At 47.2% G+C, this 135601-nt stretch overlaps 15 protein-coding genes across 28 annotated transcripts; 12 read left to right on the plus strand and 3 right to left on the minus strand.

Annotated features, from left to right (window-relative positions):
- The first annotated feature begins 3489 nt into the window (after window positions 1-3489).
- On the plus strand, window positions 3490-14388 carry amot (angiomotin). 4 transcript variants are annotated; one of them, XM_011611023.2, is made up of 12 exons: window positions 3490-4189; window positions 6099-7084; window positions 7697-8264; window positions 8344-8488; window positions 8793-8885; window positions 8960-9105; window positions 9975-10124; window positions 10391-10587; window positions 10824-10952; window positions 11706-11944; window positions 12072-12323; window positions 12444-14388. In XM_011611023.2, the coding sequence occupies exons 2-12, from the start codon at window positions 6159-6161 to the stop codon at window positions 12575-12577; spliced, it is 2979 nt and encodes a 992-aa protein (XP_011609325.2). In that variant the 5' UTR covers window positions 3490-4189; window positions 6099-6158; the 3' UTR covers window positions 12578-14388. The 4 variants fall into 4 exon arrangements, with proteins under 4 accessions (XP_011609325.2, XP_029704250.1, XP_029704251.1 ...); XM_029848390.1 differs by having other exon boundaries at window positions 3632-4295; XM_029848391.1 differs by having other exon boundaries at window positions 3632-4181.
- A 1818-nt stretch (window positions 14389-16206) lies between these two features.
- Window positions 16207-17461, plus strand: LOC101080064 (protein ripply1-like). Its single transcript, XM_029848507.1, has 4 exons — window positions 16207-16497; window positions 16646-16715; window positions 17019-17086; window positions 17192-17461. The coding sequence occupies exons 1-4, from the start codon at window positions 16412-16414 to the stop codon at window positions 17346-17348; spliced, it is 381 nt and encodes a 126-aa protein (XP_029704367.1). The 5' UTR covers window positions 16207-16411; the 3' UTR covers window positions 17349-17461.
- Window positions 17462-18011: 550 nt separating this feature from the next.
- prrg3 (proline rich and Gla domain 3) lies at window positions 18012-20760 on the plus strand. The gene is made up of 4 exons (XM_029848382.1): window positions 18012-18123; window positions 19102-19212; window positions 19339-19499; window positions 20073-20760. The coding sequence occupies exons 2-4, from the start codon at window positions 19203-19205 to the stop codon at window positions 20598-20600; spliced, it is 699 nt and encodes a 232-aa protein (XP_029704242.1). The 5' UTR covers window positions 18012-18123; window positions 19102-19202; the 3' UTR covers window positions 20601-20760.
- A 5128-nt stretch (window positions 20761-25888) lies between these two features.
- On the plus strand, window positions 25889-32252 carry LOC101066852 (single-minded homolog 2-like). Of its 2 annotated transcripts, none has more exons than XM_029848412.1 (11): window positions 25889-26289; window positions 28307-28389; window positions 28741-28830; window positions 28902-29010; window positions 29108-29193; window positions 29279-29478; window positions 29572-29678; window positions 29880-30027; window positions 30097-30250; window positions 30328-30574; window positions 30653-32252. In XM_029848412.1, the coding sequence occupies exons 1-11, from the start codon at window positions 26115-26117 to the stop codon at window positions 31339-31341; spliced, it is 2088 nt and encodes a 695-aa protein (XP_029704272.1). In that variant the 5' UTR covers window positions 25889-26114; the 3' UTR covers window positions 31342-32252. The 2 variants fall into 2 exon arrangements, with proteins under 2 accessions (XP_029704272.1, XP_003979375.2); XM_003979326.2 differs by having other exon boundaries at window positions 30331-30574.
- A 428-nt stretch (window positions 32253-32680) lies between these two features.
- hlcs (holocarboxylase synthetase (biotin-(proprionyl-CoA-carboxylase (ATP-hydrolysing)) ligase)) lies at window positions 32681-45650 on the minus strand. The gene is made up of 11 exons (XM_029848456.1): window positions 45277-45650; window positions 44825-44959; window positions 44328-44490; window positions 42769-43763; window positions 42281-42460; window positions 40873-41153; window positions 34705-34772; window positions 34263-34423; window positions 33990-34104; window positions 33667-33880; window positions 32681-33140 (listed from the first exon to the last, which is right to left on the minus strand). Exons 1-11 carry the CDS (start codon window positions 45514-45516, stop codon window positions 32969-32971), a joined length of 2724 nt encoding a protein of 907 aa, XP_029704316.1. The 5' UTR covers window positions 45517-45650; the 3' UTR covers window positions 32681-32968.
- Window positions 45651-45931: 281 nt separating this feature from the next.
- Window positions 45932-49215, plus strand: smfn (small fragment nuclease). Its single transcript, XM_003970717.3, has 7 exons — window positions 45932-46241; window positions 46562-46645; window positions 46723-46800; window positions 47021-47132; window positions 47204-47312; window positions 47952-48005; window positions 48748-49215. The coding sequence occupies exons 1-7, from the start codon at window positions 45987-45989 to the stop codon at window positions 48860-48862; spliced, it is 807 nt and encodes a 268-aa protein (XP_003970766.2). The 5' UTR covers window positions 45932-45986; the 3' UTR covers window positions 48863-49215.
- Window positions 49216-50978: 1763 nt separating this feature from the next.
- On the plus strand, window positions 50979-69403 carry LOC101061736 (CXADR-like membrane protein). The gene is made up of 7 exons (XM_011611033.2): window positions 50979-51348; window positions 66358-66509; window positions 66594-66792; window positions 67501-67668; window positions 67739-67861; window positions 68008-68149; window positions 68285-69403. Exons 1-7 carry the CDS (start codon window positions 51315-51317, stop codon window positions 68634-68636), a joined length of 1170 nt encoding a protein of 389 aa, XP_011609335.2. The 5' UTR covers window positions 50979-51314; the 3' UTR covers window positions 68637-69403.
- Window positions 69404-74746: 5343 nt separating this feature from the next.
- Window positions 74747-85169, plus strand: LOC101061964 (dapper homolog 3-like). Its single transcript, XM_003970719.3, has 3 exons — window positions 74747-75511; window positions 81827-81956; window positions 82272-85169. Exons 1-3 carry the CDS (start codon window positions 75224-75226, stop codon window positions 83882-83884), a joined length of 2031 nt encoding a protein of 676 aa, XP_003970768.3. The 5' UTR covers window positions 74747-75223; the 3' UTR covers window positions 83885-85169.
- Window positions 85170-87235: 2066 nt separating this feature from the next.
- On the minus strand, window positions 87236-90904 carry LOC115252646 (protein LBH-like). The gene is made up of 4 exons (XM_029848427.1): window positions 90686-90904; window positions 89109-89187; window positions 88247-88461; window positions 87236-88054 (listed from the first exon to the last, which is right to left on the minus strand). Exons 1-4 carry the CDS (start codon window positions 90709-90711, stop codon window positions 87937-87939), a joined length of 438 nt encoding a protein of 145 aa, XP_029704287.1. The 5' UTR covers window positions 90712-90904; the 3' UTR covers window positions 87236-87936.
- Window positions 90905-93340: 2436 nt separating this feature from the next.
- Window positions 93341-101654, plus strand: dmpk (DM1 protein kinase). 3 transcript variants are annotated; one of them, XM_029848145.1, is made up of 15 exons: window positions 93341-93645; window positions 95698-95789; window positions 96492-96575; window positions 96675-96770; window positions 96877-97025; window positions 97164-97257; window positions 97399-97596; window positions 97883-98098; window positions 98187-98266; window positions 98356-98452; window positions 98534-98700; window positions 98773-98870; window positions 100219-100280; window positions 100497-100571; window positions 100797-101654. In XM_029848145.1, exons 1-15 carry the CDS (start codon window positions 93477-93479, stop codon window positions 100896-100898), a joined length of 1779 nt encoding a protein of 592 aa, XP_029704005.1. In that variant the 5' UTR covers window positions 93341-93476; the 3' UTR covers window positions 100899-101654. The 3 variants fall into 3 exon arrangements, with proteins under 3 accessions (XP_029704005.1, XP_029704007.1, XP_011609326.2); XM_011611024.2 differs by having other exon boundaries at window positions 93343-93645; window positions 97850-98098; XM_029848147.1 differs by lacking the exon at window positions 100219-100280 and having other exon boundaries at window positions 97850-98098.
- Window positions 101655-102281: 627 nt separating this feature from the next.
- On the minus strand, window positions 102282-105611 carry LOC101062635 (putative transcription factor ovo-like protein 3). Its single transcript, XM_029848153.1, has 5 exons — window positions 105005-105611; window positions 104639-104916; window positions 104336-104541; window positions 103909-104098; window positions 102282-103523 (listed from the first exon to the last, which is right to left on the minus strand). The coding sequence occupies exons 2-5, from the start codon at window positions 104736-104738 to the stop codon at window positions 103201-103203; spliced, it is 819 nt and encodes a 272-aa protein (XP_029704013.1). The 5' UTR covers window positions 104739-104916; window positions 105005-105611; the 3' UTR covers window positions 102282-103200.
- A 1806-nt stretch (window positions 105612-107417) lies between these two features.
- On the plus strand, window positions 107418-109261 carry LOC115252722 (vasodilator-stimulated phosphoprotein-like; the record flags this gene model as incomplete). The annotated part of the gene is made up of 5 exons (XM_029848644.1): window positions 107418-107683; window positions 108242-108413; window positions 108535-108715; window positions 108802-108850; window positions 109027-109261. Coding segments are annotated over exons 1-5 (642 nt in total), but the record flags the coding sequence as incomplete, so codon positions are not given.
- A 10-nt stretch (window positions 109262-109271) lies between these two features.
- Window positions 109272-111274, plus strand: LOC101062854 (vasodilator-stimulated phosphoprotein-like). Its single transcript, XM_029848154.1, has 9 exons — window positions 109272-109327; window positions 109425-109522; window positions 109767-109815; window positions 109919-109958; window positions 110037-110079; window positions 110197-110286; window positions 110540-110597; window positions 110674-110731; window positions 110806-111274. The coding sequence occupies exons 2-9, from the start codon at window positions 109491-109493 to the stop codon at window positions 110853-110855; spliced, it is 420 nt and encodes a 139-aa protein (XP_029704014.1). The 5' UTR covers window positions 109272-109327; window positions 109425-109490; the 3' UTR covers window positions 110856-111274.
- Window positions 111275-111786: 512 nt separating this feature from the next.
- Window positions 111787-120511, plus strand: LOC101079608 (RAC-beta serine/threonine-protein kinase-like). Of its 3 annotated transcripts, none has more exons than XM_029848152.1 (14): window positions 111787-111963; window positions 113256-113414; window positions 113785-113913; window positions 114056-114167; window positions 114298-114448; window positions 114969-115100; window positions 115768-115833; window positions 116151-116219; window positions 116333-116455; window positions 116670-116798; window positions 116950-117164; window positions 117311-117398; window positions 117559-117661; window positions 118249-120511. In XM_029848152.1, the coding sequence occupies exons 2-14, from the start codon at window positions 113369-113371 to the stop codon at window positions 118326-118328; spliced, it is 1443 nt and encodes a 480-aa protein (XP_029704012.1). In that variant the 5' UTR covers window positions 111787-111963; window positions 113256-113368; the 3' UTR covers window positions 118329-120511. The 3 variants fall into 3 exon arrangements, with proteins under 3 accessions (XP_029704012.1, XP_003970761.1, XP_011609329.1); XM_003970712.3 differs by having other exon boundaries at window positions 111788-111963; window positions 113253-113414; XM_011611027.2 differs by lacking the exon at window positions 111787-111963 and adding an exon at window positions 111975-112156 and having other exon boundaries at window positions 113253-113414.
- Window positions 120512-122022: 1511 nt separating this feature from the next.
- LOC101063073 (CLOCK-interacting pacemaker) lies at window positions 122023-129180 on the plus strand. Of its 6 annotated transcripts, XM_029848149.1 has the most exons (7): window positions 122025-122361; window positions 122481-122589; window positions 122682-122806; window positions 123628-123694; window positions 124299-124504; window positions 125993-126177; window positions 127176-129180. In XM_029848149.1, exons 4-7 carry the CDS (start codon window positions 123690-123692, stop codon window positions 128403-128405), a joined length of 1626 nt encoding a protein of 541 aa, XP_029704009.1. In that variant the 5' UTR covers window positions 122025-122361; window positions 122481-122589; window positions 122682-122806; window positions 123628-123689; the 3' UTR covers window positions 128406-129180. The 6 variants fall into 6 exon arrangements, with proteins under 6 accessions (XP_029704010.1, XP_029704011.1, XP_029704009.1 ...); XM_029848150.1 differs by lacking the exon at window positions 122481-122589 and having other exon boundaries at window positions 122023-122361; window positions 122624-122806; window positions 124295-124504; XM_029848148.1 differs by having other exon boundaries at window positions 122481-122806.
- The last annotated feature ends 6421 nt before the right edge of the window (window positions 129181-135601 follow it).

The following is a 135601-nucleotide window of genomic DNA, read 5'->3' on the forward strand; positions in this document are numbered from 1 at the left end:
CAATTTAAGTTCAATAAATGATTAAAGACCAAAATAATTACTTTGAATTTTACACCCCACTCTGCTACTCTGAGCTCATGTTCATTCCATGGTTCTTGGAGCTCGGTTAGCGCAGGGGAGCAACCTCCACCTTTACTGTCGTCATCCTGAATCTACACTCTCAGGCACGGAGCATCCTGGCAAGTTGGGTCAAATGTGATCGTCCCAAACGTGTTTCGTGACCATCAGCAATCAAACTCTTTGTTCTTGCTTTGATCTGCAGTGAGCCGGCAGCTTGTCCATGTGGTGTCCCTCCTGCACCCAGCTGGGGGGCCCATTGAGAACCTTTGGAATGAACCTTCTGCTCTGGTAGAAGTGGTTGTTAAGGAAGCTTGAGGAAGGAGCCTAAGTAAGTGTGTGCATAAATCTGTATGTGTGGAATCATTAAAATTAAATTGGGATGCTGCTTCCCTCTCTCTCACACACACTTTTGGGTTTTGACATTTAAAATTGCGATACACCAGCAAATTCACATATAAAATTTGAGTGTTGACAATTTCAGTTCAAAGCCAGATAAAACAAGCAGGACACTCCACATTAGGTTGCTTCATGATCAAAGCCCCTGGCTCTTTCATGTGTGTTTTTTTATTATTTTTTTTAAATCACAGCATTTATTTTACTAAACTCTTTGAACTGTCATTTAGCTTTGACATAAAGGTTTGAAATATAATATTATCTTCAACTATTTACTATCTAAATTACTGCCAAACATTTGATGACTAAAAATATAAGTGCCCACAATGGAGAAAATGCAATGTTATCTACAAGAGAGCAACACGAGGCTTCTCAAGGAATATAATGAAGCAAAACTTCATTTGATTCATTTCCAGACAAGACTAATGGAACTCAAAAACACTGAGGAACTCGAGGCTTCATATAACAATATTGTCCACAAGTATTCCGACCCACCAATCCTGGAGGACCACGGTGACCAGAGTCCTTTCCAGGTCAATGAACTCTTAGACGTCAACACCATGCTTCAGAATTTGAATAATGGTATTTCTCAAGACACTGCAATGCTTGAGGAGAGGTTCACTGAAGTCTTCTCTCAAAATCTACCCAAGAGAAGCCTTTCCTCTCCATTGTCCAACACAGACAACTACCTCCTCAGCCCTGGGCCAGAGAGAGGATATGGGAGCGGTAAGGAAGAAATGACTTTCCAAAGTAAAGACAGGGGTGAGTTCAGGGAGAAAGAGGTTCTGCAGGACAACGGTGAAGAGATTATCTGGATGCAGAACCTTTACAAGAAGATGGATTCCCTCAAGGAACAACTGGACAGGGCAGAAAACCTCAAATGCTTTAGTATCACCACCATAGAAGAACTTCAAGAGCAGAAAGAAGCCCTCCAGGAGAAAGTGAAGATGATCGAGATGCGGCAGAACAACACCAAACCCAAGATGAAAATGCAGACGGGGAAGCAACGCAGAGAACAGACCGTTAAACTTCTGGAGCAGGAAGAGTGGAAAGAGCACTGCACCTTCCTGAACAGGCAGATGTGTGAGGCCAAAGACAGGGTGGATTTTCTTGAGGAGCAGCTCAATTTGACAAAATGGACGAGCGACTTCTTCAAGACCATCATCGACAAAATCCTGGAGGACAGAGACAGCCTTTCTGGAAGGAAGAAGATCCTGATGGTTAGGATCAACAGTACTAGGTCCAAACTTTCACGATGCTTCTACAGGATTTTCTGGCCCAAGGAGAAGTGGCATAAAGAGGACATCAACCTACTTATCAGAAAGAAGAACGAGATCAAGGCAAAGTCCCTGGACCTCAAAGAACAACTAGAATATGCAACCCATTTCTACAACATCCATGAGGGCTCCGTAAACCGCCTAAGTCAGGAGATTGAACAGCTGGAAAGTAAACTGAATGATTTGAAAGAATGGTTGCGGAAAGATGAGAGTTCCCTCTTCAAAAGAAAAAAGGAAACTGAAGACGATGTTGCTATTCTTCAAAAACAGGAGCGTGAGGTCAAATTAAGGCTCAAGGGGCTCAGAAAGAAGCTGGCAGAGGTGCAGGGCTCACAAAACTGCTACAGCAGCTTCATCGCGAGTATTCAAGAGAAGCAGGAAGAACTGGACAAAAAGATGAAAATCATTGAAGACAAGTTGTTGAAAGGGTGAAAGGTGGCTGTTTATCCTCCTGAGACACCATGTGACTGAAATGTTGTTTTAAAAATCATTTGTGAAAATCATGATGATGGACGAAGAGTTTGTTCCTGAAAAAACGTGATACCAGCCAAACATCTCTTCTAGTTGCTCGGCAGCATGTCAGAGAGGAGGGGAGCAGGTTTATTGTTGTGTCCTGTTTGTGTCCACAAGCTCATCACTGCCTGGGCTTCCAACACTCTGGATGATGAAGCACCTCAGAAGCTCAGAAGACTGTCTTTAAATCTGATGACAGTGCTCAGAACAGCTGGACCAGGTCACAATCAGAGAGTGAGGAACTCCTTATGCCTGGGACAGGGCATCCAGGCCAGGAAAGACTGCTCATCCACCCGAGAAGATCTGAACAGCATTCCTCAAGGTGGACACCTTATAGACCCTGATATAATCCCAGGCTTGGTGTTCAATATTAAAGGACCTCCAGATTCACTGGTGGGTGGCGCTGTGGGCCTGACTACACTCTTGGCTCACATTTCCAGCCGACGCACAGCCTAATCCCACCCTGACTTCCCTGTCACGTGGATGCTTTTCCTGATAGGCCCATCATTGCCCTCTTGCCTCTTTTCTGAAAAGCTGTAGGTAGTCTTTTTCCAGGTGCCCTCGTCACCTTCGTGGACCAGATGACCCTCCCCCACTTTTGAGGGGTTGAAGGGAAGTGTCATAGATCTTCAGACCTGAGACATTAAGGGATGCTCTTTTGCCCCAGCCACCTCCATTATAGTAAAAGCCACTAATGTGAGACATTAGATTGTTCAAAGATGGAATTATGAATGTATGAATCCAATGGCACAAATAAAGTATTGAGTTCTACTCTTTTCATCTGTTTTTAAAGAGGAAAATACATTATTTGCCAGCTAATTTGCCAAAAATTATCTCTTTTAATGTAGAAAATGATTTCTTGATGAGGAACCAGCAGCCAAATATTGGTTACGTTTAATTTATTCACTCTTCATAACAGGAAAGCAGCGGCTGAGGGCAGAATTTAGCTGACTGAGGGGGTCTACAACAATATTTCTACACCAACTTATCTGACTGGATGATGTTGACACATCACTCAACACTGTAAAAAGCCTGAGAAACGTTTAGGCACTTTTTTTTAATCTTTAGGTGTTGAATGCGTTAACGTGAAGATAAAGGAAGCTAAAAGTTAGAGAAACAGCTCCCCCTTCCCCCAACAGCGGGTACTGCAGCACCATTTCTTTGTGCTTTTATCCAGTCGTAAAAAAAGTTCTGGAAAAGGAGATAATTACTAGCATTATTATTATTACTATTATTATTAAGATACGTTTGTGCCATTCTTACAGTTTCGTGTTTGTTTTAATACTTTTAATACCAAAAAAGGTGTTTCGGAGTTTCGGTCTCCCAGTTTCGTTGTTTTAACGTCTCATCATTCCTATTTATTAAGAGCTTCGGCCAGAGGAACAGCAGCGGCTCCGTGTGGATGGCTTCTCCAAACTCTCCTCGCTACTATTCTGAGTTTTACTCTTGTTTGAATCTTCGCGTCTTTAAATGATCCAAACCTTTCGTTGTAAATCCTCCCTTTTGCGGAGGCGCATTTAAACAGGGCAAACTTGCACTTTGGTGGAACGTTTGATTTTGAAAAGGCATCGGCGACGGAGGGAGGAAGAAGGAGGGATTCTTGCTTCAGAAGTTTCTCCTCCACTTTCCATAGCGGGAGAAGGGGGAGCAGCCTGGACATTCCAGCCGCGCCACGGAGCAGCGAGGGCGGCCTGCCTGCCCGCCTGCGCGCCGCCGAACCCGACCCGAACCCGCCGAAGCTTGTTTTTCTGCTGGAAATGAAGCCGATGTGAAGACGAAGAGGTCCCAGATGGAGATGTTGTTGGAGCCTCATGGATCCGGTGGCCGCCGCTGCTGCTGAATTGGGCTGTTGGAGGGTTCGGGGCTGCTTTCTGCACATAAAGGAACCGTTTCAACTGCTCGGGAAGAAGAACCGGATCAAAGGCGGCCGGAGCAGCGGTAAAAAGGTCCAAAAATCCTGCCTTTATCGGGTGGTTCGGGGAGAAATCAGGGTAAAGAAGTCTTGGGGGAAGTGTTCCGGAGCCGCGCTGTGTGAAGACGTTGGAGGCGGCGGTAACAAAAAGACTTTTCTGAGTCCCTTTAGTTCCTTTTCTGTCGCCAGGCCGCCACGAAAGTCACTAATTCTTTGATGTTGTGATTCGAACTCCCTTTGAAGAGTCCAGATGTTGGTAGGAAGGAAGATTTTCCTCCTTGTCGGGCTTTGAAGTGACTCCCGTTTGAAGGCCTGTAAAAGTCTCTTTTCCCTGTTTGGAATAGGATGGCCTGGAATTTCCTCTGTTTTCCCCTCTGCAGCTCAGGGTTGTCACCACTTTTCCCTTCTCTCACTTTCAAATCCACTTCATGTCACATTTGCAACAGAATGTTGGACACCTGTGTAAAGGTGAACTGCGGGTCTTTCAGAGAGAACCGGGATAATAATGAGATTTTGGTGGGATGGCTCCAGAAGTAAGTGGACACGAAGTAGTTAAGTTGTCTACTCACACTATAAATGCCCCATTGTTAAACTCAAACGCTTAACGTAAATTCTTTTTAAAGAACAAGCTGGCTCGGCCGACGGCGCTTCCATACATGAGTGGAAAGGTTGGAGTTTGTAGCTACCAAATGCTTCGCCGCTTTACATGTGATAGTAATGACTAACGAGTTGCAGGGAGAGATGATTACCTCAAAGGATTTCAAAATAATATGCAGGTCACGAGGTCACCTTTCTTCAGTACATGAAGGCGTCTTGAGAAGGTCAGTTAGGGTGACCATCGGTAGGACGGATGACAAGATTAGGAGAAAATGGGATTTCCATTCAAATCTACTCTCTTTCTATTGAATCTGGAGTTTTATCTCAACTGAACAAACATGTCTTTATTTGAATGAAGGAATGTGATTAATTCAGTTTCAAAGGATTCCACTCAAATATGTTAGCATAACAGTCAGACCAGGGTTCCCTCCTTAGGCCCAGTTCCTGCAGGTAGCTGGAAACATTGTGGGCGTGTTTTCTTCTCAACTGGTCCAGTACTGGTTAGCTCACAAGACCAGGGTTCACCAGCTGCTCCCCCGTCCGACCCTGTAAAGGCCCAGTGAAGCTAAAGCAACAGTCCGTTGGGTGGTGGTTCATCTTCGTAGCGTCCGGTCCTGTTGGTCCAGAAGGTGGCAGCATTAACGGCGGGACAGAGTGGCGGATTTGATCCTGACAGGATTACTCTGTCCACAGGGGATCGACAATGGATCTAATGTTTAAAATGAGCAAGAAGTGGTAGAGGAGGGGTGGATGATGGAGGGGTGGCATAAACTTGTTTTAGCACATTTATTTAAGACCTATTTTTGTCTCAGGGCCCTGTATGAGCATTTGTGGGTCTGGCACTTTACTCAAAGGCACCTGGGCAGTGATCTGAAGGTGTTCTGGCACCTCCCCCAACGATCAGAGCATCTTCCAGGTATTGTCTGCACTGGGACTCGAACCAAGAACCCTCCTCTTCTCAGCCCAGCCCCCCCTCCATCACAACGTTACTGTGGTCTACAACAATGATTAGAAGGTTGGATGTGTCAACTACACTGTTCTGACACCTATCAGAACCAGCATTAACTAGCATTAACCAGCTGTAACCAGCTGAGCTGAGGCCACGGCTAAATCCTGGTTGTAACCCTTCCCGTTTGTCCTTGTTGACTTGAACAAACGTTCATTAGGTCATCAGCAACCCTTCTAACAAAGGTCAAGATTCCCAACCGGAGCCACATCATTCCCCCCCCGGCTCTAACTGGTCCTGTTCCTTTCATTTTATATCTGTGTGGGTCACATTTCCGAACCCTCCGCCGTTGCTCATGTGACTGACCAGCGCTGAGCTTCTGTTCTCTTCACCCCCGCAGGTGGTGCCGACCCGGTAGAGCTCGTCTTTCTGTGAAGTGCATGGCCGGCGTCTGGGACAGATGAGGGCTGCAGTTGAGGAGTCGGCCAATCCCACCAACAGCGCCGGAGGTGGCGGCAGCACTGTCCTGCAACGGCTGCTGCAGGAACAGATGAATCGGAATTATGTGCTGCAACAGCAACAAGGGGCAGGAGGGGGGGCGGGAGGCTACCCAACGCCGGGGCAGGGGCAGGGACAAGGACAGGTGGGCACGTCTGATGATCACTCAATGACCCCCCACATTGCTCGCCAGGAGCCGCAGGGACAGGAACTGCAAGCAGACAGCAGTTTGGAAAAACTGGGTTCCACCAAAGTAGGAGGACGGGGCGGTAGCATGGGGGGTGGGGGGGGCTCGGGAAGCTGCAGTGGCGGTGGGAGCAGCCAGGGTCAGTGCCCAAACCCAGATGACCTCCCGACTTACGAAGAGGCTAAAGTGCAGTCCCAGTTCTTCCGGGGCCACGGTCCTCAGCAGCAGAACAGCCCGTCGCAGCCGCAACATTCCCTGTCGCCCTCGGTGGGCGCTACCTTCTACGTGACCGGCGTGACCAACGCTAAGATCCGCACGGAGGGGCGCCCGACGGTGCACCGGGTGAGCAGCACGGCCAAAGTGCACCAAGATGATGGGCTGAAGGACCTGAAGCAAGGACACGTTCGCTCGCTCAGCGAGCGGCTCATGCAGCTCTCCCTGGCGACCAGTGGCGTGAAGGCCCATGCTCCCGTCACTAGTGCGCCCCTTTCCCCTCTGTCCCCCCCACCGGGACCACCGGGTGACTATTATAAGCCCCAGCATCGGGGGCCACCTCCAGATTACCCCTTCAAAGGAATGGGCTCACCTTCCAAACAGCAAGACCCCGGAGGCAATTTTTACCACGAACAGAGAGGGAAGGATTTCTTCAGAGACGTGCCCAGCGTCCGGTACCAGCCCCCCCCGGAGTACGGCTCGTTCAGGTAACCACCACCAGGGCGCGCAGCCTTTAATCCTGACCCGACTGAGCCTCGATCGTCTCTACCTGTAGGCGCACGTGTCCAGACGGAGATGATGGGATTAGATTTTAGATGTTGGACACAACTGTGACAGAAGCCGCGGGGACAATGTCCCACAGACAATGTCCCTGCGGGGCCACGGGGGCCCCATTTCCACTCCATGTTTAGAGTTGACCCGTCTTGGTTCTGCTCACTTTTTACTCTTTTCTCAGTATTTAGTACAAACTTCAGTACCAACTCACCATAAATGAAAATAAAATAGGATGAAAAATAAGGGGAACATCTCTAATTAGGTATTTTAATGAACTTATGATGTTTTCAACTTTCCTAAATATGAGAACAAGTTGCTGTAGTTGTCGTGACATGAATTATTCTGTCTGTCTGGTTCTGCCCAGCTCATCATCTAGCAGAATCTGTGGTTTTTAGCTCTTAGCCAGATTTCCTTACCCACTCAAAGACTCTAAAGTGTCTGTTTTCAAAGGAGGAATCTTTAAATTTTCCATTCAAAAGCTGCAAAAAAAAAAAGGTTGTGCGGTTGTGAAATCACAGTAACTCAGTCACTTGTGTCTTTTTCAGGTCCAGTAAGGAGAGTTCGATCCACTCCCAGAGGACACAGCACAGTCCCACCTCTTCCATCACGTCTGTGGGGTCCTTGTCCCGCACGCAGTCCTCTGTCCTCAGCAGCATCCTCAGTGCCTCTCACTCGTCCTATTCTCACCAGCACCCCCACAGCCAGGGAGAACCCTTATCCACTTTGGCAGCCCGAAATCCACAGGGTCCCAGTTTTCAGCAGTCTGGTGAGAGCCTCATTTCAGGACCAATCCACCTCCCCCGAGGCCATGGTTATAGTCATGACCCCTATGGCTCTACTCCAAGGATGTACCACCACCAGCACCACCAGCAGCAGCAGCAGCAACATCAGTATCAGCAAGCACAGCCTCCGCAGTTACAAGGACCTCCACCTCCTCAGGCCCAAATGCCCGTCCAGGCTGTCCAGTACCCCCACGGCTGCTCTCACCTGCAGGGGGAGTCCTTTGCCGTCATGGCGTACGCCCATCAGATGGTGGATATGCTGACAGAGGAGAACCGGATCCTGAGGCAAGAAATGGAAGTCTGTCGCGACAAAGTCACCAAGCTGCACAAGGTAACGATGTTGGTACCGCAGGAAGGTTCTGTTTCAGTCAGAGACCTTGGGTTTTGATTCTTTTTCTGCCTCTGCGCAGTTGGAAACTGAGATCCAGCTGGTGTCAGAGGCTTATGAAAACCTGGCCAAGTCCTCCTCCAAGAGGGAGGCCTTGGAGAAGACCATGAGGAACAAGCTGGAGCTGGAGGTTCGGCGGCTGCACGACTTCAACAGGGACCTCCGAGGTGAAGGGGCGAGACCGTTTCTTGACAGTAAAAACGTGTTAAATCAGAACGCCGCCCAAAGTCCGGTAGCATTCAAAACCCATCAACACTTCCCACTAAAGGAAAAAGCTGTTTCTGCAGGGGTGTTTATGTAGCAAGCCATTTATTAGTCCTTTTATTGGTCCTAAACTATAAGGACGATGTCTTTATCATCGTCTTTGCCTCCCTGCTGCAGAAATATTTAAGCCCTTATCAAAAGGGCTCGGTCCAATTGTGTCACCCCCCCTCGTCATCCATGTACGTTTCCCTCTCCTGTTGATTAAAGAGCGCATGGAGACGGCCAACAAGCAGCTCGCGGCCAAAGAGTGTGACGACACGGAGGACAACCGTAAAACAATCTCCCAGCTGCTGGCGCAGAGTGAGCAGCGACACACTGGTGACACGTTTCAGGCTGCACGCTTCCAGACAATAACGGGCGTTTAATCACCCCAGACAAAGAGACGCTGCGGGAGAAGGAGAAGTTGGAGATGGAGCTGAGCACGCTGCGGTCCAGCACAGAAGACCAGAGGAGACACATTGAGATCAGAGATCAGGCTCTTAATAATGCTCAAGCAAAAGTGGTCAAGCTGGAAGAGGAGGTACGGCGCTGTCATTATCTCTACATTATTTCGTTAGAGACATTCTAAGTAGAGGATGAGAGAGCAGCAGACCTTCGTGTTAGATCTGTGGTCACCTGATGACCTCGGCTATACAAGCAGGCCCCGCTTTATTTACAGTGGGACCTCTACTTACGAAATCAATTGGTTCCGGAAGTTGTTTCGTAACCTGAAAATTACGTAAGTAGAGAAGCGTTTTCCATGTAATTGCCCTAATCCGTTCCAAGCCCCCAAAAATTTGGACATAATTTTTTTATAAATCATAAAAATGCATCAAAACATGTAACAAATACATGTTACAATTAGATCACCGCACAATAAATGTAGGAATTCAGTGCAAGGCTTCTCCAGGAACAAAATGAACTTTATTACAGGCTAATCTTACATTAGCCGTCATTACTAGCAACGGACGTTAACACTTGTGGTAACACCGCCATCTAATGGACAAACATACGAACACCCACAATAAATAAAAGTTAAACAAAGGCGACGCTGGGATACACACAAACTTGTACATATTGACGTCCCTCCTAGCCAATGGGATGACAGTAGGATGCTAGGCGATAGCCAATGGCAGAGCAGCTACAAGCAAGTTTGTGTTAGCTAAACTCCGCGGGTAGCGTATTTTTGCCTCTCATATCCTGAAATTTCTTTCGTAACAAGAGGAAATATTTTCCCGTTGAGACGCTTCGTAACCTGAAAATTCCGCATGTAGAGACGTTCGTAAGTAGAGGTCCCACTGTATTTACCTGTCTTCTGTTGCATTGATAAGAACTGTAATAGATTTTCTGATGAAGGCAGGTATTCTCTAGTTGAACGGGACATGAATGTGTGTGTGTGTGTGTGTGTAGCTGAAAAAGAAGCAGGTGTACGTGGACAAAGTGGAGAGGATGCAGCAGGCCTTGGCGCAGCTCCAGGCAGCCTGCGAGAAGAGAGAACAACTTGAACACCGTCTGCGCACGAGGCTGGAGAGAGAGTTGGAGTCTCTGCGCATGCAGCAGGTTAGAGCCTGGTTCAAAAGGGCAGGAGAATCTTCTCGTCATGTCTTCTGTCGCCACCTCTACGACTTTACCTGATGATTGTTATACATCCCTGCTGCTCATCTGATCCCTCGCAGCCTCTGACAGGTCCCATCTTGTCTCCAGCTTTAGTAGAACCTGGTTGTTAACTACCACCAGATACGTTCTGAGGTGACACCTGAGGGGGACCCATGGACGTGGTCTCCTGCTCATGCTGCTCTGCTTTCTGCTTTCTTTGCCCACGGCAGCGTCAGGGTGGCGCTCAAAGCAGTGGAGCCGTCCCCTCCGAGTATAACACCACTGCGCTCATGGAGCATTTGAGAGAGAAGGAGGAGCGGATCCTGGCCCTGGAAGCCGACATCACCAAGTGGGAGCAGAAATACTTGGAGGAGAGCGTAATGAGGCAGTTTGCCCTGGACGCTGCAGCATCGGTTGCTACCCAGAGGTACCGGAAGGAGCGAGCCTTCTCTGTTCCCTTTACGCTGCTGTCGTTTCTGTGAGGGGTTGCTGCAACAGTTGCTGTCATTAGCTCCTTACAAACGTGAGGTTTTGGAAAGACACGAGCCGCTGGAAGGTCCAGACGCACGAGTGTGGACGCAGCTCTGCTCCATTTATCTCGGATTCATGCATCGTCTGTTTGCCATCACACACTGGTGCAACTGCAGTTTCTGTGCTGTACAGGGACGCATCAGCAGTCATGATTAGCCACTCTCCGAGCAGCAGCTACGACACATCGGTGGAGGCTCGAATCCAGAAGGAAGAAGAGGAGATCCTCATGGCGAACCGGCGCTGCCTGGACATGGAGAGCAGGTAGGTGGTATACTCGGCTCTGCCACTTCAACACAAAAGCCCTGTTTAGTCTGAACACGTAGCAGAAGAGTCTCCCTCAGCTTCAGAGCAGCCTGGTCTGGTCCATGACCACAGGGCGCTCAAACCCTCTCAACAACCTCTCAGACGTCGTCACGTCAGCGACCTGAGCCCCACCTGCTACTGCTGATGCGGTAGCAGCTTTAGAGGCGGTTATCGGACCTTTTATATAGGAGGTGGGTGAAGAGGAACCCGTTGTTCTCTCAACACGAAGGCCAGTACAGACCAGAACTTCTGGGAGAACGACAGATGCGTCCAGAGAACCAGAGCAGAAGACACCGTTGGTATAAAAGAGGTTAAACCTCCACTAGGTTAGGGTTAGGGTTAGGGTTAGGGTCCACTCCGGTGAAGAAAGCCCACCAGAGGCTGTACTCAGGATGAGCCTCTTGACCTGGACACGTGCGCAGTAGCTGGTTTGGAGACCCATTAGGTGTCCCTGTCTTTTGCCGCTCAGACTTGATGTCTGGACGGACGTGCACGTGCATAAGTTAACGTTTCTCGCTTCACAACTTTCCTCTTCCTGCTCCAAAAAGGCTCCGGGGGGGCTGATATTGACACATGCGCATATGGAAGCTGGTTTTCATCATTGGTTCCTTTCATCTCTCTCGGGTTTTTAACTGCTATTAGCAGCAATAGGTAAACTTATGTTAGCATCTAACCAAGCATTCCTTGCAAAACAACTTATCCTCTCTGCAGGATAAAGAACCTCCATGCTCAGATCATTGAGAAGGATGCCATGATCAAGGTTCTTCACCAGCGCTCCAGGAAGGAACCTGTTAAACTAGACACACCTTCTGCCATGCGGCCCTCCAAATCCCTGATGTCAATATCCAACACCAACTCTGGTGGCTCGGGTCTGCTGTCCCATGGTCTGGGACTCAGTAACTCGCCCATTACCGAAGAACGGAAGGACACGAGCTGGAAGGGGAGCCTGGGTAAGGATGGCCAGCTCGTGCGCTGAATCTGCAAAAAATGGTCCTTCAAACGTCAAACTGAAGCTCAAAAAGCTCAAGTTTGCACTGTTCTCTATGGGCGTTGTGAGAAATCTGATTGTCCTTGAAGGGGTTCTCCTGGGACCAGAGTATCGTACAGAGTCGCTCAGGACGGAGTCCATCTCATCGTCCCCCTCCCCGGTGCTTCCCTCCACCCCCATGACGACAGGCCACTCAAAGACGGGGAGCAAGGACAGCTACACACAGACGGAGAAGGGCCAGAGCCAGGACAGCAAGCCCAGCACCCCCGCCCTGCAGAGCATGACGCTGCCAGCCCGGCTGTCCAGCCCCAGCCCCGTTTACATCCCCGACCGCTTCGCAGGTTTGTTCGAACTGATATTCCACTTATAAAAATAGCATTTTATGCCCCCGAAGCCGTCCAGACCAAGCGATGCAGCTCGGCTGTGCACTGTGTAGCTAAAGCTAACGTGTGTTTGCACAGACGTGCCGGTGTTTCACAGCAGCACCCTCGAAAGGCGGCTTCCCGTCCAGGTCCACTCCCAGCCGGCAGGCCCCCCTCCAGCCCCGCTCGGCCAGCAGGAAGCAGACAGCGAGATGGTGGAAATCCTCATCTGATTTCTGAAGCCTCGTCACGGTCACGACTCCTGCACCCGGCTACTAAAATCACTGTGTGGTGTTAAAATCAGCAGAAGTGCCTTATCTCATCTCAGAATTTGCTGGGCCGCCTTCTCAAATGTGCGTTCATATGAAGTTACTGGAACTTGAACAGGTAAACACCTGTCGTCTGATATTTATATGTCAACGTGACTATGCTAGCGCGTATATGAGACGCTTCCCTAGACAATCAGTTCACCCGTTGCCTCGGTTTAATCACAGGAGTTTTTGGGAGGGGGGCCTCTGCACCCACACAAACCCGTCTAAAATCCCCGAGCTCGGCTCGGCTCGTGTCACATTTGATTCCATCCAGCGGCGCCAACAGAAGGTCTAGATTGTAGAGGCAGTGGTGACCCCACACACTCCAGGTGGACTTTGAGCACTTACGGCTCGGTGACGTTGTAATTGAATGCTTTAGGAGCGGAAACACACCTGGAGTACACACTTACAAACACCCCAGTACCAAATATTTCCACTTACTTGCACTAGCTGTGGTACGTTGACCCCCGCACGTGGATGTCTGGCGTCCTGTCTGTCTTCCACATCACGCAGCGGTTCAGCACGGTGGCGCAGCTTGTTAGCGGTGCCTACAGCTGTTCAACTGCATCGGACCAAATGTATCAGCATTTCTTCTTATAACTATTACTAAACCTGACCTTAGCTATTGTGTTTGTATTTATATTTGTGTGGTAATCATAGATGGCACTAGACTAGTACTACAGTGTCCCTGGTATGTGTGTGTGTGTGTGTGTGCGCGCGCTAGAACCATTACAGTGAGCTGTAGAAGGATCAGAAATGTCTTACAAGTCATTTTGGGACTCGGAGAGATGCTAATTCCTAACGCTCTGATTCTGATCTGAACGTGTTGATCTTCTCCAGTGCCTTTAAGATGACTCGGTACGGCCTCTAGTGTCCCCTGGACACACACACACACACACACATTCCACCTAGGTCTTAATTGTGTTTTGTCATTTGAGCCAGTTGTGTTGTTTGAAAGCTGAGTTTACCCACATTTAATCAGAACTCTGCTCCAGAGAGTCTCAAATCAGACACCTCTTATGCTGCTTGTGCAAATACTATGAAGTACTCTATCTGCACTGTTTTCTTTTTATACCTATAATCCAAGCAGACATTTAATCTGGTCTGTTTCCCTTGAAGACTTACAAAAAAAAAAATGAAATACTTGCATGACTACAATGAAGTAGAACTGTGTCTCTTTGAAGAGCGGAATCTGCCTGTTAACGTCGTCTCGGTCCACACAGAGCGCCCACCACTGGTGAGCATACGTCCTAGCATACCTTTAACCTAGCATACCATCATGATCAACTAGATCCTGTCGTAGCCACCGTTTATTTTCTAAAATATTTTTCAACCATTTGTGTGGATGCTTGGTCCTGGACCCATTCAAAGGTGGCTCCACTAAGAAGCCATAAAATGAAGGACTGAATGTTCTTTGTGATTATCTTGTTGTATTTCCAGTTGGAGGTAGAAACAGATTCCAACTGCAAACCAAACCCGAAAGACCAAAGAAACTCCAGTTAGCGCTAATGTTATTGGGCTAAAGTCCTTAGAATAATCCCGCTGAATGTTTGTACCGACGACAGAAGCTTACTGAGGAATGCACTGAGCTGACCAGCTGAGGGCCACCGCCACGACGCCCCCCCCCCCCCCCCCCCTTCCTGCGCCGCCGCAAACAAAATGGTTTTTGTGTCTGTGAAATGAGTCCGTGCTTAATAATCAACATCATAATAAACTATATCCTTGTTTGCCAATGCGTGCGTGTCGTCCTGTCCCTCGTGGAGAAAGGTCACAGCGGGAAAACCCACGCTGTAAATGAACCAGTGGACCAGTGTGTCTCCCACACACACACACACACACACAGGAGGCAGCATAAATGCCAGAGTTTAGATGTGTCCTATTTCCACCCGTGCACCTGCGTCATATTGCTGCTGCTGCTCGGTGATTGAAGTTGGGGAAAAACCCGGAACGCCGGCGGCACCAGGAGGAAGATGCATTTGCTGAGAAAGTTCCAGAGAGCAGATGTTTCCCGGTCGGAGCGAGCGTGGACGGAATTTCTACCTGCTGCTCCTTTAATCCGCCCGTGGCTGCTCAGCTCACGGACCAAAGATTAATCATCTATCACGGTGAATCACAAGTTGGCAAGTTAGCTTTGGTGTTGAAGGAAAGGAGGGGGGGGCTCATTTCCAGGTAGAGAAGCTTCAGGCTGAGACAAAGTCCTGGACGTCCTCAACCTTCCTCCTCCTCCATAAACCAGCTCAATCTGACCCTTCAAACGGCCATAATGTCAAATCTCCAGTGTTTCAGAATAATATATAGACTTATATATATAATAATAATACCATATATGGTATAGAAGACAGCTGTAAATATAGTGACTTAAATATGACATCGCCCAGTATTTCACTGCACATCCCGACACCGTTGTCTTCCAGCCGTCTACAACATTCCGAATCTTCCCAGCAGCGATGGTAAAGTCCTGCTTGGACCAGCCTCCGGGGCCATTTGGGCCTTTTGGAGGTTTCAGCAGGGTGTCAAATGGTTCCAGTTGGCTCCTGGCAGCTTTGTTTACCCCAAATGAAAAGCCCATTAGATCCCATTAGGGCCCTTCAGAGCAAACAAACACGAGTGGCCCTCCAGCAGGGCTCCACTCTGGAAGCACATGAACCCAGTCGACCGGGACAGAACCCTTCAGAACCTTCATTGATAGTCACACCCAGGAGAAGTGAGCAAAAGGCAGCATTAAAAGTTCATCTTCTCCACCTTTTAGCGACGAAGGAGAGGATCTGCTGCTGCTGCGGTGATTGATGGGATGGATGGGACGGGTGGGGCGGGTGGGAACCCCCCCTTGTCCAAACAACCCGGCCCGGTGGGCTGGTGAGAAATTTCAAGCGCTGTCAAGTCTGTCAAAACAGTGGGGAGAAGATTCAGACACCATCTGTAAGAAAGCCAGCAGGGAGCTGCAGTAAACTAATTAAGACAAGAAAATGAGATTGATGGTCGGAGCTTTAGAGGCTCTCAGGGGCACCAGGGCCCACTGGGGGGGGGGGGGGGGGCGATGCCTTTAAGGACACGTCGGAAATATATTTTACAGCCTGGCCTCAGTGGACTTAGATGCCATTAAATAGTCTGGAATAAAACTGTGTTACCACCCCTCACCTCCTTTCTTCTCCTCATTCTCATTTTTTCTCTTTCTTTCTCATTCTTTCTTTCTCTTTCCTTTTTCTTTCGCCCTCTCTTTCTCTTTCTCATTCTTTCTCTTTCTCATTCTTTCTCTTTCCTTTTCTTTTTATTTCGCCCTCTCTTTCTCTTTCTTTATCATTCTTTCTCTTTCATTCTCATTCTTTCTTTCTCTTTCCTTTTTCTTTCGCCCTCTCTTTCTCTTTCTTTCTGAATGTCTCTCTCTCTCTCCACATCTCTACTCATCGCTTGCCGTAGGGGCTGTAGTCTTCCTCCTCCTCCTCCTCCTCCTCCTCCTCTGATGATGATGATGTTGATGATGAAGTGTTTTATCATCGTCCGTACAAAAGAAAACTGATTTTAATCCTCTTTTTTTCCACGCACCCCCAGTTTACGAACGTGGATTAACTCTTATTGAACCAGTTGGCCGGGTTGTCCTCTGACAGCATTTGCACCCAGCGGGACTGCCCCCCCCGCTGCCCCGCAAACGGACCCTCCCACCCCGGGGTCAGTCTTATAAGCCCCGGCCGACCCGCCTGCTCTCCAGCCGGTGCTTCTACCGCAGACCTCTTCATTCGACCTGACCTTCTCCTCAGAATGAGTTCCATGTGTCTAGTGGGGACGCGGCCGTCAGCCATGCAGCCGCCATGTGCGCGATTAGCACGCACGGACGCCAACAGCAGGTAATTACTCAGAAGAATTCCGTAGTTAAACTAAAGTTTATATGTCATGGATGGTGTTATGGTATGTTTCTGAAACCCATCCTTGAACATGGGTCACGTGGCTCCTTGAACACGTGGATTCTCAGCCGTGTTTTGTTGCGCCCCGCAGCCAGAACCCCCTGTGGAGACCCTGGTTATTCACCAGCACCAACCAGCGCACGCGCAACCCGCTGGCCTCCGTAAGTTGCTGCGTCCTCACTCACTTCTAACGTTTTAAAATTGTATATTCTAATAGTACCTCGGTGAGTCTAAATGACGGGTGTCTGGAGCCGGTCCAGGAGGCCTGGAAGCCGGCCGGGTTTTCTGTCCCTCCCGTGAGGGAAGGATTCCAGGTTGTCTACCTGGGAGGACAGAACACCCGGCTGGATCCCAGCCCTCGGGGACCGGATCAAAGGCGACACCAGAGGATGGGATGGGTGTGATGATCAGAACAGCACTCCATCCATGTGTAAGCACTTATTGACCCGTCCTTGGTTCCACAGGCTGAACCCAGACCCACGCCGGACTGCTCGTCAGCAGGAAGGAAGTTGTGCTTTCAGCATCCTGTCAGGTCAGCAATCTACACGTTTCCACATATTTCCAGTCCTCCCCCCCCATTGGTGACAGCTTTCATTGGTGTGGAGCGTTCACGGGACTTCTGCTCTCTTCCATGTAGGCTCTACTGGCCCAGATCCAAGTCCTACGATCACCTGTTCAGTGACGGAGAAGCTCTGCTGAAGAACTTCCCAGTTCAGGCCACCATCAGCTTCTATGACAGTGAGAGCGAAGACAGTGAAGACGAGAGCGAAGAGCAGGACACGTGGATGGAGTGATGCCTTTATTCTGGATTTATACTGTGTCCAATAAGTGTACAGAGACCTATTTATGTGGATATAATTTTATACATGTGTGCATGTGGGTATTTAAATGAAATGATATAACGTGAAGAAGAAATAAACTATTTTTGTAGTGAACCAACGTGCCGATGTGGGAGTAAAAGGGTTAGAAGGGAACAAAGGTGAGAGAAGGGAACAATCAGGAATAGCTCAGAGAGGAGGGACGGCCTTTTATTCCGGGGGGTGCAGCCGCTATTAAAAATGAAAGAAATGCAGAAGCTCTAAAAGCATCCACGCACAAACCGGTTCCTGGTGGATTTAGGGCCTCCTCCTCCTCCTCCTCTCTCATTTAGACCTCTTTCTCGTGCACACCCCCTGGTTCCACCTGTCTCTATGGTGGAGGCTGAAAGGTGAAGTCTGATCCCAGCACATGAGCTGTTTGCGCTTCTTCAGTGCCTAAACTCTCATCAATCCTTCTACTCCCATCGATAAGATAGAAGAACATTCCTGTTGTGTGTGTCGCTGCTACCAATATGGACCCTGGAAGAGATCATCTGGAGCGGTTCCGATTCTGACGCGGCCGCTGTCACGCTTGTAATGATCTGACGTCATCCGGTCGCGTTCGCGAGGGCCGAGCTGTGATTGGTCCGGTTGTCGCGTCTCCTCCGCTCTGATTGGTTCGCTGACGCGTCGCTCAAAGCAGCGGGGGCGGGGCGGAGGAGTTCCCGTCGGCAAAGACGATGGAGGAAAGGACTTTAACCACTGGAAAAAGGTAAGAATGGCGCTAAATCACCACCTAAATCACCTGATGTGCAGCCGCAGGTGCAGCCCAGATCTGATGTGTAGGCTTAGAACCTCACGTTGACGACTCGTGAGTCCTTTTGGGTTTGGGGGTTTTAGACGAGGCGTCCAGAACCCCTGAGATGGTGATGATTTGACAATAGGCTGCTCGCGTTGCAATTGAATGGATTTTTTCTAATGAACATTGTGCGTGTTAAATATTTGTGGGTGCGTGTCTTATGAAGACGAGAGCGCACGCGCTTTCCTTGCCTTGCGCCCTCTTCGCACGCCTAATGAGCAATATTATATTAGATTAAATTAGATTAGATGATTCGATTCTGTTCACAACATGTACTCCCAAGTCAAAACTCCGCTCTCCATTTTATGGCATTCAGAGCCTCCCAGTTTCTCTGTTGCTATGGAAACCTTTTTACCCTCTGTCTATATTTATAGTAGTAGCCCATTTACCAGAGGTAGAACTACTTGGATGGGCACCACGGCGGGGATGTGGGTGGATGTGCGCGCAGGAAGAACAGGAAAATAATAATGATGAGACTCATTTGGACCACTGAGGGTCATGCAAAAGAAAAGACAAATGCCACCAAAGACAGAGGTGTTGTCCCAGAAACAGCAGCGCTCCACAAAGACCAGTCGCCATAATAAAGGAAACTGGGGAAACTTAATTTTTTTTTATTTATAAAAATAGACTTTCTTCCATTTTGAGCGTGTGCAGCATTTTACAGGGTTCTTGTTCTTCTGGCAGAGCAGGCTGACTGATATTTGTTGAGCTGTGTCATGTCAAATTAAGGACACTGCAGACCGTCCTGGTGTCCACGCTGAAGCCCCGCTCCCTCCTCCGTCACCCACTGACCTCGTTCACATGAACACAATGGAAGCCGCTCTAAGAGAACCGGATGACACCTCACATTTGAGCTACTCCTGACATCATTTTGGGATTGACTCCTATCAGGTCCGTATAAAGCTGAGCAACAGCCCACGGTGTCTCATGGTGTCCATGTTGCTGTCTTCCTGTACGGCTACAGTCTCTCCGCGTGGGTCGAAGGCAGAACCATGCCTGCAGGTGAGCTTGAAACACACTCTTCCGTTTCATTAGCGTTACAAACACTTGTTATTACCGCTGCCGTCGTCCGATGGAGACTCTGGTGGTGTGAACCTCGGACGTGTCCACTTTGGACATTTGTTTCAGCGTTCCTCGACGACAAGGATGCTCACTCCATCCTCAAGCGATTCCCTCGAGCCAACGGATTCCTGGAAGAGCTGAAGAAAGGCAACATCGAGAGGGAGTGCGTGGAGGAGAGCTGCAGCTTTGAAGAGGCCAACGAGGTGTTTGAGGACAAAGAAAGGACGGTGAGCTAACGCTAACGTAGCGACACGTCAAAGGCCCCCACAGGGGACACATTGTCCTGGGCAGGGGTCGGCAACCCGCGGCTCTGGGGCCGCATGCGGCTCTTTGGTGCCGTCCTAGTGGCTCCCTGGAGCTTTTTCAAAAATATGAAAATGGAAATTGTTTTAATATAATTTCTGTAGGAGGAAAAACATAACAAACAGTCTTAAAGTTTTCCAATGCTGTATAAATGTATATAATAAATATTTAATTTCAACTTCTCATTAAAATGGAAGTTAAACTTAAAGCGTCATCGTACAGCAGAGTGGCCACGTGGTGCCTCATTCTCTCCAGGATGCTCGTTATGTATTTGTAGCCTACTTATCATTTGGAAAGTAGGCTAATACAGCTAATATAGACACTTACAACATGTGTTGCCTTTATTATAAGCCCTATATAAGGCTTTTAATGTTTTGTGGCTCCAGACAGATTTGTTTTTTGTTTTTTTGGTCCAATATGGCTCTTCCAACATTTTGGGTTGCCGACCCCTGGTCCTGGGTGTTATTACTATTGCTATAACTGTTTGTGCCCTTCAGATGGAGTTCTGGAAAAGTCGTAGCTTTTACACGGTGAGCAGCAACAGAGAGGGCTGGTCCGAGCCGGCCGACACCTTCTACATGCTGGTTCCTCTGCTGTGTGTGGCCCTGCTCATCGTCATCGGCCTCTTCCTCCTGTGGAGGTGTCAGCTCCAGAAGGCCACCCGGCGCCAGCCGGCCTACACTCACAACCGCTTCTTAACCAACAACTGCAGCATCCGCACGCTGCCGCACCCGCTGGTTCCCCGGGAGAACGCCGTGTTCGGGGAGGGCTCCCACCAGGAGTCCGGCGTGCACCCAGCCGCGGTCATCAACGGTCCTGAAGGAAGGTGCCCCCAGTTAGACTCCCGGCAGAACACCCTGTATGTTCAAGACTCTCTCTCTGTGGCCTCGTGGTTGTCCGGCGCCACGCCGCCGCCATCGTACGATGAGGTGGCGGGACACCTGGAAAGTAGCGGGGATGAGATGACGACGCCTTCGTACCGCGACCCCCCGCCCAAATATGAAGAGATCGTGAAGGAGAAATGAAACGCTGGCTCTTCTTTCACGTCTCTCTCGTGCCTGAAGAAGGTGGGAAAACCACCTCAAGGTCCTGAGGGCTGCACATCAGCAGCACAGAGGAACATTCCTGTCATGGCACCTCTGACCCACCTCTGATCCTGATCCTGACCCACCTCTGACCCTGACCCAACCCACCTCTGACCCACCCCTGATCCTGACCCACCTCTGACCCACCTCTGACCCACCCCTGATCCTGACCCACCTCTGACCCACCTCTGACCCACCTCTGACCCACCCCTGATCCTGACCCACCTCTGACCCACCTCTGATTCTGATCCTGACCCAACCCACCTCTGACCCACCCCTGATTCTGATCCTGACCCAACCCACCCCTGACCCACCCCTGATCCTGATCCTGATCCTGACCCAACCCACCTCTGACCCACCCCTGACCCTGACCCAACCCACCTCTGACCCACCCCTGATCCTGATCCTGATCCTGACCCAACCCACCGCTGACCCTGACCCAACCCACCTCTGACCCTGACCCAACCCACCTCTGACCCACCCCTGATCCTGATCCTGACCCACCTCTGACCCACCCCTGATCCTGATCCTGACCCACCTCTGACCCACCTCTGACCCACCCCTGATCCTGACCCAACCCACCTCTGACCCACCCCTGATCCTGATCCTGATCCTGACCCACCTCTGACCCACCTCTGACCCACCCCTGGTCCTTATCCTGATCCTGATCCCGACCCACCCCTGACCCACCCCTGATCCTGACCCAACCCACCTCTGACCCACCCCTGATCCTGATCCTGATCCTGACCCACCTCTGACCCACCTCTGACCCACCCCTGATCCTTATCCTGATCCTGATCCCGACCCACCCCTGACCCACCCCTGATCCTGACCCAACCCACCCCTGACCCACCCCTGATCCTGATCCTGATCCTGATCCTGATCCTGACCCACCTCTGGCCCACCCCTGACCCACCTCTGGCCCACCCCTGACCCAACCCACCTCTGACCCAACCCACCTCTGACCCACCCTTGATCCTGATCCACCCCTGATCCTGATCCTGACCCAACCCACCCCTGACCCACCCCTGATCCCAATCCTGACCCAACCCACCTCTCACCCACCCCTGATCCCAATCCTGACCCAACCCACCTCTCACCCACCCCTGATCCCGATCCTGTCCCAACCCACCTCTGACCCATCTCACTTCTGATCCAATTGTAAAATGAACCTTAAACCCATGTCTTAACCCTCAACTTGTCCTTTAAAGTTGTGGGGCCCACACACACACACACACACACACACACACACACACACACACACACACACACACAGAACAGGGAAGTCGAGTACAAACTCACCTTCAGGCTCTAAAATCAGGTACATTCTAAAGTTTGACTCTTTTTAGGCTCATTTACCAGATTTATTTTCACAGATGAACACATGAATGAGTGTGCATGAACACGTGCTTTCTCCTCCCACATCTGTGTCTCCTCGTGCCACTTTCACCTCCTCCCATCTCACTCGTGATGCTGCTGTTTATTTCCTGTAGGAAGAGGTTCTGATTGCTGCTACCTGAGAACATAAGGTAGAGCGATGTGCTGACTTGGCTAAACTGGTGCTAACTGGGCCCTGATGGGCTCCCTCCACTTTGTCTGGTTAAAGTGGTTCTCCTGACACACCACGACACACGCCTGAGGCCACCATCATCACCCTGGACCTCACCCTGGACCTTCATGATGATGGCTCTTCATCGTCTCAGCTGTTTCTCCCAGACATGCATCTTGTCTCCGTGGTGGCTCTTGGTACTGGATGTGAATGATTTCCTTTCAACCTGCTGCAGCTTCTAATCACGCGTGAAGTCATTTTGTGCTGAATTTTGCTGTTTACGTGATTCGTTAGTTTACTATGAAAATGTGAGACACTTCTAGCAGCTCTACAGTGGGTCAGGAGCGACATGTCCATGACTGCAGATGTACCACCGGTACCACCAGTGTCACCAGGCAGCAGCACTCACTCTGCTCTATTTTGTACAGTGTGTTGAATTAACTTGAGATACTTTGTGGTTTCAAAGACACAATAAATGTTATTTCAAACAACATTTGGTATTAAAACTGTTCAAAGTCTGAAGGTGCTGCAGGCGTCTCATTTCTTCCTGGTCAGTCGGAGCTTTAAAATCTGTTCAAAACCACTTCTTCAGAGAAATTAAAAGAACAAAGGCTGATAAATGAGTTCAACATTTTAGGGCGAAGCATGTTGCGATGATCAGGAATCCTGAACAGATCTTTGTTTCTCAGAATGATGTTGCAGTTCTTCATGGCATCCTCTCCATTCAGAGGGAGCTCAGGGGTCTTTTGAAGGCCTCACTGGTGACGTCAGCTGTAAATGGGGACCAACTTCCAAACCAAAACATCATTTTCATGTATTTGAGATTAGATCCAGATGTCAGAATTTATGGGAGTCATCAGTGTTATGTAATGGGTAAAGCTCATAACTGAGATTAACCACAATGAACCTTCATCATTATAGTGTTATTAAGTATTAAAGTAGTATAAACTGGAGCATTCCCACATAGTGCACAGTATTCCTGCGGTCAAGTGTAATTACCATTACTGGCCAGGTGGTGGCGGTGTTGCAGCAGCAAATGTGATGTGACGCGTCATTGAGGATAAAATATAAAAAAAACAAGCAAACGCAAGAAACATAAAATACCAAATGAAATGGGAAGATAAAAATGAGGTGGTGTCGGAATCCTGCTTCTTTGTTCAACCTTCTTTTCAGTTATTATTCCTTTGGTCCCATAATTCCAATTCTTTCCTTTCTTGGCCGCTTTTTCCCCTGCGGGCTCAGGGGAGGGTGCTGGAGCCTATCCCAGCTGCATCACTGCAGGGCCCTGTGAGAGCAAATAGGGCTTCGCTAGCTTGTCAAGGTGCCTCAGCTCGGAGGGTGACAGTCCAAGCTTCCACCGCCCCAGTTATAATTCTCAGAAAGGCAAATAATTCTGCTAAAAGGGACAAAGTTGCATCCGTCATCACTGTGCTTGTGTGAGGGAAATATTTTTTCTCCTAAAAGTAATAAAGTCTGAAAACTGAGAGGTTCTCCAGTTACTGACTCCTGCAGTCCTGTGACCCTGGAAATATGAATGAATGGATGGATCATAGAAAGATTAAAAATGGCCCAACGAACCAAAAACATGGAGTTAAAACTGTTGAATAAAATATCAATAGTGTTTAGGGGTGAAATGGGCTCAGTGCTTTTATCTGGAATCACATTAGTCTTTTTATTTAATTACATTTATCATCTGTTAGAGGTTAAAGTTCATCATCTTTGGTTCTTCGGGATTATTTGGAGGTTCAACCACGTTTATTTGGAATAAATTTGGTCTTCAGGCCAACAATTCAGCCGATGATTCGACATATTTACAGGAATTAAAACCATAAATACAACAATTCAGACCAATATGATAAAAATACTAGAAGTCCTGATCTTTATTTTAAAAAAAACGTCCTTATTTTACATCTTATTTGACTATTAGAATTTTATTATCAATCTGTTAATCTTGTCATTTTTCTAAAGTGTTTACACTGAATTATCACTTTATTAAAGGGGCCATGTTGTTTTTAATCTATTTTTGCATCAAGCCAAGATCTACAGCCCCATAATAGAAATGAGTCTCCATGGAAACGTCCAAGTGTGGGCCGAGTGCTGCCGTTGTCACCAGCAGCTTTATTCCCCTCCGGCCCGGCCTGGTTCACTGGTCCCTGGGGTCCCAGCCTGCGTGAGGACCACATGCTCGGGGGCTCCGTCCAGCTCAGAACGTTCCGAAATTCCAAATTCCAGCGCGAGTGTGTGGTGAGCGTCGCTGCAGCGTGCTTCATCCATCACTGACAGCCCTGCACAACCTGATAGCCAGACGGGAGCAGCCAATGCAAACAGCAGCGGAGCTGATTGCGCCGGTATGAAGGCAGCTTTGAGGAACCCCCCCCCCCCCAGATCCTGTCCAGCACCACGCTCCGCAGCCCTGCCTCCCATCACCACGGTGAAAATCTGGGGTCTTTGGTCTTGTTGTCCTGGCTGTGAGGCCACATCTCTGCTGACCTCCAGGGTCATATTTCCCTGTTGCTCCTAGATCCTGATCTCCGCCACAGCCTTGGAGCCCCCGCCACTGTGAGCCAGGACCTCCAGGAGCTTCTGCAGCATCAGCGGGGTCACGGCCTCCATCAGCACCTCTGCTGGTCCCACGGCCTTCACAGCCCCTCTGTGCTCTCTTTCTTTTCTCCTCTTTCTAGATCCTAATTATTTCTTCATTCATTTGAAACTGGAAGTTATAAACATTTACTTTTCCAAGGAAATGTGGAATATTCTGTCAATAAGACCCAGTCTCCCTGAAGCAGATTTGTGTCGTCCCGTTCTGGAATGTTCTGCTCCTCAAGCACCAGTCAGAGGCTCTTACATTTTTGTGGGAATGAGCAAAAATCCTGGTTTTAGCGGGACTGGACGCTGCTTGTGAGCGCCTCCATGTCAACAATGGAACCATGGATCAGAACCTCCAGGACCAGCAGCAAGGGGAAGAAAAATGTTGGACGCTGGACAAATACTGAATCTTCTAAGCTTAAATCTAGAAGCTACAACAGCAGCACAACCACCAGGTAATTAACTGTTTAATGAGACTTGGCTACTGGGAACCAGTTAAACCAAAATAATTATTCAGCTCATTGTATTAAATGTGAAAAGATGCATTGAAATAAACCACAAACAAGAATAAATGCGTTTACAGAAAATCCCTGAACCAAAACAAAAGGTTTCAGCTTCAAATTCTTTCAATATTGGTCCAATGAACCAACCATTTTAGCCCTAATTTGGATCCAAATGTTTTATCCAAGATCCAACAAGATGACCTCGAGTCGCTCTGAATGGTGCTCACCACAAGATGGCGCCCTCCCCCGACCACGTGAGTCCAGGAGAGGACAGAGATGGATGGGGGGGGGGGGGACCCAAGCTTCCAGAGGAGGCCTCGAAACACTCATTACATGCAGATATATAAATAAACAAAGGTCTCTGTCGCTCTAATGTTATGTCTTTGCGTGTGTGTGGGTGTGTGTGTGTGTGTGTGTGTGTGTGTGTGTGTGTGTGTGAGAGAGAGAGAGAGAGAGAGAGAGAGAGAGAGAGAGAGAGGGAGGTAGGGGGTAGAGGGAGAGAGAGGGAGGGGGGGGGATAGAGGCACAAGTGGTTTTCCTTTCACTTTTCCTCCCCGTGTTAAAGCTGCAGGTTCATCCCTCCCGACCTGTCCTGCTGCTCAGGATGTCCACACAGGACACTTGTCCTGGACCATGATGGGCTGTAGATAAATGAGAGACCTGGAGGGATGGATGGACCGAGGTGACATTTCCAGTGATCCACCCGGTGACTGACGGAGCTTTCCCAGATCTACCTTATTCCCTAAATCTCAGATGGACTCCAGGAAGTTCAGGATCCTCTTTTACTGACGGGCCTCCACCAGGAACCCTGGAAAGATGAAGGAGAAATGCAAGAACGCCGCCAAGACGCGACGAGAGAAGGAGAACGGAGAGTTTTACGAGCTGGCCAAGCTGCTGCCGCTGCCGGCCGCCATCACCTCCCAGCTGGACAAGGCCTCCATCATCCGGCTGACCAGCAGCTACCTGAAGATGAGGACCTTCTTCCCCGACGGTAGGCACACACACACACACACACACACACACACACACACACACACACACACACACACACACAGAAATATAATAGTTAAATTCCCACCAAACGATATTCTGTCATTTCAGTATTAAAGTCTATTACAACAAAATAATTAAATTAAAAGGAAATCATAAATTAAGGATTCGCGCAGCTTATTAAAACATGGTTTAACTTCAAGGTTAAACAGTTTAGAAGACAGCAGCAGAATGTTAAAATAACAGTAAATCGATTCACTAGAATCGATTATCCGCCTCCTTAAATAATGAAAATAAATCTTTTAGATGCAGATAAAAAAAGAATAATTAATATGAGTGCGCCAAAAGATTTAAAATAGATCCAGACTCCTTTCAATGTACCGGTTGAAGCAAACATTTTCCATATTTTTTCTGTATCACTGAATAATAATTTCCAGGATCAGCACCTAAAATATCTCCATTATTCCTTTGAATAATAAGACAACAATCTCGACCATATTAATAATATCAGTAATTATGATCAAATAATAACTGTTTCGTTAACATAAACGATTCATTTCTTAAAGCAAATGAGGATGAAAATGACTTTTTAAACTTCCACGCACACGGAAGTGCTCACTTAAGAATCTAGTGATCCCGTCTTAGAATGAACCTTCCGGGATCCAGCGGACCCGCCTGTCTACTTAATGTTCTTCTGGAATAATTATAATATTAACTGAAATATTAAATAATTAAACCAACACATTAAAATCGATTTACTGTGATTAAACCGTCGATGTCCTTCTATTATTAATATTATTATTAGCTGTAGTAATAATATGAGGCTTTTAATCCATTTTCTAGAAAAATAACAGGATAAAACTGCCCTTTCGTTTTCCATTTAAAACGTATTTTTAATGTTCAAATTTAATTGAAAATCACTTAAATTTTGTTCGTGAGATGAAAATCAGATAATTTTCCGATCTAATGTTGCAGCTGTTGAAAGTCATTTGAGGGAAATTTAGGAAGAAAAATGTCCCAAAAATACTGAAAGTGGAAGATGTTTATTTCCAAATACTAATAACACAATTTAAAAAAAGATATCTCTTGGTCATTTTACTGTCCCAAATGATGGGAAAAAATAGTCACGTTTAAAGCAGCTCACATTCAAATCAAACAAAATATTAATAATTACAAAAATATTATACCCAGAGTTGACTCTTTTGATTAAGACCGCAAATAGGCTCAAAAGCTATTTGTTAAATGAAAATGAGGTCAACACTCAGAACCGGCAACAAGAAGACCCCGCACGGTCCGATGAGACTCCGCACGGGCCGATGAGAGCCCGCACGGGCCGATGAGACTCCGCACGGGCCGATGAGAGCCCGCACGGGCCGATGAGACCCCCGCACGGGCCGATGAGACCCCCGCACGGGCCGATGAGAGCCCGCACGGGCCGATGAGACCCCCGCACGGGCCGATGAGACTCCGCACGGGCCGATGAGAACCCGCACGGGCCGATGAGAACCCGCAGAGACCGACGCCGAGAGCCTGCAGGCGACACAGACCCCCAAAGGCATCAGGCTCAGAGTTTCCTGATGAACATCAACAACATCTTTGTCTGAAGAAAGCTTTTTTTTTCTTTTCTTTTTTTTACACAAAACATAATCTAATTCTTTATTAACTCCGTTAATATCCGCAGCTCCTTCAGGCCTCTCTCACAACCAACACACGGTATAATAACACCAGACTCCTGTCTGAAGATTATTTCTAGTTTAACTAAAGTTGAAATGACAGTAATAATTATGTAATATGATGTGTTGCAGCGGCTGACAGCAACAGATATTACAGGTCAACTTTATTATAGCTCATCAAAACTCTCAACATGTATAAGTAATGAGCATGTTTCATCTAATAGCACCTTTTTAAATATGTGATCTCACTGTCTCTCGCCTGACGTTGGAGAATTTGAAGATGATTATGTCTGATTTGAGAGGCCACCTTGTGGGTCACACTCTTTGTCCTGTTTCTGTGTGGAGGTCTGGGTGATGGATGGGGCCACTCGACCGGCTACAGTCCCCTGGACAACATGAGCAGAGAGCTGGGCTCCCACCTTCTACAGGTCAGTCCTGCTGGACTTGGTTTGTGATTCACAGGTTACTACCCTTTACTAGCTGTAAACGTCCTCCTCGGGTCCTAAATTAAGAAATTCCTTCTTTGACCACGACGCAGCAGCTAATTACCGCGGACTGGTTTGAGTCCGCCGACCCTCCCAACATCCCGACCGTGACCTGCGGAACGATCCTGTTCCTCCATAAACGTTTTTGAAGAAAGATAATTAATTAGCATGAAATTCCAAACAGGAAGTGAGTGCCGTAAAGATGCTGCGACTCCTGCTGGAGGGCGGAAGAGTTAATAAAGAGTTAATTAATGAATCATGTGACCTGTCTAAAGGGCCACGTTGGTCTTTCAGACGCTGGACGGCTTCGTCTTTGTTGTGGCGTCTGACGGTAAAATCATGTACATCTCGGAGACGGCGTCTGTCCACCTCGGCCTGTCGCAGGTAGGACTGAGGATCAGCTGTTGCCGCGGCGATGTGAGGCTGCGGCATTAAAGCGTTTTCCTGTTCCTCAGGTGGAGCTGACGGGAAACAGCATCTTTGAGTACATCCACCCATCGGACCACGACGAGATGACGGCAGTCCTGAGTCTGTGCCAGCCGGCGCAGCACCATGTGACCCAAGGTGATGTTAGGCCACCATTTTAGTCGCTGTCGCGTAAATACGCTAACGTTATCTTTGATATCTCATCTCACGTGTTCATATTGCATGTGTGTGACAGAGTACGAAGCAGAGCGCTCCTTCTTCCTGAGGATGAAGTGTGTTCTGGCTAAACGAAACGCAGGACTGACGTGTGGTGGCTATAAGGTCGGTGGCATCTACCCTGGCCCCTCTCAGGATATTGTCTCTCCTAAAATGTGGAACACCTGAGGACGTGCTGCTCCCTGTGCAGGTCATCCACTGCAGCGGCTACCTGAAGGTGCGCCAGTGCACGCTGGATCTGGCGCTGTACGAGTCCTGTTACCAGACCGTGGGTCTGGTGGCGGTGGGCCACTCCCTGCCCCCTAGCGGCGTCACTGAGATCAAGCTCTTTAGTAACATGTTCATGTTCCGGGCCAGTCTGGACTTCAAGCTCATCTTCTTGGACACAAGGTCAGATGTGCTGCAGCTGGATGGATGGAACGTATAGCTTTCATGTATGTAGACATCCTTACTCACCACCACGTGCGCTCCCTCTTCTGCCAGAGTGGCAGAGCTCACAGGCTTCGAGCCCCAGGACTTGATAGAGAAGACGTTGTACCATCATGTCCACGCCTGTGACATCTTTCATCTCCGCTACGCTCATCACCTGTGTAAGTGGCTGACGCGAGTCCGCACACGAGTTTCTGTGTTCCTACCGTAGATGTTTGATGGCAGGTGGGTACAAGCAAGTCTCGAATGTGTCCGTGAAGACCGCAGCCAGGTCCGGGTCCAGTTCTCCAGGCCTCGGCAGGACCTGCGGCTGGGCTGCATCTGTGTGGCAGCTGATGCAGATGTGTCTCTGCTCCCTGCAGTGCTGGTGAAGGGCCAGGTCACCACCAAGTACTACCGCATGTTATCCAAGCACGGAGGATGGGTGTGGGTGCAGAGCTACGCCACCATCGTGCACAACAGTCGCTCCTCCAGACCCCACTGTATTGTGAGCGTGAACTATGTGCTCAGGTGAGTTGGCCCCTCACAATTCTCCATGGCCCACAGCTGCTCACTGGTCTCCTCTGGATTTGTGCAAAGTGCCGCTGAATGCAAGGAGCTGCAGTTATCAGAAGACCAGAATCGAGCCATGAAACCGGGCCACGGGCTCTCCTCCACTCAGGACCATCCCAGACACTTCAGAGGCAAAGGAGCCAGGATGAAACCTAAACTCAGAGCTGCTCCCTACCCTGAGGTAAGCCTTAGACCTTCAAACGCACTGACCCGCTGATCAAAAACCCACCTTCAGCGTCGCTTGTTTACGGCGACCAGCAGGCCGCCGGCCGCAGCCAGTCGGACCAGTTGAGCTGCTCACCTCAGATGGACGTGTGGAAGGAGAGATTTGTGACTCTCAGCGGTGGGCAGAACTGCAGCCCCGGCCCAGAGGCAGGACAGGCTCTGACCCATCAGTACCAGCAGAAGCAGCAGCCAGCACACGCTCAGCTGCCTGACCCGGGTCTGCCTGGGGGACACGTTGGACCGAGCAGCAGCAGCTGCACGCTGTCCAACAAGTACACAGGTGAGCTCCCTGTCTGACGTGGCTTTCAGGGTTAAAATGCGGCGACTCTCTTCTCTACCTCTAATTATCGCCCCACAGCTCCGGCGCTGGTAGCTGACTGCAGGTACCCCGACGGGACGTATCGTCACTCTTCCAGCTGTGGGAACCAACATTTTGCAGGTAGCTTAAAGGAAGGAGCCCATGAAAGCTGGAAAAGCTTCCCCAGCAAAGATCCAGGTCTTTGTTCCCATTTCTACACCAGCAAACATGGTCTCCAAGGTGGTGTGGGACCTCAAGGAGACCAGGCCCTGGCCTGCTCTTTGTTTACTGGCCTTGTACTGGGAAAAGAGGAGCGAGGGGGCTTACTGAGCAGTAGGGGCCAACACTTCCCAGTGCAGGTGGTACTGGAGCAGAAGAAAGGGCCACAGTACAAGTACCCAACCGCAGGATATGGACTTCCACCCGACAGCCACCAGAAGCTGGGATCTACTGTGGAGCTGGAGAAAAGATCTGCCCAAGAGGAGCGGGGGCTTTTCAGAGGCGTGGGGGTCGGGGTTGAACTGGCAACTCAGTCTCCGTACATGTCGTTCAACTTTCATCAAGTGTTGAGCAAACGCGGCTCTTTTAAAGTCCGCCCGCTGAGCCAAGTCAGGGAGCCGAACAACCGGCAGGACAAAGGATCGGCCTGTTGTGGCTCCGAGAGGCCGTATGCAAAGCCTTCGTGTGAGCGTCTCAGAGAGTTGCCCTCATACATCGGGACGTCCGTCATCATCACCAACAAGAGGTGACCCACAGGCAGTCCGGACCCAGTAGAAAAGACCAATCTGAGGGTTTCTACACATGCATCCAGTAGCTTGATGCCCCGCAGGGATGAAACGGACTTTCTGTGGAACTCACGTGTATTAGAGAGAAATGATGTGCATGTGTATACTCTTCTATAGCTGCATGGTGCAACACGTATGGAAAAGGATTTTTATATGTCATTTTCACGACTTCAAACGTTCCTCAAGAGATGTTGACGATATTGTATTTAGGGCTATTTATGCTTCGGTTCAACAGCTCACATTACTCGAGAAACATCAAACAATTTAGTCTATTTATTTATTTAACTGAGTGCGAAACATGAACACCCTCAAACGGGGGTGCGATCGGGCTGTTGGGAGCGTCGCCACAGCAGCTCAAACGTTGAGGCGGTTGGTGTGAAGGTGCCGGTTTAGGGGGCCCACGGCCGTGAGGTACCGGTAGTTCTCCCTGCTTTAGTCCACATGGGGCCCAGAAGAGGTGATGCTGGGAGCAGACCACGTTCAAACAGCACAGCCTCAAGAACCTGAGGGAGAACCCTGTGAGGACAGGACCAATAACTGGTGTTGACCCAGCATCGGGGCTGGGAGAGGACTGCTGACTGGTGTAAACATCACATGGTTGGAGTGTCTGGACTAGTGGCTCTATAATGGTTCCTCTCACCCCCCTGGACAAAAAGCTAAGCGCTAACTGATGTGAGTCTTCAGGGAGACCCCAGGACATCATTTTGAACATCCCAGAATGGGTGTTCCCAGGTGCCCATTAATATCTCTGGTTCAGCACATGAACATCAACCACACATAATAAACCTTTTCCAAGCTGTTCCTGCTGGTTTTAACGTATTTTCCATCGCCATCCATCCATCCATCCATCCTCTACCACTTATCCGGGGTCGGGTCGCGGGGGCAGCAGCCTAAGGAGAGAAGCCCAGACTTCCCTCTCCCCAGCTACCTCCTCCAGCTCATCCGGAGGGATCCCCAGGCGTTCCCAGACCAGTCGAGAGACATAGTCTCTCCAACATGTCCTGGGTCTTCCCGGGGGTCTCCTACATGCCCTGAACACCTCACCAGGGAGGCGTCCAGGGGGCATCCTAACTAGATGCGACCGGTAAATCGAGAGCTTGAATTGAGCATTACTGCGGACGCCGCACCGATCCGCCTGTCGACCTCCTGCTCCATCTTCCCTCACCATCAACCCTCCCAGTATTATTACTGCAAACTGGTACAAAATCCCAGCAGGTCCAGAGCTCATCAGCCAGTTTACCTGCTTGGGGTCTAGTTGTGGTTACTGGTTGTGCAGGGAGACGGAGAACAGATGGACAGACACTTCTGTGAAAGACTTTATTACTGATGAGCTAATCTGCCAAATCAGAAACGGATCATTTGAAAAACACGTTTGTGCAACATGAAAGGAGAAACATCAGTGAGGGATGAAGTGTTTATTGATCGAGGTGAACAATGGCTGCCTGTCCCAAACCAGCAGGTGTGTCCCAATAACCTTCTCAATATCACATATTATTATTATTATTGACACGACTGAGGGCCACTAACTCGGCTCTAGATTAATCTCTTACAAACTACATTTTAAAAATGGTTTTAGTAGAGAAGTTTGAACTCAATGCTGCTTGATGACCAGCAGGTTCTTCAGCATATCAAAAGAGTTCCCATCAGGCTCCAGAGAGAGGACACCTTGCTGCTTGTTGAACACCTGCAGGAAGCCGTTGTGGTCCAGACCCACAACCTCCGCCTCCAGCCCGTCCTCGCTCCACAGCCGCACACTGGTCCCACTGGAGGTCCAACACAGGAGACCAGTGTCAGTTCAAGGACCGCATCCATCCATCCATCCACCCGTCATCCATCCATACATCCACCCACCATCCACCCACCCGTCATGCATCCACCCACCCGTCATCCATCATCCATCCACCTATCATCCATCCATCATCCATCCACCCACCCGTCATCCATTATCCATCCATCCACCCACCCACCCCTCATCCATCCATCTACCCACCCATCATCCATCCACCCATTATCCATCTACCCACCCATCATCCATCATCTACCCATCATCCACCCATCCACCCACCCATCATCCATCCACCCACCCACCCACCAATATTTGAATAATGTATTTAAATTAAACTAATTACCAAAGCCCTAGTACACTTTTCCTTCTTTGTCCTACTTCAACTGTGTAAATGATGTGACCACACATTGATACAGGTGTAATACTGGTGTAATACAGGTGTAGCCCCTGTGAGAGACGTCACAGCATGCCGCCAGGTGAGGGCCCCCGTCTGCTAAGCCTACCTGTGGAGCCATCTCTTGTAGTAAGCAGGCAGGACGGCGTCTGCACCTCCTTGCTGGAAGCTGCTGATCAGCGTCTCCAGGCAGCTGACGGTGCGAGCGATGAGCTGGGCACAGCTGAGCGGCTGCAGGCTGCCGTCATGCTCCAGGTTGTGCTGCTGGATGAGGTCATTGATGCACACAGTTGGGTTGCTGTTAGTCACATTGAATCCACACCCTGTGGAGGGGAGATGGAGTTTATTGATTCTAAAGATCTATAAAGACAGAGGGAATATATCAAAGCAGCAATTTTCTGACTCCTTTCATATGAATTAATGAGCTGTTACCTATGAGTAGATGAAATGTTGATCCCATTAGAGTTGAAGTCACCAGTATACCCCCAAGCTTTATCAGATTACTGTAGTAGATGTCGTTGGGCCATTTCACCCTCAGGTCTATGTCCTGAAAAAGATCCAAATCTATTTTAACATCACTAATCAGTTCGTCCTCACTATAATGAGGATTCCCTGTAGGTGGGTCTAACGTATAGCAGTGAACCAGGTTATCTCTCTCTTTATACATCAGCACATACGTCAGGCTGTGGCACCAAAGGACAATACCTCGTATCCAGGAAGTGTTCGGACAGCCTCAACCACTGCAAGAGCAGCTAAATGCTGCAGGAAGGGAATCCTCCTGCCCAGCCTGGAGCTCAGCTCAACCTGGAGCCCCACGGTGAACATGGCACAACCCAGAGGGCTGAGCCAGGCGTTTCTGCCCCGTCCTGCAGGGGCAACAGCAGCAATGGTGGGAAAACACAAATTACACACTACATCCTGGATCACTCAACTATCCATCTGTGTGTGTGTGTGTGTGTGTGTGTGTGTGTGTGTGTGTGTGTGTGTGTCCTCCCATTCACCACATATTGAGTGCCAATATGTGGGAGGGGGCTGTTTAGTTTAGACATGGAGGTTAGAATTGGGTCTAGTTTAGGGAGCTGGTCAATGTTTTATGTCTCTGAAAGTCCCCACAGAGATAGGAATGTGCGTGTGTGTGAAGACTAACCTCTGCCCTGAATTTGATGAGCAGCTATTGCTATTAGCCCCACATCCTTTGGTGAGTGCAGAGTCAGCCTGAAAGCAAAAATACAAAATAAAAATCAGGCCGTGAGCAAAACGAGTACAGCACTGGCAAATGAATTGTCCATTTAAATTGACATTCTTCCAACGACAGCAGGAACGACCTGCAACAGAACCTGGAACCAGACCTCAACCCCCTCCGGCTACTGCGAGGCGGGTTGGAAAAGAACCAGGACGGATCTGGTCCACATTGAAAGGAAAGTTTCCGCGTGGATGACACTGACACTGCAGCAGAGCCGTGTCCTCAGAGCAAACATCTGCCCAGGAACCAGCACAAAAGGAACTTTAGCATGACGACCAAGAACCAAACCCCGGTTTCAATCTGGCCCGGTTAAAGAGCTGATGAAGGTTGATGGACAAGAGAGCTGGAATGTGTGAAGGATTAGAAGAGCCTCCCTGAGATTATCATGCAAAGCTTCTCACCACTAAACCAGCTTAAAGCGACCAGAGAATTCCCACTGAACGATCGCAGACCCGTTTCCCGGGAGGCTCCCTCCCGGGTCTGACACCAACAATCGGATTTGAAAGAGCTGGGACACAACCGACGGAGGAGATTCAAATGATCGATAGTCACAGAGGCGCTGAGAGCACAGGGAGGTTCTACTGAACATCAACGTTCTGGTCCTGACCCGCTGCTGGAGGGGTCACATCAAGAGAAGTCATGAGGGTGTGACTGGACTAGCTGGAGCGCACGGCAACATTAGCGCACGTTACTCCCGATAGGAAGAAATTTGGGTCAATATATCCGAGAAGAGATCTAAAAGAGAGAAGGCTGGCCTCCGTTTCAGCTAAAATAACACAACTCCAAAAACCGAATGCTTTTATTTGATGAGGTCAGTTAAGATTTAATTTCATTGAAAGCCATTTATCTCCCAGATCGGTCCACCTTAAAAATCCTCTCACTTTTCAGATTAAAATATCTCAGATTAAAAGATTATTTTTGCCATCAATGCTCATTTTTGAAACTGGATTTGCCGTGCATAAGCGTGTTTGCATTGATCATTCTCCCCCATCAAATGGATGATCAATAAGAGAGAACAAGCTAATGTGAAAATGTAATTAATTTAGCTAATCCTGTTTACGGAGGGACAGCAGAAATTATCATTTCAAAATTGCACCGCTGAAAGTGATCAATGTGGGGGGGGGGGGGGCGCAGCGGCGCCGCAGCTGAGGCCGAGGAACGACCTTGTTGGGGTTTGAAGTGGGCCGAGGAGCCTCCACGGCTCTCAGAGTTCACACCTGATTCATTCATAAGGTTGAACACACACACACACACACACACACACACGCACACACACGCACGCACACAAATACATACACGCACACACACGGTTTGGTTTTCAGCTTCTGTAAAGGACCGAAAGACAACAATAACTTCTGATGCTCTACTGTAAATGATGTCACCTAGGAATGATGTCACCTGGGAATGATGTCACCTGGGAATGATGTCACCTGCTGATGAGCGGGCCTATAAAAGGTGGAGCGCACGTTTGTAAAACACTGAGCTGACCGTGTGTGAAGCTACTGTATCTGCTTTCATGTTGGCGCACACAAAAACACACACACACACGCGCGCGCACACACAGCTGCATTATTGGGGAATTCCTCACCATCCGTAGCAGTTGTTACTTCTAACATTTACAAGTATCTGGCAGGTTCCATGAGTCGGCAGCCATGATGGCGGCCTGATCCTGGTGCTCTTGACGTGGTTCTAGCATGACTGCGCTCCAGAACTGCGCCACATGTTCCCCAGAAGAAGAACTGGGCCCATTTAGGCGTCTGCTTACAATCTGTTCTAATTACAGCGGCAACACGTGAGGTCAATCGGACCAGTTACATTTTTATGGTGAAACCTGTTGCCACATTTATGAAGAATTGGTTTGGTTTTCTGCGTCTCCATGCAGTCACGCGGTGTCACTGTGGACAGTCAGCAGCAGACATCTGCTCACTCCCTGGAGCACCTGAGCCGATTCTCTGCTCAGGCTTAGTTCCAGATAGAGACAATGTCCCAAAGGTGGTGCTCATAGGAGGCTCTTTCAGGGGCAGAGCTGGGGTCATGCCTGGGGTCATGCCTGGGGTCACGTCAGGAGATACTCCAGTGGTCTCTACAACACCAAACATCTGTGTTCAGCCAGAAAGAAATCTGAATGTAACCCACAATCGCTGCTTTCTTTGTCAATCTTCTTTGATGGAACAGTAATGTGCAGAAGGAAAACGTGGAGGGAAAGTGGCCTCTGGGGCCTCTCTGTGTGGGCTTCCAGCTCTTACAGGAGAAAGTCAACAAGAAGGTGTTGCTCCAGGCTCGAGGATCAAGTTCAACAGAGCAGGAAAAGGACAATTATGTTCTCTGAAGCAGCTGAGTGGCTTTAAAAATGGAACAGACTCTTATTCTGACCTTTTCACAAATAAACACTTCCAGGCTGTTAACGCTCCCTAAATAAACACCCAGAATCTGGGCTAACATTTGTTATAGTCTGGGTGTGTTGGAAAAATGGCCGATTTCTTCGTTTTATTCCCTTTTTCGACGCATCCTTGATTCAGATGGATATTACGTTGTAAAGAGCCCAGGACAGAACGATAGTATTCAGCTCTCTGTCGCTAATGATGGAGGAACCTCCGACGGTGAGGATGAAGGACACAATGTTGATGGATGGAGCTCCAGACTGTGACACATCAAACCCACTATTACTGCTGCTACTGCTGCTACTACTACTACTATTACTGCTGCTACTGCTGCTGTTATTACTGCTGCTGCTGCTGCTACTACTGCTACTGCTGCTACTACTGCTACTATTACTGCTGCTACTGCTGCTACTACTGCTACTACTACTACTATTACTGCTGCTACTGCTGCTGTTATAACTGCTGCTACTGCTGCTGTTATTACTACTGCTACTGCTGCTATTACTGTTATTACTACTGCTGCTACTACTGCTACTGCTGCTACTACTGCTGCTATTACTGTTATTACTACTGCTACTACTACTATTACTGCTGCTACTGCTGCTGTTATAACTGCTGCTGCTGCTGCTACTACTGCTACTGCTGCTATTACTGTTATTACTACTGCTGCTACTACTGCTACTGCTGCTACTACTACTACTATTACTGCTGCTACTGCTGCTGTTATTACTGCTGCTACTGCTGCTGTTATTACTGCTGCTGCTGCTGCTACTACTGCTACTGCTGCTATTACTGTTATTACTACTGCTGCTACTACTGCTACTGCTGCTACTACTACTACTATTACTGCTGCTACTGCTGCTGTTATTACTGCTGCTACTGCTGCTGTTATTACTGCTACTGCTGCTATTACTGTTATTACTACTACTACTACTGCTGCTACTACTACTACTACTATTACTGCTGCTACTGCTGCTACTACTACTACTACTACTATTACTGCTGCTACTACTACTACTGCTGCTACTGCTGCTATTACTGCTACTGCTGCTGTTACTACTGCTACTGCTGCTATTACTGTTATTACTACTGCTGCTACTGCTGCTACTACTACTGTTGCTGCTGCTGTTATTACTACTACTGCTGCTGCTACTACTACTACTACTATTACTGCTGCTACTACTACTACTACTGCTGCTACTACTACTACTACTATTACTGCTGCTACTGCTGCTACTACTACTACTACTATTACTGCTGCTACTACTACTACTGCTGCTACTACTACTACTACTATTACTGCTGCTACTACTACTACTGCTGCTACTACTACTACTACTGCTGCTACTACTACTACTACTACTATTACTGCTGCTACTGCTACTACTACTACTATTGCTGCTGCTACTATTACTACTACTGCTGCTACTACTACTACTACTACTACTATTACTGCTGCTACTACTGCTACTGCTGCTACTACTACTACTATTACTGCTGCTACTACTGCTACTGCTGCTACTACTACTACTACTACTATTGCTGCTGCTACTATTACTACTACTGCTGCTACTACTACTACTACTACTATTACTGCTGCTACTACTGCTACTGCTGCTACTACTACTACTACTACTATTACTGCTGCTACTACTACTACTGCTGCTACTACTACTACTACTATTACTGCTGCTGCTACTACTACTACTACTGCTGCTACTCCTGCTACTACTACTACTACTACTACTACTACTACTTCTACTACTACCCCTGACATTTCTAATGCAGTCAACACTCACAGTTTAGTTGGAGCCATGTCCCGTCTGTATTTCTGGAATATTTCACACTACTGCATATTTTCTGGTCCAACAACAATATTAGCTGGATGGATTCAGTGTTCATCTGAACATCAATGGAAACATCATTGGTTACTATTAGTTTTTAAACAATTTTAGAAGCATTTCTAAACCAATTAAGAAAAGACCTTCTTCTCCAGAGGTCAGACGACTGCTTTCTGCCTAGATTCCACGTCAGTGTGAGAAGAAAGTCTAAAGTTGTGGCTGCTCTCAGTCTTTCTCCATCAAACAGGCATTAATACCCTGGACAAACATCATGGAGGCCTCTGAGCCCAGGCTCAAAGCCTGTGCACCACTTCTCATCAGCTCTATTTCAGAAAGCCCCGAGGAGCAGCCCATCCATCTTCATAGTCCTGCTGAACTCTTCAGACCTCCTCCAAAGGCTTTATTTGGTCCTCAGATTATAACAAAGCAGCCGCCTTTGTCCTGTCAAAAACCTCTAATAAGTGAATTCCCTACGATTCATCATCTGTCCAACTGTTTGCTGATCAGATTATTCATACAGGCAAATGAAATGAGACAAATGCGCCACAACTTCATTAACTTTCTTTAGAATTTCAGGGGCAACGAGCTTCATTCTTCTCCTGAAGGACGGAGATGAAAAAGCTCAACCCTCCGTAGGTTTTGATGATTCAAGTCTCCACTCGTCTAAAGTCAAAAGCAAATGTATCAGTAAGTTTATATGGAGAAGACGGAAGATCTCAGCACTAAAATGCGTCCTTTTAAATGAAAACGTGCGTATTTGGTGAATACACTTGGCGATTCAAATCTTTAAGCACTTTAAGTCTGGCCCCTGATTTTTCCTAAAAGTCTGCAGAAATAATAATAATAGGAATAATAATTAAAAAAGCATTCCTTAATCAAGGCTTGGGCTGGTTGGACATCTGGAACGTCAAACATTAGCAAGGAAATCAAAGTGCATCAACAGGTCCGAGGTGAGCCGGCCCCTCATTCACACAGCTTTGGTGTAACCTTAATGACAACACTGTCTGTTCCAATCAGCTCAGCGCTGCTCCAACATCCATTTTTCAAACTTTATGACAGTTTTAATTGTTGCCACCTGCTGCCTGATCGACCTGCTCAACAGCCACTTTGACTCACATGTGTGGACGCAGACAAAGAAGTCTATTAGGTACAACTTGGCTCTGCTGCTGAGGTCACTTGGGCATTAAATTAGTTCCAGCCCGTCTCCCCTCCCACACACACACACACACACATACACACACTGCTGCATTATTGGGGGAATTCTTATCCTCTTATCCTCATTTCTGGTGTACGACAGAGTTTAAAGGGGGGTAACGAACACAGTTTTTGGCACCACCCATTTGTTTTACAGATAACTGTGGTTTTACAACTAATTAAATAATAAAAAAGTATCTTGTACTATGACATGAAAACTAAACATTCCAGCCGAGGAGTAAATCGGTCTCACACAACCGGAACTCTGCAGGTTTTCTATCCACATATCAGGTTCCAAAATGAAAAGCACAGAGAAAAGTGACTCTGGGGGCTGAAACCTAAAATTCACTTCAAATCATGCACTCAAAACGAATCAAACATTGGCAGGAATCATTTTAGCACTTGGTTTTGAAGCCCGCTCATAAGGCAGCCTTTTAAACGTGCGCGCTGCAGCACACACGTGCCCCCCAGGGCAGACAGCAGTCCAGCTTCACGCTACCTTCCTGCACCACAGAAGAAGCAGCCTGCGGCCTTGGTAACCACCTATTTCTACTGGCACTGATAATATAGTGAGAAGAATATGGTGGCATCAGACCACTGTTTAAAAGGCCGGCGAGCACCTGAGCGCACGTGAGCGTTTAGTAACGAGGTATTACCCCTCCAGCAGGTCCATGGTGGAGGTGGCCACCTCGGCGTACAGCAGGGTGTGGCCCAACACGTCTGTCTTCAGGTTCTTGCTGTACGTCTCCAGACAGAAGTGAGGGAGCTCCTGCGGCTCATCAGCAGCCACCACCAGAGCCAACTGGCCGTCGGGACGCACGCTCCCAGCCTGGAGCTCAGACCCTGACACCATTCTTAGAGAAGCCTTGGAAAAGGTCAGGAGGCCATTCTGATCGACTCGGCTCTTCAACCATTCCAGAAAACTGGCCTTGGCGCCCTGCACAAGGGGAAAACGCCGCTTTAAAATGTGCTGTGCAAAGAAAGGCATGAAAAAAGGAGCAACATTCATAAATGATTCAACTTTACCCAACTTCTGGATGGTTTTGAGGTCAGAAGGACGTGTTTAGATGTTCATCAAGTCTTATATTTGATCATATGTCCTCTCAAAGTTATATTAGGAAGGGAGGAAATACTAGTTTGTATTATTAGTACTCAGAGGAAAATGAAATTTTTAAATATAGAGAACAAATTCCCTTTTCCTACTGGTGGCTTGATGGTTGTCCAGCTTTTTGGTTGTTTATTTATTTGAGTCCTTTTTCCCTCCAGCTGCATCCACAAAGACCTAAGTGCTTAAAAACCAGCTGCACTATTTTCTGAACTTGGAACATTAATTTTTAAGATGATAACAATGCAGAAACCTCAAGCCAATAACATTATTTATGTATAACCTGCAGACAGAGTTTAGCATCAGCTGACCAGCCACGTTGGGTCTAAATGCTAAAATCTTCTGTATGGAAAAATGATCTGCCAATTTAACGGTTAGCTGCAGGTAATGTGAAGAGGAGAGCCGAACCAGCCGACACAGCTAGCTCCACCACACAGCTACAAAACAGTCTGGAAACAATTGAGCAGCCTCTAATTTTAATCAACCTGCTACATGACTTTGAGAACATGGCTGTGGCAGCGGGGACAAAGGTCAAACATTTGTCCAAACAGAGACCAAAGAAAACAAAAAGCAATCTGAGCAAGGCTGCTACGGGAGCCCAGACTCTGTAAAAATAAAATAAAACAGCCAACTTTAGACACCAGGCAACTGTCTGAGTGCTGACATGAGGGAATTCAGGTTTTAAAGAGTGATCGTTCATGTTTTAACTTCTTAAATCGGCGCTCTGGCGCCCTCTACAGGCCTGTTCCGAGCACCTGCTCACGCATTCATTTGAACTTCTTTTTTTACTTTTACCACTCAGAGATAAATGCTCGTGTGTCTCAAACTGGGAAAAGGCATGAAGACATATGCCTGCACAGCATATAAATCTATAATGAAGATAATCACCCTGTCTAACCAAACAACAATCCGGTGACTGTAAAGTGACCCTGAAGCCCAATGAGAAGTTCTAACCTCACCTGATCGGTGGCCAGGAGGTGCACCGGGCTGAGAGGTGGGACCAGGGTTTTCTTGCAGCTGATGTCCAGAGAAGTGAGGATCTCTGTTAACACTTCATATCGCAAAGCGTTGCTGACCTTCAGCTTATTAAAACCTTCTGATGCCAACTGCTGGGAATCTGGGGAAATCTCCAGGTGGACCTTCGGAGAAGGAGCAAAGAGCATTTGAAATATTGAGTTTGACAACAAAAATCTCAAAACGTCCTTACAATTATTGTATTTTATGGTCAATTGCATTATTGATAAATAAATATAGATTTCTGCTAATAGACACAGACCACACTTATGCATCTTTAAAGGACAATAAACATTTACTAACATTTAATTGTTTTGTTATCCAAATCTGAGATTTAATAACAGTACAAGATATCGGTTTGGTGTATACGGGGGTGTCTGACGTCCTGTTATGCTGTTATATTCTCATCTCTTGAATAAACACGTGTCTTTACCTGACAGAGGACGGCCTCTCCACCATCCTCTTCGTGGGTAACCCTGACGATAACCATGTCTCTCTGATGGAGGACGTCTGATTTAAGCTCCCCCCACAGCTCCACTTCACCTCCTCCCTGAATATCTCTCACGTAGACTTTATCACTCGCCAACAGATGAAGTTCCAGCTCCACGCTGTCCTCCCTGGTAAACGCTAGCGTGTGGATCTGCTTTTGTGGCCTCTGCCGGCCCTCCAGACAGATGCCCGCAGGACAGAGGCTGGAAGCTAATCCCAGGACCCTGCCACCCTTGCTGAGGTAGGTGAGGAAGCAGGCCTGAAGCTGGGGTGTCAAGGGTTCCTCCTCTGCCAGGACCAAGAGCCTGGTGTTTTCCGCCCAGGGATCAGTGAGCACCTGCTGGGGGAGGAGGTGGTATATAATATTGTTCTCCATGTTTATACACTCTGACAAAAGTCGGGACACTGTCTGAAAGCGTTCCTGGGAGCCAGCAGTGTACACCAACACGTTTGGTGGTTTACGGCTGTGGTCGAACAACCCTCCCACATTGTGGTCCGCCTCGGTCTCACCCACACTGTTCACTTCTGAGTTATCGTCAGGAAGGTCAGGAATGTTTTCAACGGACGCGTATTTGACAGAGAGAATGGTGCTGTTCTCCAGCTCTAAGCATTCGTGGCAGCTGGAGAGATGGAGATGGTGTCCATGGCCCTCCATGTGGTGATGAGTCCCCAAGGAACGGTCCTCTGTGTCACTGACTGGTCCTGGCAGATCCTGGCAGCTACAGACCGGTGCAGACCCCCGCCGCTCCTCCAACCCCCTGTTGGCCTCTTGGCCAAGAAAGCGGCCTTTATGACACAGAGGGAGCCGGTGATCAGCAGGCAAAGGCTCAGCAGCACAGGGCCCAGCCAGAGGTCCACACGGCCATTCTGACGTCTTTGAGGCTGGCTGACTTTGCTTTTCCAGCACCGCACTGGGAGAGGGCTCCAGGAGACGCACCGCTACCAACAGAAAGGACAAAGCCTGAGTACAAACTATGGACTTTTCTTTTTAAATAGCAAACAAGAGTCAACAATTAAATACACCGAATAATGGGGAGAAATACTCAAGGCCACTGGTTTGTAGGGAACTTTCCCTCCAAAATAAACCTCAATGTTCAAATGCCATTTTTGGAGGCTCACGTTATAAAAAGGAAGCAAGAGGCGGAAATTCCGAGTTACAAGGAAAATTCTCAAACAAGTAAACTGAAGTTATTCTGTTTGTATGTGAAGAAATACAGACAAAACTGAGGCTTAACGTAAAGCCCTGTGTGTGTGTGTGTGTGTGTGTGTGGCGAGCTCACTGTGATGGTGAATAAATACACTGAAAGGGCTGAAAGGATCCACCAGACTCCAAATGCAATTCAACAGCTGGAGTGAGACATGAGATCAACACTCTCAGCTAGTTCTGCACATTCGGTCACTTTAGAAATTGTTCAGCTGATCAGAAGATAAACGTGATTTAAAAAGAAAAGAATTGTGTGCTGGGAGTGAGATGCAGGCCTTTGACCACTGAAAGTAACGTACGGACTATCTTTGAGGGAACAAGTCCATCGTCCAGATGAAGGCGGTCTTCAATGAAAGCGACACCCAGCAGAATAAAGTTCTCCAGGCTCGTCTGAGCAACCACCCTGAATGGTTGACTGGGACTATAAGCCAGAGGTAGACAGTAGTCAGACCACTTCAGCACCTGTATGAAGCACACACACCAGTTAGATCGAACCTGATTCTCCTTGAGAAATGGTACAGGATTATTCTGTCCTCCAAACTCGCGGATTAGGAAATCTATTCAGAAGCACTAGACCACATACTGCTAGAAAAACACATGTAGTTCTCTATAAAAACTGACTGTACAAAATAACAGCGAAAGAGCTGATTATGGTGATAGAATCGGAAATGATTGTATTGGTAGTTTTCTAAATCCTGTACTTTCAGAATAGTATTTATTTCTGCATCGATCTGAATCAGCATTCATCTTGAATGGTTTCTTAAATGGAATAAATAAAGCAGTGCGGGGTGCCTACTCTCTTTGCTGTTGCGGGAGAATCACAACCTCCTCTGTGACCTGCAGCTTCAATAATGAAGGAAATCTTTTCAACCTGTGGACAGACCCACGCTGAAGACTCCACCACGGTCCACTGGCTGATGTCAGCACATGCCTGGAGACAAGGGGGGACCTCAGAGGTCAGCGGAAGGTGCCTTATCAATTGGCCATTTGGCAGATGTGTTTTATATGTAGAAATAACTTTGCCCAGCTACTGGCCAATAAACTGCTCGGGCGGGTCACACTTCTGAAACATGGCGGTCTCAGTGACCTGCGCAGAAACGTTTCACAAACTCATGTGCAAATATAAATGTAGCGTCTTTCACCTTAACGCTTGCTTATTTAAATGTTGTGATGATACCTTGATTATCGCTGGTTCTAAAGACTTTACAGAGGAGTTAGGCCCAGGTGCGATACTATCCAGTCACTGACCTGAGGCTCTGTCAGATAGACGGTCTTGTTCCCCAGCTGGAGGAAGACCGTGTCTCCTTCAGAGGGGAGGGGGCTGCACAGGGGGGGCCCAGTCGTGGCTCTTCCAGAGGAACCGGTGCAGAGGCTGCAGCAGAAGCTGAGGCTGCGGCTCTTGAGTTTGCATAGGCTGGTTCGGATCAGCGCCGAATAGCACTTGTGAAAACGCACCCACATGTAAACGTAACACAAGGTTATTAACATTTTTAATTAGCATATGTCAACATGGCCATTATGGATATTTCCCCCCCGCACCAGACGTATTAAAAATAATAATGCCTATGGCCAATTCTGTCCTTAGACTTCTAATATTATTAATACTTTTCTCTTTCCGGATCTTCTTCTTCTGCTACGATGTAACAGCGTGTGCAGTAATAGCGCCTTTCTGCCCTCTAGTGGTCACTGTGCAGACTCGTGAAATTGGTGTCAATAATGACACGTTTTACGTCTTTTCTCGTAAATCAGACGGACAGATAGACGTGTTTAGATAGAGAAGGAATCCCACGGCGATGTTTATTCTACAGCCGACAGACCCCCTTAAATTGGGGATTCCTGCTGATCTTGGCGCCGAACCTGAAGGGGGCAGTACCCCAAAGAAACTTTGATCCTTCTCATCCACGTGGGACAGGAGCAGAAGAATATTTACGACAGTTGAAAACGAAGATGGCAGCAGCATGCCGGTCGTTCCCAGGATAACGGTCCGCTTTGGCTCAGCATGTCTTGCTAGGTGGGGACAGTCTGCAGCCTGGACAATGCGACAGAGACAGCAGAGACATCCAACTTCCATACCCGCCATCGGCAGAGCCGAGTCTTTAAGAACGAGCACTGGGCTGGTCTCTGAACTTGGTTCTTGTTTTCCTGTTCAAGTGTCAAGAAATTCGAGCATGTCCTCCTCGATGTCCCAGAGACTGGTTTGGGTGGACCTGGAGGTAGGTCGCTGCTTCAAGTGGTCGGTGATGGTTTTCAGTTCTTATCGGTGGTAAATTCAATTAATGCACCAATCCGTGTATATGACACTGATGGCATGCGCGTCGTCATTTAATTATTGCTTATAAATCTGTTTCTATGTGTACTTAATTAACAGAAAGTTGGTTATTAGTGATGCTCTCAGCCTACATTTGTCAGCAATGTGTGCAACGTTGACAAAGGAATGTGCATCTTTACCTGTTGATACAGGCCTAAAGTGATCCTTGAATTCCAGAAAAGGCCAGATACATGAAGTTTTAATGTCTGTGTCTGTGTTTTTCAGATGACGGGTCTGGACATTGACAAAGACCAGATCATTGAAATGGCCTGTCTCATCACAGACTCCGACCTGAACATTCTGGCCGAGGTGATGCAAATATTCTATCATTTTGTGAGGTGACAATCTGTTACTTGTGTGTTGACACTGTGTGTCGTGATTAACAGGGTCCTAACCTGATCATTAACCAGCCGGACGAGCTGCTGGATGGGATGTCGGAGTGGTGTATAGAACATCACGGAAAGGTTAGCGGTCATTTTATCCACGGCCGTTTTGATCATTAGAATCTGGGGTTAATTTTTAAAGTTTTGTGTACACTAAAATCAGCCATGACATCACCAGCTGTTATATTAACCCTCTTTGGGAAAAAAGCCCTCTGTTTCTCATTGGAATATGAGCAGTATGGTGTATGAGACCGTGCCAGAACAAAGAGTTTAATGTAAACCCCAGTGTGATGTGTCTTAGTCAGGACTGACCCAGGCTGTACGACACAGTAAAATCACCCTGGAACAAGCCGAGTACGAGTTCCTGTCCTTTGTCAGGCAGCACACCCCCCCAGGGCAGTGTCCCCTTGCTGGTGAGCAGCAGCAGAAGTGAAATGATAACGTTACTGGGTTGGTTTGTCTCCTCATGTTCCTCTTCCCCCAGGTAACTCTGTGCATGCAGACAAGAGGTTCCTGGAGAAGTACATGCCCCAGTTTATGTACCACCTCCACTACAGGATCGTTGATGTCAGCACTATCAAGGAGCTTTGCAGGCCAGTCCTCTGCCACTGTTGTGCCGGTTACTTAAAAGGCTTCACGTCCAAACTAAACCCATTCACACGTTTCACACTTGTCAGTCATTCTAATCCCTCTTTTGTTTTGACTTAATTAACTCCATTTTCTAGGGTGCCACGGTATTGATGAGGTACTTTTCAGGCTACGGTGCCAAAGTGTTATCGGCTCCAGCTGCCGTCATTGCAGCCCGGGTGATAAATGTAGAGGCAGGCCTGGAACTGTGGATACTAGAATGTTCCATTTACTTTATATAACTTTAATAACTATATATTGTCTCAGGAAGATTCACAGAACCAATATTCCAAAGCTGCTAGAGCAGCTAACTCATATATGGACACGTGGTATATGGACTGAAGTCAGAAACTCACTATAGACCAGTGGTCTTCAACCCAGTCCTACAAGGCCAAGAATCCAGGAAGGGTTTTCTGTCCCATCAGGAGAACTGCTGCTTTCAGCGGGGACCCCTTCCCTTGGTTAAAACCGGGGTAGGACAGAAAACCTGGCTGGAGAGCAGGTCTAGTAGGACTGGGTTATCTTAAATGCGTTGAACAAAAATCAAAGAATCTTTACAGATGTACGTCTCTAGGATGACCTTTTTTCTCTTCCGATACATGCAGACGCTGGTTTCCAGAAGAATACAAGAAGGTCCCTCACAAGCAAGCAACCCACAGGTAAACACGCAGTTCTAAATCTGAGGTCTTACTCTTGGAGCATTGAAGCCTTTGTTGCTCCAGGGAATTATATTACTATTATTATTCTTCATTCCTAAAGTGGAAACATAAATATCAGCCCGGTTAATGTCCAGATATTTTGGTGTATGGACCTTGAAAGGGTTTATGTTTTTATATAATGTAAATAGAATCAAAATATCAGTTGAGGATACAGGTGACCACAGTAAAACAGTAAAAGTCAATATATCATAATACTGTAAATGAGACGTTGATTTGAATGAGGTGATAATGAAGCTACATTGAGGCGACGCCAGGTGTCGCTGTTGAGCAGCGCTGTTCACCATATGCTCTACAGCGGGGTCAAACAATATAGACACAGTTCTGTAGATGAGCTGGTCTCAATGTATAGCAAAGCTGCTACCAGGATCCATTTTCCTATGTAGATCAGTTTAATTAATATTGACTGATTAATAAAATTGTAAACTCATCGCTGACTTCATGGTTGCTATTGACTTCTGTGGGTTGTCAGCCAGTAAACAATGTTCTGTGCTTCTACTGCCTGTGTGGACGTGCACTCTGTCAGAGGGAAAAAGATCTGATTCAGGCCTAAATGTGGAGTTCTTCTGAGAACATGTGGATTCATAGATGGCTCGTCTTTGATTAAGTGGTTCCCGCTATGATTCGGGCCTGTACGGAACACCAGGACGGAGCAGCAGCAACAAGAACGTGTTTTCTCTTTCAGAGCCTTGAGCGACATCAAAGAGAGCATTAAAGAGCTGCAGTTCTACAAATCCAGCATCTTCAAAGAGGCGTCGGCCTCCGAGATCGTGGAAAATGGAGGCAGCAACAAGTGTTAAAGCGAGCGGGCGTGAGCTCAGACGCCACCCGGTGTGATTGACTTTGTGTTGATTTGATGTTCAGCCACCGTTTATGTTAAATACATCAAAGCTTCCTGAGCAGGTTGGTATGTGTAGAAGAGACCGACTCCACTTTGGGTAACAAATGTGCATCTTCTACAAATTATTCCGAATATATGAAGTTTGTTTAGAAAAGTCACTTTAGCGGGGGGAGGGGGGTTACTTGGTTACTTTATTAAGAACGAAACCCTTAAACGTTCCCAAACGAAAGGTTTTTAGTTATTTTTCTCAGATGTTTTCTGACGTTTCCTGATTAAATCTACAACCAGACGCGGCTGTTCTGTTTCCTCCCGCAACACTTCCGTCTCTTTTACTCCGACCTACAAGGTGGCGCGTTTGGCTTTTTGGAGTTCCTCACAAGTGTCCCGTCCAGCCCATCACTGTGACAGGAGCAGGAAACTGGATTAGTCTAGAGTGGTGACCTGAGGGGGGGGAGGACCGGTTGCTTGGTTACAGTCCACATAGCACAGTTCCATTTATATGATATGGGCCAGCAGGGCTTCATCTAAACAGCAAATGTTTTGGCTTATTTGGAGGCTGGTGGAGGTTTTGGAACCTGAACCACGGCAGCAGAGCTCTTCACGAGGGTTGCACCATCTAGAGAACTGAAGACCCGCTTGGAGGAACTCCTGGCTGCTGCATGTTGGGAGGGAAGGTTCTGGTTTCGCTCTAAAATGGAGCAAAACCAAAATAAAGCACTGATATTGCTTAAACTATCATAAATCTAAAGTGTGTTTGGTGCTTGAGCTCTGGACGTTTACCTTGGACGTGCGCGTCCCACACAGAACCTCCATTTGGACGAGGGCGTCCCACGAGCACGCGGCGGCTCCAGCAGGTCGTCCTCTGCAGAGCCCCGGTCGAGACTCCTCAGCGGCGAGGAACAAAGAGTTAACGGATTTATTTGGGTGTGATGAGAATGTTCTCAGCCTTTACTGAGCCATGAAGAATCCCTGAGCAAGGAGAACACCCGGCTGATGTACCCTTGATACATTTTTAATGAGCATGTCTTTGTTCTGCTCTGTGCTATTTCAGGAGGTTTTCACAGGCAACACTGATTTGACCGTGTAGACAATTTTCTCTGTTAATTGCTGTGGAAGAACTCGACTAATGATATCGGCTACCTTCTTTTATTATTTATTTGATTTTGCTGCTCACTGCTAATGGAGGGGGGCACTCAAAAAGAGCAACAGTGGTTTGAAGACCCCGTCTCCAGACTGTGCACGGCTGAATCAGCGAATGGTGCTGCTGACAAGAGCCGACCACCACAAGCACACGTCCTCCAGACCCCCCCCCCTTCTCCCCCGCTCTGCCTTGATCCAGTCAGAAAGGTGTCGTGATGAGCTCGGCACCAGATAACGAGCACCTCCTCATCAGCCCAGTAGAGAGCAGTTATCGCTTCTTTTCAAGTTGTCCCGTCAGAGCTCTGCCGAGACCAAGAATCCCTGTTGACCCTGAGCCAAGATGACTTCAAAGACATGATCCGTCCATCTGTCCTCTTCTTTTCAATGCTGTCGTATAACTGAGTATAAACTGTATATTTAGTGCTTGGCAGATGTTATAAACTATCATTTAAGTCTTCTCTGTTGGTGCCCCTGACCTCCGTCAGCATGCAGACGTGCATCTGCGTGAAGCTTTAGTCCTGATCAAAGTTCTAGTGAACTTCCAGGTCCTGCTTATCTTCTCCATTTCAAAAGCCTTCCGGCACCTGCAGAGAATCGCCGGCCCAGCTCCACGCTGCCCCAAAAAGGTGCGTTTGTGACCAAAGAACTACCTTCTGCTTCTCCTGAGATGACTTCAGGTTCATCTCAGTCCCACGAAGCGTCCAATGATTGGTGATAAGAACATCTGACCCATTTACATGATGATTCTTTCCCCTCCCAGCTTTGATACAGGTGTTTAGCGAGCTATCATGTATATTTATGAAGGTGTGTTTTTCAGGACTTAAATGTAAGAAAAGGTCATTTTCCCCAGTCGACGTGTTCCTTGTATCGGGACGTCCTGGTGACGTACAGCCGGATCAGCTGTAGAGGTCCCCCTTTCACCAACAAAACACACACACACACACACACAAGCACCTTGGCTACACCTCCTCCTTTGATATTACGCAGTGGCACCGAGGCTGATCGGACATGAGGGGGCTCCATGTGGGCTCATCTCCATGAGGGTGATCTGAAGGGGAATCATCCGCGGCTCATTTGCTGGATCACCAGCTCGCCGCGATCCCGCTGTTGCGCGTGAAGGAAGGATGCTGGCGCGTTGCGCCAGAGACCTGCGGTAGTCTTCACTCCTTGTCCAGGTCACATTGTAGTTGGTGGGAAGTGGATCCGCTCCGTCACAGAGACGCGACTCCTCTGTCCTTTCGAGCTGGGATCGGGACTAGCTGGTCGCCCAGATGCCTGCGCCTCACCTCCTCACACCGTCCTTAGGTAAGTTCACTCCTGGTCCCTTTTACGGCTCTGATCGCGGATTTTCGCTTGTGTGCGCGCGCCCGTGCGTGCGCATGTGTGCGGAGTGAAGGGAATATTTGTAAATGCTGAGAAAGTGCAGTCAAAGGAGTGATGGAAGTTGGTGACGAAGGATGTGTTCTGGGGTCCTGAATGACCACACGAGGACAGAAACTGACCTCCAAATGTTAAAAGATCAGACGCTGCAGCAAAGCCAACAGTTCATTTGGTAGAAACTGTGCGTGTGTGCGTGCGCGCGTGTTAGTAAGCATGCAGCGCAGCCCGACACAGCCCTGAACACATCACAGGGTCAGGACATGACAATTAGTGCAGTTGTCCATGGGGTTATGGCGCTTTCATTAGTTGCATTATGGGAGCGAGTTCGACAGGCCATGGCAAAAACAGCGTGTTCTACCTCATGGCGCTGCCTCCTTCCGCGTGCACTTGAAAAGTTGTCCTTGGTTTTGCCTTAAATTACATGCAGCTGAATAAATCGGAGCCACAATTCAACTAAAAACATCTATCTTCCCAAATACAGACTGTCTGTCGGCTTGAGCCGCTCACACACCCACAGACCGTCGTGCAATTAATGATGGTCCAGAGGTTCCAGTGGGACCTGATGCAACACCCGGGCCTCACGTCCAGGTCCCGGTCCAGGTCCCTCTCTGTTGGGGGTTGGATTGGTAGAATTCATGGCTCGGTCTTTTGTTTGTCAGTTGTTTATTTGCACCAGCACTGGGCACACAGAGGCACGTGCACGAGGGCAGCGGTGTGGTCGTTGGGGTTTTACTCTTTTGCACCTGCAGACATGAAAGCAGAATCTGCCCCAGTGGCTGAGTTCCTGTTTCGCTTCTGTTCGTTTTCTCCTACATTTACGATGCCGAGGTGTGTCACTGCTCAATGTCACAGGTAAAACTGCTGAGCACACACACACGCACGGAAATAAATGGATGGAATCTGTCAAGTTCAGATTTGTCACCGCTAGAGGTCTCCACATAAAACAGAAAATCTATACCTTTTAAATGCTGCAGTGGGATATTACAGTTATTAACTACAGTCTGGGTCTCTCGCCCACCGTCCAGCTGTAGTTGAGAGAGAGCGGTGGTGGTTAACGTTGATTTGTGAGGACGCTCTTCGTTCAGATTCATCACAAAACCCAAGGAAACGAGCTTATTGTGTCCTGAAACACACGACGGATCTTCAGTGGCAGTTTGAATCACTTTTCCACGTGGAATTATACTTACAAGAATAGATCTTGCAGTCTGTGTGCGCGCGCGTGTGTGTGTGTGTGTGTGTGTGTGTGTGTGTGTGTGTGTGTGTGTGTGTGTGTGTGTGTGTGTGTGTGTGTGACATGTGTAAAAGCTTTAATTAGCTGCACAGCAGGGGAACTTCCCCCTTGAGCCAAATGACAACACTGTAACAAAGTCGTCTCTTCCACCTCCTGGTGGAAACATCATCAGCTTCTTCAGCGCCTTTCCTCCACCCAAATGACTAAAATCAGCCCCCCCCTCTGCTCACCGGGACATTTGTGAGCAGCTACACACTTGTGCTGCTCTTTAAAACCCGTGTGTGTGTGGGTCCTCTCAGAGATGGTGTAATCTCCTAGATTACACTCTTCCCTTGGAGCTGCATCACTCGTGAGCTTCTTCTGCAGCCCAGTTCCTGGTGAATCCCTGCATCTGACCCTCAGACTCTTTATGGAACCTAATTATGAATAATCAGGTTATTTAAATACCCTGAGGTGTGTTTTCATGGGCAGCAGTGCTGACGGAAAATGACTCGTTTAATTCGTTTCAGCACTAGAATTTATTTTACCATTTAAAGTCCTTCTCTGCTCGTCTGATCTCCAGCTGTAGACGGTCACATCCAGGTGGGAACTGCACCAGGAGCAAATGTTCCGTCCTTCTCTCTGACAGTCTGGAGGCCCCCTCAGATGGTCCCTCAGATGGCCCCTCAGATGGCCACTCAGATGAACCCTCAGATGGCCCCTCAGATTGCCCCTAGAAGTTCCCTCAGATGGTCCCTCAGATGGCCCCTCAGATGGCTCCTCCCCCTCAGATGGTCCCTCAGGTGGCCCTTCAGATGGCTCCTCCCCCTCAGATGGTCCCTCAGATGGCCTCTCAGATGGCTCCTCCCCCTCAGATGGTCCCTCAGATGGCCCCTCAGATGGCTCCTCCCCCTCAGATGGTCCCTCAGATGTTCCCTCAGATGGCCCCTCAGATGGTCCCTCAGATGGCCCCTCAGATGGCTCCTCCCCCTCAGATGGCCCCTCAGATGGCCCCTCAGATGGCCCCTCAGATGTTCCCTCAGATTGCCCCTCAGATGGCCCCTCAGATGGTCCCTCAGATGGCCCCTCAGATGGCTCCTCACCCTCAGATGGTCCCTCAGATGAACCCTCAGATGGCCCCTCAGACGGTCCCTCAGATGGCCCCTCAGATGGCTCCTCCCCCTCGGATGGGCCCTCAGATGGTCCCTCAAATGGCCCCTCAGATGGTCCCTCAGATGGCCCCACAGATGGCCCCTCAGATGTTCCCTCAGATGTTCCCTCAGATGTTCCCTCAGATGGCCCCTCAGATGGTCCCTCAGATGGCCCCTCAGTCGGCCCCTCAGTTGGCCCCTCAGATGGCCCCTCAGATGGCCCCTCAGTCGGCCCCTCAGATGGCCCCTCAGTTGGCCCCTCAGTCGGCCCCTCAGTCGGCCCCTCAGATGGCCCCTCAGATGTTCCCTCAGATTGCCCCTCAGAAGTTCCCTCAGATGGCCCCTCAGATGGCCCCTCAGATGGCTCCTCACCCTCAGATGGTCCCTCAGATGAACCCTCAGATGGCCCCTCAGACGGTCCCTCAGATGGCCCCTCAGATGGCTCCTCCCCCTCAGATGGGCCCTCAGATGTTCCCTCAGATGTTCCCTCAGATGTTCCCTCAGATGGCCCCTCAGATGGTCCCTCAGATGGCCCCTCAGATGGCCCCTCAGTCGGCCCCTCAGTTGGCCCCTCAGTCGGCCCCTCAGTTGGCCCCTCAGTTGGCCCCTCAGTTGGCCCCTCAGATGGCCCCTCTCTGAACTACGTCCTCCAACCTCGTCCTCGATCTGTCGGTTCTCCAAGGAGCAGATCTCAACCAACACTTCATTCAAGGGCTTTTTTGTGGGTTCAAACAGATGTTTAGAGTCACAAACAGTTGGCGATATTAAATCAAACGTTAAATAAGGTTGTGGGAGTCTTTCTCTAGCCATAAATCCCACCCTCGATGTATCCGCATGGGAGACAGCAGCTTCCTGCTTCTGCTGTAGCTTCATGCTAGATGTCTCAGCACATCACAAGTACATGTACCGTCTACTTCAGCCACCCTCCCTCTCAGCGCCTGGACACGTGCAGGTGTTGTTCCCCTGTTCACCGGGGTTATTGTCACCAGCTGTCTCTGCACGTCTATTCTTGGTCTTTCTATCTTGGTGGTCATGTGGGCTGACAGCTTAACCGCCGTGTGCAAGCCTCCCAAAACAACCAAATGCTACCCTGCTAGCGCCGCGGCTATTATACACACAGCTAAGAGCTGAATTCTTCTCAGAAAACCAGATGAAAACTTTCAGGTTTTCGTGGAATTAGCAACAGGAATGTTGTTTTAGACTGTAAAAACGTAGTGGCTTGTCTTCCTGCGGGGGTGCGTATGAACTTTGCACGGTTGTGGAGCCTCCTCAGCTCAGCTGTCAATCACCTCCCCTTCCTGGTGACCAGGTCTCTGAAGTTGGGGCAGTTGTGGAGGATCCAGCGTTTTCCTTCAGAGCATCTTGACTCCCGTCAGCTGAAGGTCAGTGTCCGAGGGATGTTGGAGGTTGTTGGTTGGATCCTGTAGTGTGCACGCCGCAGTGCCCCTGGGCAAAACACTGAGGCCCCGCCTTCAGATGTTCAGGATTCCTCCTCAGGAACACGTGGTGCCACCTGAGCTGCCACCAGGATATGAGCGTGAGACTGAAACGGTCAAACTTTGCAGCACTTTGCAGCACTTTCCAGCAGGACTAGCTGATTCCAAACAGGGTCCATGTTCAGCAGCGGGCCGGCTGCACGACAACGGGCTCGATATGAGAAAATGGATTACTGGATTACTCTGTCAGTTGTGCTGAATGAGACGCAGCCCAGACGTGCGCCTGAGCACGACAACAGTAATTCTGTTCAGCTCGCATTCCAAGGACTGAAAAATGAGTTTGGGGGCGGGGGGATCCAAAACACATCACGGAAAACCATTTGGAAAGAAGAGCTGAAAGAGACGACCAAAAGAATAAGCTCTTCTCTGAATATCTGCACCCTCTAACCTACATTTAGAGGCCAAACCTTCTCAAGCACGCGAAACAGATCAAACACGTGGAAGAGATCAAACACGTGGAAGAGATCAAACACGTGGAAGAGATCACTCCGTACCAACTGTCCAGTTGTATTTCCTGAGCAGATGCTTTAATGTCCTGATTTTATGGAATACTGTGAAGTGTTCCTACTCCCCTCTGAGTCCAGTTCTCCCCCCCACTATCCCTCCCACGTCCCCATCAAGTCCATCCATCCCCACATGTCCTCCAGTTCACATTGACTCATTCCAGGGCAGAGAACTCACTGCTGCCCCCTGATGGCGGTCCAGAACATAACATACCATTCAATATATCATCAAGCGCGAATTACTGCAAATAATGGGATTAATTATAAATGCTGCTACTACTAATACTAGTACTGCTGCTACTGCTGCTGCTACTGCTGCTACTACTAATACTAGTACTGCTGCTACTGCTGCTACTACTAATACTAGTACTGCTGTTACTGCTGCTACTACTACTGCTGCTACTGCTGCTACTACTAATACTACTGGTAGTACTGCTGCTACTACTAATACTACTACTGCTGTTACTGCTGCTACTACTACTGCTACTCCTACTACTACTGCTACTGCTGCTACTACTGCTGCTACTAATACTAGTACTGCTGCTACTGCTGCTGCTACTACTGCTGCTACTGCTGCTACTACTAATACTACTACTGCTGTTACTGCTGCTACTACTACTGCTACTACTACTGCTACTGCTGCTACTGCTGCTGCTACTGCTGCTACTACTACTGCTGCTGCTACTACTGCTACTACTACTACTGCTACTACTGCTGCTACTACTACTGCTACTGCTGCTGCTGCTGCTACTACTGCTACTACTACTGCTGCTGCTACTACTGCTACTACTACTACTGCTACTACTGCTGCTACTACTACTACTGCTGCTACTACTGTTACTGCTGCTGCTACTACTACTGCTACTCCGATATTAGTCTCCCTGCCAACATCTGGCGACAGTAACTGCTGTCTGTTGCTGTGAAGCCGTTTGAAGTGAACTATTACGGTTTTATTTTTCCCTGATTTTATTCCCCTAAAAGGTGTAAAATGCGTCATTAGATTTCAGAGTGTTTAAGTGACACTTGCACGAACGCTGGCAGAATCAGTGGTGCGACCGAAGCTCTGGCCTGGTGCCAGAGGTGAGAACGGCTGCCGTATATTTAACCATATATGTAACGCTAGCTCACCTCACAGGCCGCACATGTCTGGAATGTGGAGCTGTGCTGGCTGCTTCTGCTGTGTCATCTTGTTCCAAAACAGCATTCAATTACACCGCCTTACCCTGCTCTTTGTGTCTCGTCTCAGCATTTAAGGTGGCCTCCTACTGGGGGAGGTGTGTGTGTGTGGGGGGGGGGGGGGATCAAACATGAACATTTGCAACACCAGATTCTGCATCTGCTTCGAAGCCGCGGCCTCTATCTGTCAATCAGTGTCATGTGTCTGCCAGGCATCAGCCTCCATTCCTGCTTCTAATGTAAGAAACGCTTAATCTGCCCTGATGCTGTCAAGGCACCCCGAACACACACACACACACACACACACTGGGTCGTGTCCAGGTGGCACCACAACACAGCACATCCAGGAATTGTAATTTCTCAAATAGGTCATCAAATGTTTACTGTAGTTTCCCGACAACAACTTTTATTTCCAGAAATAAGTGCTGGTTGCTGGTGCTGTGACGTTGTCTCTCTACTGGGGAAGGGGGGGGGGGGGGGGGGGGACCACCACCTGCCAGCTAACCTGGAAACAGGTCACCCCGGTGCTGCGTTTCCTGGCGCTGGAAATTTCCGTTCATTCCTAGCCTGGAACTTTCAACGTTAGCATTCCGACACCAGACCAGAACCAGAACCCACCACGTCTCTGGGTCTCTGCAGCCTACAGGCAGGGACTCCAGCAGTCAGAACCTGCTATCTAGCTCTTGTCCCAGGATGCTGAGAGCATGATGTCACGACGCTTCCAAACATTCGGATGAAACAGGTTCATTATGCATCTCATCTCAACCTAGCAACAAGGCTAAGGTTCCAAGTATGAAGGAGGACCATTTAGGAGGCTAAGCCACAGGACAGGGAGAAGCTGGACAAGTTGTGGTCTGCTGCCAGTGTCTGGGGCTTCAGCACTTCAGCCCCCCCACAACAGTCTCCATCCCAACCACCGCGGAATGAGCTCAACTAAAGCTCCATCTACTTTCAGACCAGAGCAGTAGCACAGAGGAGCATGATCAGGATGACTGAGGAGACTGAGGAGAGAGGAGAGGAGGGACTGAGGAGACTGAGGAGACTGAGGAGAGAGGAGAGAGGAGAGGAGGGGCTGAGGAGAGAGGAGAGAGGAGAGGAGGGACTGAGGAGACTGAGGAGAGAGGAGAGGAGGGGCTGAGGAGAGAGGAGAGGAGGGACTGGGGAGACTGATGAGACTGGGGAGGGACTGAGGTGACTGAAGAGAGACCGAGGAGACTGAGGAGGGACTGAGGAGACTAAGGAGACTGAGGAGACTGAGGAGAGACTGGGGAGACTGAGGAGAGACTGAGGAGGGACTGAGGAGACTGAGGAGACTGAGGAGGGACTGAGGAGACTGAGGAGGGCCTGAGGAGACTGAGGAGGGACTGAGGAGACTGAGGAGACTGAGGAGGGACTGAGGAGACTAATATTTCCTCCACACACTTAATTCATAGTGGGAGATAAAAACTCCAGACTTCCAGTTTCTTCCACTCTGTGGGGCTAATTTAAAAGATTCCATCTGACGCTCCTGAACGTTGCACATCACATTAATCACTTTGTAGATTTTTAGGATCATTAGGGGCAAACACCACTAATAACCCCTCTACATCCTTCGGCTGCCGCGGCAACCATTCATCTGAAAGTCTAATGGATGTTTTTAAAAAATAAAAACAGTCCAGATGATTAGATGGAAAGCTAACTAGTGAGGTAGTTAGGGGGTAGCTTTCATCTCATATTTCAAAGGAATGAACTCCCTCGTGTGTTTTCTTATATAAACACACGATATAAATCATATTTTAATTATATCCAAGTCGTAAATGCAATTAATCCAGACGGACTCCTTCATTAGACTTTATAACCACATATAACGTGTAAAAATGCAACCAACATTTTGTCATTTGACGGACTGTCATGCAGCTGCTAATGCTGTTTCTATTTCAAACACTTGTATTATTATATCCTCTTAGTTTAAGCCCAGAGCGCGTTCATCACCCCCCGATCCCGTCTCTCCCTCCCTCTCCTCCTGCTTCTTTATGCCCATTTCCCAACAATAAGTACCCAAGTGCTGGCAGGAGCGAACCGCCACACTGTTTTGATGAATGTCCACTGTTAACACGAGGAGTTGCAGGCATCAATCTGCAGCAGCCTGATTAAAACACGCCACACAGCGAGGATGCAGAATGTTCCGGCACGCTGCTGCGGACGCCAGGACCTCCAGGAACCGCTTCCTAACCCTGCAGCAGAGCACCTGCAGCCTCATGGGGGGGGAAGGAAGCCAAGTCTGTCTCGCTGCCTCCACCTTTAGATGCGTTTTTATTCCAAAATCACCTCTGTGAGGAAAAGAGCGGCAGCAGAACTTGAGATGATGAGCTCCACATTATATTGAAGTGAGACGAGAGCTCCAGATTGATGGTCCAAGAGACGGACGTCTGCCCTGACCATGCATCTTCTAAACGGGAATCACAATGAGCCGATGATTTTAATGGGATGTCTGAAGTTTGACCTTCTTTTATTCCCCTTTCATTTATCACAGATAAACGTTGTGCTCTTTATATACAAGGGTGTATAAAATGCACGTAGATTTAATTATTTGATTTCCTTTTAATGCTCTGGTCTTCTCCGACAGCTGCCGCTGCGTAAATTGCGCCGCCATATTAGATTGATCCTCGCTGGAGTTGAAAAGTGAATCATGGATCGTTTGGGATGTGGCTGCCCAGATTTACTGATGGAGGTTGTGGGTAATAAAGAAAGGTCAGAGGCCAGGTAAGAAATGCTGAGACTTGGAAATGGAGCGATTCATGGTCCTATAACTCAACTCTGTACGACACAGAGGGAGGATGGAGAAGAAGGATTGCAACATTGATGGGATATGAGGGGGTGGGGATGGACGGGTGAGCGGGGAGGAAGAGTGAAGACGGGAGACGGTAGGCGGTGGATGTCGCAGGCACCAGTCAAGAGTTGCGGCTGCTGCGAAGGCCTCGGAAAAAGCTTTCTTTCAGAGTAGATGTCTTTGAAACCCAAAATGACCTCCCCAAAAGCTGGACCAAAGCTCACTGGCTCTATTCAGAGGCACAAATGCCTCCAACTCTCATTGTTTCATTGAGCTAAAAAAAGGGAGGATTTTCCCTTTTTCTGCTTTTGTCTCTGTCCTCTCTGTCCCAATAATCTGAACTGAATAGCTGACCTATTTGAATCATTGTCCCTCTATAACTGTCAGATAAAGCATAATTTGGTAAAAAGCATCACTATTACATCCATTTTAGTCAAAGCGATTCTGCTGATGCACCTTCACACTTTGCGTCCTCTCTTTGGTCTTTGGAGCTAATTTCATAGCTTGCTTTAATTTCTGCTGGTAAATGCAACGATGGGGGAAAATAAAACGTACCAACACAAGATCAAGCATTCACCCTGGACGAGCGTCTTCTCCTGATTCCAGTTCATCTGAACTCTTATTCTATCGGCATAAATGGGATCGAATGTGGGCAGAGCGAGACACTGGAGCCGATGCGGAGGTTGGTTTTGGTGTGTGGTGTTTGTCTGAGGAGGAGCGTCAGTAAGTGTGAATGAAGAGCGATCCCAGTGACACTGAGAAGACGTCGGGGCAGAACAAGCCCGCAGCCAAATCATTAAGATGCTTTCAAATGACAATCTCTTCACACTTGATCCACTTCATGTCAGACTGCTTCTGAACACGCTGCCCACTGCGCCAGCGTCAGATGACTCCCCGAGTGCCAGCAGCTTCAGCCCACATTAACTTTATTCATGCTGACAGTGTCATGACTCCTGTGAGTGAAAATGCCTCCCTCATCTTCAGGTGGAAGCAAATCCGAGCCTCCTTCCTTCACTGCTGCTTCCGCTCTGCACACTGTGTTCATTTAAAGGCATTTGAATCATAAATCTGCCTAAAATGGGCGTTTTTAAATTTGTAAGCTCATGTAAACCTTTTATGTTTTATTACATTCCATTTGAAATGATCTGAATAGTGCCGCTGTGATTTTTAGAGGTTATGATTAATCGCTATGGAAACCGGGGTTTTTTTTGCTCAGCTGTGCAAATGTAAGAATGGAGCTGCACAGCTGCACCCCCCCCCCACATCACACAACAACGTGAGCAGGACGGCGACCTGACCTCCGCTGATCCCACTGTAATCAGCCATTTATGAGAAGTGACAGATCTATAGATGGAACAGAAGGCTGTGCCATCGTTAGCAGAGGGCTCAAAGATCCCTCTGAGATCCGTCTCCTCTCACTGTCCTGACAGCTCACAGCTGGAGGCTGAGACAAGATGAGGTGGATCATATCACCGTTGTGGCTCCAGCAGGTAGCTGGAGAACCTGCACGATGGAGCAGCCTTCTTCAGAAGCTCAATCAAAGCAGAGTTGCGTCTCTGTGTCACCTGCCACTTTCAGACGCTCATCATCTGTGGAGCAAAACCAAGAGGGAAAACAGGCTGTCAAAAATCAACGAATTCCATCGTTAAGGATCATTTACGCAGCGATAAACTTAAGTGGGCCGAGTCAGCGGCTCTGGCGCTGCCCCCAACTTTGCCTCCGGTTGTCCTACTTAATTATGATGTTGTCTTTATTAACATTGTTATTAACGTTGCTATTATTTTCCTGCGTGGGCTTGAGGTCCTGCCAGCCGCTGTGACTGAAGGTTGCCCTCTCCTTGTGACCTCTGCCCAAGGGCATCTTCTGGTTGGCTTGCGTGACAAGACAGTGACAAGACTGTGACTAAGTCTGCAGCACCGATGGGGCAACAACAGTGGTGATGACTACAGTGATGATGGCGATGTCAGGGTGGCGCTCACATGTCACAGCTGTCCTCATTAGAGAACGTTGAATTCTAAGCCGACCTTACAGCTGTCTCCACTGCCAGAGTGCATAATTAGTGAGGAGATGGATCAATTAAGTATCATGAGGACGGAGAAACAAGTCCTCCAGGAACGTCGCCTTCTAAAAGCTTCCCTCCGATAGCTTTTATATTGATATTTTTTTTAAATGTGGAATTAGAATCTAGAAAGGTTTCCAATCGTCGGCCTTCTTTTGTAGCATCGTTGCTCATTTTTTATGCTCATGTTGACACGAGTTGCTGTTTCTCGTATCTACATGAAGCGAGATGGGGTCAGGACCTTTAAGTACCATCAATTTTACATCCACAGATAAAATTCTGCTGTTTAGATTTTCCCTGTGGACCCAGTTTAAAGATAAAAGTGAATCTCTGGAGATCCATTTTTATAAACGTGAATCCTGCCACAAAGACACAACTGACAATTGTCGTCAGATAGCTTGTTAAAATCCTCCCAGTCGGCCTGTAGAGGCAGCTGCTGCCTGTCTATAAAAGGAGGAAATGGAAATGAAAGCACCTGTTTGTAAGACATTAATACCAGAGATTAATACCAGACGTGTGTTATAAATAAGACATGAGGGTTATTGAGCTGCAGAGAGAGGGGATCAGGGCTTTAGAGGGGTGTGAGGTCCAGCGATGATGGTCTCTATGCTGCACCATCAGCCCACACGCTGAAGAAGCGACGCCTCTGTGAAACGTGTTTTGCTATAATAATGAGGACCATAAGCAATGCTCATATTTTTAAAGTCTCACTTGAGCCAAATGCCACTAAGAGTTTGCTTCTTGAATTACAGGAGACTCTTTTCAGCAAATTTGTGGCTTAAAAATGCAAAGGCGTTTCAAACGCCGGTGTGTTTTTGCCATTTCGGTCCCTGCACAGATGAAATGATCTGAATGTCAAACCATACGATTGTCTTTCCCGCGTACAGAAAAAATCAATTCACTTTGGACTGCAGATTGTTGTCCTCAGCTAAAAGGGCTGATGTATGGATTGCAACAGGGGTCTATAATACCTTAAGTGCTGCAACAGCACGAGGATGTTCCCCTGTTTGCCACCGTTTGATGAAAACTGATCAGCTCTGCCAACAGCCACAAAGGACAGAAGGAACAAGAGAGAGCAGGAAAATAGCAGCAGAAGAAAAGGAGCCGCTGGACTATTACAGCCCTCAAAATGTGTACTTCATTCATTTTTAATGTTTCCCTCATAGATACAATTTACTGTTTGTTAATTAATCCATACATATACAATTGGACCTCTACTTATGAACGTCTCTACATGTGAAATTTTCAGGTTACGAAGCGTCTCAACGGGAAAATATTTCCTCTTGTTACGAAAGAAATTTCAGGATACAAAGGTCAAAAATACGCTACCGCTGCTACTCGCAGCTCGCGGAGTTTAGCGAACACAAACTTGCTTGTAGCTGCTCTGCCATTGGCTATCGCCTAGCATCTTCCTGTCATCCCATTGGCTAGGAGGGACGTCAATATGTACAGGTTTGTCTGTATCCCAGCGTCGCCTTTGTTTAACTTTTATTTATTGTGGGTGTTTGAATGTTTGTCCATTAGATGGCGGTGTTACCACAAGTGTTTACGTTCGTTGCTAGTAATGACGGCTAATGTAAGATTAGCCTGTAATAAAGTTCATTTTGTTCCTGGAGAAGCCTTGCACTGAATTCCGACATTTATTGTGCGGTAATCTAATTGTAACATGTATTTGTTAAATGTTTTGATGCATTTATAAAAAAAATTATGTCTGAATTTTTGGGGGCTTGGAACGGATTAGGGCAAATACATGGAAAACGCGTCTCTATTTACGTAATTTTCAGGTTACGAAAAAACTTCTGGAACGAATTAAATTCGTAAATAGAGGGAACCTGTATAGACTATCAAGTGATGTAAACTTGCATGTGTGTGTGTGTGTGTGTGTGTGCCAGTAAAGCTAAAATAACAGAAGTCTTTACGTCACTTCCAAGGGAATCATCCCATAATCTCAAGGTAATCTCCACATCCTGCAACACCTGTCAAGGCTGCACATGCTAAATATTTGTGATTAGTGACTGTGTAGTTCTTTTTCTTTCATTTCTGATCGTTGTCTGAACCTGGTTTTATTCCACTTCCACATTCTGCGTTTCTCAGTGTGCCTGTGACATTAATGCTGACGTCAGCTCTTCCTGTAGAACTTTCAGTGGCTTTACTGGAGCCGTTTTTACCATTTTCATTTCTCTTGTCAGCATTAGGCAGTGATGACTTTAAAACAAAGCAATAAAATGGAGATGGTTCCGATTTGAGCGTTGCGGGGAAGAAAGATGATTCACTCTCCGTCCCTCTCCTCCTCCTCCTCCTCCTCGTCGTCCTCCTCCTCAAGTGTTCAAGGCTGCGGTGAAATGATCGCACGCTTCAGGGAGCAGCTAATGTGCAGAAAACAGGTAGAGCAGCAGGATGGAGGGACGTCAGAGTATCACACATGCATTATTCACTGTCTGTCAGTCTGTCCCTGCAGGAGCTGGCAATCACTCATGATGTCCCCTCAACCTGTCAGCATTTCACTAAAACAGTCCTCTTTTTCCTTCCTCGCCTTTATTTCTCTCATTTACGCAATTTAGGGATGGAAAAACCCTTTTGTCTTTGACGTCCCAGCTAAATTTGGACAATGTCTGTTTTACATTTTTAATTGATGAACTTTGGGACGCGATCAGGTCTCCTGTATGTGCGCTGAGCTGGACGGGGACGCCGGTATAGCTGAGAAGTTCAGAGTACAAGAAAACCTCCTTCACCCAGGGAATAATTGTCTGAAACCATTTAAACCCGAACCTGTAGGTGAAGCCGTCACTTGTGCTTTATCCAGAGTGCAACACTGCTGCAGCCGTTCCCTCACAGCTCACACGTTCATTAGTGAGGACGAATAAATGAACACGATTCTAAGATGGATCCTTTTAATGGGAACAGCTTCAGGTCTGGACTGGTTTGTCTTTTTTATTGGCAAATCAGCTGGGAGGCTGAGAAACACTCACCAGGGTCTTTGGCTCTCTGGACCACCTCGCTACGCGTCACTGGGTAAGCCAACAGTGTCCAGACATTTGGTGGTGATAACACACACACACACACACACACACACACACCTAAATGTATCCCTCCAGCGGGATGACATTGTCCGTACATTTGATCATTGTTCAAGGGAAGATGAATAAATGAAAGGAAACAAATGGAGGCTCAGCAGGAGGATCCTCTGGCTCTCCTGGTAATTGGAGCCCAATCATCCCAACCACCTTCTTGCTGCGGCTGGTCAGCTGCAGGTCTCTCTGGATCCCTCTGGATCTCTCTGGATCCCTTTGACATTACATTGTTGCATTTAAAGCCTCTTGTTGTTGGAACCTGAAGCAGACCACACAGATTTACCTGTCTGTCAGCAGGAGGATGTTGCACCTTGTTATTCGGTCTAATGTCCTCTGGTCCAACAGTCCTGCTCTTAATTCTTGCTGCATATTCATACAGAGTGAGGGTTGACCTTCAGAGGCTTGATCTTCAGAGGGTTGACCTTCAGAGGTCTGTATTTATGTATCGATGTGTTGATGTATGGATGGATGGGTGATAGATGGATGATGGATGGATGGATGGATTCATAATGGATGGATGGATGATGGATGGATGGATTGATGGATGGATGGATGGTGGGTGGATGGATGGATGGATGGATGGATGGATAGATGGATGGATGGATGGATTCATAATGGATGGATGGATGATGGATGGATGGATTCATAATGGATGGATGGATGGTGGATGGATGGATGGATTGATGGATGGATGGATTCATAATGGATGGATGGATGGTGGATGGATGGATGATGGATGGATGGATTGATGGATGGATGGATTCATAATGGATGGATGGATGGTGGATGGATGGATGGATGGATGATGGATGGATGGATGGATGGATAGATGGATGGATGATGGATGGACGGATGGATGGATGATGGATAGATGGATGATAGATGGACGATAGATGGATGGAGGGATGGATGATGGATGGATGGATGGATGATGGATGGATGTACACAGGCTTGTACGTTTCCAGGCTCTCCTCCGATCGCCTACTTTGATATACGTGAGACATTGATGTTGAATTACCAAATGAATCATTAATTAATAATTAATAATCATTAATCATTAATTACTACGGGTCAGTCTCTATGTCTGTTTATATTCGGATGGTAACCATATGAATGCAGACTGATGTCCCACAAGTGTTGGGAGCCACAATTAGAAAGGAAGTGCTAACTCAGCATAACTTGACACTTGCTAATATGCTACTGTAATATTATTATTAGTAATATGCTAATGAGTGAGAGGGTGAGGAGGGAGAGAAAACACTGGATCCTGATGGCTGTGCCTCACGTGGCTCTCACAAAGTTTATTTCATGGAAAAGCTCCACGTTTTGAAGGTAGCCAGCAGGGCCAGCAGGTCATCACATCTGGCCCCCTCCCAGACGGTGCTGATCCCACCTGGGCCCGGTACCAGCACGATGCCTTCGTGTTGACCCAGAGTGACGTCCGACTCTCTCCTCACAGTTCTGCTGGCGGTGCTGACGGCGTTCGCCCAGACAGAGATGAAGAGAGTGGTGGGAGACAACGCCACGCTGCCCTGCCACCACCAGTTCTGGGTGGGGGACGACCCCACCCTGGACATCGAGTGGCTGCTCCTGAAGCCCACCAACAGGGTGGTGAGTAGTGACGGAAAGTGGCTGAGCAGAAGTCTGCTCTGCCTTCATGTCCCTGATCACAAACGGATTTCCTTCTCTCACCAGGTCATCACATACTTTGCTGGCCGTGTTTTCGACCCCAATGAAGGCGAGCGCGGCCGCGTCGCTTTCGCTGGGGAGTATTTAAAAGGCGATGCCTCCCTGATGATCAGTGACTTGTCTCTGACAGACTCGGGAGAATACAGCTGCAAAGTCAAAACCGGTGCACAGTACCACTGGAGCACCATCCGCCTCATCGTCCTGGGTAGGTGGCAGACAGCCGTTCAGGAGAGAATACTTTACAAGCAGAGGTGTCGTAAAAACACGGGGCTTTTAGCATCAGTAAGTGCAACACTTGTAGCCTGAAAGTGTCCGTTTCAAAGGTGAACCCAAACCCAGCGACTGCAGGGAGGAAACACTTGGCTTCGCAATGAAACGCAGCTCTTATTTATGCATCGGCCAACGGACGCTTCCACCATAGCCGGAATATTCGATACGCCATAAATAAAATGTGATTGAACTTTTGGTAAATTATTTATCGCCTCCTCTTCTCTTGAAGTAGCCTCGTTGGCTAGAGGCAGCTGGACTTTCCCACATTAATCAACACAACACAGCAGCGAGCTTCCGCTCCCCCCACATTCAGCCCCCAAGCAGAACAAACATCAACATCACTAATCTAAACACAACTCAAAGACTCAGGATTTAGAGACGTATCAGGAATAAGCTGAGTGTCTTAGAACCCCGCCCCCCCCCAACACCAGTTGATGCTGTAGCTAAACAGCTGCAGCTTCTCTGTCCAGTCATACAGGCGTCTTCCTGCCCCCCCCTCCCCCAACCTAAATTAACTAACAAGAGTTTTAGAGGGATAAGAGTGGGGAGCACATCTGGAACATCAGCATAGCTGCGTTGACTCATCAACAGGATATTTTGTGTGTGTGTGTGTGTTACTTATATGATCTGTGTCTCTCCACAGTAAAGCCGTCCAAACCTCAGTGCTGGATGGAGGGGAAATTGTTGGAGGGGGGTGACGTTAAGATGAGGTGCAAGTCTGCCGATGGCTCCGATCCCATCCGCTACCGATGGGAGAGGGTGCTGGACAAGGGCAAATACGTGGGCAAACTGCCCCCGCTGGCTCTGATCGGTGGGTTGAAAGAGTGGAACTCACACGAGGACACGCGTGCGCGCTGACACCTTGGTTTCCTCTTCCTCAGATCTGAAAAACCCGGAGATTGTGACGCTGAGGAACCTGACCAAGGACAGCGCCGGCGTCTACAAATGCACCGCCAGCAACGACGTGGGGGAAGAGAGCTGCACCGTGGAGGTCAAGATGCACTGTGGGTGGAAACGCGCTCTGGCTCTGGACTTGGAGCTGTCACTCACAGGCTCATCAGTAGATCCCCAGTGATCGACTCAAACTGGTCCAGACAGATTCAGAGAGCGAAGCCAACTGTGGTTCCGTGTCTGCTTGTTTGTGTTGCAGATGTGAGAGGGATGGGCGTGATGGCCGGCGCTGTGGTGGGGGTCTCCTTTGGCGTTCTCCTCATCATCCTCATCATCTGGTTGGTGTTCCGCAAGAAAGAGATGAAGAAATATGAGGAAGAGGAGACCCCGAATGAAATCAGGTAGCTCCACCTCGCTGGAAGTGTAGTTCCAACCGTTATTGCCTGAAGCTTCTCTATAGGTCAAAGGTCATTGATGAGTTGCAGCTGTTGTTTAGTGATTGTTGTCACGGCAACGTTGTCCGACGCTCCTTTCAGAGAGGATGCAGAGGCCCCCAAAGCCAAACTGATGAAGCCCAACTCCCTTTCCTCATCGCGGTCTGGCAGCTCCCGCTCAGGAACCTCCTCCACACAGTCCATGATGCACCACATGGGGCCCCGAGGTCAACCCCCCTGCATTCCAGCTGTGGCCGCTCTTAAACACAACTGCCAAGGCTACATTCAGACCATTCCCAAGACTCCCGAACGGCGCTCCACACCAACCTCCACGTCTACATCCAACTCCAAGACCAGCAGCTCTCCGCCCAGACTGGGCCCTGGGAACCTGACCCGCATGGGGGCCACTCCTGTTATGATCCCTGCCCAGACAAAGGCCTTTCAGACGGTATAGAGGGGATCTGACCACACGGAGGACAATGACAGCCTCAAGATGTCAAAACCAGCTGAAAACAAACGTTCCTGAAGACTCAGTCTGTCCAGATCTTCACGTGATTTCCACCGCTGACATCCCGATGTACAGACATCCACGCGTGAAGCCGCCGCTTCACACCAAAAACAGGAACCCTCTCCTCATCTGCCACAGGAAGCGTTTTATGAGACCATTTAATTTGCACCAATGAGAAAATGAGGAGGAACTGATGAAGATGAGGTCAAGCTGAGAGCCACCCTGAGGGGTGAAGACCCTCCCACCCACCAGACATCAGGTTCTACCTGTTGCTTGGACTGAGCTCCTGGATGCTTTGAGGCTGCTGTTGCTCTCTGTACATGACCTAAATGGGCGGATGTGTAATTATGCCAAGGTTCAATGGTTCATATCATACGTAACAAGTCACCTAAGCATCAGCTCCACTATGATTCTACAATAACTCATTATTTGGTCTTTGCTACCTTCAAATGTCCGTCTGTTAATACGCCAGCGTGCACATGGAGCCGCTTCTCCGTGTTCAAACCTTCCCATTCAGCCTGCCGATCTCCAGAGATGATTCCAAAGGGTAACGGAGGCCCCGTCCATCACCCTGCAGCCCCAGGACGCCTCAGCCCTCGTCTTCTTTTGAGTCTGTCAAAGATAAAAGAATGAAGATCACCACTTTTATTACCGTTTGTAATCATCTATAAAGAGTGCCTTCTGCTATGTTACTGAGCAACACACAACCGGCAGGGAGGGGGAGGAAGGGGGAGAGAGGGGGGAGGGAGAGGGGAGAGACGGAGGGGGAGAGAGAGAGGGGTGAGAGGGAGGGAGAGGGGGAGGGAGAGAAGGAGGGGAGAGAGAGGGAGAGGGGGAGAGAGAGAGGGGTCGGAGAGGGAGAACAGGGAGGGGGAGAGAGAAAGGGGGGAGCGGGGAGAGCAGAGAGGGGGAGAGAGAGGGGGGGAGAGGGAGGGATGAATGAGAGACAGAGAGAGGGGTGAGAGAGGGAGAGAAGGAGGAGAGAGAGGGAGAACGGGGGAGGGAGGGAGGGGGAGCGGGAGAGCAGAGAGGGGGAGAGAGAGGGAAGGATGAGAGACAGAGAGAGGGGTGAGAGAGGGAGAACAGGGAGGGGGAGAGAGGGGTGACAGAGGGAGAGATAGAGAGAGGGGGGGGAGAGAGGAAGAGATAAAGAGAGGGAGAGAAGGAGGGGAGAGAGGGAGAACAGGGATGGGGAGGGAGGGGGAGCAGGAGAGCAGAGAGGGAGAAAGAGGGAGGGATGAGAGACAGAGAGAGGGGTGACAGAGGGAGAGATAGAGAGGGAGAGAGGGAGGGGGAGAGAGAAGGAGGGGAGAGGAAGAGATAGAGAGAGAGAGGGAGAGAAGGAGGGGAGAGAGGGAGAGATAGAGAGAGGGGGAAGAGAGAGAGAGAGGGAGAACAGGGAGGGGGAGAGAGGGGACCTGCTCCACGTGTCCATCACGTTTTCCTGTATTTTCTCTTCTTTATCTGCTTTTCCATCTCGGGTTGGTTTTTCCTGAGTGGTTTTAAAGGGATCACCGCTTAAGAACATCACACCTCTCATGAGCTTCAGTTTTATTTTCCGTGTCTCGGTAATATTAATTGTTATTCGGTTCATTTTCCTCCTGGATCGACTCTGTAAGTGGCTGCATGAAGTGAAGCATTTCTAGGTCTCAGTGTGTTTTCAGTAATATTCTGGGTCCTAATCAATACGTGAGAATAGTTCAATGAGACGTCACCATGATCCTTACCAAGGTGACGCTATTAGCTGATGAGCCATTAGAGCGTCTTTGCTCCCATATTAAGGGATCTGGTCTCTGCTGAAAGGCCGATCTTCACCTTATCCACGTGTCTAAAAGCTTCCTGTGGGGGTTCAACCGCAGAGACACGCCGTTGAACTGGGGGGGTTGTGGACCGGGTCCTGGCTGACCACCGGGCGGATCATATATGCATGTTATAGTCACCGGGACAGACAAATCTTGTGTTTTGTACATAGAAATTCTAATGTAGATGCTATATAATCCGTCTATAATTCCATAGATGTTTATTTGGTTTTTATTCTGAGCTATTTTCTTGGTTTGGCTGTGAGGTTGTTCAGGACTGAAGTGTGTAAATATCAAGGTCACGTTGCACTAGTTGACGTCACGCTGTCGCTGCGGACGGTTCCGTCTGTCTACCAAACCAAATGTCCACCTATAGATTCTGTAGGTCTCCGAGCAAACCTACATTTATACAGGAATTCACTGCTTTTCTTTTGTAAAGAATAAAATATTAAATGGAGATGTTTAAACCAGTTTAACTTTACCTATTTATGATTCTTTGATGAGATGGGGGTGTGGGAGGTTGTCGGTTTGACTCCGCGCGTGTGCGACTGCATGTCGAGGAGCCTCGGAGCCGCACAGCAGCCCCAGATGAGGTAATTTAAAGAGCTTTGCTCCAACGCCACCAAGGGGAGGGCTATAAATACACCTCTACCATAAATGCACTACCTGTCCTGCAGTGATGATCAGTGGCAGCGTTCAGCAACAAATAAAATAAAATGATGATTGGAATAAAAACTATTCTGGTTTAATCACCCGAACCCCTTTCAGCCATTCACTCCTCGGTTCTGAATGTTGTAATATTCTATAATCACCAGACCTGAGAGCTCCATCAGTCACAGGCTAAAGCACCAGACTGTAAAATGGTCGTTTTGAATTAAAACCCTTACAAACAAAGCGAGATTTGAAGTGTTGGCTCATTGAAACCGGATAAAGGGAGAATCTGCTTGTTTTAAGGAGACAAACCAAGAACCCCACATGTTGACAAATGAAAGGCTTCACAAGATGTAAAGAAGAGCAGAGATTCTGGCCAAGTTCTGTCAGAAGTGTTCATTATTCAACAGAAGGGAGTGTATCCACGGTAACCACCTGACCTGTGCAGCTTGGATTAGAGACGAGGGATGAGAAGGGGGGGCCAGGCGGGATGTTTGCACTCATGTTGCAGAGGTCAACTTCATCACAGAGCTCCTCTAAACACTGGATGTGTGATGGCTGCTCAGACGCTCACACACTTCTAACATCTAACGGAGCTCTTCAGTGGAGATGAGCTCAACTACTCAGTTAGCTGCTCTGGAAAGGATTCACACCAGACATGAAATATGGTTTAATCACACTTGACTGGATGAAAAGATAAAATGACTTTTTAAATAACTATCATCAAACATTGTTTAGTCTTTCTATTAATTCATAATTGGCTGTTCATTCTTTACCAGTCATTTCCCAAATTACTTATTTAATGCTGTCCCTCCCTCTATATGATGTTATATGCGATGCTACATATAATAATATGATGTTATTGCCTCTGAAAAGCTGTTGAAATATGATTCTGTGTGTGAGGGCGCCCCCTGCTGGAGCGCTGGTGAATCACACGGTGACGTGCTGAACTGATTATGTACTGCACGTCTCGTGCACGGAGCATGTAGCTACATCATTCAGTGACGCGCACAACAGCACTAAAGTTCTGTTCCTTTTGGTTTTTGACCTGCCCCTGATGCCTCACTTTAATAAATTCTTAATCGTTTTAACCAGCAACATTAATTTTTCCACCCGCAGTTGTTCATATTTAGAATTCACAAATCTGCCCATTAAACCGGAACTTTCAAGCGGGAGAAGGCTTCTTCCTTCTGCACAAGTTCCCATCCAACTTGACGCTGATGACCCAGGAGAACAACATTTTTTTATACCTCTTGTGCAGCTCAGAAAGCAGGAGTATAAAAATATTTCCACTTTCTAAACCGTGTTAATCTCAAGACGCTCCTGATAATAATATTATGCATTTCCTTTGTTTGGATGTAATCTCGTCTTTTGATCTTATTGTTGTGACACCACCAACACCGGAGGAGGATCCCTCTTGCATTTCTCAGAAATCTCCTAATTATAGCTCACTAATTAATGTTCTCAAGGCCATCTGCAAAACACGTCCCGTTTAGATGGCGATGCAGCTCTAGAAGAGAACAGCTGCACTCTGGAACAACGTCCTCCCCGGGAGCTTGGAAAATAACTTTGTGCTGATCTGTGCTCTCCGCAATAGTTTGAACATTTAGAGGAAATCTCCAGTATTTGAGACATTATCTGTCTTTCTTAGCTCATCCATAAAGATGTTGATTTATTTCTTCTTTCCAACAATATTCAGGCCACAGAAATCAGAGTAACACTTCTGTATTTGCAGCTCGCGCTACTAATAATACTGTTTAGTACTGCTGAAGAGGATTAGACCCCATGTGCAAAAACGTTGTCTCGACTGAAAGAGAATTAGAAATTAAAGTCAGAGGTCTGGTTTTCCAGGTCTGCGGTCTTGAATAATTAGCTGTGAGGCAAAGAGACGTCATGAAGTTTAATAGAATCCGAAGGCGCTTGGGGGCGGCCGTGGCTCGGTCGGATGGAAAATGTGCTGGACGGGGGAGAGTTTGGGGTTTGAGACCCACTTGCAGACCAGCTCATTGGGTCTGTGGAGGGAGAGATGCCTGCCCAACCTCTGCAGACGACTGCTGAGGTGCCCATGAGCCCCGTAGGTCAGAGCACCCGTCCACAGTCACCCTCACACTTCTCACATGCACGTGTTTGTCCTACGTTCACGTTTATCGACGTGTGTTGGGGACGCTCTCATAAAGTTTTGCTCACGAGCTTCTTCTGATAATAACAAAACAGACTTTATGAAGCTTTAAGCTCTCTATTAATCCACGAACTGGATTTGCTCAGGATTTGAAGCAGTCACCTCGAACTCAGATGCATTTAATCATGAGGCAGCAGCTCCTCCGATCCCTGCTGGTGGAACCGAAGGTGGGTTAATGATTTATGACTATGCAAATGTGTTTACAGCTTCTGTTGTGTGCCTCTTTCTGTATGCAGCATTTCCATTATGCTAAACACACACACACACACACACACACACGCACGGGTTACCCTCATTCACTGTCTCAGTATGGATACACTCCAGCTGTAGGTGTGGGTGAGTAGAGGACTACAACAGGACCCACATAAAAAAAATCCCTCTTCATTAGATCACTGATGTGTTTGAGTGTTAGAACAGATTCTGCAGTGATAAAGTTAAAAACAACAACACTAACTGCACATTTATAAAACATGAACGTATCCAGGCGAGGGTGTGGGGAGGGGTGCTGCCGACACCCTCGACCCACCGCTTACTGGGGTGGTTCTGGACTGTTGTTATAGGAGGGGCAACAGTGGTGGGTTGTGATGAAAGCTGCTCCCCAAAACATCCTCGGCCTCCATCTCAGTCAGCAGCAAAATTCCACTGTAATAGCCGGGTTCACCCATAGGGGGCGTCACTCTTGCACTTTAGAACTAAATGCACCTGAAGACTGGGTCAAATGTCGAGTTGGACCAGAATGAATCAACATTGTTTCACAGCCAAACCCGAGGTTTCAGCAGAAAAAGATGTTTTTCAGGCGCAATGCCTGAGATTCTTTCCCCTCTCACCTTCCTGGTGAAGAGCGTCCCTTCCTGATCTCCACAAAAGCATTTGGCATAAAATCCTGATTTGGAAACATGAAGAAGCCAGAGATGGATAAGTTTAAGACCTGCATTAACTGGTGCGACGACCCAGCCTGAGTGAGCGTGACCCCCCCCCCCCCCCCCCCACACACACACACACACTGCAACACGTCCAGCCTACAGACGAAGGCATCTAAATAAGGTCGACTGGAGACTAAACGTGTCAACTGGAACCCTGTCCAGTTCGGAGGCTTAATCCTTCTGTGATAAGGGACATCCTGGTGGCTCCAGCACCCCCACCCCCCCACCAGTCAAGCTTCGATTCCCCACATCCCCCTAAAAAAGGAGAAAAGGGATGATGGCTGAACCACACCTTCATCACAGCCCCATTGGATCATTACAGCAACATTTTGTATGACCTCCCCCCAAACCTCTGCTGCCCCCCACGCCCCCATGTATGTATATATTGAGATATAGTTTATAGCTGCTCAGATCCACCAGGGGGCGCTTGCCTCTCTCTCCGGCTCCTGTAAATGTCTCTCCCAGGACTGAGTGTAAAACTAGTGCGGTCCATGTTTATGACGTTACTGAACGTCTGCTCCCTTGTGCGTGTGAAATATCAGCCCGAGCGTCGTCAGTGCGTGATGAATGCCGTCCGGTGGGTGTTCCACAGTCGGCAGACTTCTATCCTGTCATTCTGCGTGACTGAAACGCACAAAATTAGTTTTGTTATCCATCATCGGCCCGCCGTTGATGCAGCGACGGTGTGTTTCAAGGCGTAAAATGGGACATTTGACAGCAGAATAACGAGCCAACTATCACGAAGTCGACCGGGCGGAGGACGGGGCGTAGTTTAGCGAGGGTCTCCGAGAGCCCAGAGAAAGCTGCGTGCGCTTGCTCAGCTCCACCAACAGTTGTCCAAGTGAGAGCGCACAGCGGTCTGCAGGCGAGAGGAGGAGAATGGCTCCCGGAGCGAGGTCAGCAGCCGAAGCTGAAGCCAACTTCACCAACTAGAGTCCAACCATCTTCTCCTGGGTTTTGGTGGGCTGTGAGGAACACAAGATGATGGCTACGAACGAGGCGCCAGGCTGCTCCGACTTTCTGCTGCCTGCGCTTTCGCTGCCCATGAAAGAAGAGCGGAGTCGGAACAAGGAGCGGCTGGAGGCCAGCTTGGCCGGCTTGTGTGAGTTGGAATTGCTCAAACAGAGGCAGGAAAGCCGGGTGCTGAGCGCTCTGAGCCTCGGCGACTCTCTGCTGTCTGGACAGTCTCCTTGGGGACAACTGCGGTCGGCACTTTTTTCCCTGGACGCACCAAAAGACCCCACAGCCGATGACCGCAGGCACCAAACGGTAGGTTGTGCGCGAGAACGCTGCTTTCCCTTGCTTTTGTCTGTGCACATTGGGAAAGTTTCTGGAAGTCCGTCCAGACCTGAATTCACGGATGGTTTGTGCGTCTGTCCGGGCCTCTTTCCCTTCTAAATAAAGCTTTCACCCCCCTCATTTTAACTTACCTCTCTTGTTACTAACTGACTGACGAACTAACTAATGTGTGTGTCTGTTAAAATGCATAAAGAGGACAATTTTAGACCTACATTACCATTTAAGGGCAACGTTTTGGGGCGTTTCATTATTTTATCAATGTCATGCTGCTTTGAGTTGGGGGGGGGTTATTAATCCCCCACAAAGGTGTTATTTATTTTCATAAGGGCACTTTAAATCTGAATTATATTCTCAGATTAAGTTTAATGTGTGCATGTTTGGGTGGTTGGTTGGTTCAAACCCCCCAGTGGATCCTGCTATGGGATATTTGGCCTTTTAATGGAACAAAAGCCCGATATTGAGTTTTTCCAGAAACACACGGTAGAAACGCAGAAGCTTGTTTGACACATTGCAGAAGGATATTGCAAATATCACGAGTTCAGCGTAATGCCTGTGATGATTATGCTGCTGGGATTTAGCTGCGACCCACGTCTCCGACCGGTTACCACACACTCATCTTATGACTTTTGAGCCACCTATAACATTAAAATGCGTTTTTGGTAGCAAACTACTGCCACCAAAGCAGAAGATAAATGGAAACTTCACAATTCGGCTGCTGGTTTTTCTTGAGAAGCGGTCATTGGGAGCGCTTTGCCTTTTCCTACAGAGCACAGCTTAATTTGAAATCCATGCCACCAAATCCTATTCAGCCCCATTAACTTTGTCTGGGCGTCTGCAGGGTTGTTGCCGACAGTTACTTGAAGTGGCAGAATTCCTTCTTCCTATGCAGCTGTTTATGGAAACAACCGCTATTAAATAGGAAATAGTGAAAATACAAAAATCTGCCCCGAAAAGATACGAGCAGAATCTACAAGTTGGGAGTCTGAAATAAATGAAGCTCGGACGCGGTTTGAAGGCAACTGGAGAACACAAGCAGCAGGCCTGGCCTCAGACCTTCAGATGCTTTTACATTTTGAAACCTGCTGTTTGAGTAACACATTCCTCAACATCACAGTCACTGATGTGCTTATGAAAGCATGCGCTCACAAATCTTTTGAGCTGTATTTCCTGTAGTCCACATCATTCTTCCTACAGAGGAACCAGAGCACGGCCCAAATCTCATCCATGACTGTGAAACACTGTAACATCGGCGTTAACAGCTTGAGCTTTACTGCTTATTGTATTTCCAGAGCTGCATGTTGCTCCACATCAGTGAGAGAACCTCTGAACAGCTGCATTTTAAAGCCAAATAAGCTCTCCAAAGATTTCCCCCTGACTGTCTCCTGGCCCCTCATTTCTACCCAATGCAGCGTTGTGTAGCAGCATCTCTCTTTAGTCCTCTCCACATCTGCCAGATCATCACCTTCCCATGGTCGACCTTGCTGAGGCTCACTCGTCGTGTTCCTCATCGAAGTCCTCGCAGCCGTCCAACGCTACCCAGCAGGAAATGCTCCTGCCCATTTGGTCTGGAGGGTTTCTGCCTCAACGCCAGGCTGAAGTTGCCGCCTGTGGCCCACGTTTCTGCTGCTTCTTTTGTCTCCCTTTGAAACCTGACTACGATGGATTCGTGCTTGTTGTTCTGTTTCTGCGGTTGTGGATCGAGCTGAGGAGAGAACGAGTACGGGGACAAAGAGTGAATCCTGCTGCTGCTGCCGGTGTTCCGGGCAGAGAAAGAATGCATGTTTGTGTGTGTAGGGAGAATGTGTGTGTGTGATGCTCAGCAGGAGCTGCTGACAGCCATGTGACAGCTGACAGCTGAGGAAGCAACACAACCCTCACTGTGGCCTCCTGGACAACAGGGGACAAATGAGGTGTGCCTGTGCGTGTGTGTGTGTGTGCCTGTGTGTGTGTGTGTGTGTGTGTGTGCCTGTGTGTGTGTGTGTGTGTGTAAAACCATACCATTTCACTGGCTCTTCTGCTCTATAATTATTTGAATGTTTAATTCTCTGAGGGCAGGCTCAGGAATGTGAGGGTATAGCAACGAGCCAATCTGGTCATCTGGGTCCATCTGGATTATGGTGCCTCCAGTGAGCCTGTCGGGGTGACGGCTTGTTTAGGCTCATGGTCAGGAAAGGTCAGGTGATGGTCCAGCCCTACAAGGACCCAGACTCCTCTAATCTTGTCCCAGCCAGCAGCAGCCATTGGATCCTGGGCCCTCAGAGCAACAAAGCAGGAGCAGCACCGAAGGAGAAGAGTTTCAGGTCCTCATCTGCTCCGATCCCAGGAACGCTGGAGGTCAAGTTCAGGTCGAGAAGACCTAGAGAAATATCAGAGAGAACATGGCTTAGAGTTGCTGGACCTTCAGGAAGGTTGTGGCTCACTGCTGAACTGCTCAGTGACCCCTGAGGGACGAGGAGCTTGTCCGTCCGTCCGTCCGTCCGTCCCCTCCACCCCCACCCCCCCCACCCCCCCCATTCCCCCCCTTCCTACTCTATATAATGTAGATAGATTTCAAGGGTGAATGATGATTGTAATGGTATGTTTTGCTGTTTGGCTGATGAAATGAATCAAGAGTGACCCTCAGACTCTCAGTAGGTTTTGTCGATGGCGTCCAGCTGCCAGCGGCCGCAGCAGCTGGGTGGCCAAGCTGTCCCCCAAACCGCTCTTACATTTTAAACTGTAAGGGATGTAAATAGCCTACATTTCACACCTGACTGGGCTGGACAAACACGCCTCTGGAGCTGCTGTTTATGCTCCTGGTGGGGGCCTGGCTGAGCAAACTGCCCACTTGTGAGGTCTCTAAGACAAAAACCACCGCTTGGTTACAGGACGTCACATCTGTATGGGCAGAGTGGGGGGGGGGGCAGATATCACTCTCCTTCAGGCGCCACCACAGGCCACCACTGTAACTGATGATCAGCAGCCTTTCACCCCCACCAGGGAGGGATGGCGGACCAGATCAGTCAGACTGGATTTCCTTTCTCACTCTCCCCCCATCGCTACCCCGGGTCATCGGTAGTCAACGTTAAAGAGAGATCACTGCACATTGATGAGTTAAGAACTCAACGAATGAATTCAGCAACCCCAGGATGTCCTCTGAGCAGGTCTCAGTGGTGGAGGAACATTATTCTGGTTTCCACACCGAGATGACGTCATCGCCATTAGGACGAATTCTTCCTTTAACTTTAGTGGTTCTCAGAAACTGATTATAGAGGTTACTGTAGACAATGTGGACCAGTCAACCATATAGAGCACCTTAGCAGATAGCTTTGGGTTTTTATGTTAAAAAGAATAAGAATCTTCATTTCATTGAAGATTTTCTCACTATTTCTTCAATATCTTCAATTTCCCTTCCTGGTTTTTAATAAAACAACTTATGACACAGTTTAAACCTGCTACATTTTATTTTTTAAAGACATACATTTTTCTTATTTGCTGGGGTGTGAGAGTAATCCAAACAAAAGATCTGTGTTGATCTAATCTTAGACATTCATGTGTAGTAATTACTTTAAATGTCCAAATGATTTAGAAAAGGTGGAAGCTGTTGTTATGATGAGCAGCTCACACCTTCTGCCAGCTCTCCAGCAGTCTCTAACGAGCCCACAGACCCTCTTCTGGATCGTTCTCCTCCCAGACCAAGTTCAGGTTGCCTCTGCGATGGACAGTCAACAGCCCCTCTACCATTTACACAGGGCCGCCATTGATGGGCCATGGGGGTGGAAGGGGGTTTGGGGGGGTGAGGACCAACATACAGATGTGCTTCTGTGGGTTCCTCTCTTGCTAGGTCAGGAAGCCTCAGAGAAAAAAGACATTTTTAACTTTTGACACTGTGAATGGCCCCTACATTTCAGAGAAACCGGCAGCATATTTCTGCATGAAGATGAGAATTTTACTCAGAGGGAACTTTCAGAACACTGGAGGACACGGTGTTGTACAAGGACCAGAAAGAATAACACAAAGGACGAGAACTAAGAGGCTAAAAGCAGCATTGGCTATATAATACTGGACAGGAAGTTTAGCTGTTGATCCAGGCTGAGAATAGTGGGAGCAGGTGTCCAGACACAGTGGACGGTACGGGTCTGCCATGTACAGGGAGGTATTTACAGACCCCTCTAAAACTGGCCCAGCAGCCAGACCACCGCAGCCTCTGATGAACCAGGAAGAGTTCTTTGTACATCAGAGGACGTTCTTCAGATGTCTCAGATGATGACTCAGTTCAGCCAGTGTTGCAGCGCCCAGCCAGGGTCCAGGCCCCTGTGGCTCAGAGAGGAAGCTGCAGTCACAGGTTTAGATCCCAGACCCCTGCAACAACATGTCCTTCAGCAGGACACTGAACCCACTGCAGAGGCTGGACCATGTCTGAGCGTCCACGCACAAAGGGAACAAAGCCGCCGTCAGTCTGCCATCATCGGTGGCTCTTTTTATATCGCGATAAGCCCAGCTCAGCCGCCCACATACCTACAGTGTCTCGTGATTTCTCTGGTGTTGTCTATTAGTGTCTGACAGTGTGACGCCGCTGCTCCACAGCTGAAGGACGCGTGACTCCCTGGGAGTGGCAGGTCTGTGATGTGTACGCCAGGAAGATGTTCGTGTTAAAGACACCCAACCCTGATCGTGCTGGATTGTGAGTCGGCTCCTCACATCAACCTCAAATGAATAAAAACACCAGAGCTTCCCAACAGTGAAGGAATGCTGATACGGTTGACTTCCTAAAAACACAAACCATCTGATGGCTGAGTCCGGAGCAGAATTTGGTACCCAGGAGGGAACCCATCACGGGTGGAGCTCTTCTGTCGCTACTATTGATGGCAATAATTGAGCCTTTTATACCAGCCATGACCAGCCATGACCAGCCAGTAGTCCTCACCCCAATAGTGATGTTTTGAAACATCACTATTGGGGTGAGGACTACTGGCAGTAGTCATCCAGCAGCTGGTTCTGCCTGCTCCTCAGATAGCGGTCCTACAGAACCAGTCCTGCAACCAGAACCTGCAGTCGTCCACAGATCCGCAGGTCCCACTGCGGCCTCTTTGGTCACATGACCATTGACCTTCTGTCTATATATGGATTTAACTCTAATTATCTGTCTTCTTTCACCTATATTTTGGAACCGATCCGATCTTTTATTTATGGCCAGCAGCCGTCTTTGCTGTTGGAACAGGGGACGTTAAGCAGGGACCAGCCTGATGGAGATGTGGTTGGAGGGGCCGAGGTGGGGGCGGGGGATGGTTCCGTTGGTTTGTGTAAACATGTTCAAGCTTGTTGTTTCCCCGTGTCAGTGTGATTACGTGCTGGTAAAACCCAGGAAGAAGGTCCCTCATATATCACTAGGTTAACATTTAGAACACTCGGTTACTAACAGATTAATGAGAGCTGGCGTTTTGAATGAGCCAACCTCACCTGGGCGTTATTAAAAGTGCTGCATGAAATATATCAGCGTTTTCTTTTGGGGGTGGTTTATAGTAATGACAATTATGAATATGGACAGTCTTTTTGTTGGTCCCTCCTTCGTGGCTCTCTGTCAGTGTAAAGTTCTGTTATGATGAAGTGTGAGTGTGTGTGTGTGTGCGTGTGTGTGAGTGTGTGTGTGTGTGTGTGTGTGTGTGTGTGTGTGTGTGTGTGTTGGGGGTCGCAGCAGTGAGGATTGGAGGCTGACATGTTATTGTTTCAGTGTTTTGAGAAGAAGCACTTGTGTTCATAGCTGTCTGTGAATGTAAAAGTTGTTGACCTGTGTTTCTCCTGACAGATGAGCAGGAAAATCATTACACGCACACACACACACACACACATTCACGATGACACTTTGCCACGTCGTCTGTATCAAAGTTAACAAATAACATAGAATATGTCCAAAACTGAACAAAACGAATTCAACCATCAGAGCATCAAATGGTTGTTCCTCAGCCTGACCCATTAGAGCTCACCCTGGCTGACAGGATCCTGGCTCTCCCCCAGGAGCCTTTCACACTGTTGAGGGGTAATCTATTCTCCTTGACTTACTGCCGTCTGCTCTTACTTCTTTTAAATTCTTTGGTTTACATTTGAAACAGAACGTGTGATATTCCACCACAGAGTTTGGGTGAGATAATAGAACACCGGCTGGGGAAGAGCTCGACAGTTGCCCGGCAGCAGGGCTTTAATTCTCTTTTAATGGATGTCTCCTGCACAAGTGTGCAGATCCAGAAGGGTTTGTGATCCAGGGGAAATGCAGCAAAGTGACTCTTTGGCTTACGTTGTGTGTTCCAGGCCAGTTTGCAGGGTTCATCCTGGTATTTTGACCCATCCGTGAAGCAGCACGAGGCCGAGCTGAGTGTGAGGACTGAGGATCAGCTAACAAAAGCTCCTGTTACTCTGGACGACAGTCATCTTTGTCCTGGTAAAATCCTCAAACAGCATTCGAGCAAACACAACACGGAGTCTTTTTGAAGATGCTTTTAATATTCTTCCAGCACTTCAAATGTATGTTATCCATACATCTGGGCACAGCTGTTGTTTATGGTTATGCTCAAGTTGGATAGAGATTTAAAAGAGGAGTAAACAATCATCCGTAAAGATGTATTTCTGTCTGTAGAGACAAAACAAGACCCCACTAATGGAACTATAGTTTAATCTAATCTATATGTACACACTGACAGCTGTTACTGATATTATAGATGTGATGGACCTTGTTTTCTTTCTCTCCTTGTGATAGGAGAAGTCCTTGTGGCCAAAAAAAATAAATTCCCTGAATCAGATTACCGTCCTCGTGTTCCTCGTTCCCTCTCCGCCCCCGAGGGGACCGAAGAGACAGAGCTGGACAGAAGATGGTCGTCTGAAGCGAAGAAGCACGCCACCGTAGCCGACGTTTTGGGGGATATTAGAGAAATCCAACTCGATCAGGAAGATTATCACCAAGCCCATAAAATTGAGACTTACATCTTTGGACTGATCCAGCGCAGAACTCAACACACTCGTCCCTCAAAGCCCCGCACCAGCCTGGCGCACGATGCTCGAGCCGTCGGCGTGGCCAGACAGAGTAGTTTATGTCACAAAGACGAACAAATGCCGCCAAAGCCGGCTTCTGCTCCAGAGATCTCAGGCGTTTCACAGACTTCAGACGCATATTTCCCAAAGGCTTACAACACTGATCAAGAGGGTTACCAGGGGATGGGGCCCGCTGAAGATCCCGCGCCTCCATGCCGCCATCAGCAGCAGCAGCAGCATCCGCCAGGGCCGTATCACAGGCCGAGACAGGCGTCCCGCTCAACCTTGGTGGAGTACCAGTCTTTCAGAGTGTTGCAAGTCAACCCAGACTCCAGTAACAGTGAACCCGACCTGCCCCCAAATTATCACTATCATTCTCCCCCACCGTTGTTAAAGGCTCATCAGCCGCCGCCAGCCGAGGACCAACTGGTGAATGCAAAGTATATTCCAGCCCAGCCCTGCCGAGGCTCCGCTAGAGCTTCCGGTCATCAGCACTCCAACCCTCACAAGGGTTTTGGGGTGTCTAAACCCAACCAAGGTGCATTCTCTCTGGAGAGAGGACATCATCATCTTCCCGAGCAGCAGCCCGTGTCCCAGGTCCAACCCAGTAGATCCCGAGGGGGCGCAAAGAAGTGCCGTTCCAATGAAGATAGAGGAGTCTCCAGCAGGAAGCAGGGAAAGAAGGCGTGCAGATCCCAGTCAGAGAACAGCCTGCAAAGGGTTCCCGAGCGCAAGTACAATACAGTGGAGAGAGATGGTGCAGGAAGTGGCAGCGGAGGGAAAGGAAACCGCAGTAGTCAGTCCAGGAACAAGAAACAACAGCAAGGAGGCGCGAGTTACCGCCGTTGGCAGTCCACCCTTGAACTCAGCCAAGACGAAGCCGAGCAGTCCCCCACGCAGGCGCCGCTGCACGCCTCCGCCGCTCCGAACCACAAAGACAACCACGGGAGGCGTACGCGCAAATCCCGGCCTCCCCACGCGTCCTACGCGCCGCACCACTCCCACCACCATCAGCACCTGGAGTACCAGCCAGAGCGAGTGCCCATGCACCCATGCCAGCCCAGTGAGGACTACCACCACCCGGCCCAGGGGGAGTCTGAGTCCAGCACGAGCGAGGCCGACTCTCCAGATTCCAGCTCTTTGTCCAGTGACTCAGATGAGAGCGGCGGTCTCGTCTGGCCCCAACAGCTGGCCCCTCAACTGTCTCTGGCGTCACCGCCCACCCCCCCTGGAGCAGCTCAGCAGCCCAAAGCATTTGTTAAAATCAAAGCCTCACATGCCCTTAAGAAGAAAATTCTACGCTTCCGCACTGGCTCACTGAAACTGATGACCACTGTATGATGAGCAGGAGGTGTGAAGCCTCGACATTCCGGACAGATCTGACGGACCGGCTGTCCCCAGCTGATGGACCGGCTCTCCCCAGCCGCAGCACAAGACAAATGTGGCCAGTTTGATCCAGTTCCTGGAAGTTCTTTCACTTTTCTGCTTTTTGGATTTTGCCGGATGAAGGTTTTATTCTGCAGCGACCTGCGTCGTGTTCAGTGGCCCGTTTGTTTCCAGAGACTGATTCATTTTCAATATAACCGATGTCAGGTTCTTCCTTCACTGTGATGTTTGGACAGTTTTCATAATTCTACGTGAAAACCTGGGAGATTTGAGACATTTGTGGACTTTTATGGGAGCAGCGATTTACTGACTTGATATTTGCACATTCAGTGAAACCCTGAAATGCTCCCAGGCTGTAAACTCAGGTTCTGCTCTGTCTGTACAAACACCTCTGGGCCACTCTTTCCTTCAGTGATCCCAGGCAGCCATTGAGGATGGAGCCTTCTAAAGAACAGGAAGAACCCTGAAGGTCACTGGGTACTTTCAGATAGAACCCCGTGGTGCTGGGATCTCCGGGTGTGCTTTTATTCGGTGCATATTTGGAACGAGACCTGAGAGTTTGGATGATGTTGTGAATTGACAACTGCTGAAACGCAGGCAACATATCAGACACACGCCACACTCACTGCTCGTGCACGACAGAAATCAGCTTCAAATCTACGTGTAACAGCAGTCACTCAGTCAGGAGATTCGGATCATGTGTGGTTATCTCCCCACGCTGTGCCTACAAACACAAGCATCACACACACACACAGCCTGTAAATATCACACTGCGCGCACACACTCCTGTCTCCTATGGACTTTTGTGATCGATGTGACTTCTGATCCCAACATGAATGAGCATCAGCAGATACGGGAGTGCTCCCGTTAGCTATATGTGACTGCTTTTCTCTGAGAATGTAAATCTCACTTTACCTGAACAGGTGTGTGATGCCATTTGTCTGTAGCATTAGATGCAAATGTACATTTATTCCTCCTAAAGGTTTGTGGAAATCAGGACCAATAATCCTGGAGGATCTGTTTCCAAATTATAGCATGTAACATACAGGATTTTTACCATTTGATGTAAAGAGTGGGCTACCTAAAGCTGATGGACACAGATGTGTTGGCCAAAGAATGTATTTAATGTTATATTGTCGCCTGGGCTTTGTTCAGTATTATTACAGTATTTAGTGCCATTGAACACGGACAGCAGTATTGGTTTCTTTTTATCCAAAATTAAAGCTCTTAAAAGCCACCACAGTCTGTCTGTCTCTATCTCTATCTATCGAGCGCTGGAAGACACATTGTGGTTATTCAGCATTTATAACGACTGGTATAAATGCTGAATAACCCAGTAGTTCAGCTCACCCCACAACTGCAGCACGTTTCCCACAGAAAGAAGAGCCAGAATGTTGATTTCATGCATCGTGTTGACTGTGAAGGTGTTTTGCACATGCTGGTAACCGTCCAGATGTTCTGGTCCCCATCACCGACGTGCAGCAGCTCACCCAGGCCAGCAGTGAACCGCTGTGGACATCTCACATGTTTCTCATGATCCAGGATGTTTGGAAGTACTAATCAGTCACAATATATTGAATTAGAGAGCTCAAATATTACTATATGAGATGGTTCAAGAAGAGAGCAGATGAGCTTTGATGGTCTTCAACAGGATTTTATGCCAACAAAACATCTTGTTTTCTCAGTATTTGCAGTTCTTGATGCTTTGACGTTGTTTTTATTACTGAGACACATCATTTGACTGGAATATCCAACCCTTCCCTCCATCTGTTAGTGCTTAGAGGAAAAGTTCTGCCTCCAGGCTGAGAAACCTGTAGTATTTCCTGCTTTAGCAGCGAGCGAGGGGGAGAGAGGCAGGAGAGGAGGGCAGGTCGGGAACAGAGAGGCACTGAGTGTGAGGAGGAAACTCACACAGAGCAAGAGAAAGAGAGGGAGGGTAGCGGGGCTGAGTGGAGGACTACATCTGGCTTTGATTACTCAGACGGAGAGGTTCGGGCTCGGAGAGGAGACAGAGCGGCTTTCATTTTTGGCACATTTGGGGATTCAGTGATTGACCTATATTTTTCTCCTGCATCCTTTGAATTGCCTTCTTGTACCAGGCTCATTTATATTTAATGTCATGGCATCAACACGGTTGCCTGCGTTTATCTGCTCCACCATTATGGTTTGTTAAAGCCTTGTGAAGATATTATTATTCTATTAGTATGCATTAGGCTGCAGAGCGCTGCAGGGTTTCCTTCAGCTCACTCTCTGTACGCGGCGCCACAGGAGCTAATTACCAGCAACTATTCTAAGTGCAGCAGACTTCAGCGCTGTGTCCCAGAGATGTCCTGCCTGTTTTTCCTTTGGAATCGCCTCTCCCGAATCGTAGCATGTGTTTGTGTCTCTGAAGTTAACCAAAGGTCTAAGATCGTTCAAATATATAGCAAGCTTATTCAGACTTGGTTGGTGGTGGCCAGCAGGGCCACAGCTCCATCTGGGTACGGGCCCGGAGCACAAGATTAGAGCGAAATAGACATTTTGCTTTTAATAAATGAATTTCATCATTACTTCATAAAATGATGTATCACATCGCAGTTCAGATGTCAAACATGAACCATATATAGAATTTATTCTCAGATGTTTTACAGTGTTCATAAACATTAACTTCTGTCACTACTTTAGAGAGGCAAGTTGAGAAAGTACGGTATATGTCATTTTAGATCAGCGCTCTTTTAGATCAGCAGATAAATACTGCTGTGATGTGAGCAACAGCGATTCTCTCTTTAGTCTGTTTTTAATATGTGAACTCAATAAATCAGAGGGAGATGAAAGTTTAAAGCTGGAAAAAACTGGTCACCTTAGTTTATCTCAAGCCAACGGTTGACAGCTCCTCCACAGGGACCCTCCCAAGAACCTGGAGCTCATCCATCATTCATCTATCTATCTATCTATCTATCTATCTATCTATCTATCTATCTATCTATCTATCTATCTATCTATCTATCTATCTATCTATCTATCTATCTATCTATCTATCTATCTATCTATCTATCTATCTATCTATCTATCTATCTATCTATCTATCTATCTATCTATCTATCTATCTATCTATCTATCTGTCGCCAGTGTGAGCCCAGTGCTGCCATCTAGCGGTCGCTCTTGACAATGACACAGAACCTGCTGGACTGGTACCAGTACAGGGTGGAGGTTCTCCACTCTGTCACACACAAACCAAACTAACGATCCGCTATCCGAACAACTTGATGACGGAGGTCATGACAGCAACTATCAACAGAAAAGTAGCCAATCAAACGTCTCATTGACAGACAACAGCCATGTATTTATTTCCATTTGTGCTTGTGGACACAACCTGTGACCATATGAATTAAATTCTTCTCAATTTAGAAACATGAGTTATATTGTGCTGCAATCTAATAATTAACAAATACATCAGAACAATTTAAAATGTAGCTTTATTATTATAAAACACCCACTAAAGCTCATCTTTATCAGAAAGGTGCAAATAGGCCTTGGCAAAGAAACATCACATGAAATAAAAATGTACATTTGTTTCTTCCTTCTGTGTGTCCTGTAAGCATATTATTCTATCACTGACCTTCAGAACTTGGTCAAAATGAGAAATGGCAATATAGGGATGCATTTATTTAGAACAATGTTTCTCAGTTAAACGTGTCTTACTGTAATAGCAACATGACGAGCAAATGATGGTTAAATGTGTACATTTTTATATAAATTACTATAGAAAGTTGTTTCACAGGGCAAATGTTCCATGTAAAGGTTCCTTGTTGTGGAAGTATTTCTTTTAAAGGTAAATCTTGGTCCTGTTTGTTCATATTATTTCCAAATTGAAGTACCAGTACATTTGAGGACTTCAGTCCAAATAAATAAACACTTTCCTTTGCTTCTAACTTGAGCTCCAATAATTTAGCCACATCTCAAAAGTGCTTAAATGATGTTGGGCTCCACACAGTTCATTCAGTGGCTTCCTTTGGTTCCTGTCAGCTTCAGCTCCTCAAGCAGGGTGGAGCAGCCTCGGGGGGGGTGGGGGAGGTCGGCGGGGTCAGGTGGGACAGGGACATCTGACTCTGGGATGGAGTGAGGGAGGACTTCCGGGCCCCCGAGCTGAAACAGACACACCGTTAGGATGCAGAATCAAGAGGAGACTTTCATTTTTAACCACAATTTAGAAAAAAAGCCTTTTCCTTCAATTCCCTTTTATACTGGTAACTTGATTCTCTCCCATTTTCTCTGCATTGGGAAAGACTCGTCACGTTATTGGTCTTGCTAGCTTTGCTGGCTGACTGAGATCCGTACTCTGGCTCCGCGGTGGAGTCCTCTTCTGTTGGATCGGCGCTGCAGCCCGTCTCTTCCCCCTCCTCCAAACTGCTGCCGGAAGGACACAGTTTGGGCCAGCGCGTGCTGCCTCCCTCCAGCTCTGTGGGCTCCACCACTATCGAAGGCAGACGTTCCCGTCGGTAGAGGATGTTTTCGGGGCAGGAATCCTCATCCTTGTTTACCTCAGGGAAAATCTGCACCAGAGGGACGTTTTAGAATGTTTTAGAAACAATATACAGCTGCGGGATCGGACGTTTAATTTGCTTCTCCAGTCTGGAAAAATGATGCTAGATTGGATTAATGAAATCCTTCAGAGGGAATCCTTTGGAGCCAAAGGGGTCATGTGTCCCTTCACCCCTCTGATATGACAATCATGTCTCTCCTCTGGGATGTTGTTTGTTTTACCCTCCATGTGACAGAGCTCAGATTAGGAGCTTATCTCCCATCTGTGACACACAGCTGCTTGATGTACCTGCTGGCCTGCTCCGAACTCTGGTCGACTGGCCGCCAGCCTGCCCACATTCCAAAAGAACCACAATATTTATTCTCCTACTGTAACTGGTCAACATGTTATGTTACAGCAGTGTCCTGCAAGGGTTGCTATAGCAACCAGGTATGCCGAAGCAATGCTGGGAGTTGTGGAAAAGCAGTCAATGGCCAAAGCAAGAGCAGGTTCTAGCAGCAGTAGGACAGGAGAATCAGCCTCCTGAGTTTATCACGTGTAGCTATCGCAGTTAGCTCTCAGGAACAGCCCGAGACCTCCACCATGAACGATGATCCAGCTAAACAGCCCCAAGGTTGCACGAGACCAGGCGACGACTGATAAAATAACCCATAATACCTGGTAGGCTCTGCTCCCTCTTCTCTCTCCTGGACTCTCCTCCAGCTGAGGTTCTACTTGAGTGAGAATATTGTTCATACTGCCAATAAAGACACAAACATGTGGACAAATGTACATTTTTAGTTACCTTTCATACGTGTCTCTGCTACAGTCTAAATCAAGCTGAGCTGAGTCTTCTCTGGACAACACCCAGCAAAACTAGCTTTGTTCATCTATAATCTTTGGTTTGGGGGGTTTAGGGGGTCAGTCAACTTGGATGGAAGCTTTTATCTGCTTCCAGGTTCTAAGAAGCTCAGGACCATGTGGATGTTGGAAAGTCCGGCAGCTCATTTCTGAGTCTACAGCACAGGTGTCAAACTCTGGCCCATGGGCCAAATTTGGCCCGCAATGTAATTATATTTGGCCCGCAAAGCCATACCAATTGACTATTAGAGCTGGCCCGCCGGTATTATCGCTTAAAGAGCATGTGTTAATACCACAAATACCAGAATGCTCTGCTGGTGTTTTGGAGTGAAAATCCACACTCCACATCAGCTGGTGGTGGTAATGCACCAGTATGTGGCTTGCCAACCACCGAGAAAGAGAAAGTAGTCATAGCGACCTTATATGCTAATGCTAATTCTGGCACTACCCCTCTGAAAAATGATTAAATGCAGAAAAAAGGACCTTTCTGAACAGGTAGGAGGCAGAATATCTGTTTAGATATGTAAAAGATGGACCTGTCTGTCTTGTATGTGGAGCCAATGTTCATTACAAGGAGAACAACAAAAGAGGACACTATAAACGCAACACCAAGACAAGCACAAGCTCCTGGAAATGACTCAAAGGTGCCAGAAAGTAGAAGAAATGAAAAGGCATCACATTTACATTACATTAACTTACAATGGCAAAAGATTACTGTTGACTTTGTCCCAGTTTTGAATTTTGGCCCACTGGGTATTTGAGTTTGACACCTCTGGTCTACAGCATCACGGGGGAATAAATTAGCAGCTTCCACAGCAGCAAAATACAGGTTAAACTAGACAGAAATGCTCATTGGTGATTGAAAAAGGTGCATGTGGTGACACAAGGAGTGGGGGATGGTCATCTTCTGGCTTAATCTACAGATAAGCACTTAATAACATAAGTATCTTAAACAATTGATTCCTACAGTCCAAGAATGGGAGAAGGACTTAAAAAGTGTTGGACTGGAGGAGCAACTTTTTGGAATTTGGTCTGTATTTATTTGTGCTCTTGGGACAGTAAACACCAGGTTTCTTTCAACACTCCACACTGTCCTGGAACCTTCTGACCTGCTGAATCAGTAGCTCCCTTTGAGCCCCAAATCTACATGTAAATATTAGAGTGCTGGTCAAGATGAACGTGCATCACCTTCCCATTACTTCTCTACATCTTCCAGGCTCTTGAGAGAGAATTTTCACAAACACTCAAATACTCTTACTACCCAGAGAAACAGATTACTTAAGATGTTCTTCAGCCCAGGCTTTAAGGGTTTAATCCCACTTTACTTTAGGTATTAAATGAAGGTAAAGTTGAAAAAGACTGTCGATTGGTCCCTGTTTAAGCGTGTTCCTTACCTGTGTGAGGCTGGGATGCAGCTCATTTCTGTGGGGACATCAAGGTCACTGAGAATCAGAGCCAAATCCTTCCAAAAGTGTCCGACAACACCAGGAACCCTCACCAAGCAGCAGCTCCTCTTGACAAGCCGACTGCAGCCTACTTTCACTTATTTCCTTCTGGAATTGCTCCTGCGTCCCTGCCCACATCCCTCCAGCTCTCCTCGCAGTGACGCAACAGTGCACCTTCAGAGCGACAGGCAACCTGCCAGAATTAGTGTCACCTTCAATCACACACGCAGCTGTGATGGGAGGGGTGTGCGGGGCCACGGGGAGCCGGTGGGCCCTTCCAGCCCCCCCTGCTAAGACCTTTTTATACATCCTGATTAGGACTGTTCTCCAAATGAATGCTTAGGTTGAACCAGTGGAGCTAGATTATGGATTCCACAAATGAGAATAAATAACAGTCAAGGAGGATTATGGACGGGCGTGCGTGTGTGCACGTGCTGTGGGGATCCAGGTCAGCCTGGACAGCTTGTTGCTCCGTGAGCTGTGTTTTCCCCTCACTTGTACATGCACAGTTATTATTATTATTATTATTATTACATCTCACCTCATCAGGGTTGTGGTGCTGCCATTCACCATGTTATTATCAGATTTTTATAATGCAAAAAAATCCACCTTAAAGACCTTAAAGATTTGCTGTAAAAGTGATTCTGCACCAGCTGAGATTACTCCGAAGTTTCAAAAGTTTTGCAAAATAATTGAATGCAAAGTCTGAAATGTTAAAAAGGTATTCTTTTTTTTAACAATGGGTAAATGACCTATTCTTCAATGTCAGATAATAGCATGAAAAGTGATTATATTTAATCAGGCTTCCGCGTTTGATTACCGCGCATCATAGCAACGGTGTGTTGCTAAGGCAGAATTGTACCACGTCATTAGAATCTTGTGCAATGCAGAAATAGCAAATAAATACTGGGCTTTTGTGATATCCATGCCTAACTCAACTTCCCGGACACGTGTTTGTAGGAGCTCAGCGAGCTCATTTGTTTTATTGTACACCAGTCTGACCAGTCTGACCAGTCTGAGCAGGGTGTCACACTGAAGCGCTGCAGATGAAGGCGCTGTTCCCCAGGACAGCAGCAGGGGGCGCCATCGCACTGAGCAGTGGCGTTCATGCTGCGAGGAGCCCTTCGAATAAACTAGAATACCATCAAACGCTCGATTTATTTCACTAATTCAACCCTAAAAGTGAAAAGTCTTTTTATATAGATTCATTACACTCAGACTGGTGTATTAAAAAGTGTGGGAATCTTTTTGTTTCTGGAGACGCTTCACTGTTCGCTGCTTTGGTCAGGTGAATTTGCTGGTTGATCACAGAGGCACCGTTGGCAGTGGGGGCAGGTACAGCAGAGGGAGGGAGGAAGTGCTCTAAAATCCCCTGGTAGACGGCTGCGTTGACCTTTGACCTGATAAAACACACCCGCACCAGCGCGGCTCCGTTCACCGCCGCTCCTCCAGACTCTGGGACCTTCCCAAATGGAACGTAAAATGATTTTTAGCTGAGGACTTAAATGATAAAAGTGGACTTTGATGATTGAAAACGCTTCAAAAATGGAACCAAACCAAACGTTCTTCCCTTTAGAGCTGCTGCGTATAAATGGGCTTCTCTGTGTTGGGTCCCTTAGCTTCTGCTGTAACTTCCCTCCACGGGCAGCTACAAAGTCATATTTCAAGATGAAGCTGTTGTTATTTTTATGTGGGTGACCAAGTCCTCACCTGTTCCACTGGGTAACAGAACCAGGGCACTTGCTTTTCAGAACTCCTGTCATTTCCCCAGGCTGATTTATTACAGGATCAATTATTATCCATACTAATAGTTCTGGGTTTCAGCTGGGTAACAGTGAAGCTATTCAGCCTCAGATAATGTGGGACGGGCAGAAGGACTGTGGGATATTTACTAAACCAGCGATCTGGGCCGGAATTACTGATCTGTTACATCTGAGGAAGAGAAGAAAGCTGAGAGGAACGAGGAGAAGAAGAACAAAAAAATGACTCTTAAATGATCACTGGATGGTTGACAAAATAAGAGATTTGTGGTCTCGACTGAGTGGATTAGCAGCAGCTCCCAGTGATCCAGGTCAGCGCCTCCAGTTTGCTCCGACACAGAGAGAAAGAGGGAAGCTGCGATGTCATAAAACAAAGGCAGAGCAGCACTGACAGAGAAAAGGAGAAACGGTTTAGGAGCACGACTGTGCTTCCTATTCCACGCAACTGCTGCAGCTCATTGTTTGCAGTAGTTGTTCGGAGGGTGTGGAGAAGGACGGAGACACAGCCTGGAGCACCAAAAAAGGTCCGGAGTCAGAACTGGAGAAATTACAGGCTTGACAGATGCTGCACACGAATGGAAAGTGAGGGAGGAGGCTGACATATAAAGACAAACAGAGGAGAGCAGGAAAAAAGCTGACCTTAAACAGGAGCGGGCTGAAGGCAACCTGCTCAAAGACCATGTTACAAACAGAAAACCCAGAATAAAGGGGCGAAGCTGAGGCGATACACATCCCAGGCAGGTTAGTGGGGGAAGGGGTGGGCTTTGGTGATCATCCAGAACCAGATCCAGAGTGTTTGTTGGGTGGGCCAGAGGTGGAGGGGGGGTGGGGGTGGTGTGGCCCAAAGACCTTGAGGGAGGGCTGTTACAGTAAATGTGATTCACAAGAGTCCAACTACACACCCAGCAGCAGGAGACCCGACTCTCCATGGACTCTGGGGGGTAACCGTCACAGGAAGGGCCCCCCCCCAGCCTTCGGACATGATGTCGACGGGCCCGGGGCTCGGCGCACCTGGTCTGGCCAAGGGCCCCCAGACATCGGGCCCCGTTGGGCTTCAGACGCTGCTGGACCTTCTCGTGGGTGTCTATCAGGAGTTTTACTCATCGACGCTGGTGAAGGAGAAGTTCGTTTCTGGCTTCCTGCAGTGGGGTGAGTCCTCTCCTGCTGAATATGAACGTTGGTGGTGGGAACACAGCTTCGCTGAGCTTTTCACCAGTCGATGATGAGCCGCTCAGAACTTAAACGTGCTTCAAGCTGAGCCACCAAGTCACAGCGGCGCTGTTCCGGTTTATAAATAGAGCAGCTAATACGGGCTGTGTGCTTTCACAGGCATGTTTGCCAGTGAATTCCATTCATACTGGGAGATTCTCCACTTTAGTTTACATCGACTGCAGGTGGCCGTAAAAGAGCTGGACAGACGCAGGACGTCAACTCTGTCTTACGTCTAAAATCCAGCGGTCGTCTCAACTGGTGGGACGTCCAGCAGTGCTTTGGAATATGGAGGAAAACTCCCCTCACCACGACACAATGTTGTTAAAAGTGTGTCACAGGTTTATTTTGGTTGGTGTGAAGCATCTGTCTGTGCTGGATGTCCGTGTTCAGCATCTGAAAAGAGCCGTCTAATGAACACTCCAAATTTAACCTGGTCACGTTTCCAGGCACGAAGACTACCCCCCCCCCCCACACACACACACACACACTAAGGAGTAACGGTAACGGGTGTTTCAACCAGCAGGTCATTTACACGAACCCCCCCAAACCACCCAAACGGGATGAGAGCGAGATGAGCACGACATCATCAGGCCCCAGCGAGGGCGCCTCAGATATAAAAGCTGCTGAATATCGACCATCTATCGTCGAGCTGAAAAGAATTCTCCACTGATAGTTCATTTTCACCAGCTGACAAGATTTAGAGAATCAACAGCAGATCAGCGGATCTACTGCGATCTGCTGCCAGAGTGATGCAGACGGACCACAAATGTGGCTCCAGGCTTCCTCAGATCCTTCCGTCCCTCCCAGTTGGCCCATGAAGCAGTCCCATCATTCCCAGGCTTAATGAATCAGCATGGTGGTGACAACAGCCGATAGATTGCTGCAGCCTTCCCCAGTTGAGTCAACCTGCAGCTGCTGCTGACTCCTAGCAGGGCTCTGATCCACGTGCCCCCCCCCCCCCCCCCCCCCCCCCCCCCCCCCGAAGCTGTCCCTGTGGAGGACGGCGGGTCCTGACAGGCCGTGTGATCGGCCAAGCCTCCTGACCCAGGACACAGTTTGTGCTCCCAGGGACCTTCATGGTCCTCTTCCTCTGCTCAGGTACAGGTTGTCATAACTCAAAACTGTGGATTTATTTTATTTTACTTTAGCTCTCTGGGACATCTCACCAGAGGAAATGTTGTTTTTTTTTTGAGGGAGACCCAGACAGTAGATCACAACATGATATATTAGGAGCTGGAAAAGATTAGGACAGACAAGGGATGAAATAAAAAATGGAGTTTGCCCAGACTGTGTTTAAAACAGGAAAGCAGCTGCTCGGAGGCCCAACTCGGTGTGTAAACCCCCTCTGGTGGTTGGCTGCAGCATGACAATATTTCCCTTTCTCCATCCTTTAGGCTGGGGACTTTATTCAAACTGTTATTTTAAAAGAAAAATGCAGGTTAATATCAACAGTCTGCCTTGCGAGGGCCTCTGGGACTCTAGGAAACAGGTCCACAGCTCAGGCGTTAGCAGGAACCTCTGCATGTTCTCTGCGTGTCTGTGTGGTTTGTTCTGGTAGACAGTCGGGTATTTCCTCGTAGTTTCATCCAAACGTGTGCGCAGGGTGGATGGAGCCTCGTAGGAGTGCAAACGGATGTTGAGGGGTCCTGTGATGGACTCTGAAAGGGCTGAAGCTTCTCCTGCTGTAGGGTCATCGTAGTTTATCCTCTCTCTCTCCTGTAGTTGGTTGTTTGCTGCCGACTGGATCTTTTTCTAAAAGGTCTGATGTGGATATTTAACACGCAAGGCTGAGCTATAGCTATTAACGTTTATACAAGAATCACCATCTTGTTAATATTTACCCGAACAGAAAAAGCTAAACCAGTTTGTACTAGACAATTATCGCACATACAGTATTATACACACAAAACAAACGTGTGTTCTTCACTCTGCTGAAAAGAACATATACCACAGATGATTAAAGGCTTGTGGACTTCCCTCCAATCACAGCTGAACCTCTGGTAAAGCAGGTGAAGAAGACTCGTCTTAAGAGAGAAGACTTCCACATCCTGAAGGTGATTGGCCGGGGCAACTTCAGCGAGGTGAGCAGCTTTGGAGCAGGAACCACAGAGCCTCCCGATCAGACCCGAAGTGCAATCACACAGCACTGACACCTAGAAACCAGATCTTTCACCCTTCCCAGACTGATCCGGTCCTGCCAGCAGATTAAACATCGAGCAAGCTTTACTAGAGAGAAGCAGCTCATGTGTTCACCTGTGTTCCCTCTACTGCTCTTTACATTAGGCATTAGGCGGGAACGTAGACCTGCTTAAAAAACAAATATAAATATCCTATTTTTAAAGCTGTTCACATACATGCTGCTGCACATTTCGACCTCGTAGTTGTGTTGAGTGAAACTGCAGATTTTGTTCTTTCTTTAGCTGCTGCACCTTCAATAACATTAACAAGATTGTCCTAGTCCAGGCCCAAGATTTCAATTTGAATACAACATATAATAGATGTAAAATGTAGATGGCTTAAGATGCATTTGTAAGATGCACATTTGAATGCCAACATTGTTCTGCGGAAGGTGAACGTTGCTAATCAACGTTTGAATACAGTCTGGCCTCAATTGGGTGTAGTTTTTAATGTGGCCGCTAGATGGCGACAAAGTGATTCCAGTGGGCTGCTTGGTACGGGCAGTGTTTGTGGACCAGCGGACCAGAACAGCTGCATCAGCACCGGAACTGGTTTGAGGAATATTTTTTATGTTCACGGTTTTGTTTTATGTTGTTCTCTTGTAGGTTGCCGTGGCAAAAATCCGAAGTACCCAACAAGTGTATGCTTTAAAGATAATGAATAAATGGGACATACTGAGACGAGGGGAGGTATATGGCCGCATATACACACGCAAACACATTAAAGAGAGACTTTAAGGAGTTGTCCTTTACTGATCCAGACAGAACATCATCCGTTCTCTTTTATAGACAGCATGTTACCAAGAGGAGAGAGAGGTTCTGCTCAAAGGCGACAGGCGATGGATTACAGAGTTGCACTACGCCTTTCAGGACGATGATTATCTGGTATGAACAAACATTTCAGTCAGAAAATAACGCTTACTAATCCAACATTGTGTATTAGTCAAATTAAAGGCCACTTTTCTCATTCATCCACCAATTTCTACTTCAGTATCTGGTAATGGACTATTATGTAGGGGGCGACCTGCTGACCTTGCTCAGTAAGTTTGGTGACCAGCTCCCCGAGGACATGGCTCAGTTCTACCTGGCTGAGATGGTCCTGGCCATTCACTCTGTTCACAAACTGGGCTACGTCCACAGGTACAGCATTAGCTTTGAATCCTGGAACGTTCCTATCAGTATGTGTTGCTGTGCCGTTTATCTCGTGGAACTGCGATTAGACGAGTCTTGTTTCTGTCTCCTCTGGAAGTGACACTGGTCCTCTGTTGTACCTCCCAGAGATATCAAGCCTGACAACATCCTGCTGACAGCTGATGGACACGTCAGGCTGGGGGACTTTGGTTCCTGCTTGAGGCTCCCAGAGGACGGCCTGGTGAGAGTCGATAAGTAACATCTGTAACTTTTCTGCTGCGTCTATTACCACCACCAATAATAATAATAATAATAATAATAACAATAGGAGGAGGAGGATAGCTAAGGCTCGCCCACCCGTCACCCTTTTATTCTGTCACAGGTCCACTCAACTCTGGCTGTTGGAACTCCTGACTACTTGTCTCCAGAGATTTTAAGGGCAGTTGAGGGAGGTGGAGGTTACGGTCTTGAATGTGACTGGTGGGCTCTGGGTATCTGCGCCTATGAGATGCTGCTGGGTACCACGCCCTTCTACGCAGAGTCGCTCTCTGAAACGTATGCCAAGATCATCCACTTCCAGGTACACAAACATTTCAGCTAAGTTCAGAACATTTCACCCTCTGGGGAGGGACGAGGAAGAGGAGACTGTAAAAGGCCCGTGGTGTGAGTGTGTGTGAATGGTGTGTGTTCTGTGATGGACTGGAGACCAGTCCAGGGTGCAGGCCTGCCTCTGCTCCTGCTTCCATCGTCACCCTCATTAGGAGCTGAGGAACCTCTGAGCATAGTTGCAGTTTGGTGCACACAAAGCATTCAAACAGGTTGTTTATTCTCAGGATTATTTTGAATTCCCCTCTTCTGGCCCCGAGATCTCAGAAAAGGCTCGTTCTTTAATCCTTGGGCTCATCTGTGAGAGGGAAGACCGCCTCGGGAGGAAGGGCCTCAGTGACTTCAGGGGCCACCCCTTCTTCAGCGGGCTGGACTGGGCGTCCCTACATAAAATCCCTGCCCCGTTTCTGCCGGAAGTGTCCAATCCAACTGACACTTCTAACTTTGACATTATGGACGACTGTCTCAGTGAAACGGTACTTCCCCCTCAGATCCGAGAAACAGTTGTCCCACACATGGACTCTGTCTAAAACAACAACATCGGCTGTTTGTTGTTCTCTGCAGGAGACCCTGTCTGACGTGACCGACAGAGCCCCCACAGGAGTACACTTGGCCTTTGTTGGATACTCTTACACGGCCACAAGGTGACCTGAAAGGCCCGCTCGAGTTTTCACACACATCAACCCGTCTGGTCTATTTATTTGTGTATTTCCTTCCTTATATCGGACTTTAGCCAGACAGGTGCAATCGACCACAGTCAGGACATCATGATGCAGATTGACGACACAAGACAAAGAGACTGGGAGAGTCTTTACACCCCAGTGGAGCTGGTTAGTCTTCATCGTCCAGGCCAGGTACGACTCTTCTGTCCTGGGGTTGCTGAGTTTGTCCCATCCCTGCTTTGCATTTAGAGCCAACAGCTGTGGAATCTTACAAACACTGGACCAGAAGACCCGTCTCCATTGCTGGAGCCCCCCCCCACTGAGGACGAAGGTCCTGCTGGATCTCCTCACGTCACCACTGAGGGGGACGAGGCGATGTCCCAACAACTATCACAACTGAACGAAGACTTGCAGAGGTATCAACAACAGACAATCCGCATGACACCATTTCAGTAAAGAGTTTAAAACCACACGTTTGTCCCCACCAGCCGGCTACAGGAAGCAGAGAGGAGATGTTATGAGCTGGAGACAGAGATGGAGCGATTAAAGGGGGAGATCCAACAGTTGAAAAATTTCAAGGAGACAGGCAAGGAATGAGTGCCCTGCCTCCTCTTCATGGCATCCTCTTCATCATCATTAATGAGGGTTGGAGATCTTAGGGAGCGTGTCCCAGGAACCCAAACGGTTACAAATGATAGAAGGTTGGGAGAGTCGGGCTGATCTTTAGGAGTTTTCTCCACAGTTTAAATTTATTTCAATGTCTGGGCCAAATTTAAAGGTGCTATTGAACTCATTGAATTTTGAGTGGTTTAGTAAATGTATCCATCCATCCATCCATCCATCCATCCATCCATCCATCCATCCATCCATCCATCCATCCATCCATCCATCCATCCATCCATCTCATGCTTACTGTACACGACCACTCCCCCACATCCCCCAGCCCTTCCAGAAGCAACAATGCATCTCATAGATCCCATATACATTCAGCTGTTCTCACATCTCATAGATCCCATATACATTCAGCTGTTCTCATATCTCATAAACCCCATATACATTCAGCTGTTCCCACATCTCATAGATCCCATATACATTCATCTGTTCTCACATCTCATAAACCCCATATACATTCATCTGTTCTGATATCTCATAAACCCCATATACATTCAGCTGTTCTGATATCTCATAAACCCCATATACATTCAGCTGTTCTCACATCTCATAGATCCCATATACATTCAGCTGTTCTCACATCTCATAGATCCCATATACATTCAGCTGTTCTGATACCTCATAAACCCCATATACATTCAGCTGTTCTGATATCTCATAAACCCCATATACATTCAGCTGTTCTGATATCTCATATACATTCACATTTTTACTGTGTGACCACAATAATTATGTAGTTATTAGAATATTTTCTGTCCAAGAAGCTGTGAATTGTATTTTCTAATAATAATAATAATAATTGAATCGAGCAGGAGAGAGGCTTGACTCATTGAGTACTGAGGGACAGAAGACAAGGACAGAGACCCTGGTTGTATAAGAAATATATGCAATAACATTCCAGTCCAAGGAGGGCAACTTGCTCTGGTATCCATCCTCTGGCTCACAGGCCTCTGCCAGTCTGGTGAGGAGTCTCAGGGCCCCCAACAGGGGCAGAGGAGGAAGGAAATGCCACCTCTGGCAGCCTTACACAGATTCCATGATCACAAGGAACATCATCATTCAACGCCGCTGCTGATGCTACTTCCTGCGTCCCTTCCTTTTCCCCCTGTCTCAGTCACACTGCTCTGACCTTCATCACCACACAACTGTGCTCTTTTTGGGTCTTTTTATGACGACTCTTCTGGCTGGCCAGCAGCGCACCCTGCCTGCAGTGCTGCTGTACATCGTGGGCTCTGACGTTCCTCTCTCTCCTCCAATCACAGAGCTCAGTATCTGTCCAACACCTCTTGCTCTGCCTGGCTACTGTGTGGATGCGCCAACAGATGTAAGCCTGGCTTTACTCCATTTTATCCAAATAACTCTTTCTCTGTCATGGCCACCGAAATCAAACCCTTGAAACAGCATGAAATACCTTTTATTTTCTGATGTGTTTGCTGAAGCAGTTGTTGCACCAATGACTAAAACCTGTGATGACCAAGTCTCTGACCTCTTGCTGTTGCCGTCACAGATCTCCTAATTTAAATGTTTTTGTCTGTTCCAGAGGCAGAGAGTGACCCCAGCTTGCCAGTACCCACTGGTGACACCTCTCCATCGCCACCTGCTCCTCTTTCACAGGGTACAATCATTTGCTTTATTTAGTGCAGATTATATTTCCAGGCAACTGCCGTCTCGTGCGGTTTGAGCTTCACCGCGGCATCGTTCATACCAGTGTGAGCTGAGGTCCACGTTAAGGCGTTTCCAGGTCACGCTGAGTGACGTCGGGCCTACACGACGCATCAGTCGCCATCAGTCAAGCCTCCTTTCAACAGTTTAGCTGCAGCTCTATTTTCTCCTTCTCCAGGTTTGGCTGCCACAGGTGAGGAGTGAATCCTACTTACTGGTTTGTGCAGAAGGTGTTGAGCTCAGTGCCTGGAGGAGAAACCGCTATTCTGAGCTCTCCTAACATGCGACCACGCTGACCCGCAGCTTCAGCCTCCTCCTCTGTGCCGAGCATGCAAAGAGAGGCCGTTTAGAGTTCTGACAGCCAATGAGGGAGAAACGATGAGGACATTTTTGATGTGATTGCGGAACAAAGAGAAAGCCATCAAAGCGAGCATGTTTGCGTGAGTAAGAGATTGAGACGTTACCTTTTAGGCCACAGAGGTGCAGCTGTTGAGTGAATAGAGTTGTTTTTGAGTGTCACTGTATCTGCACCTTGAGTGGTTCTGTTTTGCACTACTATAGGCATGTTTTTGCTGTGCAAAAGTGAATAAAAGCCATAGTTTTACTCATGAAATAACACCACGCACACGACAGACTGGCCCACTGGGGAACACAGACAGAGCAAAGCTTTGAGACTTTGAGACCGACCCATCTCCATTCACACAAGCGACTCACAGAATATTGCAACGAGGCGTCTTTAGACATTTTGCACACAATGAAAAATGCATTTATTGCTTTTCACGTCTTGTAACATTGCAAGTGTACAGCGTTATTCTGATTCTGGGGCCTGAGACGTCAAAGATGAAAACCAAGAGTGTAAAGAGTGAAACTCTGAGGAGGCGGTTAAAGAAGTTGATGTTGACCAGTAGTCAAGTTACACAATGTAAAATGCATTTAGGCTTGCAGTGCCTACAAAAATGCCCCCCCCTTTTTGTCACGACTGGAGGCGGGAGCCAAATGCAGCAAACAAACAAATAAACAAACGATGACAAACAAACAATTCTAGAAAATAATGTGAAATAACAGCCCCAACAAATGAAAGGAACGAGTTAAGTCTTTTAAACAGAAATAATAAAGTACAATTGTGCTCATTATCTTTGGTTTTAGTTAACTTTCTCTCTTAAGACTGAGGAGAGTCCAGTCGTGTGTGCTTGTGGATGAACGTGCACACGTCTGTATCTGACCATGTTTTCTTGGTTGTAACTACTGTAGATTATTCAAAACATTATTTTTCTTTACAAAAAGGGTGTTTTTTTCTATCTGATTGGAAAGATTGATTAAAAAAACAACATTGATGTCTTCCTGTTCTGTATTTGTGTCACAAGAGTAAAGGTCAAAGGTCAAGAGTATGTTGTATTGTTCCCAGCTCAAGAGCCTGTGACTCTGAACCTCTACAATCGCTTTAAAATGTTTAAAATATTCATTTTAACATTTACAACGAAAATCTGTGTGGAAATGAATTTTTTAAAGAAAGAATACGCGTGTCAACAAGTTAAAAACACGATTTAATCAGAATAAATCATTCGGGTCGAGGGCACTTGGCCAGCAGTAGGCCAGTACTGTAGGCCGTACTCTCAAAACAAAAGAAATAACTTCTTGCAATAAATAAAACAACATCTTTAATTAGTAGTTGGATAAACACAATCACCAAAACATGTTCCATTAAATACAGCATCAGCACAACCGTCAGGATAAGTTATCTTATTTCCCTCATGTCATGTGGAACATGTGGAATACAGAATGAACCAGTACTACTATGATCAACAACAACAACAACAAGAGCAATAATAATAATAATAATAATAATAATAATAATAATAATAATAATAATAATAATAATAATAATAATAATGAGACCCATTTTACCACATGATATCAAGCAAGTGAGGAGTGCTGCCTCACATATTATTGTGCTGGAGGTATCTGGAGGTATCTGGTCCATATGTGCACTAGTTTTCCAGGAAAACAATGTTCTAAGTGTCCTAAATTCTCTGGAATCTTAAAGAATGTCTCTAACGTAACAACCTGTAACATTTTCCATTATGATTACCCAGACCAGTTTGTCTATTCATTTGTCTATATTTACATTTTCTCCCTATATCTAACTTACAATTTACATTTAAAGCTGTATTATTTTTAAAGGCTGTTTGAGATACGACTAATCTGACAGTAGTTTTGGCAGATGTGTTGGTTATATGTGATGTGATGTTCCATAAATTTTATATTAGTATTCAAGTGAATTAAAGTGCTTAGGTGACCAATCAAATGCCACCTCAATGGAATAATTATTACACCACATTCCCCCTTTCTAATAAGTAGAAGATTCTGTTTTGGTAATGTTTGCTAATGATTTTATTAGTTCTATTGCTCAAATCACTGAAAGTGTTTAAAAGAGGAACATTCTCGGCGTTGTGACGACGAAATGCAAATATACACAAATCAAACAGGGATGCAAAAGTCAAGAAAACAAGGATAAAAACTCAAAATGAACAAGAGAGATTGCAATAATTGCTTCTAAGGCATCCGAACCTGTGGACTGAGTCTTAAATGTAGTATGAAGGGGCTGAGTAGAGCAAATATGGGTTGAGTTTACTGTCTGCAGATGCAAATCTATTGTTCTCGTGGGCCTGGCGGCGATAATACCTGCGAAGGGCGGGGCTTCCAGGATGACACTGTCTCACGTGGAGGAAGTACTCGTCAGGGCGGCTGGAGGTGTAACCACAATCCTCACACACGAAGATTTTGGAGCGTCTCTGACGGTAGGCGTACTGTTGATGGACGCCGTGGATCTTCCTCATGTGAGACTCCAGAGAGCAGCGCTGCGTGAAGGCCTTCTCGCACAGCTCACACTTGTAGGGCCGGATCCCTGCAACGAGGCCCACACACACACACACCTGAGGGGGAGCGCTCGAGGCACCGACAGGCCCACACACACCTGAGGGGGGCGCTCAAGGCACCGACAGGCAACGTGCAAATGAAAGGCAGAAGAAGACGTCATCCTGCAGTGGGATGAGCTCTCACACTTTAGAACATACTGTTGAACACTCCTTATATGTTCACTTGTTTATGTTTAGTACATCAAATTAATTATGTCTATGATCGTCAATGTCAGATTTACGTATTTTAGTGTCAATTTGTCATCAAGCACTTCAAACAAGCGCCCTTTGACCCGAGTACAGCTGATTAAAAAGAGGTTGCTGCCCTCCCAGGACTGACGAAAACCTGAGTCTGAAGTGTGTGTGTTGACTGACCTGTGTGTGTTCTCATATGCCTCTTTAGGTCAAAGGTATCGTTGAAGCCTTTACCACAGAACTGACACGGGTGTCTCTTCACCAGGCTGTGGCACTTGAGGTGGCGGGTCAACATGCGCTGCAGGGGGAAGATCTTGTGGCACATTGAGCATAAGAAGTCACCGGCGCCCGGGGAAGAGCGAGGCCGCGGCTATGAAGGAAGCGGGTAAAGAGGTTCTCAGTAATCTCTACAAAACCAAATAAGAGTGCAAGATTTCTGATGAACAACAGCAGTTAAGCACTACCCCAGGAGCCCATGGGCTCAGAATCGGGCGCGTCGAAGCCAATAAACTGGATGTAAAGTGTGGGTTCATGCTGTCGACCCTCTGACGCTCGTAGCCTCACCGCTGCCTCCTATTGTAAGACATGGTGCAGAGTCAGACCTTACCTTTGCTCTGCTGAGCGCTAGCGTGCTGGGATGGTAGGAGTAATCTCTGAGCGTCACCGTGGGCCAGTCCGGCCTGCAGTTAGTCCCACTTTTTGCTGCTAACTGCGCCGGCACCCTGAGCGACGCTGTTACACAGGCTAATGTAGCTACTGGTTGAGTTACAGGGGCAGGTGGCGGAATGTCAGGTGCTTCGGCCTTTCCACTCCCTAAGAGAAAAAACAAAAGATAATTGTAAACAAACCATGTTGTATTTCATGGTTCGGAAAATGCACAGATCATTTAGAATTTAGAAGACAATCATACCTTTGAAAGGATCTTCTTTCCACTCAAGCTGCTCCGGCTCTTTCCACTGCCACCCTCCCGATGCCCCACGTTTCTTTTTCACAAGGAAAGACCTCGGCATGTTTACACCTTTAATCTATGATTCTTGCCGGCGTCCCTTAGCTGAGATCGTCAGAGTGCGACCCCGGCCCTTGAATTCACTCTCATGACACCCTAAAGCAGCTACAGGACACCCGCACCATCACAAATCACTGTTCGTTTTCACAACCTCCTCTGGAAAGAGTGGCCAAGGTTTTAACCTACAGAGAGGGAGGGGTGGAAAGTCAGTGTTTTGACTGGAGTACACCTGTGTTCACTCTGTGTGCAGCATTTTAACTGGTCCCCCACTGGTTTTGCATGTCAGGTAGTGAGAATCCGGGGAGCTTCACATTCAAGTGGCCCTTGGCATGCAAATCCTTCCTCTGCCATCCCCTGGCCTTAGACAAAGAGCATGGTATGAGTAACAGGAGCAAGCACAAAGGAGCCACAGCCTTAACTGCTAGGTAAATCAAGCCCTTCTGTTCCCTGACCTCTCTCTGTTCCATCTGTTTGTTGGGACCAAGCAGCTTCTGAAATGTGCACAAAGGCCATTCGTGTTCTGAGAAAAGACCTCAAAGTGCCTGCTGTTGGCTCACCGTTCCTAACATAATTGCACATTGACGACGGTGCTTTCTCTACCCGTTCACTTGGCCACTCCCAGCATGCCTTCTGCTATTCAACGGCAAGAGCGAAGGGATTTAGGATGCAGCATTATTTCCAACCCAACACCAGCAGCGCACCAGGACAAGGGAAGTTAACTGTGTGTATTTCTCTCTGTGCTCTGCGGGGCAAATACAAATGCAGCCCGGGACCAAAGCCCATCATGCAAATACCAATAGAGGTCACTCCAAGAACATTAGCCAGTTGCTGTGGTGGATGATCCCTTATTGATTCATGAATCAAGGGAGGAAGCATTGACTTTACTGCTCAACATGGTGTTGCATTAAACCAACATGGAAGTAAAAAACACTCTCACAAACACACCGAGGTCCTGTCCAAACTGACTGCAAACGCGACAAAACCATTTCACTTGTCCCTAGATTACGTTTTTATCCAACATTCAAGCATATCGAGTGTATTGGAAATCTGCTGCTGAAGACTGTTGATTGTACTGTGCGCTGTTGTTGTCCCAGAGCTCTAACTGTATGCAAAACCTCAGCCAGTGTGCAACAGCATGGAAATCCAATGGTGAGAAGGAAGGGCCATTTTGTCCCCCAGGAAACCAGCCTTCGCTTTCAGGTTCCTCCCCTGGTGAGGTGGCTCTGATCCCTGGGCACAGCGTGGTGAGCTAGCCATAGCAATAAAGACATTGTATAGAACCATCCTTCAGAAAACAAAATAAACCGTCACTCATGCTGCTTAAAGGTTAACCACCAAGGTTTGCTACAACAGGCGGAGAGAGAGCGCAGAAGTCTTCAGAAGTCTGAACATGATGTTTAACTGATGATGATGTGTGTGTGTGTGTGAGAGAGAGAGAGAGAGAGGCAGAAACTCTAATACTGTGGTGTAGATCTAATAACCACAGTTTATTTTGTGTAAAGTAACATTTGCTAAATTTAAATTCTGTGACGCTCACTGCAAAGTGTTCCTTTCGATTAAGGCAGGGTACATCGAGGTGGCATGTTTATGGACATGAAGTCCGCTCTCATTATGAATAACTAGATCTGGTTTGACACAGTTTCACCTCCTTTTGGGTTTTCTTGACTTCCTGATAAATTCAGGCTAAATTAAGCCGAGCAAACTGAACTTATTTAACCTGTTTTAGGGCCTTGATATTATAACAGGAAATTGAACTTTCCTCTATGTCGCTCTCTTTCTCACGCACACACACAACATATAAGATGTAAGATATGCGGTAACTAGCTTCACACAAGTAACTACCGTAGCTTCATTTGATAAAAAAGAAGCCAGTTGTTGGTAGCTCGGTCTGTTGAGGTCTGGGCTGCGAAGTGGAGGGTTCTCGGTTTGAGCCCCAAATGTGGACAAAACATGGAAGGTGTTGTTGAGGTGCCCTTGAGCAAGGCATCAAATCCGCAAATGATCTCATGGGGCCCTGGGATGAGCTAGCTGCGTTTGCCTGTATGTAGCCCCCCCCCCCCCCCCCCCCCATGGCCCTGAAAGGGGTGTTGATGCAGAAAAGCATGTGGGACTATTTCAGTCTGTTCTATTTTCACTGATACCTGTAGCTGAGGAGGAAGTGGAACACTGGTTAGCAGACCTGAGAGAGAAGCTGCGGTGTTAATAATAACATCTGTTGAGGTCTAATCGGGATTTTAAATTTAGGTCTATACAAAAAAGTACATACTTAAGACCGATGTATCAGCATTGTTCATTGTTGAGTTACTGGGGTTTCGTCTTGGGCTGCTCAGAAGACTCATTTGGTGGTGACACAGTGCTGCTTCTACTAGCCTTAATGAGACCCAAGGAAAAAGTATTTTGTCTCAGAATGAAAATAAAGTTCCCCTTATTCCATCCAAACACACGAAACACCAGCATGTCCTTTATTCAGCTCCAGGAGGGTAGCTGGGGACCTGGCTGGGTCTCAGGAGGCCACCGCCACTACCCATAAAAATAGTCACCACAATAATGTAGCAAAGGAGTAACTGTGGAATAATGCACTTGTGAGGGCCTGAACAGCTACGCTGTCATCACCCCGACAGTTACCAACGGCCTCTTGATCAACGTGACAACAGCAAACGTGCAGAAATCAGAATGACAATAGCGGAGGAGGTTTGCAACTGTCAGGAACCACAAGTGTAGAAGACATAAACAGGAAGAGCGAAACAAAACCTGTCTAGGAAATGAGAAGAGAAATGCAGAAGAAGAAGTGACACACGTTCACCATTACCAGGGGAGAGCGTAGGGAAGCTCCGCACAACAATGACAGCAGGTTTGTCTGAGTAGGCGACTAATTCGAAGGGAAGAGGACTTCACTGAGCTGAAAGAACAAAGATCGCCTTGAGATTCGGAGGAGACCGGCGCCATGTGGTGAGTCCTTTTTTTAGTTTTCCTGTTCCACAGCAGTAAAGTGAAGTCTGTCACACGTCTTTTATGACATCTCGTCTCGCAAGTAAATGCAGAACTATTTACTGCTGCTACAGCTTCTACAAGTCTACATCTACATCATGTCATTGGGACGAAAGTGTATCGTGGATTTAGGCTTTTTGCACACAGAACATTAGAGATTTGAACTAGCAGCAGGATCCTGATGAGGTATTTCAACAGCAGTAATGCAGATGATGCTCAAGTCATTGTCCATATTAGGCAGCGATGCACCGAACACAGGAAGTAATCATAACATGAAAAGCTTTTTTTTTGAGCAGGAAGTAGATTCTAACAGGCATGAAGAATCAGTCTGAATCTACATCATGCTACATGTGCACACCTCTTTCTCCTGCAATAATCCAAACTCAAGGCTCAAACACCTCCGCCAGACCGGTTCCGTCCAAACAGGATGCAGCACTTGATGGCTTCACAGCCCACAGCTGTGGTTTCCTGTCACATCTTTCTCACGTGTGCTCGTTTGCACGCTTCGTCTGCCACCAGCGAGACCAGTATATGCCAGGTGAGGGCAACAGTCATGCTGTATGATGACACCAACAAGCGATGGATACCGGCAGGGTCTGAACCGCCTTCCTTCAGCCGGGTCCAGATCTATCACAACACCGCAGCCAATACCTTCAGAGTGGTGGGCCGCAAAATTCAGGCCGACCAGCAGGTAGAAGCACACGTACCGTTTATTAACCAGCTCGTGTGCCTAATTAATATTGAATGGCTAATAAACATCTCATTTGCTTGTAGTACACATGCTGGTAGTGTCCAAATACTTTTTGCTACAGGTGGTGATCAACTGTGCCATTATCAGAGGGATGAAGTATAATCAGGCCACACCGAACTTCCATCAGTGGCGGGATCCCAAACAGGTGTGGGGGCTGAACTTTGGGAGCAAAGAGGACGCGAGCACTTTTGCTAACGCCATGATGCACGCCATCGAGGCTGCCGGCGCTCCAGTTCTCTCAGGTAAACGGGCACATCGAACTTTAGTCAGGCAGGGTTTGTGTGTGGTTGGGAACTGGAGAATGACGGTTGTTGTCCTCTTCTCACAGGACCAGCTCCACATGACCCCTCAGCACAGGAACTAGAAAATAAGAGACGGTACTGAGCATTCAAGAGGAATCTGACTGCAGCCGTTGACTGTTTCTTATGGGGTTTTCATGTTCAGTCTATTCATTTTATGAACTAAACAAATAAATCAGCCAGCAGTAAACACACACACACACACACACACACACACACACACATGACATGATGAACGACTGTCCTCTCTCTAGATCAGCATCTGAGAAACAAGAACAGCAGGAAAGGGAACGGGTCAAGAGGGAGATGGCGTCCTCTCAGGCTGCTTGTGTCTCTGCTGCTCCGACCACCACTGCAGCTGCCCCCCCAGCTCCCCCACCACCTCCTGCCCCACCAGCTCCTCCACCACCTCCTGGACCACCCCCCTCCTCTGCATCGTGCCCACCTCCACCCCCACCGCCTCCTCCCGGTGGAGGTGGAGGTGGAGGTGGAGGTGGAGGTGCAGGTGGTTTGGCTGCAGCTCTGGCAGGAGCCAAGTTGAAAAAATCAAACAAGGTGCGTTTTCCCTCTCCCCCCTTGATGGACACACCTGTAACTGCTGCACCACTATGTCATTAATGTTCTCCTGACTAGAGATGTTTCATATGTCCAGGACGAAGGGGAAACAACCCCAAAACCAGCGAGCTCAGGTGGCAGTGGAGATGGGGGAGGGGATCTAATGGGGGAAATGAGCGCCATTCTTGCCCGACGGTAAATACGTTTAAATAAAAAAGCAAGTAGAGACTCAGGAAGTGCAGATTTAAAATAACCTCCTTACCATGAGTCCCAAACCACAACCAGTATTTTGACCTTTGATTTTACTTTTAAAGGACCGCCTCTGCAACGTCTAAAGAAATGTTAGCAAATGTATGACTTTGATGCCACATTAGATGTTAAAACATTCTCAGCCCTCATATAAAAGCTATCATGTCGCTAACATTGACGTTTATAACAGGAGGAAAGTTGCCGATAACCCTCCCGCAAAAACGCTACAACATCGCAGTGTAAGTCGTCATTTTGTTTTGACCGACGTCTATTTTCAATATTTTAAACTGTAGAATAGGTTGCATGAATGGACTAATTTTGGAATTTTGTATGTGATGACAGAATTCCGAAGATTCACCCTCAAAACTTCCAGGAGCGGCAGGTGAGTAGTGCAGCTGCAGAGCATCCCGAAGGAATTCTGCCATTGAAATCAACACAATCTCATATTTGATTTGCCCAGAGACCAACGGAAAATTCAAGGAACGAGCTGCCACCTTGCCAGGGTGAGAGCCTGACCCACGGGGACGTGGAGATCATTTTCCTACCCCTCAACATTATAATCACATCTTTTGCATCATCGGCCTGGCAGCAAATGATAGTTTGAATCCGTCTTTTTGCAGCAAATCCAAATTGTCCAACAGCAGCCAAAGTGAGGGGAGCGTGAGGCCCAGCAGCCCATCGGGCAGCCCCGCCTGCTCCGCAGCTTCCAGGTATTAGGAACGGCTCCGAGTTAGAACTGCCTGTCTGCATTATGCTTATTATTCTAGTTAGTCATTTGGAAAGTGACTACATCATGTTTGGCTCTGGGCTCATGTTGCTACGGGTCACTTTGATTCTTTATTTCTTTTTCTGAAGACTAAAGATGCTGTTTTAACAAGCGATGCTCTGAAAACTGTGAAAAACGGTCCTTTACTGTAAGCCCAGTTTCTCTCCTCTCAGTGAAGGTTGAACTTTTTCTTCCAGGATGAAGGGAGTTAAAAAGAACTTGGACCAGGATGTCGATGTGGATCGACTCAAACTGGTGGGTTCTTTCACCCCATTTGAATCCAAACGCACGAGACACGTTAGTTTAACTGAGACTTTGTGTATCTTTAAAGGAAATCATTGAAGAAGTGAGAAAAGAACTCCATAAAGTGAAAGAAGAAATTATCAATGGTGAGTTTTGGTTATCGCTTTTGTTGTTTTGTGGATGATAATGTTGATCTTGATGATCTTGGGCTTTCTTCCAGCTCTGGTCCAGCAGCTGCAAAGCTCTCAGCCAAAGGGTGAAGACTTCTGAAAAGTCCAAAAATAGATTAATTATTGTTTTTTTTCTTTTTATTCCTTCAAATATTTGCATAGTTTTCCAGGGACAATGTGAAATATTTCACCATTTGGACAAGTTTACAACAAAAGGCTTTCAAGTCTTCTGATTAAAGTCATCCATCCAAGAGTAAATCTGTCACCTTATATTCTGTGAACCTTTTTTGTCTCCTCTGTTCTTTAAACGGGCTTTTCCAATGTTTTTCTATCCTTTATGAATCTTTGATTCATATTTGAACTGTGTTAGCAGATCTCTCGAATATTACATTTTTCTCTAAATACTTTTTTTACTTTTCTACATAGAAATTCAGCAGGTGCCGCATAATACAGCATGTATCCAGTGGCATCAATAAAAAACTCCATACTTTCACACCGTCCTTTACGGTATGTGCATGATGTCTGTCGTAGTTTCTGATTCATTTGAAATCCAGTTAATTCCCTGACAATTAAAGGAATATTCTGCTACATCTTTGCAATAAGACTGAACGGGGTAAAGGTGAAGATGCACTAAAGTCTTTTCTCTTTTACTTCCTACTATGCAGAGGCACCATCCCCCACAAATGCACTGGTTTGGAGTTGTTTTGGTTTTCTCACTACATTTATGCTGCACTGACGCACATAAACTACTGTACACACACACACACACACACACACACACACACACACACAGATTTCTGCTTCTTGTTGTTGAGGGCTAAAGATGATGGTGAAGAAATGGCGCCATCTAGCGAAGGGGAACAATATCAAAATGGAAACAGAATTCCAAAATATATCCAAACCTTTGCCAGTAATAGAAACGTTTCCAAAAACGTTTTGAAAGTAGCATAAAACGCGCACGAGATATTAACGACGGTTCGCGTAAAATTAAGTTTATGATTCGGCACAACGTTAGCTTGTACAGCGGCCTTCAAGGTGAGTTTCTACCGTCTGGCCTGCAGGGGGCGACGGTGCCCAGAGAGGGAGAATGATCGCCCCCGAGAAGAAGAGAGGCCAGGGTATTTTCCTGGGTGGATGGCCTGCACTGGATCTAGCCTGTCAAAACTGCATTGAAACCAGAGCAACGTGGGATCAAGTCTGAAAACAATGTGGGCTCTATGTTTTTTACTCTATATTTATATGTCGGTAACCAAATTAAGTCTGTGAATCTGTAATTATGGATGTTTGTGGTAAGTGTCGCCTCGCTGTTAGCAAGGCTAACACACTGTAGTAACAAACTCCAGACAGACTAATGGTCGCTGGTCAACAACCAGCACAATTTGTGAACAACGTTGTTTTTAGGTACGTCACACATTCGCTGCCAACGTTACAATAACTTTCAATTTGTTCCAGAAGCTTTATAAAGATCTAGCTTATTCTTTTGGCCGTAACACACTAGCGTTGAACTTTGTAAATTATTACTGCGATTCAGACATATTTGGTTGTGGCTTGCTTGTTTGCTTAGTTTCTCAGTAAATACTCGTCCATCTGACGTTACCCGGGCCCTTGTAGAGTTTCTTAAAGCTGCAAAGTTTGTAAAATAACCATTTCTTCAGCTTTAACTCACCGCTGTGAGCATAGAGTGGAGTTTTCCATGTAACCAGATTAACATTCGGTAACGTTGCTCAGCAATAGCTGCAGCAAAACTCACATTCGGACCAGGTTCGGGGTTTGTTTAACAATTAATAGTAAATGCCTCCATTTGTCTGTTGCATCTGATGGCCAGACCACACTAGAGAATTTAACATGATGCTCATAATAATGTTGACATCCCTCCATAGAATACAATATCTAAAGTCATCAGTATAAAGTTGGAAAGGATGAACGAGTAACAATGAGAGCTATTCTTTGGTCCCCGTAGGTTGCCCACTCCAGTTGCTATTTAAAGTTAAACAAGTTCAGGTGTTGAACAGTTAAGACTCTGGTTGTATTTTCACATTTCACAATGCATCAAACATTTTCCAGTCCTGGACAAACTTGGTTTGCAGACAGGCCAGTTTTGCACCTGGACTTTGGAACTGTAGACACATGTATAATGTTCTGCAAAACTAATGAAGGGTTCCACTTTAAACGGTGTGTGAGTGTGTTGCTTGTAATCTTGCAATTGTTCCTTAAAAGCCCCCACCAATAATAGAGTATCAAGCCTTCCTTATCGCCATTAAACGTTGAATTGAGTTCACAGTTTTTGTACCCCACCTGATGCAAGCCAGCAGATATCGTGAATTGTGATTTCAAACCTATTTGGTCAGTCTTCAGACTTAACCGGCTCGTTATTACTGCACATCAGTAGATGGAGTGAATAGATGTTGGTCTGGGCAGTGGCAATTTGTGGGTTGTGGATCATTTGAAGTTGTATTTACGTGGGTCCTTTTTCCTCTGTGCACTTTGTTTCTTTCAGCAGGGGCTGTTCAGATGGTGGCAACTGTGACTGACACTTGATTAAACCCACAGAATTATCCACTCACCCCCCCCTCCCCAACCTCCTGTATCAAACCCTGTGACCCATTTCACACCATGAATGAAGTTACTATAGTTAAAGAAGGCTGGCTCCATAAAAGAGGTGAGTTTTTTTTTTTTTTGTTATTCACATAATAATGACTTTATTATGAAAAGATCAATAACTGTGTGGAATAATTTGACGTTGCTACAGCGTGATACATAGTTGTATGGAAATCAATGATCTGATGGCCATCTTTGTTAAACCTTCTGGATTATACATCCATGGAGGAGTAACCGATGCTCTGAACAGGAACCTTGAACTAAAGATGTGGATCTACAAGTGTAATTCTTTCATTTCCAACGTCTCATTTTAATTGGACTGTGATTTACCAAAGCTTCTACTAAAGAATGTTATGTTATGCTAGTGTTTATTTCAGACAAATGAACAATTTCAATTCAAAAGGGGAACAAGAGAATGTTTTCTGATTCAGGTGAGTACATCAAGACGTGGAGGCCCAGATATTTCATCCTGAAGAGTGATGGCTCTTTCATCGGCTATAAGGAGAAGCCTGATCTCAATGACCAGACATCCCCTCCGCTCAATAATTTCTCTGTGGCAGGTCAGTCGGCCGTTGAAATAACTGATACAGGAATGGCATTTCTGCTGCTTTCGGGTGCATAAACCAGCCATTTAGATGTTTCATACAAAGTGTTCAGATTGGCCGAAAACTAAGCTGCCCTGATCTGAATTGTGTTTTACAGAATGCCAGTTAATGAAGACTGAGAGACCCAAAACCAACACTTTTGTCATTCAGTGCCTGCAGTGGACCACGGTTATTGAACGCACCTTCCATGTTGACAGCAATGAGGACAGGTAAGAACAGGCCGCAGCCAGCAAGAAGTGGTTCGATGATCCGTACGTTTCAAGCAATCCTGCCTTGTTTTCAAAGCTTTGTGCAATCTAAAATGTAATATGTGACCATTTCTGGACTCTCTAACCCCAGAGAAGAGTGGATGTGGGCGATACAATCAGTGGCCAATAGCCTGAAGATGCAGGAACAGAATGAAGAGGAGCCAATGGATCTGTTAGGCTCACCCAATGAATGCAGTCTGGAGGACATGGAGGTGGCTGGCTCCAAGGGCTGTGCCCGAGTGGTGAGACCTTTTGACTTGTTTTTATTGTCGGTTGCAGTCTGTCCATTGCTTTCTGTTTGTCTGGGTTGCTGTGGCAGCCAGGGAAGCCCAGACCATCCTTTCCCCGGTTCCTTCCCCAGCTCTCCTAACCAAGGGAGTCCAGGGTTAGGTGGAGAATGGACTTCCCAGAGCCAGACTCAGTCCTGTCATTGAGGACTTTGGAAGGGTTTTTGGTGAAACACGCAACGGTGCAGGCCAGGCTCTGGTTCTGGATGGAGAGTTCTGCTCTGCTTTTATCGCAGAGCTGGTACCCTTTAACATCAACTCCTTTAATCCTTTTAAAGTCAATTTCTCTTCTCTATTAAGTCACTAGTACATCTAACTTTCCCACATCTTAATCCCAAACCTTCTACTTCGCCCCAAAGTGAGCTTGGAGTGAAGTTTCCTTTTATTCCATAGGGTTCCAGACTTTGATCCACTTATTTCTTATTAATTAGAAATCTGCCATTGATCTAACATTTGCTTCTTTCATCTATTTCAGACAATGAACGACTTTGAGTACCTAAAACTTCTTGGGAAGGGGACGTTCGGGAAGGTAATTCTTGTCAAAGAGAAGGCCACGGGAGTGCACTATGCCATGAAAATACTCCGCAAAGAAGTCATCATAGCCAAGGTAAAGAGCCGCCTCGGTGCACCTTATATTGTTTGAGCTGGGCGTGGGGTCGGGTCACTTCCTGCTTTGCTCGCCCTCATTGGCTTCGTCTGACGGAGGAACAGATAATCTGGCTCTGTTTTCCCCTCACGCCCACTGACTCTGACGCATCAATATGGTGTTATTGACACCTCAGGGCTGAGGGTGGGGGTCAGGTAAATAAATGCCCCCCTGAAGGAGCGACGTAGAGCATCATAAAAAGGTGTCAGCCTGGAGACATAACCAACATATGGGGAAACTGGAGGATACAAAACGGGTCAGAGGACACTGACTGTAACAGGCAACTGGGAATCTGCCACACACACACACACACACACACACACACACACAGTCGCCCACTTCATAATGGCCTCACAAATATGCATATACAGTTTGTTTGTGGCATCGTGACCTGTCATTTTGAATCAAAACCTTCAAATCTGATCTATAAGAGGTGTGTATTGTGTCAGAATTGTGAACGTAGCCATGGAAACCTTTGATGTTCCACCTCCTATGCACGAGTGAGCAGACACCTCTGTGGGTTCCTCCCTTGCAGAGGTTGTGAATGGTTTTTCACACAACGATGCAGCCTGTTGATGTGAACTATCTCCTGATCTGTAGAGAGCGTCTGATCATGTGTTCATTGCAGGATGAGGTGGCCCACACGGTGACGGAGAGCAGAGTGTTGCAGAACACTAGACACCCTTTTCTCACGGTGAGAACACTCATCATGAGACAACACCGTGTCAGCAAACACAGCCTCACTGGAATATTGTTTCAGTCACCCGTGTCTCCTGCCCGTTGGCTCGTTGTTATTTGGGTGGGATGACTTGGTTACAAACACAACCACATCTAGACAGCCAGTAATTTCATTTCTATTCAGTTCAAAAGATGCCATTTCCCCAACATATTCATCGGTTTAGCTATGGAGGCGATTCGCCCATGAATATTCAATCTGTGGTGCAGTTATGTGATGTTGAAGGAGTGCGACAGACTCATCCTCCTTGTGACATGATTTTTCTCCCTCCTCAGACGCTCAAGTATGCCTTTCAAACCCACGACCGTCTCTGTTTTGTTATGGAATATGCTAACGGAGGCGAGGTGAGACCGTGTGTCACTGTCACATGGAGACCCACGAATGTCGCTTGCTGTCAGCAGCAGCTTAATGTGCTGTCTGAAACAGGCCCGCTCCATATCTGTCCATCTGCTTTCAGCTCTTCTTCCACATGTCGCGGGAACGAGTGTTTACAGAAGATCGGGCGCGGTTCTACGGCGCAGAGATTGTGTCGGCGCTCGAGTACCTCCACTCTCGTGATGTTGTTTACCGCGATCTGAAGGTGATTTTTGTCTTTTTCGGGACCGTTTCTTCTCATGATGGCCATCTGGCCTCTGTGGGCGGCGGCTATCTGTGGCCCAATGCCAATAGCAACGATGATTTCCCCTTATTTTGTCATTTCGTGTAAATCTCCATCCCAACAGCGGAAGCATTTTCAGTGGGAGCAGTTAATCCCTGCCATTGACCATCATTCCTTCTCTCTCTTTATTTGTAAGCTGGAAAATCTGATGCTGGACAAAGACGGCCACATCAAGATCACTGACTTTGGTCTTTGTAAAGAAGGCATCACACCTGATGCCACGATGAAAACATTCTGTGGAACTCCTGAATATCTGGCGCCTGAGGTAAGCGCTGAGTTTGTAGATATTTGTGAGCACTTGAGAATAAAGTGTGTGTCGTTTCTAAAGATTGCTTCGTGTTTTGCTTATTTTTGCGTTACTTTTGAATGGAAGAAACCATGATGTGATTAGGTGTCCACTGTGTGTTTTGCTTTAGGTCCTAGAAGACAATGACTACGGACGGGCCGTGGACTGGTGGGGTCTGGGCGTCGTCATGTATGAGATGATGTGTGGCCGGCTGCCTTTCTACAACCAGGACCACGAGCGCTTGTTTGAACTCATTCTCATGGAGGAGATCCGCTTCCCCAGGAATCTGTCCCCCGAAGCCAAGTCCCTGCTGGCTGGTCTTCTGAAGAAGGACCCTAAACAGAGGTTTTTCTTTACACGGCGTATTGATCTTATGGAAATTTCTAATTATTGATTTAAGATGGGCTCACGAGTGACAAAACCAGTTGTGGGAAAACTAGAACGACATAGTTCTTGTGTAGTTCTCACCACGACGCTGTTTTGGCCCACAGATTAGGGGGAGGCCCCGATGATGCCAAAGAAGTCATGACTCACAAATTCTTTACCAACATCAACTGGCAGGATGTGGTCCAGAAGAAGGTAACCGTCGCTTTGCCTTTGTAGAAACAACCCTTTATGTGTAGATATGAGTAGATGTGCGATAACAGATCTAAACTCCTTTAAAGGTGTTGGCTTGATACTGTTGGTCAGGTTCTTTGACTTTGATTAAAAATGATCACCGTTGTCTGTTTGACATCAGCTGACCCCACTTTTCAAACCACAAGTGACATCAGAGACAGACACCAGGTACTTTGATGAGGAGTTCACAGCACAAACCATCACACTCACTCCTCCAGACAAGTGTAAGTATTTTCCTGGATTCCTCGAGTGTTTCTGAGCAGAAGGAACTCGCTAAGAACATGTGGCAGAGCTTCTTCCCTCTAACACTGATGTTATTACCTTCCTATAATCGAATGTTTTGTTTAAGATTTCCTCCTCTTTTATAATGTCAGGTGTCTTGGCCTTTTCTGAAAAGTGCCGCATAAATAAGTAGGATTATTTTTGTTGTTATTTTATGAAAAGAAGCCATAGTTAATCTGTTCATAAAGGCCATTGCGTTGTGCGTTTCAAGCTGCCGTAGTTCTCTGACGGACGCACGACTCCGTGTCCAGTCTGAAACTGCTTCTGGGTTTAGATCGGGAGGAAATGTGCAGCCACCCGTCAGTCGTGCGATCATTTTACGCAGCTTTTGTGTTTGGCGGTCGACTCGAAAGCTGGAAAATGTCACTTTCCAACCTTTATCAAAGGCCCAACGGAGCGTTTACGTTTGATCGCTCGCTTTGTACGCGGCCATGTTAAGACATTTGTTCACGCCGTGAATTGTGTGGAGGCTTCATCTTTTCCTTTGATTCGTGGCTTTGATTTGTGACTGTTGCTCTTTTTCTTTCAGATAACAGTCTGGACAGCGAGGATCCCGGCCAGCCAGCACATTTCCCCCAGTTCTCTTACTCTGCTAGTATAAGAGAGTGATCGCTCACACACGCACGTGCACACACACGTGCACACACACTGTCACACACGCACACACACACCCACACACACGATGCATGAGCACCTAGACCACATCCCTAACACCCATAACATGGCCAGAACCCTGAGCTTTAATGAGCTCTGGTCCCATCGCCGTCTCAGCTGGTGGCCGGATTCTTCTTTCCAAACCCCATTGGTCCACACTACGGGCAACGCCTGTGCACACTGGCCGTACCGTCTGGAATTCAGTACCTCGCATAGTCATCAGCACAAGTCAACAACACAATCAGGACTCTGCAGTGCCTTTGAATGGCCTAGAAACTACTGCTGCTTTTTCAGACTGTCAACAACTGATCATTTTAAAACTCTTTTATATGGTCTTAGAAGAAGCTATCCAGTTCCTTTTGTGATGTTTCCAAGTGCTCTTCTTCAGAACTAGCCGTCACCTCCGGTCATGGAGAGTTGAACACGAGGGGCAGAAGCATGGTAGTTTGTGTGTGGATTTTAAAAAAACAAATACGCGGGCATCACATGGAAGCTCTCATCCGTTATTTCAGTGTGCATCCGCCCGCTCTGCATCAAGAACAACAGTGATCAGAGCCTCTGTGGAGAAAAGCTTTGACAGAATGAAAACGAGCTGTCGGACTCCAGCGCCGACCTTCTAAACAGTATGCAAGGAAAACAAATCAAATGTGTATATTAGTTTGCTCTCATCTCAGAATGGGATCTCTGATGGATCAGATGAGCGCAACACAGGAATTAATGCAACTTGAGAATACCTTAATGCACAAGGTGTATATGTTCTATTTTTAAACTCTTTTCTTTTTTTTTAATTCGTTGATCTTTGTTGATCAGCAAAAAACACAAGAGCCATGTGATTTAGAGGCTTAAAAGCACTTAAGTGATTCAAAGCAGACCTAATTCTTTCTCAGATGGGTAAAATAGAGCTGATTGGTGTTGATGCTCGTCATTGACGCCTCACCAAGATGTGACCTTTGCACCGTTTCTCATTCAGAAATTGTGAGGTGGTAAAAATTCTCTGATTTCATTCAATAGTCCGGTCGGCGTCTTTGTTATCAGTATTTCTCATTTTCATCAGCATTTGGCCAGTTTTAAAGAACCTAATGGGGAAACCTTTGTACAGCTGATTTAGTGGAGACATGAACATGGTCCTGTTGCAGGAAAAGGATGTGTAGAAATCTTTCAACAAGGATATCAGAAAGGCTTTGTGGCATTGTAGTCTTGTATCAGCAGTGCTCTAAGACAACCATCTGTTGCACCCAACTGTACTTCTCAACATAATCTTATTTATGTCACTCTTAACACCCATGGACAACTGTCTAATATTTCCCACTTGCTTGTATCCATGCTGTGCTTTTCAGCCTATATGTGAACACAGTTTCTCTTTAAGTCACCACTTACCTACCAGTGTCTTGAGAGGTTTTTAACGTTGATGATGGACACGTCGGCGTGTCCGCCTGGCCATTGTGTTAGTTGTCAAAGATTTGTTTAACGTGCATCCAAACTGCTGCTGCTCTTCAGACTTGAACGCTTCACTACAAATTAATTATACATGCCAAAGCTGAAGAGCTAAACAAAATCACAAATATTGGTCCATTGTGAGATTTTGTGTTTGAGTGCAATCAAAACTTGCAAAGATTTCTTTTAGTTCTCAACCCTTTCCATCTATCATTAATAGCTGCACAACAAAAACCGGGGGGGGTGGGGGGGTGGTAGCATTAAACTTTGCAATACTACATGTTCAACTGTACATAAGAATGTGCCCAACGTTGTTTTGGTGCTATGCTGTTGAGTCACTGGTAATGAATTCAGAGCAGGTTCAGATAGGCTGCTCCACTTCCTGTTGCTCAGAGCCTTCTACCACATATGCTGTTTTGAAATGGTTTCTGTTATTTTTGTTTCTGCCTCGTTTTACTTCATCATGTGTCTCCTCCCTCGTCCAAGTTGTACTGACCCTTCTACTCAGATACTCCCAAGTTGAGTATATTGATAATGGTTGAAAGATGTTTTCAGTTATTTTATTCAAACATTTCTATGTGCCTATGAATGTAATTCTGAAAGACGGTCATCCAATACACATTTGTAATTGCCTTAAAGCTTGTTCCTTCGTCTCCTCTCCTTGTCCCACTGTAAAACACAAGAGCCTGTATATAAAAATCAAAGCTGTTTCTTTATTTCATTCATGCCCACCTCATCCAGCCTTTGATCCCATCATTCGGTCAACCAAGGTACGCTCATCTAAATAATCTATGTCTTGTTTTATTTAACCTCTACTTGACCAGGGTGGCCGGTTGAGAACCATTTCTGGCGTTAGAATAGTCGCACCCTCTCTCACTACAAATCCCATCAGGCATTGCAACAACTGCGCCATCAATCTCAGCAGTGGACAGACAGATGGACAGAACCGACGTGGCTGTGTGGCCTCCTCCAACCATGCTGCCGGAGAGAAACACTTTAATACAGCTTTAAATCTTTACTTGGTGAAGTGTCTAGAAAACCACAGCGCGGGGCTGAACAACTTGTGGCTTGTTTGGCAGCGAGCGATTAGCTTTTAATTGCTGACATGTACTCGTGAAGTCGTCTGTAATCCCCACCGGTAGGTGGCGCTGATAACTCCGCTGCAGGAGTTCCGCTTCATCCAGGGAACAATGGCCGGACATGTGAGCAGCTCCGGGGCTGACGCTTGGAAAGCGGCCCCTGGTGCACACCTCCACCAAACTCTCAAAGTTCGGCTCCAGATTTCTCACCGAGTTTGACTCTTTCGCCGAATATCCGTGCTGTTAAAAGTTCTACAATCATATCAACCTCAAAGTGAAATATTGGAAGCCGAGAACCTCAAGTCTGACACCAGTATTTTTGTATTTCTCTCAATACTGGTTTAGTTAGTTCACCAGTTACAGTGCGAAAATTTAAATAAATTTACAGTCCCATTAAAACAAATTGAAAGCATCCCGAAATAAATTAGACAGATCAGCTGTTTTTAGTCAAAGAATTAGTTAAGAGGTTGTTTATTGTCACGGTATCTCTTAATAATCGACTTGTCCGAGGAAACAATGCATTTAGCCTCCTCTAAATGTTGAAATGTAGGATTTTAATCGTTAAAGATGGAAAACGGACTCTATCATTTCAAACGAAAGTCTCCTCAAAGCCCGCTGGTATGTATGCAGAGTTATATAAGCGGGTAACGTGGTTGTGCTGCCAGACGCTGATCCACACGCACACGCACACGCGTGTTTCATCCGGTTCGCAGCGGGGGACATTTGCTGCGGGGCGGCGGCCACGCCCCCACCCGCCCGACTCACATGTTCCCGCACACTTCACCGGAGCGAGCGGCGGCCTGGCGGCGGGGACGAGCCGGAGGTTGAGGGCAGAAACGCGGAGGAGTTTATAATGCGTGTTTACAATTAGTTTGGGAATTGTATTTTAATCACATGTAAACACGTCATCGTTCGAGTCAAGTCACGACCGTCCACGGGCGACGGTGTCCAGGTCCAACATTTCCAACAGCATTTAAATGCATCATAGTGGCTCCTCGTACCGAGTGCGAACCTCACGTGGACTCTCGACGTCGCCACATAAACACGTGTCCCGGCACGCGATTGGCTAAACTATTTCTGTTGCGTCACCGCCGCGCGCTGACACCTTAATTAATATTTAGATAGAGAGGGCGTGGCTACGCTGCCAACATCATGGGTGATGGATTCTTTCTGGACCTGATCACAGTGCATGTGTTTCCTCACCAGTGAGGACACCCCGGCGGACAAGCAGCTCCCTTCAACTATCTATCTATCTATCTATCTATCTATCTATCTATCTATCTATCTATCTATCTATCTATCTATCTATCTATCTATCTATCTATCTATCTATCTAATGAGATAGTTTTCCAGGATGAACTTATAAAATGAAGGGACTAGAAGAGGAGGGAAGATGGTCCGTGTGGAACTGTTGTGTTCTGCTGCTGCAAGTCAGAGTTTTCCTGCTGTCCTCCCTTCCTGTGACTAGAATACAGGTGAGTCAACTCTCTTTATGCACCCCTTTTTTTAAAAATACGATCTGTATTTTGTCGTGTGCACGTGTCTTCTGGATCGACTGAAAGCTGCAATAATCCCTTGTTGGCTGTTTTAAAAGGCGACTTCCACATCGCCGAGGGGTGGTATGGATTTACAGCACTCTTTCTTTGAGCAACAGCAGCAGCGTATTACGTAACGCTCGGGGTGGGAGTGTACCATCTTATCAGGTTCTTGCTGCTCATCTCCATGTGCATGCTGCAGTGTTTACACAGGAGGCTTTGGCGAAACACATGACAAACACAACCTCCCCCGTGAACAGGCTGGCTCTTCTTCCCCTGCTGCTTTTTGTCTCACTCTGCTGGACGCCTGGTTCAGCAGTGCTGCCGTGATCCTCAGAGGAAGAGAGGAACGTATATTTATCCACTTGCTCTTTACTCTTTTAGGGTGAGTTGCCCAATTTTGATGACTGGCGTGACGTCTGTGTTCCTACAAGCACAACACTTTCCTTCGGGATGTTGAGGCGGCGTGCCATCAGGACTAGTACCTACGTGTACTCGCCAAGTTTCGTGGAAGATCCTTGATTGAAAGATGATTATTTTTTTGTAGTTGTTGTAGTTGTTGTAGTCTTAGTGACTCTGATCCTCTCTCATCGTTGGGGTCTGACATCGGTGTTTCCCCACATCCAATAATAACACATTTCTTTCTGCAGTTCTGTCTTTCGCTGTGTGGAAGTTGTGATGGAGGGGCTGATGTTGTCATTGGCCAACATTTAACCTCATTGCTTTAGGAAACGTTTCATGTTTGCCTGAGTTCCTAACCTGTCGCCATTGTGCAACAGCCCGTCTGTTCTGTTTGTCAGAATGTGAGTAATGGAGAAATCAGCTGTTGCCTGATCAGTAAAGACCAGTCAGACCACGCGTCCCGGCCTCTCCACCACACATGATGTGGAGGAGAGTCATCCTCTATTTGCCTCTATGAAGACCTCCTTTAGAGTCATCTGCCTTTGACTATATTTCATGCATTTTCTGTGGCAGTTGAGCAACAATCAAAAACAGGGGCCAGCAACCCGCTCCTGGGAGGACCCTAATCCAGCCAGGTCTTCTGTCCTACCAGGTAGACGCTGGCTTTCATTGGGTTTCCAGTGACCTGGGCGTTGTCCTGGTAGGACAGAAAACCCGGCTGGATCGGGGTCCTCCCAGGAGCGGGTTGCTGACCCCTGCTATCAAGCCTCTGCTCCAAATCAAGTAATCTTGTTTCTTCTTCAGAGCCTCCTCTGGAATGACTCGTTTTTCCAGCGTAAGATATAAGACGACGGCCTAAAAGAGGCATGCAGTAAGTATCTGTTGTGTAGTGCCGAGTGGTGCGCATTACTGATCAGTTACATTTATCTATACATTGTTATTCTACAATCTCGTGGGTTTAGCAAAGACTTAACCTTCACAGTTTGTTGTCTATTAACAAATAAATGAGAGTATGGCCGACATAAAGTTGATTTACTCACTTTCAGAGCAAGTCAACGCTGGGGGCCTTAAGCAGCTCCTTCAGCAGCAGACTGTTACACCCACGGTGTAAAAGGGAACGTTCCCGCAGGTCATTTATCCCAACTGCCGTCAGATTGTACAATATTCACAACTCTTAATGTAGCACCAATAACCCAGGGTTGGCGTATTTGCACTAACTAATCATCCTACCTCTGGAATGTCTTATTTGCACATCTTATTTGCACCTTCATTTTTCCTTCGGTACATAATTTTTAATTTCTGTATATACTGTATAATGTACCTAGTAATGTACATAATATAAGAGTCTTATTCTTTTTGTACTTTTCTGTATTGTACACCACGGGCTACCGCTGTAACGTGTAATTTCCCCGATGTGGGATCAATAAAGTTTTTTATCCTTATCTTTATCCTTTTGCTGACTCTTATGTTGACAGGTCTACGATGCCGAAAGAACAAGGGCGTTTTTGGGAGGAGACTCCCCACTGCAGTTCAAAAACTGCTAAGAATAAGAGTAACAGTGCAACTCTGCAGGCTGCCCTGAGCAGCATCCACAGGGACCAGTCAGGAATGGGCGACAGGAACGCCCACATGGTGCTCTGTGACGGAGAGAAAGACTCCGAAAAAGACTCGGGCTACTCAGGTAATCACATGACCAGTCACATGCATGCTAGGCCTGCACATTTGATTCTGGGGTTTCAGTTATGACTACTGGCAGTGTTATTGATGATACGCGCTGAAAGATTGTGGACTAATATTGCTATTTGGTCTCCTCTTTACGCCGATCATGTAAACCCCAACAACAGTGAAAGCTAGATGGGTCCATCGGTCACTCGCCATAGTCACGCTTTATTCAACTGAAGTACAACCAACTAGTTACTTGTAGAAGGCAATTACTGGACTGAAGTAACTGGAAGACAAACTTCATTTAGGCGTTTTTAAGCTTTGAGTATTTGTTTTTATTAGGGCTTTTTTAAATACAACATCTCAATGTTTTACAATTACCAAGCAAAGTTTGGCTAAACTTGCCAGGTGATCCTGAGCAGTAATTTACTGCAGGAACCTTCTACCTTCACTCAGGTTTACTGACTTTCTGCTCTTCCAGCTGTTTCAGAGCTCAGATTGGGGGGGTTTCATGCAGTTTCTCTTGTGTTTTGGCTTCGTTTGATCCGTTGGCGCTCACGGAGCTGATGCAATACGCCGAAACATAGTGGGTAAACAGGATAATCGGCTGGACTTTCCCGCTCGGTTACGTAAGACTTTGTCTTCGGCATTAGCGGATTCAGACGTTTTTTGCTGCTTTTGCTTTTGGAGGGTTTGCTGGGTCGCCGTCTTTGACAGTTACAGGCTGAAATGCAGGACAGCTTTATTCGCCTGTGATGTCCGAGTTAAATATATTGGTGTTAGTTTATTTTGGGAGTCAAGCAGGTCGCCAGCAAATTCAGCAAAGAGACATATCGCCTTTTTATGGGGGAGGGGTATCCGTGTTAAGTGTCCTCATAGTCTCATATGAGCTGCCTTAGCTGAATAACAAGGCCACCATGAGATCAATAAAGTTCATCTTATCCTATCTGACAAAAGGGAAAATGGACAGAATGCTAACAGCCTCTGTGGTGACGTGACAGGAATCCCACATACTCTACGGCTGGGTTGGAGGTGTCAGTCTAAACGATGCTCAGGAACCTGACTTCTCAGGCCCTGAAAGTCTGGTAACGGCGCATGCACGCATGCAGGGAATCATCGCCAAATTCTGGAGGATAATCTGGCTCAGCCTGCATGAGAACTACCGCTGTTTGGTTCCTAGCAAGACACCGAACAGCGGTTTAGAGCGAAGGCTGCAGAAAAGGTTCAGAGATCACGATGTGAATGTTGTGGCCTGACTGGGAGGGATCCACAGGCGTTGCAGGTCAGGTGCAACGTGTGCTGCACTAGTGACTTTGGAACGTGCAGAATGAATTTTTAGGAGGTTTTGAAGGTGTATTTAAAAGAGCTCCAAGATTTTTTTTTTGTCTTTGTCACCTTTGAAGTTTAATTACAGGGATCAGATGCTGTTTTGAGACATTCCTATTTGTGCATCTTTCTCCTCACGTGTTCCGTCTCACTCCTGCTCCTGGGGGTCTCTGTCCTTCAGAGACCGGCTCTGAGTCTGTGCACACTGATTTGAACGATGAGCACAAAGGCATCCGCACCGCTGCCAGAGACAACAGAGAAGGCTTCAAGTGTGACAACAACGTTGTGATTGCTACAGGCTGCAACATGGCTCCTTATGAGGACTTCACACCCATTTACATCATTAAGAACCTGGTAGTAAAACCGGTGAGATGTACAGTTTCACACTGTCCTGGTCCACCTTTTTGCAATGTGGTTTCCATTTTTGTTCTTTGTAGATTATATATAAGTTTGTTTTTCATCTTAAATTTTTCGAGGTGTGAAAAATAAAATATTACACCTCCTGTTCATAAACAGGCTCAGGACACCTACAGATTGTAGGGCCCCTGGTGCTGGGTTTTGGTGGGAGAACTCGGTCGTCTCTTTGCTCTGGTTAAAAGCTCCTCGGAGGGTAGTGTCAGTCTTTAACACTGTCGCTGTGGCCTTCAGCTCACCTCAATGGTTAATATGTCATGTGTCATCTAGTGGCTTAAATCTAGTTAAATCTAGACTCTTCTCCCGGTCTCAACACATTTGTGTAGCTTATTTCATCAATGTCGTGGATTGAAAGTGTTTGTTATTTTGCTGATGTATGAGCGAATGTAATGGAGATGAAAATTTAAAGCAGAAATTTGGTTCCGGCAGCACCAACTCCTGCCAACAGGGGGTGCTGCAGCAGAACGAAGCAAGCGTAACTGTCGAAGTATAGCATTATAAAAAAGGATTTGCATCATAGCTGCTATATGCAGTGTTGTCTCATTTAAAGAAAAATGTGAAATATGTTTAGCAATACGATAAAAACGTCTTCAGGTGGTTGGAGTGGCTCTGACTGGGCCCGCCCCGGTATCCCTTGATCAATCCCAATGTCAGACAGACGGAAGTGACAGCAGATTCCAGTTAAGGCTTATGATGATGTACCCTCCATAAAGTTAGTTTCAAGTTAGCAGCCTTATCTTGTTTCAGGCTACACTTGTCATGGTGGATGGAGGCCATCATTGAGGGTTACTCATTCATTATTAGTCATTAGAATGAAAAACTCCTCTTTGATTTTGTTTCCTACTCCCTTTGTGACTTTAACCTCCTTCCTATTTTTTCTTTTTTTTATTCTTTACTGGGTCCAAATGCTGCTTACACAACACCCTGCTCACAACCTCCTGGTGGTACAGTCTCAGTCGGAACAGCTTCTCCATGGCTCCCTAGCATGGGGCGGCGGCTGGCAAGGCTTGGACAACCCCAAAACACCCACCCAGTACCTGCTGATCCAGCAGCCAGCCATTGCTGTCCCCTCATCTTCCACCCTGTCTCCATCCAGTGGGGCTGCACCACAAATGAGGAAAGGCGGCAATCGCTGCAAACAGAGCCACAGCAGCAAGACCTCATACCTGCCCATCCTTAACTCTTACCCTCGCATCGCCCCCCATCCTAGGAAGGACAGCTCTGAGGGGAAGGGAGCCAGCGTTGTTGAAGCAGCGAAGGAGGGGGGCAGTGAAGGGCAGCACCAGAGCAAGAGAGTGTGCATTGAGGGAGAGAAAAGAGAGGCAGTATCCACCACCACTGGCCTCCCGAAACCCCAGCAGCATCACAGGGTCAAAGGAAGGGTGAGGGACAATTTCAGCAGCTCGTTGCACCTCTCGCTTCCCAGCCACTCTGCTGGTTCCTCTCAACACAAGCATCAGCATCACCAACACCATCCGGGACCAGGCTCTGACAGCGTGGGCTCACCGTCTGTCTCCAGCTCCCAGACGCCATCGCCGCCTTCTTCCTCTAGCTCGCCCTCATCTTCGTCTCCTCCGTCCTCATCTCCACCTTCTTCCATAACTCACAGCCCGCGGTGCCCAGCTCCGGACAGCTCATCCTCGCGTCATCGTCGCTTCCAGAACACCGCGGAGGTTCTGAACCAGTCGGGCCTGCTGGCCATTGCACTTCGCACCAAGGAGCTGCTGAAGCAGAACGCTGCTACTGACAGAGAGATTGCCCAGCTCCATCAGCACACCCATCTTCTGTGCCAGGTAGTCCAGAGCAGTCAGAACAAATGTCATCAAGGCTCTTCCAGCCTGGACCAGCTTTTGCAGACCATGGCTGAGTCTGGCTGCTACCCCAGGTTAGAGTTAAATCAGGTGAAAGTGCTCAGCAGCGACTCCAGACAGGACAAGAGAATAATTGAGGAGGACAGTAGCGTCAAACTGACTGAGCCGCACCAGCGCCCCACCCAGGTGGTGTCCCTGCACAGCACAGACGATGGAATAGCTCCACCATCTCCACTCTTCGCTCCCTCACCTGATGCTGAGGAACTGGAGCGTGGCGGCAGCTTTCTGGACACAATGTCCATCCCCATTAGCTATTCCACGTGTGGTTCGGATCACTTCAATCAGCTCAGTGCTTTGCCAGGGACTTGAGTGCACAACAACCCCGTTCTCCTCCCAGCTTCCCAGTGACTGCATCCCTGAGAGGAGAACCTGTGGTGCAGCTTCACATTTACTCATTTGAACCACGTCACAGTGAGGCGGTGATTTTCTTGTAATGACATCGTTAATTATGAATATTTCTGGTATTTTCAGCTGCACGAGCTGGTCACAGTCACATTGTCACCTTTGGAAATCCAATATACAGGAAAAAAATACAGGAATTCAGTAGAACACGATGAGCTGTAGTACGTTAGAGGATATTAACTAAACAATGAAGCGGATATTCAAATGATTGCCAATTAACATACCAAATTAGTAAATGAAACCTGAGAATAGTAGAGTAAAGGCTGACTGAGCCAGTGACACCTCTGCTGCTCAACAACAACGTGCTTTTAGGAGTTGTCTCATTTTGGCATCGCAATGATTGAAAGCGACACGTTTTAGCCACACAAACCTCTGACTGTTATTGTATTTTTTTTAGGGTTTTTTCCACCAGATGTTGTTTTACAGTTCAATATCCACTTTGAATTTTTTTATGTGTTGAAATTTTGCTGCATCCCTATCATTAACGCCACTCAGTCATCCCATATATAATACGTTATTGACAGAAACACACGCACCATATTAGGCATTTTTCAGCTCACTCTGTGTTTTGAAGCATTTTGCTTTATTTAGACTTTTCCTACATTACCAGAACATTAACTGCTTTCACTGCTACTGACACAAAGAAAGGAAAATCTACGAATAAACTTTAAAATGTTGCAAATGAACTCAGTTCCTTTATAAATATAGATGAGTGTTTGAATCTATTTCTTTTATTCCTTCAGGATTTTGCCCTGTGATGAAGTGCTGTGGTTGAATCAGTGAATCCTGTTGATTCCCTCTAGAGTTGCCACGAACAACTATTTAAAGATAGATCAAAACATCTAAAAAAAAAAAAAAAGCTTTCATAAACAACTGCATATTTCGATTAAGCTCATTTTAATCTAAGAACAAAAGCCCAGGACTTGAAGAGGTGGGACACAGGAGAAGGTGTCGCAGGTGGAACACACAGATGCTGGGCTCCACCTGCACACACCTGCACACTGAGGCTCAAGAGGAAGAGTTTTTAACTGCTGACTGCTGAGGCTCTCAGCCTTTGGTCGGGCTCCTTCTTGACGCGTTGTTTCAGGAAGAAGCTCTCAGACGCTGCCCGGTCGAACACCGCCCCCTACTGGTATACCCGCGATCATTACGTTATTCAACAGTAATTCTGAGGTAACTAAAAGTTCTTCATCCCCTTCATATTTCTCTTTGAAATGCTGATTTACAATTTAGGTTAGCTGCGATTATATTTAGGAACATTTGCCTGTTGCATACGATGTATGTTTATGCTTTAAGACAAATTGCAGGTGGCATAAACGATGAATAAACATCCTACAATTTTGGCAAGGAGATGCAATTCTACCTTTCAGCCTTTAGTGGACACTGAACCCCAAGTGCCAATGCAATGAGGTGGGCACTCATTCAGGGTTGTACCCTGCCTCTGCCTCTCTGGAGTGGGACAGGCTCCAGCACCCATTCTGTGGCCCAAAAGGGATGCAGTGGCCAACGGAAAAAAAAAAAAAAACCCTTCCATTCCTTTATTTTTAATATATATATATATAGGTGAACCGGTTCCTGGTGCAGTTTGGTGGCCTGGTCCCACGTGAGGCCATGGTACAGCTCTCAACACAGCTGAGGCAAGTGGTTGCCTACTGGCTGCAGAGCCTGGAATTGTTTCTGCTTAAACTCAAGGGACAATGGACAGATCCTCCCTGCTTTGTACCCCCATCAGTCTTTTTTAACAATTACTGTAATAGACAGACAGGTTTGATGTTAGAGATGAAAGCTTTGTTAACATTAAACACCAAACTTAATAAATTACATGTTTGCAGTTCAATTTAAAAACACAGACAATAGGTATATCAACAGTAACTATGGCTTGTGAAAGGGAATTTAGCACTCTAGAGAAAGATATGCTAGAAGCACTTTCCTCAGAATATCAAACGCAGCAGCTCGACAACATGACAGAAAAAGATCCAGATTTGTGTCACATGTCAGACACTGAATTTCAGTCCCACGATTGCAAAGATGATGCATCTGGAGCCCAGCAGACACTCGCAGAGGCTGTGAAGGACATACTCAACGATCAGCCCGAGTACGTCTCAGTGAACTCACCAAACATGTCAGAGTTTGAATATCAACTGTTGAAGTCCAGCAGTGCCAAGGATCTTCAGAAGGTGGCCTCTGAGATCAGTGCAGAGATAGTACGGTCCAAGCACCGCCTCGTCTCACAGGCTAATTCAAAATGTTGGAAAATGGTTGAAGAAAAACTCAAGGCCTTCTCCTTTTGTAAATACGTCAAAGAGTCAATTTTGAACTTGTGGGCGGCACTTAAGAAAAAATGCAACCACTCATCAAATCAAGAGGAGGGACTACAGAAGGCCTTGGAGGAAGCAGAATTGTTGGTGGAGTCAATGTCCAAAGTTAAGGGAGGTAGGACGTTAGATGAGAAGAAAAACTGTCAAGAATTCTTCCAAAAAGCTGTCCATAACTTTGATACAGAGGCGCACAAAAAAATCTGCAGCCAGCTAAGTGACATTATATTACAGCACTTGGGTACTGAGAGAAACATGAAAAACAACATCAACAAACACATGGACGCCTTTATAAAAGATATGTATAAATTTGCCCAAGCTCAGACACAACAGCAGAAGGACCACGGAGTTGTACAAATGGCACTGGAAAGGATTGAGGAAGCTACCGACAATCTTTCTATATCCCCTCTATGGCTGCCTAAAGAAAGCCTCACCAGTGAAAGTGATGAAGACGATGCAGACAGCCTTCTACCCTCCTTAGAACCATTTGAAGAGAGGAACCACATTTCCAATAACCTGGCAGTACAACTTACTTGCGAAATGTTGGGCAATCTGTTGCCTCATGTGCCTGCAAAGACACTGAACGGCATCATCTCCAAAATGAAGATAATGCTCATGAAAGAATTTGCAAGTGTGGATATTCCCTTCACAATAACTGAAGACCACATCAGACTAACTGTCAAGGCTGTGTTCAAAGAGCTGCGCGAGAAGATGGGGAGGAAAGGCTGGATAAGGCTAAACTTTGTGTTAGACTGGCAGTACGATTCCATCATCAAAAGCACCATGAAACATCTGCAAGCTTGCCAAGAAAAGAATAAATTCATATCCTTTTTCAAGAATATCTTCAAGTTCAGAGCCTGGCCTGTTTAAACCGTCCTAAAAAAGACGCAGCTTCTTTGGAAACATGCTGAATGTCATGAGTTCCAGCACCTGAGCCACCAATGATAAGACAACTACTGCCTCAGATGGCGTTCCTAACAAGACAGGCAAATGGAGAACACAGAAGCTGGCTGAAAAATGACATCTTCATCATCAATTGGAAAGATATGAACAGATCAACTGTTATAATGGAGAAATCCTGGAGTCTTTTTCTGGCTTATATTGATAGACCAAGCTGTGTGATCACTGTGACCTGTGCAACACAAGATTGAGCTGATGTGTCTTTATTTTTAAAATAATTTCATATATTTTTATTTTATTTAGGATTGTTTTCTGTGTTCATTTAGATTTTATTAAAACAAATAAACAACAACAAAAAAACACCTGAGCTCAGTCTGTAGGGGACTCGGCTAAGAAGTGGAGGGTTCCTGGTTCAAGTGCCAGCGCAGACAAAACATGAAAGGCGTAGAAGGGGTAGGCTAATGGACACCTTCAGAGCACTGCTTGAGGTACTCTTGAGCAAGGCACTGAACCCCAAGTGCCCATGCAATGAGGTGGGCACTCATTCAGGGTTGTACCCTGCCTCTGCCTCTCTGGAGTGGGATAGGCTCCAGCACCCATTTTGTGGCCCAAAAGGGATGTAGTGGCCAGCGGCGAAAAAAAAACAAACCCTTCCATTCCTTTATTTTTAATATATATATAGGTGAACCGGTTCCTGGTGCAGTTTGGTGGCCTGGTCCCACGTGGGGCCATGGCACAGCTCTCAACACAGCTGAGGCAAGTGGTTGCCTACTGGCTGCAGTAGGCAATTGTTTCTGCTTAAACTCAAGGGACAATGGACAGATCCTCCCTGCTTTGTACCCCCATCAGTCTTTTTTAACAATTACTGTAATAGACAGACAGGTTGATGTTAGAGATGAAAGCTTTGTTGACATTAAACACCAAACTTAATAAATTACATGTTTGCGGTTCAATTTAAAAACACAGACAATAGGTATATCAACAGTAACTATGGCTTGTGAAAGGAAATTTAGCACTCTAGAGAAAGATATGCTAGAAGCACTTTCCTCAGAATATCAAACGCAGCAGCTCGACAACATGACAGAAAAAGATCCAGATTTGTGTCACATGTCAGACACTGAATTTCAGTCCCACGATTGCAAAGATGATGCATCTGGAGCCCAGCAGACGCTCGCAGAGGCTGTGAAGGACATACTCAGCGATCAGCCCGAGTACGTCTCAGTGAACTCACCAAACATGTCAGAGTTTGAATATCAACTGTTGAAGTCCAGCACTGCCAAGGATCTTCAGAAAGTGGCCTCTGAGATCAGTGCAGAGATAGTACGGTCCAAGCACCGCCTCGTCTCACAGGCTAATTCAAAATGTTGGAAAATGGTTGAAGAAAAACTCAAGGCCTTCTCCTTTTGTAAATACGTCAAAGAGTCAATTTTGAACTTGTGGGCGGCACTTAAGAAAAAATGCAACCACTCATCAAATCAAGAGGAGGGACTACAGAAGGCCTTGGAGGAAGCAGAATTGTTGGTGGAGTCAATGTCCAAAGTTAAGGGAGGTAGGACGTTAGATGAGAAGAGAAACTGTCAAGAATTCTTCCAAAAAGTTGTCCATAACTTTGATACAGAGGCGCACAAAGAAATCTGCAGCCAGCTAAGTGACATTATATTACAGCACTTGGGTACTGAGAGAAACATGAAAAACAACATCAACAAACACATGGACGCCTTTATAAAAGATATGTATAAATTTGCCCAAGCTCAGACACAACAGCAGAAGGACCACGGAGTTGTAAAAATGGCACTGGAAAGGATTGAGGAAGCTACCGACAATCTTTCTATATCCCCTCTATGGCTGCCTAAAGAAAGCCTCACCAGTGAAAGTGATGAAGACGATGCAGACAGCCTTCTACCCTCCTTAGATCCATTTGAAGAGAGGAACCGCATTTCCAATAACCTGGCAGTACAACTTACTTGCGAAATTTTGGGCAATCTGTTGCCTCATGTGCCTGCAAAGACACTGAACGACATCATCTCCAAAATGAAGATAATGCTCATGAAAGAATTCGCAAGTGTGGATATTCCCTTCACAATAACTGAAGACCACATCAGACTAACTGTCAAGGCTGTGTTCAAAGAGCTGCGCGAGAAGATGGGGAGGAAAGGCTGGATAAGGCTAAACTTTGTGTTAGACTGGCAGTACGATTCCATCATCAAAAGCACCATGAAACATCTGCAAGCTTGCCAAGAAAAGAATAAATTCATATCCTTTTTCAAGAATATCTTCAAGTTCAGAGCCTGGCCTGTTTAAACCGTCCTAAAAAAGACGCAGCTTCTTTGGAAACATGCTGAATGTCATGAGTTCCAGCACCTGAGCCACCAATGATAAGACAACTACTGCCTCAGATGGCGTTCCTAACAAGACAGGCAAATGGAGAACACAGAAGCTGGCTGAAAAATGACATCTTCATCATCAATTGGAAAGATATGAACAGATCAACTGTTATAATGGAGAAATCCTGGAGTCTTTTTCTGGCTTATATTGATAGACCAAGCTGTGTGATCACTGTGACCTGTGCAACACAAGATTGAGCTGATGTGTCTTTATTTTTAAAATAATTTCATATATTTTTATTTTATTTAGGATTGTTTTCTGTGTTCATTTAGATTTATTAAAACAAATAAACAACAACAAAAAAACACCTGAGCTCAGTCTGTAGGGGACTCGGCTAAGAAGTGGAGGGTTCCTGGTTCAAGTGCCAGCGCAGACAAAACATGAAAGGCGTAGAAGGGGTAGGCTAATGGACACCTTCAGAGCACTGCTTGAGGTACTCTTGAGCAAGGCACTGAACCCCAAGTGCCCATGCAATGAGGTGGGCACTCATTCAGGGTTGTACCCTGCCTCTGCCTCTCTGGAGTGGGATAGGCTCCAGCACCCATTTTGTGGCCCAAAAGGGATGTAGTGGCCAGCGGCGAAAAAAAAACAAACCCTTCCATTCCTTTATTTTTAATATATATATAGGTGAACCGGTTCCTGGTGCAGTTTGGTGGCCTGGTCCCACGTGGGGCCATGGCACAGCTCTCAACACAGCTGAGGCAAGTGGTTGCCTACTGGCTGCAGTAGGCAATTGTTTCTGCTTAAACTCAAGGGACAATGGACAGATCCTCCCTGCTTTGTACCCCCATCAGTCTTTTTTAACAATTACTGTAATAGACAGACAGGTTTGATGTTAGAGATGAAAGCTTTGTTGACATTAAACACCAAACTTAATAAATTACATGTTTGCGGTTCAATTTAAAAACACAGACAATAGGTATATCAACAGTAACTATGGCTTGTGAAAGGAAATTTAGCACTCTAGAGAAAGATATGCTAGAAGCACTTTCCTCAGAATATCAAACGCAGCAGCTCGACAACATGACAGAAAAAGATCCAGATTTGTGTCACATGTCAGACACTGAATTTCAGTCCCACGATTGCAAAGATGATGCATCTGGAGCCCAGCAGACGCTCGCAGAGGCTGTGAAGGACATACTCAGCGATCAGCCCGAGTACGTCTCAGTGAACTCACCAAACATGTCAGAGTTTGAATATCAACTGTTGAAGTCCAGCACTGCCAAGGATCTTCAGAAAGTGGCCTCTGAGATCAGTGCAGAGATAGTACGGTCCAAGCACCGCCTCGTCTCACGGCTAATTCAAAATGTTGGAAAATGGTTGAAGAAAAACTCAAGGCCTTCTCCTTTTGTAAATACGTCAAAGAGTCAATTTTGAACTTGTGGGCGGCACTTAAGAAAAAATGCAACCACTCATCAAATCAAGAGGAGGGACTACAGAAGGCCTTGGAGGAAGCAGAATTGTTGGTGGAGTCAATGTCCAAAGTTAAGGGAGGTAGGACGT

This window comes from Takifugu rubripes, chromosome 15 (assembly GCF_901000725.2).
Source record: "Takifugu rubripes chromosome 15, fTakRub1.2, whole genome shotgun sequence".
In the NCBI taxonomy this organism is placed as follows: domain Eukaryota; kingdom Metazoa; phylum Chordata; class Actinopteri; order Tetraodontiformes; family Tetraodontidae; genus Takifugu; species Takifugu rubripes.

What these genes read in the sequence shown, in the direction of transcription:
- amot (XM_011611023.2), top strand. Translation starts at nt 6,159, where the DNA reads ATGAGGGCTGCAGTTGAGGAGTCGGCCAATCCCACCAACAGCGCCGGA. An exon ending in AGTCTCTGCGCATGCAGCAG is followed by an intron (nt 10,125 to 10,390) that starts GTTAGAGCCTGG and finishes TGCCCACGGCAG; the next exon opens with CGTCAGGGTGGCGCTCAAAG. An exon ending in GCATCGGTTGCTACCCAGAG is followed by an intron (nt 10,588 to 10,823) that starts GTACCGGAAGGA and finishes TGTGCTGTACAG; the next exon opens with GGACGCATCAGCAGTCATGA.
- LOC101062635 (XM_029848153.1), bottom strand. Translation starts at nt 104,738, where the DNA reads ATGCCGAGGTCTTTCCTTGTGAAAAAGAAACGTGGGGCATCGGGAGGG. An exon ending in TAGCGCTCAGCAGAGCAAAG is followed by an intron (nt 104,099 to 104,335) that starts GTAAGGTCTGAC and finishes CTTCCTTCATAG; the next exon opens with CCGCGGCCTCGCTCTTCCCC. An exon ending in GCATATGAGAACACACACAG is followed by an intron (nt 103,524 to 103,908) that starts GTCAGTCAACAC and finishes GCCTCGTTGCAG; the next exon opens with GGATCCGGCCCTACAAGTGT.
- hlcs (XM_029848456.1), bottom strand. Translation starts at nt 45,516, where the DNA reads ATGTTAATAACCTTGTGTTACGTTTACATGTGGGTGCGTTTTCACAAG. An exon ending in ACCTCCTGGCCACCGATCAG is followed by an intron (nt 41,154 to 42,280) that starts GTGAGGTTAGAA and finishes CCCCTTGTGCAG; the next exon opens with GGCGCCAAGGCCAGTTTTCT. An exon ending in AACATTTCATCTACTCATAG is followed by an intron (nt 33,881 to 33,989) that starts GTAACAGCTCAT and finishes TCCCCTCCACAG; the next exon opens with GGTGTGGATTCAATGTGACT.
- LOC101061736 (XM_011611033.2), top strand. Translation starts at nt 51,315, where the DNA reads ATGCCTGCGCCTCACCTCCTCACACCGTCCTTAG. An exon ending in CCTCCTCACACCGTCCTTAG is followed by an intron (nt 51,349 to 66,357) that starts GTAAGTTCACTC and finishes CTCTCCTCACAG; the next exon opens with TTCTGCTGGCGGTGCTGACG. An exon ending in CATCCGCCTCATCGTCCTGG is followed by an intron (nt 66,793 to 67,500) that starts GTAGGTGGCAGA and finishes GTCTCTCCACAG; the next exon opens with TAAAGCCGTCCAAACCTCAG.
- LOC101062854 (XM_029848154.1), top strand. Translation starts at nt 109,491, where the DNA reads ATGGGGGAAATGAGCGCCATTCTTGCCCGACG. An exon ending in CGAGCTGCCACCTTGCCAGG is followed by an intron (nt 110,080 to 110,196) that starts GTGAGAGCCTGA and finishes GTCTTTTTGCAG; the next exon opens with CAAATCCAAATTGTCCAACA. An exon ending in GCCTGCTCCGCAGCTTCCAG is followed by an intron (nt 110,287 to 110,539) that starts GTATTAGGAACG and finishes TTTTTCTTCCAG; the next exon opens with GATGAAGGGAGTTAAAAAGA.
- LOC101079608 (XM_029848152.1), top strand. Translation starts at nt 113,369, where the DNA reads ATGAATGAAGTTACTATAGTTAAAGAAGGCTGGCTCCATAAAAGAG. An exon ending in AGGCTGGCTCCATAAAAGAG is followed by an intron (nt 113,415 to 113,784) that starts GTGAGTTTTTTT and finishes TTTCTGATTCAG; the next exon opens with GTGAGTACATCAAGACGTGG. An exon ending in CAATAATTTCTCTGTGGCAG is followed by an intron (nt 113,914 to 114,055) that starts GTCAGTCGGCCG and finishes TGTGTTTTACAG; the next exon opens with AATGCCAGTTAATGAAGACT.
- LOC101063073 (XM_029848148.1), top strand. An exon ending in AAAAGACTCGGGCTACTCAG is followed by an intron (nt 124,505 to 125,992) that starts GTAATCACATGA and finishes TCTGTCCTTCAG; the next exon opens with AGACCGGCTCTGAGTCTGTG. An exon ending in AGAACCTGGTAGTAAAACCG is followed by an intron (nt 126,178 to 127,175) that starts GTGAGATGTACA and finishes CTGGTGGTACAG; the next exon opens with TCTCAGTCGGAACAGCTTCT.
- LOC101061964 (XM_003970719.3), top strand. Translation starts at nt 75,224, where the DNA reads ATGATGGCTACGAACGAGGCGCCAGGCTGCTCCGACTTTCTGCTGCCT. An exon ending in ATGACCGCAGGCACCAAACG is followed by an intron (nt 75,512 to 81,826) that starts GTAGGTTGTGCG and finishes TGTGTGTTCCAG; the next exon opens with GCCAGTTTGCAGGGTTCATC. An exon ending in CGACAGTCATCTTTGTCCTG is followed by an intron (nt 81,957 to 82,271) that starts GTAAAATCCTCA and finishes TCCTTGTGATAG; the next exon opens with GAGAAGTCCTTGTGGCCAAA.
- smfn (XM_003970717.3), top strand. Translation starts at nt 45,987, where the DNA reads ATGCCGGTCGTTCCCAGGATAACGGTCCGCTTTGGCTCAGCATGTCTT. An exon ending in GTATAGAACATCACGGAAAG is followed by an intron (nt 46,801 to 47,020) that starts GTTAGCGGTCAT and finishes GATGTGTCTTAG; the next exon opens with TCAGGACTGACCCAGGCTGT. An exon ending in AGGGCAGTGTCCCCTTGCTG is followed by an intron (nt 47,133 to 47,203) that starts GTGAGCAGCAGC and finishes CTCTTCCCCCAG; the next exon opens with GTAACTCTGTGCATGCAGAC.
- LOC101080064 (XM_029848507.1), top strand. Translation starts at nt 16,412, where the DNA reads ATGAGTTCCATGTGTCTAGTGGGGACGCGGCCGTCAGCCATGCAGCCG. An exon ending in CGCACGGACGCCAACAGCAG is followed by an intron (nt 16,498 to 16,645) that starts GTAATTACTCAG and finishes TGCGCCCCGCAG; the next exon opens with CCAGAACCCCCTGTGGAGAC. An exon ending in CGCGCAACCCGCTGGCCTCC is followed by an intron (nt 16,716 to 17,018) that starts GTAAGTTGCTGC and finishes TTGGTTCCACAG; the next exon opens with GCTGAACCCAGACCCACGCC.
- LOC101066852 (XM_029848412.1), top strand. Translation starts at nt 26,115, where the DNA reads ATGAAGGAGAAATGCAAGAACGCCGCCAAGACGCGACGAGAGAAGGAG. An exon ending in GCAGCACCATGTGACCCAAG is followed by an intron (nt 29,011 to 29,107) that starts GTGATGTTAGGC and finishes TGTGTGTGACAG; the next exon opens with AGTACGAAGCAGAGCGCTCC. An exon ending in TGACGTGTGGTGGCTATAAG is followed by an intron (nt 29,194 to 29,278) that starts GTCGGTGGCATC and finishes CTCCCTGTGCAG; the next exon opens with GTCATCCACTGCAGCGGCTA.
- prrg3 (XM_029848382.1), top strand. An exon ending in TTGAGGACAAAGAAAGGACG is followed by an intron (nt 19,500 to 20,072) that starts GTGAGCTAACGC and finishes TGTGCCCTTCAG; the next exon opens with ATGGAGTTCTGGAAAAGTCG.
- LOC115252646 (XM_029848427.1), bottom strand. Translation starts at nt 90,711, where the DNA reads ATGAGCTGCATCCCAGCCTCACACAG. An exon ending in TGCATCCCAGCCTCACACAG is followed by an intron (nt 89,188 to 90,685) that starts GTAAGGAACACG and finishes CTTTATTGGCAG; the next exon opens with TATGAACAATATTCTCACTC. An exon ending in GAGGGAGCAGAGCCTACCAG is followed by an intron (nt 88,462 to 89,108) that starts GTATTATGGGTT and finishes CCTCTGGTGCAG; the next exon opens with ATTTTCCCTGAGGTAAACAA.
- dmpk (XM_011611024.2), top strand. Translation starts at nt 93,477, where the DNA reads ATGATGTCGACGGGCCCGGGGCTCGGCGCACCTGGTCTGGCCAAGGGC. An exon ending in GGCTCCCAGAGGACGGCCTG is followed by an intron (nt 97,258 to 97,398) that starts GTGAGAGTCGAT and finishes ATTCTGTCACAG; the next exon opens with GTCCACTCAACTCTGGCTGT. An exon ending in ACGACTGTCTCAGTGAAACG is followed by an intron (nt 98,099 to 98,186) that starts GTACTTCCCCCT and finishes TGTTCTCTGCAG; the next exon opens with GAGACCCTGTCTGACGTGAC.